We start from the raw sequence: 116,211 nt of genomic DNA, 5'->3' as shown, positions 1-116,211 counted from the left end.
AGGCAGAATTCCACCAACTAAGGAACTAGTTATTTCCTCTGCCCCCAGTTTTCTTCCCCCAGATAGTGACATGACTAAAACCCTCACCTTCTACAAGTCTCTTCTCAATTGCCATCTTTTCAAGGAGACCAACCGTGATGTCCCCTTTAAAAACTGCATTCCATATCTTCAGGACTCTCAGTTCCCACTACTCTATTTTGATTTTTATTCCCACAACATTTATCACTTCTAGTATACTATACAACTCACAGATTTATTAACCTTGTTATTTCTTGTCACCTCAGTAGCATGTAAGACGCATGCGAATAAAGATTATTCACTGAGATATCCAACATTTGCTGCCCACACTTACTATGTGCCAGACTCTGTGCTGGGGTTTGAGGATATAAAGAAAATAGGGCATGGTTCCTGCCCTGCAAAGGACTGAGAATAAACCAGTACATAAATCATGCAGAAATACATAGTTCTTTATCAAGAACAGAACCCATCACACACACATATTATCTCATTTGACGATCAAAGCAAGGATCGTGTTTAAGGTGAGAAGCTATTCTTAATTTAAAGGTTAGAAACTGGGATTGCTAAAGAGTAGGTGAATCTCCACGTGGCTCGGACACAATGGCATTAGGCCTCCAACCCTGGCCATGTGACTCCAGCTGCCTGTTCAGTATTCCTGGGGAAGACTACTGCCTGGCAGAGGCCATGCCTATCTAGGTTCTAGTCTCCACAGTACTAGAAGGCTCATTAAGTGTGTATTGAACAGATCAATATTTTAAAGCTATAGCATAAAGATTATAAAAAAGAGTTTCCTATAAGTAAGAGACAAAAGGAAGCACAAATGCCATCTACCAACATACGTTAAAATATATATGTAATGTGGTAACATGTAATACTTATATAATACAATAATATGTTCCATTTTATTTGATATTTAAATATAAATTAATTTGCAACAGTTTTCCCTGAAGAGACTATGATGAACTCAGCTCCTTCTCCAGTTGACTTGCGCTGGACCATAATATGCTTTGTGGTCTTTCCCTCACTACACTGTATTTGCCGCGAACAGCCCTGACCTTTCATCTCTAAAGATGGTTAGATACTATCTTCAACTACTACATTTGCATGTGGCCACACTGAACAGTAGCACTCTTTCCAAATGTCTGCTACCAGGACTTTTCAACCTCTGCCTAACTTTTCCATTTTCTTCTCTGAGTTTATAGACTGATTGCCCTGTCTTTACTTTCTCCAAACTATGCTACATCCGGCACTTTTCTCCAAAAACCTTTTTTAAAAAACCTTTTCATTGCTTGAAAATCAAAACAAAAATCCCTCTCCACTTACGACCTAGCTTTCTCGTAAGAAAAAATTTGCTTTTGCTCTCAGTCTTCTTTTGTTCATTATAAAATTCACCTAACTAATTTGGTTCGGCACATTGGAAGGCATTCATGGGATGATGAAGATGAGGGTAGTTCCGATTCAGCTCTCTCTTTCCCAATGAACTCTTCCTTACGCTCTCTCAAACCAGGGTGGACTTACAAAGGTACCATGACAAACCTTCGAGAAGCAGTCGGGATGAGTTTGCTATGAATCACAGCATCATATCATTTCTGTTAGCACATTGACAGTTCCAAGGTCACATTGCCTAATGGAATTCTTGTGCTCTGTGAGGGTTATGGGAATGATTAGGTGGACAGGAATGGCTGCAGGGTGCCAAGGTTAGAGATGAAATGAATAAGCATGAGATAGGGTTACTATGCTTTAGGTCATTTATGTTGACTTACTCCTAAGGTTATTACAAAACCGTAGCTTTTCAAAAGATTGCACTTTACTTTCCTACAGATTCAGATATTTGCTAATATTGAAGTGTCCATAAATAATATAACAAAAAGGAATAGTAACATCAAGTTTGCATTTGATATTAGTTTTCAATTACTCACTGCACCCTTTCCTAGCCTTAAAATGGTGGCATCCTAATGGTTCTTCGTCCATTGAAAGGGTGTTGTAAAATGTTCAGAAATCCTATCGAAGCAAAATGAACTTGGGTTTGCAATCATTCGTAAATCAATTTTGGAACTCTACTAATATCAGATGGAATCTAAAATTGTATTTGCCCACTCCTTTGCTCTGATTTTTAACAACTTTTTGAGATACTTACAGATCCACATGCAGTTGTAAGAATAACACAGAGAGATCCCCTGTACCCTCCCCAGTAGTAACATGTTGTATTTTTGTGTCAGAATTCATAAGGAATATTGGTCTGTAGTTTTCCTTCCTTCCTCCCTCCCTTCCTTCCTTCCATCTGTCTGTCTTAGGTTTTAGTATCAAGGCAGTACTAGCTTCATAAAATGAATTGGGAAGCATTGACTCCACTTCTATTTTCTGGAAGAGATTGTGGGTTACCTCAACATTTTTTAAACTCCCACTTTCTGTGGTTCTGAGTACTATACAGCACACATGTACAACTTACCACAGTCTACTGTTGCTGCATTTTACTTGCTCAAGTGAGATGTAAAAATGTCATCCCCATTACAGTCATTTACCCTCTCCTGTTTATTGTCTGATGGTCTTATATATTTCTTCTACTTATATTTAAAACCATACCAGGCTGTGTGGTTAATTTTTTAATACATTTTTTTGCTTCAACCATCAAAAACATTTAGAAAATACAACAGGAGATAGGTTATTGTATTAGCAATATTTTTGCTTATCACATTTTTTCTTCCCAATACTCTGAGTTTCCTTCTTTTATCATTTCTCTCCTGTTCAGAGAACTTCTTTCCGCCCTTCTTTTAGGGTAGGTGGGCTAGTGACAAATTTCCTCAAGTTTCCTTCAATTAAAATGTCTTCATTTTCCTTCATTCCTAAAGGATAATTTCACTGAATATGGGATTCTGGGTTGAGGGTGCTCTTCTTTCAGCATTTAAAAAAGTTTTGTCACTTCCTTCTGACCCTCATAATTTCTTATGAGAGATCCAGTATCATTCAAATTATTTTTCCCTAAAATGATGTGTCATTTTTCCCTTGCTGTTTTCAACATTTTTCTTTATACTTAGTTTTCTTTTTTTGTCTTTTTTTTTTTTTAAAGCAGCTTTAGGTTCACAACAAAGTTAAATAGAAGGTATAGAGATTTCCCATATTCACTTTGAGATCTTCCCAGTTCTCGGTCTGTTGAGTTTAACTCAGTTGAAACATGGACACTGGAGGCATGATGTTATGAGATTCTAGATCTTACTTAAGCCTTCTGTTTTCTTTGATTTTTAGACATTGCTTAGCAGAAAAGGGGGGTATCATTCCTGCCTCATTTTCTGTAAGTGGAGAGAGAAGTCCAGGTTCTCCACTTGGGCTCCATTCACAACTGAGGTGGGAGGGGGTCCTTGTGATGTCCTGGCACAGACGGGAGTCCTGGCTTCCTACTAGGCCTCCTCTGCTACCTTCCTGGCTGGGAGGAGTAGAAGAACATGGTTAGAGTCCTCCACATGGTCTCCACCGGCACCGTGGGGGGTGGGTAGGTGCGTAAGGATGAAGGTGGGAGGGAGGAGGAAGGCTAGGTGGCCCTGGGACCACTGTGTGGTGGTGAAAGTCCTAACCCTTCCTGGACCCCTTCTGACACTACCTGGGAGAGAGAGGGAAGAGAGTGCTTCACTTCCTTCAGTGGGGATGAAAAGTAAGCTTCCTATTTAGTCTTCCCTGACATGGCCAGGGCCAGACAGTGAGGTCAGGCTGCCTTCTTATAGCCTAGTAAGGGTGGAAGTTGAGGCTTGCCACTTAGTCTTTTCAGGTGTGGCTCTGAGTGATATCACAGTTTTTTCCTATGTTGTTTGGCTAGAGTAGAGTAGCTACCGTCTAAACATTTTCTGTCTTGTGAGCTGCCCCTTTCCTGGTCCTTTTGGCTGGAGAGAATAGGCTTTTGTTGAAGCTCCTTCTTGCCTGTGCACGCTGGCATTTCACATTCTTCTGCTCCAAGCCTGGGACATAAAGGGCAAGAATGAAGCAAAGCAAAACAAAATGGAAAATGGGAAATTCACCACCATGTCATTCTTTGGATTCAAATGTCCTTTGCTGGTTTGCCTTTTTCAAAGTCTTCTTATGTTTGTTTTACGTACGATGTTCAGTGTTTCTAGTTGGACTTAGGAGGAGGAATAGGAAAGAATACATCTACTCCATCTTCCTTGAATATGCTGCCTAATTTTCTAAATCTATTATCTCTAATAAAATGCAGAGGCAAAGGAAGAAGATTCTAAAATCAAATTAGCCAGTATTTGTATTTGTTCATCAACAGAAAAGGGATGTGAAGTATTCGCTAAAAAGATTTCTCGAACTTATCTGCTCATTTCTCCCCTCCACCCCCTTAGTAACATGCAGTCCACTATGTCTACTTTTAAAAATCTGCACATTTTTTTCTACATAAGACATGAGAGTAGGTGGACACTATCTCAGACTGGCCTCAAGCTTACACCACAATAAAGTAGGGAGTCAAATGCTAATAATTATGGGTGCCGACATAGCGAAATAATGAGGCAATGTTAAAGAAACCAGGGTGCAAGCTCTTCATTCATGCAGCCTTATGTTATGTTTTGCGTTATGTTATGTTAGACTGCATTCATTATACTTATTTTTACACCTTTTCCTTCCTGTGAGCTTCCTAGACTCTGAGCTTCTCCAGGAAAGGAGATAACCCCAATATAGTAGCTGGCACACTGCAAGTACCTGATAATCCTCCTTCTTGTCCATTCCTTTTCCCACCCCTCACTAGTTCAGGATCAAGGCAGAAAGCCCACAGGAGAAACTGTATCTGCAATTAATCTAGGCTTAAAGGCTTGAAGAAGACCTCTGAATCAATAGCCAGGTACCAGCAATCAGAACCACAAACTAGATCCTGCAGGAAGTGCTGGCCACATCCCAGCTCACACCATCTTAGAAGATCCTGACACAGCAGACACCACAGGACTAAAAGGAAGGGGCTGTCAGGGCACCTGGGTGGTTCAGTCGGTTAAGTGTCTGCCTTTGGCTCCAGTCATGATCCCAGGGTCCCAGGATCAAGTCCTGGGATCAAGTCTCGGGATAACAAACTCCCCCCCCCCCCCGCCCAACTCCTGCGTAGGGCTCCATGCTCAGTGGGGAGTCTGCTTCTCCCTCTACCCCTCCCCACACTTGTGCTCTCTCTTTGCCTCACTCTCTTTCTCAAATAAATAAATAAAATCTTAAAAAAAAAAAAGAAAGGGTTGTAGAACCCTGTCTTCCACTTCCTTTCTCTTAGAGCTTTGACCAATTTCATCAATATTTATTCATTTATTCAATACACACTTACGGAGGGAGAGAGGGATGGAGTTAGAAGTAATCCCCCTTGAGCCAAATTTTCCAAACTGTAAACTGAGGATTGCCAGCAAGCACTTAGTAGGTAACAAGGGCCTTAGATAATAAGTGTCCATTGGTCAAATGAGTTTAAGAAATGCTGCTTACCACGAGCTCTCTCAGAGGGTCACGATGCACATGGAAGATTGAGAAGTTCTGTAGTAAACAAATCATTTAGCTTTGTTTACCTGTATTTCCTCCCCCCACCTCCATCCCCCATCCCCCAATACCCACTGAAAACATAATATTCACACTCTCTTTAGCCGTAGATGTAAAGCTACTTCTAAGAAAGGTATTCTCAAAGTTCCAAGAGCAGGGAAGTCATGCAAGAACAGCTGGGGGTGAGGAGTGGAGCCCTGGAAGAAAGAAGGTGTGATCTTAATTTGACGGAGGTGAGAGGCAGATAAGGATGCGGTGAGGTACAGAAGAGGTTTTACACACTGAGAGACAAAAAGTGAAGGAGGAATTTAGACTTACAGAGGCTATTGAGAGGGTGTTTGGAAAGCAATCATTATACTGGTCAAGAATGGAAGATACTTTTTGCAATAATACAAACTGTCTTTTATCGGTCAAAGGCTCAGCAGCAGAGGAATGGTATGTTCAAATTAGGATATTGAAGGAGGATTTAATGAAGGAACCAGTAATAAAGATATGGGCAGAACATAAGGTATAGGGGATATATCATAATGGATAGGGGAGACAGTGGGGCCACAAAAATGGGGGGCTATTGCCTTCCCTAGGCCAGCATGGTAGGGGAGGTAGCAGTTGCCAGAACCCATATTAAGTGTCAAACAGGGAAAACTGCTTTGAGAAGGGCAGTGAGCCCCTCCAACCGCTCCCTGGCTCCCCTTCAGCTGAACCCACAGAAGTCAATCTCCTAGGGCAGAGAGCAGTGTGGAGAGAAAGGTGGAGAGTAAACAGGGGAGAGCAAAGGGAAGATATTTGGCACATGTCTCAAGGTGAAAGTCTCTGGAAAGTGGCTAAAGATATTTGAACTCTGCCATTTCCTGACTATGACTGTTCATGATTCATGCAACACTTTTGAAGTGGTCATTGACTGCGTCAAGACATGGCATTAAGCCCAGTGAAGACATAAAGATAAGAAGATAGATACCCAGCCCTCAGGTATGCAAAAATAACCAAAAACAGAATGAAAAATAAGCAAGTGATTAAAATACAGAGGGAAATATAAACATAAAGAGATGCACAAAGTATATGGGAGTTTTGGTGAAAGGCATTAGCATAGCTCACTTACGACTTTGGCCTTGATATGCAATACAAATAGATAAAATTGTTGGCTAAAGTAACCTTTCTGGTAGAAATGAAAATTTTGAGAACTTAAAAGGTATTTGAGATTTAATTTCATCTGTTAATAGCCAATAATAACCCATAATAGAAAATTTAGCTATTCAAAAAATTGCTTTCAGAATTAAAGTATATGCAAAAGACTTTCATGAATGCTAAGTGTTGTGAAACTCCACATCATCCAACGTTGGTAAAGATCCTTTTAAATATATGTTTTTGTAAAGGGAATCCTTAAGTAGTTTTTCACTTTAACGCAACAACTTCCATATTAGCGTATTTCTCTCCAGGTTTTGTCTGTATGTTCCAGACTTGGAATATATCTGACCCCAAAGAATTTTCTACCATTTTATAGTTTAGGGAGGTAGATTATTATAACCATGCAGTTTTTCAAATAATTCAGACAGTCTCAGCCCTAGCTTGGCTGGCACTTTCCCGAAGGAATTTAGAAAATCCATGGAAATCCAGGTGAGTCATCTATTTAAATTCTAAAGGGTGGGAGTCCTGGGGTCAATGCCCACACTGATAGACATGTTTTGCATAAGAGAATTGAGGAAGGATGATGAACTTTTTTGCAAATGAAAAAAACCGTCACACTCAAATTCTGATTGAATTTCAGCCTCAGCTGAAAACTGGTTTGATTATAGAAATAAAATATTAGAGTTATGACCTTGATAATACTCTTGCAGCTTTCTGTCTCTTTTGACTAGAAAGGGGGAAAAAGTCCTCTTGCCCTTTTCCCTCCTCCTCAAATAGAATAGTGTGATTTCCTGCCTAAGATGTTAGAGCTGCCTTCCTGCAGCTCTCTTGTGGGCTACCCATGGGCTCGGGAGATGCGTAGGTTTCTGAAGTGTGTTCTTTTCTTCCTTCATTTATGGAAGTTGTGAGGTATATATTTTCAACTTTATAATGGAAATCAAAAAGGTAAGATGTGGTTCATTTAATGAAATCACACTGCACATGTGCAGGAACGTGGACCCTCTAAAATAAGGCATATCTCAATACTTTATTTCAAATAGACCAGGGCAAGAATACAAATCAATTGATTCTGGCACAGCTGGCCTTTCAGGCCTGGTTCCTACCTTACTTCCCAGACTCATCCCTGTGGTGGCCTCCACTCACTCCTCCCAACACACAACGCAGGAAACTGACCACCCTGAGTCACTTCCCTTTCCAGGCTTCCAGACTGTTCTCCATTGCTCTCTGTATCCACACCCTTTCCCTACTGTCCATCTGACAGGTATCTACTCAGTTCTCCAGGAAGCTTTTGAACCCTCGAACCACTCCCAGGAGAAGTCATTGTTTTCTTCTTGATTCCCCAAGAAGTCTTGCCTCATGGCACCAATACATATCACTAACCTAATTTCCTGTCTCCTAAGCTGTGAGCTCCTTGTCTTCTTATTGTGCTCCCAGCATCTGGTCCAGAAGGCCCTTCAGATAACTGTCAAAGGAATAAATACAAAACACAACTTCCTTTTCACATGAGAGAACTGGTAGCCCTAAAGAGCAAGAAAAATATGAAGTGAAGGCAACCAACTTTATTTTTTTTGTTTATATTCTAGGTATTGAGTATTGTCCTAAATCCTTCATTATAATATTTTGTGCTCAAGTTATCCAATAAGGAGCTTGCGAAATCCCTTAATTGCCAATGAGGAAATAAAAGCTTAGAGAAAAATAAGTAACTTGCCTAAGAATCATACATGTTAACAAACTGGCAGCCGAAAGAGAAACCTAGGTTTTTCTGACTGGAGAGACTAGGTGCTTCTCCATACACTAAGCGATGATCAGTAAGAGGGAAAACATTTCCGTGGAGCTGCCCAGCGGAGAAAGCGAAAACGTCAGTTTCCAGTTCCAAGGTCACTTTTCCTTATGACCAAAACTGGCTCTTTTGAAAGAGTCCAGGTGAAAATATTTCATCATGTACCTTTGCCTTTTGCACATATCTGGAAGCGTGCCTGGTTTCTCTTTGCTATTCTGATTTCTCCAGACTCCAAGGGCAGAGGTCTTTCACCTTGGTGTTAGAAGTTCCAAGTGGAACAAAAGGACTACAGCTGCAGAAGGTGCTCCCTGAAAATCTTTTGTTTAATCTTTTTTAAAGAGAAACCATTTGTTTTTTCATTTAACATATACTTTTACTGAGGACTTTCAATGTGCCAGGTATTACTAGAGGTGTTGGAGTCCATGGGAGAACCAGGTGCCCACCAAGGCACCACAGCCTAGAGGGATACTTTTGAAGATCAAGAGAGTTATAGTAAGTGAAAATCCTTTATAGGCTCTGGAAGAGTAATTACTTGTTAGTTATCAATTGGCTTAAAAACAATGGTGTGGGTTTTTTTTGTTTTTTGGGTTTTTTTTTTTTTTATTAAGTAGGCTCCATACCCAGCATGGAGCCCAGTGTGGGGCTTGAGCTCACAGCCCTGAGATCAAGACCTGAGCTGAGATCAAGAGTCAGATGCTTAGGGGCGCCTGGGTGGCGCAGTCATTAAGCGTCTGCCTTTGGCTCAGGGTGTGATCCTGGCGTTCTGGGATTGAGCCCCACGTCAGGCTTCTCTGGTAGGAGCCTGCTTCTTCCTTTCCCACTCCCCCTGCTTGTGTTCCCTCTCTGGCTGGCTGTCTCTCTCTGTCAAATAAATAAATAAAATCTTTAAAAAAAAAAAAAAAGAGTCAGATGCTTAACCGACTGAGCCACCCAGGCAAAGCAAAACAATGGTTTTTATAATCCCTTACAGTTATCTGAATGGACTGGGCTCAGCTAGGTGGTTCTCATCTCACGACAACGGTACAGTCAGATGCTGGCTGGGTCTGCATCTGAAGACTTGACTGGGCTGGATGTCTGAGACACACACTCACATCTGGCACTTGATGCTGGCTGTGGGCTGGAGGCTCAGCTGAGTCAAGTCATTTGGCCTCCCCCTGTGTCTTAGCCCTCCCCTTACAGCATGGCGGCTGGGGTCTGAGGTAGGGGATGGTCATCATAGCTCAGGATCTGGTCCTCAGCTTCAAACACTCCCAAACTCCATTTTGTCAAGGAGGGCTCTGGGAGGAAAAGCAGGCAGCTGTGCTTACCCCCCACCCCAGGGTGCCTCATGCTTGCCTTGTTTAGCCAGCTCCAACAACGTCCTTCGTTCTGCACTTCGGACGCTCTTTGAACCGGCTATTTCCTCTACCTGAAATCTCTCCCTCCTTCCCTATGGCCTGTCTCCTCACTCCTACTACTTCCTGGGAAACTCCTCTTTTTTCAGATTTCAGCCCAAATTATTCTCATTTCGAGAGCAAACAAATCCTTACGTTGAACTGTCTGATTCTAATTATTTTTTCTTAACTTTATGTTGCGAAATAATTATAGACTCACAAGAAGTTGAAAACACTGTAGAGTGCTGTGGATTCTTCATCCAGCTTCCCCAAATGATGGCATGTCGTCACTGTAGGATAGAATCAAATCCAGGGCATTGACATTGGTACAATACTGTTATCAGACCACTCCAATTTCTTAAAAACAAATTTTTTTCTTTTACAAAATTATGGACATAATTCCCATAAGGCTTTATTTTTTTCTGTAGAGTATGAAAGGCTGGATTATAGATTTTATGGTAATGATGGTCCCTCCTTCCTATTTTTTATATAAAAGTATATGTCCTTAGATAAAAATTCTCTTAAAATATATTATGTTAACAAAAGACTTTCAGATGTTAATTTGTGATAAAACAAAACTGACCCAGAGGAAGAGACACTCTAAATCAAAAACCTGGCAAAAGAGAAGACACTCAATGAATCTCTACTAGATACCAAGGACTTTGCCAAACGCAAAAATCATGTGATGTAAAGACGCAGTCCTTTTCTCAAAGGGTTCGTAAACTGGGAACAGGCATCTGAGACAGAGATGTGAGTAAGAAAAAGGAATCAATCACAAAGACTTCTTATCACTGAGACCTGGGAACAAATAGCTACTTTGTGTGTCAAGGAACAGGCTGAAATACATTTTGGCCTAAATTCAGAACTTGATTCTGGTGAAGCAAACAGAGGGCTGTTGTTGTTTAGAGGTGGATATAGGTGGATAATTCTAGAATGGAACTAGGAAAATCAGAGTGCAACTCAAGCAAACAGTACACATTGGGGCCCATCTGTGTTTGGTTAGTACTCTGAGGGCCGCCCTTCCTTCTGCTCTGATGTCACCTCTAAGCCAAAAGAATAAATCGTCTTCCTTCTAAAAGAGTTCCTCATCTCCATCAACGTCACAGCGTTTTTCAAGCCAACTTTTTATCACCCTTCTACCTTTCTCGTATAGACTACGGATGTTTCTCAGAACCATCTGTTCTCTGTTCTCAGCAGCCCAACTCAGAGCCTCATTACCCTCGTTTTCTTTTTTAAATAAAAGTATCTTGTTTAGCTTCTCTGATTTGAGGTTTCTATCAGTTTCCTGAGGCTACTATAACAACCCACCACAAATATGGTGGTTTAACATTAGAGAACACACTATGGGGAGGTTCTTCAGAAAGTTAAAAATAGAACTACCGTATGATTCGGCAATCCCACTTCTGGGTATGTATCTGAAGAAAATGAAATCAGCACTCCTGTGTTGACTGGAGAATTAGTCACAATGGTCAAGATATAGAAACACACATGTCCATCGATGGATGAATGGATAAAGAAAATGTTGTGTATGTAAATATATACAATGGAATAGTATTTAACTATAAAACATAAGGCAATCTTGCCATTTGTGACAACATGGATGAACTGGAGGGCATTATGCAAAGTAGAATAAGCCAGACAGAGAAAGACAGTTTTTTTGATAGGGCTTTTAGTAATATATATGTATATTTATATAAAATCCCATTATTTACAAACCAAGACAATTTTACTTCTTCCTTTGCAATTTTATTTCTTTTTCTTGCCTGGTTACTCTGGCTAGGACTTCAGTAGTATATTGAATAGGAGTGGTAAGAGTTAACCCTTATGGTATTCCTGATCTTAGAGGAAAAACTTTCAATCTTTCACCATTGGGTATGATGTTAGCTGTGGGCTTATCATACATGGCTTTTATTATATTCCTCTATACACGATTTGTTGAGAATTTTATCATGAAAATATATTGTATTTTGTCAAATGTTTTTTCTTCATGTATGAAGAGGATCACATAAATTTTATCCCTCATTCTATTAATTTGGTGCACCACATTTATTCATTTGCATATGTTGAACCATTTTTGCATCCCAGGGACAAATCCCACTAGATCGTGGTGTGTGAGCCGTATGATGTGCTTTTGAATTCGGTTTGCTAGTATTTTATTGAGAAATTTTGCATCTGTATTCATTAGGGATATTGGTGTGTAGTTTTTTCTTGTAGTGTTTTTTTCATTCATTCACTCATTTATTCATTCAATTTTATTAATGAATTCCAGTATAATTAATGTACACTGTTGTATTAGTTTTGAATATCTTGTAGTATATGTTTTTAAGATTTTATTTATTTTTTTGTCAGAAAGAGAGCAGGGGAGCACAAGTAGGGGGAGAGGCAGGCAGAGGGAGATGCAGTCTCCCTGCTGAGCAAGGATCCCGATGCGGAACTCGATCTCAGGACTCTGGGACCATGACTTAAGCTGAAGGCAGACACTTAACTGACTGAGTCACCTAGTCGTCCCTGTCTTGCAGTATTCTTATCTGGCTTTGGTATCAGGGCAATGCTGGCCTGGTAAAATGAGTTTTGAAGTGTTTCCTCCTCTTAAATTTTTTGAAGAGTTTGAGAAGGAATAGTGCTAATTCTTCTTCTTTTTTTTTTTAAGCTTTTATTTATTTATTCGACAGAGATAGAGACAGCCAGCGAGAGAGGGAACACAAGCAGGGGGAGTGGGAGAGGAAGAAGCAGGCTCATAGCAGAGGAGCCTTATGTGGGGCTCGATCCCATAACGCCAGGATCACACCCTAAGCCGAAGGCAGACGCTTAACCGCTGTGCCACCCAGGCGCCCCCAGTGCTAATTCTTCTTTAACATAGAATTCACCAGTGAAACCATCTGGTCCTGGGCTTTTCTTAGCTGGTTTTCAATTAGTGATTCAATCTCCTTATATATTGGTCTATTCAGATTTTCTATTTCCACAATTCAGTCTTGGTAGGGTGTATGTTTCTAGGAATTTATCCATTTATTCTAGGTTATCCAATCTGTTGGCATGTAATCTCTTCCTAGTAATCTCTCATAAACCTTTGTATTTCTGTGGTATCAGTTGTAGTGTCTCCTCTTTCATTTCTGATTTTATTGGAATCTTCTGTTTTTCTTAATCTGACTAAAGTTTTGTCATTTTTTTTTTATCTTTTCAAAAAAACAACTCTTAGTTTCATTGATCTCTTCTATTGTTTTTCTGGTCTCTATTTCATTTATTTCTGCTCTGATCTTTGTTGTTTCCTTCCTGTTGCTAACTTTGGGCTTAGCTTCTTCTCCTTCTTCTAGTTCCTTCAGGTATAAAATTGTGTTATTCTAGATCTTCCTTAATATTAGTATTTATATCCATAAATTTCCCTCTTAGAACTACCTTGGCTGCATCTCAGAGGTTTTGGTTTGTAGTGTTTCCATTTTCGTTTATTTGAAGATTTTTTTTTTTTTGCTTCTTTCAAGATATTTTTGATTTCCACTTTGATTTCTTCTTTAACTCAATAGTTGTTGAGGAGCATGTTGTTTAATTTCCACATTATTGTGAATTTTCCAGCTTTGCTCCTGTTACTGATTTCAAGTTTCATATTATTGTAGTCAGAAAAGATACTTGGTGTGATTCCAATCTTCTTAAATTTGCAATGACCTGTGACCTATCACATGACCTAGCCTGGAGAATGTTCCATGTGTGCTTAAGAAGAATGTATATGTTATTGTTATTGGATGGAATGATTCTACATATCTGTCAACCCATTTGGTTTAAAGTATAGTCCAAGTCGAACATTTCTTCATTGATTTTCTGTCTGCTTGATCTATCCACTATTGAAAGTGGGGTCCTAATGTCCTCTAGTATGTCTGACATCTCCTCCTATTATTGTATTGTTGTCTATTTCTCCCTTCAGATCTCTTAGTATTTTGCTTAATAAATTAGATGCTCTGTTGTTGGATGCAAACATATTTATAATTATCATATCTTTTTAATGAACTGACCCCTTTATCATTATATAATGACCTTCTTTGCTTTTGTTACCATTTTTGTTTAGAGTCCATTTTGTCTGATATACGGACAAGGTACCCCTTCTTTCTACTTGCATGGAATATCTTTTTCTATCCCTTCACTTTTAGTCTATGTGTATCCTTAAAGCTGAAGTGAGTCTCTTATAGGCAGCATATAGTTTGGTCTTGATTTGTTATCCATCCAGCCACTCTATTCTTTTGGATTAAAGAATTAAATCAATTTACACTGAGTGATTATTCATAGAGAGGACCTACAATACTATCTTATTGTTTCTGGCTCTTTTGTCGTTTCCTTGGTTTTTTTCTTCCTTTCTTGCTGCCTTCCTGTGTGAATTGATGATTTTCCATAGTAGTAGGTTTTGAATCCCTTCTTTTTATCTTTTGTGAATTTACTGTAGGTTTTTGCCTTATGGTTACCATGAGGCTAACATAAAACATCTTACCGGTATAATAGTGTATTTTACAAAACATACAGAAACTAACATACAAAAACACTAACTTTTTACTCCCCTTTTTATGTTTTTGGTGTCACAAATTACCTCCTTTATATTCTGTACTCATTAACAAATTATTATAGCTATGTAGTTATTTTTAACACTATTATCCTTTAACCTTTATATTAGTGTTAAGCAGTTAACACACCACATTATAATAATATATTATGTGTTATGTATTTGACCACGTAGTTATCCCAGTATGTCGTTTATTTTTATATGTTCTCATGTTACTAATTAGTATCATTTTATTTCAGCTTGAAAAACTCCTTTCAGCACTTTTTATGAGGAATTCTAGTGGTGATGAATTCCCACAGCTTTTGTTTGGGAAAAATCTCTCTACTACTTTTCTGAAGAACTTTGCCAGACAGTGTATTCTTGGTTGGCAAGGATTTTTTTTTTCCCCGCACTTGGAACATATCAGCCTGCTCTCTCCTGGCCTACAAGGTTCCTGCTGAGAAACCCAATGATAGCATATAGGGGCCCCTTATAAGCTTTTATTTTTTCTCTTGCTATTTTTAAGAGTCTTTGTCTTTAATTTTTGATAGTTTTATTGTAATGTGTTTTGAAGGGGATCTAAATTGATTTAATGTGGTGACCCATGAGCTTTACGAACTTGAATACCCAATTTCTTCCCAGGCTTGGGATGTTCTCAGCCATTACTTCTTTAAATATGTTTTCTACCGCCTCTTCTTCTCTTCTCCTTCTGGAACTCCAATAATTCAGAAACTGGTTCTCTTGATGGTATTCCATGGATCACATAGGCTTTCCCCACTCTTTTCCATTCTTTTTTCACTGTTCTCCTCTGACTGGATTATCTCAAAGTTGTTGTCGTCTGTCTCACAGACTCTTTGTTCTGACTGATCTATTCTTCTGCTAATGATCTCTACTACATTTTTCATTTCATTCATTGTATTCTTCAGGTCCAGAATTTCTGTTCATTTCTTTTTTTCAATTTTCTCTTTGTTAAACTTCTCATTTTGCTCATGTATTTTTTTCCTGGTTTTGCTGAATTCTCTTTCCATGTTATCTTGAAGTTCATCTAGTTTCCTTAAAACAGCTATTTTGAATTCTTTTCCAGATAAATCACAAAGCTCCATGTTGTGGAGTCAGTTACTGGAAAATTACTGGGATCCATTGATGGTGTCATACTTCCTTGATTTTTTTCATGTTCTGTGAAGTTTTGCATTCCTGTCTGCCCCTGTGAAGTAGCAGTTACCTCCAGTTTTTATTCACTGGCTTCAGGAGAGAAATATCTTCCATCGGCTCTGCTGGTAACTTGAAGGTTTCATCAGACCCTCTGTGAATACAGCTGATCCCCACTTCTTGCTCCCTTTATTGACAGAGTTCTTAAGCTTATGTGCCTTCTCTTGACTCCACACCAGGCCATGTAGAGTGACTCCCTTCCTTTTGTTTTACCAAAGGTAGCAGTAAAATTCAAGTTTGTGGCCCTTCCTTGGCCCACAGAATCGGGCCTGCCTTCTGTGTGTGCTCACTAGCTGTCTGCCAAGTCTCATTCTTGCCACCACCTCTGGGAACTCGTACAAAGAACCAGCCACAGGACAGGCCAGGGGCTATGTGTGTGTGTGTGTGAAGAACACTGAGCACTGAGGTACTCCAAGGGCCAGTTGGCAGGATCTGCAGGCAAGGTGTTCCCTGTGGCTTGCAGCTCAGTTTCTTGATAGAGTTCATGACACAGTTGGTAGAATCCATATCTCTTCAATGCCCTCTGAGAGTCCTATCTGCTGCTGTCCCAGTTTCTCCCCCCCACCCTGAAGTCATGCAAGTTAAGATTCAGTACTCTGGATGAGGAAAATAAATCTCTTTGGCAGCATTCTGCACAGCCGGGGAAGTCAGGTACTCATTCATGCTTTCACCTCCCTCCACAAGAGAAGTTAGGGGATAAGATCGCTTTTGGGCCCTCAGCTGTGTTGAGGCCTCCACAAGAGAAGTTAGGGGCTAAGAGCTCTCTTGGCCCCCAAGCTATTTCCTTGGGAGAGGAGTTGTACACATCAAGTCAAGCTATTCCTCTTTCCCCCTCCAATGCATTCAAACTAGCATTTTTTGCTTTTATTTATTTATTTATTTATTTATTTATTTATTTATTTATTTATTTGCTGGAACTTCTCCTCTGGACTCCTGGACTTCTACAAAGGTTCTCTCATCCATGGATGATGGTCTAACACAGTGTTTTCTAGCACTATGGTTGAGAGGGCCTGGAGCCAGGTCACAGGCCACTGCAGGGTCCATAGCCAGGACCAAAGTCTGGATGCCTATTACCCAACACACAGGGTGTGACTTTTCTCAGGACCCTTGGCTTATGGTGCTGGATCCCACAGCTCCCACAGAGGCACTTCTGTCTGTTGATGGATGCGAAATTATTGTTGTTGAGGGGGGACGACAAAAACAAGGGACATCTTATTTCACCATGAGGCTGCTATTACTCTTCCAGGGTATTTTCTTTTAATTTACATTTCTTTCATTTCAGAGATTGTGCACTCCTTTTTTTTCCTCCAATGTATTTCTTCTCTGGGAATTATCTAATCATTCTTTTGCCCATTTTTCTTTGGAGGTGATAGCATTTTTTTCCTTTTAAAATTCTTTAGATAATAAGGATATCAATTGTTTACAATAAATATTGCAAATACTACTCCCAGCTTGTGTCTTTCAATCTTGTTCGTAGTTTTTTTTTTTTTTTCTTTTGTAGTCAGAGTATCATTCTTCAGGGTATTTTCTTTTTTCATTATGCTTGCATATGTCTCCACCACCAGAAGGATCAGCTTTGGAAGAGACCAATTACTGTGAAAAGTAATTCATTGTCAAAACAGAAAAAGAGTTTTATATTTTTTAAAGTGCAGGAATATTAAAATCCTGTAAGAGCCCTTTATAAGAGCAAGGCAAAATATTTGAATGTCAGATTATACACTTCACAACTGCACATCCTGTGCCCCACCCACCCCGGCCCCTAGAATTCTGTACTGATGTGTGTGGTTGGTGTGAGAGCTATCATAATGTAAAAACACAAGAACCAGCAGGATCACATCCACAAAGAATGAAGACTGGTGGTTCCAGAGGACCCACTGTGAAAAGACACGTACCATGGGAATTATTTATACTATTTAATGCTTCTCACAAAAATTAATGGAAGTTTTTAAAGAAGCCTTTCTTTTTTTCAAATGCAGAAATAATCTTTAATATTCCAAATGGGAGATGATGTGCGTACAAGCATTTTAGACAAGATGACTGTGGTCATATAAAAGTTTAGTTTTATTATAGCACTTTATGCAAACATTCAGTACTTTTTGCCTCTCCTATAATCTTTCAGCAAGGCAGTAAGTTACAAATAAGAAAATATAAACAAAAACTATACAATTTTATTAACAAAATCTACTTTGAATTATTCTGTAAGTTTTAGAATGCAGTTAACACCAGCATTTTATTCCATTTGATAGTGTTTCTTTTGGTTCCTTTAATTATAAAATCTGAAGACTCTGAACGTGGTGGAATAATCGTTGGTTGCGACAGGAAATGTTAAACAGGTAATTCTACAGGGTTTTTCCAGTAAGCACTCACTTTTAATTTTGATTAAATGCCATGTTTTAACACAAATATTAGAAAATATTTAACAGCTCCTATGGTCACAGTTCACTAGCGCTTTGCTCCAGCCTGGACACTGACCATGGAAAAATAGATGCCTTTCTGAGCCAGCAACTGTTGATGGGTGCCATGCTCCTTGACCTTGCCGTTCTGAAACACCACTATGAAGTCTGCGTTCTGGATGGTGGACAGGCGGTGAGCGATCACGATGCAGGTGCGGCCCTCTCTGGCTTTGTCCAGAGCTTCTTGGACAACCTGATCAATAACCACATAAGTTAATTCTGATAAAAACAGTCCTCTCCTTTCCTCCTCCATCATAAGGCTCACAAGCTTCCAACAATGGGTCCTTCTTTAATGACGGTATCAGTGAAATAGCACAGAATTGACCAAGCGAGGAATTTGTCGTATTGGAAGATAAGGGAATCCTAGTCTGGATTAGTTCTGAGGCAGGAGTTATTTTTTCTTGAAGTTACGGCAATAAATACAGTCTGTGCAATCGGGAAGGCATTTACTGGTGTGCTCACCCACACGACATCCTTCGGGGTTGCCCCCAGTCCAGCTCTGTAGCAAATCCAGGGAGACTGAGCACAGGCTGAACACAGCCGCCTTGAATTTTGGGATTTTAGTAAAGATAGGGGATATCTCAGAATTAATTTGTCTTTCAGGTACCTGAATAGTCAACTTTTTCTCAAACTGAGGATGATTACTAATATTTGTCTTAAGGTAGAGTCAGCTTTTATAGTGTATGAACCTCCCACTTCTTTATGTAGTTGCCGAGGACATGCCAATGGTAGAAATGGGGGAGTGGCCTCCTGAACACAGCGTCTTTGGTCCATACAGACTGATCCGGGGCTGTTTTTTGGAGCCTGAGTGCTCTAAGACTAATTTCCCCTATTTTGTCTTAGTTCTCTTGAATAACCGCTACAGAAAGTGACCACATTCTGTGGAAAGCTGATGTAAGTAACAATCAACAAATCTGGGCTGAATTTTGTTCTCTACCGTGGAAGACAGAAGCATTTAAGGACAACCAATTCAAGGGTGATGGATCCAATTTAAATTCTTACCTTTTCACTCTCTGTATCCAGAGCTGATGTAGCTTCATCCAAAAGCAAAATATGAGGCTGTCGAACAAGGGCGCGAGCTATGGCAATGCGCTGCTTCTGGCCCCCAGAGAGCTGGGTTCCTTTGTCTCCTACTCTGGTGTTATATTTCTGTGAATAGGGTTTTGTTATTATGAAACACAAAACTGATATTCCTAAAAAAGAGTTTGCTCACAGAAAATAGGATGACCACTTCCATAAACACACAAAAAAAGTCTTGGTTCAGAAGCTAAGAATGGTCTCATAGAGGATTAAATATCAAAAATGTAGCTCTAGATGGCAGGTTTGACATCTCTTCTTGAAAATAGACATGGTGGGGGGGGGCTCAGTCTGTTAAGCATCTGCCTTCAGCTTAGGTCACGATCCCAGGGTCCTGGGATAGAGCCCCATGTCGGGCTCCCTGCTCAGTGGGGAGTCTGCTTGTCCCTTTCCCTCTGCCTCTGCTCCTGCTTGTGCTCTCACATACACCCTCTCTCTCTCTCACTCTATCTTAAATCAATAAAAATCTTAAAAAATTTTTTTTTCGAAAAGATAATAGACATTTGGGTCTGAGAATATATGTTTTAGTGTAACAAGTCAATATCTTTATGAGGAAGAATACTGTTACAATGTTAGTCTCTTTCAGTCTTCTGGTTTCATTATATTTGGGACAAAGTTTGGTTTGAGGAAGGAAATGTGACTTATACGGTCTATGTAATAAATGAAGCTTAGTTTACTTATAACCAGCAGGTGGTGCTCTCTGCATTAAAGTCAGGAAGGGAGACTTTTTGCGGGGGGGGGGGGGATTCTAGGGAGCCTTCTGGTCTCTCTAACACTTCAAAAATTTTAATGGATGCCAAGGAATTCCATCTTGATATCTAACTTTAAAAGCTAAAACCTTCTTTTTAATTTTTTGATTTTAGAGTTCTTCCAAAGTTCCTCTCATACTGAATCCCACAGTAGGTAACTGTCATTAACTACTCAATAGGATGATAGAAACAAGAGTTAAAAGGCTATGTAGGGGAGAGCAGGAACAAGATGTGACAGCATGTGTAACCTAGAAAACAAGACTATCATAATTTTCAGCCCCTTGCCGGGCTGGAATTTTAGTCAAACCATGGGCTCTGATTCTGACAACCAGAGTTTCACTTAAAAATTCATGTTCTGATTCTGACAACCAGAGTTTCACTTAAAAATTCATGTTCTATATAGGACCGCCTATTTTTATTGGCTCTCTCTTGTCTCCCTAGTTCAATGGCACTCAGACTGAGATCTCCACTGAGGACCCCAGGGGAGGTCCACCCCAGGCTGCCGGTGCCTCAGGAGGCAGGAGCACTGTGTGTTCCATGGGAGGGCAGGGGTTCCCAGGCTGCACTGAGACCGTATGATCCTGCTGCAGCAGGTAAAGGCAGGGCTGTGACCCTGAAGGAGGTCAGTAACCAGACTAGCCTCCTGCAGGGTGAGCTAAATCCTAGTAGGAATTGCTCAGGTTAAGAAGTGGGTCCTTGGGCAGAAAACAGGGCTCAAGACCGGGAGCCCAGAAAGGCTGGGTCCCTGTGACAGACAAATGAATGCCAGAGGGGCAAGGTATGTTTAATAAGCTAGTAATATGTACTCTCTGTGTTTGTCTTTGTTAACCCCTAGCCCAGTGGTGCTCAAACTGTAGCCCGGTATCTGGGCTATTAAAACAGATTGCTAGACTCTACCTTCAACATTTTTCATCCAGCAGGTTCTAATGGTTCATGCCCATACTTTGAGATCATTAGTAAAGGGGATTGAAGCTGTATCTTTCAAGTTTTCTAGCCTTGGGAAAGACTGATTATCCACAGCTGGGCAAGAAAGTTAAATGGAGGGGAGAGGGACAATTCCTCCTCCTGGGGTCTATGATGTGGTGTCAGCAGTTATCGGAACAAGAGTCTCAAGGAAAGGAAGTTTGGGAAAGGGTTGGGGCCAGCTGGTATTGCCATCCTTCCACATAAGGAAACTGCCTTCCCTGCTGGTTAGAGGTTACTGAGCTTTATTTTTGAGGGGTGCTTCCTTATTATAAAAAAACTAACCAGTGATAATGGGAGGGGGTATAGACAAGCCAGGTCCAGGTGACTTCAAAATGCAGTATCTAAGGGGCTTAAGAGAGGGCAAGAGGTTCCTTTTATCTAAATTCCCAGGAAGAATTCAGAGGGCATCCATGGACAACAGCTCAGGGAGCCCCAAAGAAGCTTTCAAGAATCAGCCCTATAAGCAGAACTTGGGGGCCAGGAAATGTGCAATGATGAGAGATTACATAATACCACAGTCGCTCTAAGGGCTCCGTTCTATTCAAGGAGAGCCTTCTTTCGGACATGGGTTCAGTTCCCTGGCTGGGCCCAACTCCACAGAGGTAGGTTTGCAGCTTGGCGGAGAGCAGCAAGGAAGCAGAAGGAAGGTCAGAAGAGAAATGGGGGTGAAGAGGCTGTGCCTGCTTCTGTGGGCGCTGTACTTAGGCTCAGAGGGAAAGGCTTCCTCCAAATACACACTTTTCGGTCAGGCTTGCTCACAGAGAGAGCCAGTCCGGTGATCAGGCAAACACAGTATCAAATGGGGATAGGAAGTGTGGCAAGATGTTGTATACAGGTGTGTATTTTGGTTGTTCACTTCTCTTCACCTTTGGAAACCCAGCCCTTTAGAAATCAAAGTGCGGGCCAGGGAGGCTGCCACAGGCTCTTGGGCTCCTAATTTAGAGAAAGACTTACATCAGGGAGTGTCTCGATGAAGGGGTGTATGTTGGCCTCTTTGGCCGCCCGCACGATCTCTTCCTGGGACACGACCCGGCTGTTGTCTCCATAAGCAATGTTCTCAGCAATGCTGCAGTCGAACAGGATGGGCTCCTGGGACACAATGCCCAGGTGGGCTCGGAGCCATTGGACATTCAGGTGCTTTATCTCTACGCCATCAATTAGCTGCAAACGAGAGTTCATAGGTAAGTTCAAGGACCAGGTCATTTTTAATTTAGCAAAATCAGTATCGTTATTTCATACGCTAATATTGCCAAGTAACTATAGGGCAACATTTTTGTTGTTGTTCTGTTGAGTTTGGATTGTCAAAGTTAACTGAACAAGGTCATAGTTGTATGCTCTGACGAACTGTCACGCTCCTTCTGTTTAACCCTGGTTTCTGATACATGCATTGAGGAAAGGGCCAGGAGCTAGAAGAAGAAAATGGTCCCCTAGAGCCTGCAGAAGGAACACAGCACTAGTGACACTTTGATGTTAGCCTGGTGAAATCCATTCTAGCCATCTGACTTCCAGAATTTGTAAGATAATAAGTTTGTGCTGTTTTATACCACGAAATTTGCCGGCGTCCTTATTCTTACATATCAGTTTTTTGCAAGAAAAGTAGCTGAGATTAGGCTGGAAATCAGTAACTACTGCAAGCACATAATAGGTTTGCGGGTCAGGTTTCTAAGAATCAGGTTTTGGAAGAATGGGATGCAGCAGTTAAATGGAAAAGAAGTAAGTGTGGGAAGGTGGCTGCTGTATCTCTAAGTAGTTGCTGATCTTGGGAAAATGAATTAATTTCTCGACAGTTTCTTTGTGGGTAAAATGGGAATTACGATAATAATTCCTAAACTCATAGAACTGAGGACTGCATGAGGTCATGTCTAGACCGCACTCAGCACAGTGCTGGGCACTGGGTATGTGCTCCAAGACTATCAGAGATTGGTAACTGTATCACTGTAATGGAAACTACAGTGGATGGACGCAGGCTGGGTGGACAAAATGATGGACAGACATCTACAATGTTGGGCCAAAGGAGTAGGGGGAAGAAGCTGCCTCTTCTCTAGTGGCCTGGCTCCCTGGGTTACCCCGGAGGAGCCTGGGGAGTGTTCCTTCCAGCCTTGCTCTGATGCACACACGTCTGCCCAAAAGATCTACTTCACAAGAGAACTCTGGTATTCAAGTGAGAGAGCTACTCATCCCCTCTGAAGAAGCAAATGACTCAGCTTCAGGCTTTTCCCATAGTGCTGGTGAGTGTCTACTGTGCTGTATATACTCGCTGGATCCCATGTGCCTGGCTGGGTGCCCCTGGGAGACAGCTGGCTAGGGGTAAGGTACAATTTTTGCTGCAGGAACATGGCTTCTGTTTGTGAAGTTGGCAAGTACAGGGATAGGAAACACAGTCATGACCTTATTAGTACCAAGCCCAGTTGCCATGGAGACTATTTCAGCATCTATGTTCTAGGCTTCCCTACAGTGTTCAGTGAAGGTGGGAAGTAGAGGGTGGAGAGTGGCAGTAAAAACCATACAAGAATGTGGCAAAACAGCAGATCTTGTGAGATGGAACACTGTACTTGAGAAATGGAAATTTCAGGAAAGGAGTAGCTTAATTTTCTCCAAGCTTATACTCCTGGGAGGAAAACAGACACTGCCTAACTAATATAATTAGACATATTTGAATGATCCCATCAAGTTTTAATGAGTTTCTCCATCACGCTGAATACAGTAATACTCTTGGCTCTCCTCATCCCCACATGATACACCGGAATTGCAAATACTTTAAGCCTGGGTTAGCTGAAGCATCCTTTCTGTAGAGAAAACATGCTTAGAAACCCAAATGTAAAAGAGACCAGTGCAGAGGTTCTCTGGCTGAGGCATGGGTGATGGTCTGAGGGAAGACCAGGGAACTTTGGGAAATCAGCGAACACTGTTCAAAAGATACTGGCCTAAATACAGCTTAACCAAGAAAGTAAACACCTTGGTAATAATAAGGTAAAACCAGGTTAAGTGACTACTTATCTCTGTTCTAAATTGTTAAATACACTGCTGCCTTCCTTAGCACAATCAAATGTTAAATATGTATTATTCTCCTATATGTATTTACTCTGAAATCATGATTACAGATAAATCATTGAGCACTGACTATATTATAGGTCAGGTGATAAGCATGTCTCATGCATTCTCTTGTTTAATCTTCACAACAACCCTAGTGAGGTAGCTGGGTTTCGGTTGTTTTTTTTTTTTTTTTTTAGATTTATTTATTTATTTTAGAAAGAGAGTGTGTGCGGTGAGTGGGTGAAGGGGCAGAGGGAGAGAAACCCAAGCAGACTCTGTGCTGAGTGACCCTGGGGCTTAATCTCATGACCCATGAGATCCTGACCTGAGCCAAAACCAAGAGTCAGATGCTTAACTGACTGAATGACCCAGGAGGGCAGGTGTGGTTTTAATCTCCATTTTACAGATTAAAAAAAAATGAGCAAAGTTAAGTAATTTGCACAAGATCACACAGTAACTCGGGGAGGTAGGACTGAATTTATACACTATAGGTTGGGTTTTGGTAACACAAGTACCTTAGAATTAAAAGCTAATCTCTGTCCTCCCCTCATAGAGGAATGCCCCGTGTTAGCTCAGGTGCCCACTGGGTAATACCCGGACTATGACAACAGGCTTCTGACGATGGTGCGTGTGATAGACCGGAGAGGGGAGACAGGAAATGGGGAAGACTCAGACCAGAGGCGGTTTAACGGTGAAGGTAATGACGTTCGGCTTCCAGGGTCCTGAGCTGCAGGTCACTGCAGGCCGCTGAGCTGTGTTTTGCAGGGGAGGGAGGCCAGGCTGCAGCCAGGAAGCTCGTCCAGGTGAGTATTCATGTAGCAGCCTCAAGAGGAAAGGGAGCTGAGGAGCGCCTGGGTGGCTCAGTCAGTTAAGCGTCTGCCTTCAGCTCAGGTCATGATCCTGGGTCCTGGGATCGAGCCCCCAGTCGGGGGGTGGGGGCGTCCCTGCTCAGCAGGAGTCTCCTTCTCCCTCTCCCCCTGCTCGTGTTCTCTCTTGTGCACTATCTCTCTCTCTCACTCAAATAAATGAGAAAAGGGACCCCAATCTTTAAAGTTTCAATATTTTGTTATGATTTGTTTTACTAAAGGTAAATATTCACTTTTGTACCTAATTTTGCATTCATAATTTTGTATTTTTTTAAGTGGAGTCCCTAAAAATGTATAACCGGCAGGCCCCACAAAAGTTGGAATGCCCCCTCTGTATAACTCACTAGCTTCATTTTTCAAGACTCTGCACAATTTAACCTACACCTTTCAAATGTATCAGCTCAGGGGGTCTCAAACAATGGCTGGCATCAGAATCATCTGGGAAAATTGCAAAATTAATAGGCCAGACCCTGAGGGACTCGAGTGAGCCAGGGTGGCTGCTCTTCAGTCGTTCCGTAAGCCATTCTGATACACATCAGTGGGAGAACCACAGCACCGGTCACTATGTCTCGAAGCATCCTTCAAGGCCCACGGAGGGTCATGAGGACTTCCCGACCTCACGGTCTCACCTTTCTTCAGTTCTCATGAGTGATCATGCTCAGATCCACACTCATTCTTACACGGCGATGAGAACTCATTACTCATCACCTACTCACTGGGTTAAGGGTTACTAATTGATACTCATAAACAAAACTTGGCACATTTATTCATGCCTCTTGAAGACACTTCCGCTAAGAATTCTGGCTGCTGTGACCACTTGGCAGTACTTCAAAGCCCTAGCACAAATGTACGGGAGCAGATAACAGCGTGCCTACAATAGACAAGGACACGTTGTTTTCCTAGCGTTTTCAGTGTTGTCTCGAGATGGTTATTGCCTTGTGCATTCAGCATTCATTTCCATATTCTTCTTTGTCTACCCTTCCATATATGAAGGGAGTGGAAGGCTAAAGACTATTTCCCAGACTCCCTTCCAGTTCTGGAAGTAACTGTGGCTCTGCCAGTGAGAGGCACTGTGCAAAATCTGGAAGGCACAGGCTGATTCTCTTTAGTAGCAGTGCTAAACTAACACACGTGACTACGAGTGCAGTGAGGAGAACATGACTTCTTTTTTTTTCTCTTCCTAAAGGGTTGTAATTTAAAAGTTTAAGAATCACAGCTCTCATTAAATCTGCTATTTCAGCCAAAATAGGCTATATGGACATTGGGAGCAAATCAACTATCAACCACAGCTCACATTCACTCTTTTTTTTCCACTTCAAATTTATTTTCTTTTAGGTTTTTATTTCTTTTTATGTTTAAAAAATATTTATTTTTTTAAAATTTAAATTCAATTAACATATAATGTATTACTGGCTTCAGAGGTAGAGGTCAGTGATTTATCAGCTTCATTACATCACGTGCCCTCCTTAATGTCCACCACCCAGTTACCTCATTTTGTGTCTTGCAACAAATGACATCTTGACTGCTCACTCTGTCACCCTCAGGCAACCAGCTCTACTTATCCCTTAAGAGCCAGCTCTAGGCCTATCTTCCTTTACATAACTGATGTAAGTATATGCCCCATCTCTTCAAGTGAAGTCTTTGAGTGCAGACATCATAACCTATAACTCATTAGAGCTCAACATTTAATACACTGCTTACTCCACATCTGTTAAGGGCCGTAATCAGAGTCTGAGAGCTAACATTTCCTTCTGTATTTGCTTCCTTTGTCTCTTCCTTTAGAGTCCTCTGTTCAAACTTTAACAGTAAAATTGAAGCATAAAATCAGAATTCACAGAAAATATAAAACAAGAAAGTAAAAATAAGTGACACAGCTTATGTAGCTGTTAAGAAACAGACTGAGTAGAATACAATAAAAAAATATTTATGACTGTGACTGAATTTAAAAAGAGCCCTGGACTACAGGTTGAAAGCTCTATTTTCATTAATGCAAGTGGGGCCCATATGCAGCTGGGGCTTCAATATGACTATGGAACAGGTGTCCATTCTGTTTGGTCAGTGCCATAACATTCTAGTAGTTAATTTTTTTGTAGAAAAGGGGGTAGGGGAGGGGCAGAGGGAGAAAAAGAGAGAGAATCTTAAGCAGGCTCCACGCCCAGCATGGAGCCTGATGTAGGCCTCCATCTCATGACCCTGAGATTATGACCTGCACCGAAATCAAGAGTCAGGACATTTAACCGACTCAGCCATCCAGGCACCCTTGTCGTTAAATATTTTTAATAGCTCCTCTGAGTACAACCAATAACTAAATACCTATATAGTAAAAATTTCTTCTATTCCTTCCTAATTTGATTCTTTTCCTAGTCTCCCTTGTAGTCATTTAAAATTTCACTACTCCCTTCATGACTCCTATCTCATCCTCAGGACCTAAGAGAGTCCCTGACACGCACTCAGTAAATGTTTGCTGAACGTTGAACAAATAAATGTGACCCTCGTTTATTCTTTTAGTTCATGAAAGAAAAGGGAATCCCTCCATATTCTTCATCTGCTCCCCAAATTTGTTGATCTCACTTTTTCTTTCTTAGAAGGTGTTTCAATACGCTCTCTCAATGGTTTTACCTCGTCCTCAGCCATAAAAATGCTCCAGATTCCCCCTCCTGAACCTCTCTCCCCCGGACTCTGCCCCCTGCTCACACTGCTGTTCTTAATAGTCTTTCTTCCACCTTTGATCTTCTAGAGAGTCTGCACTCAGTCTCCGCTTCCCCTTCCGCCGTGCCTCAGCCATGCTAAACTCTTTCCCATCACCACCCCACTTCACTTAGAATACTTTCAAATGTCACAAGTAGCCCATTCATTGCCAAATCTTATCATGTCTTTTCAGCCTTCATCTTCTTAACTGTCCGCAGCATCTGTCATTGCTGACTACCTTCTCTTTCTTGAAACATTCCTCATCCTTGGCTCCCACCTTACTGTCTCTCTTAGCACCTCTTCCCTCCTCTATCTTTCTGTCTACTTAAATTTTTGCTAGATCTTCTCATGTTAAGTGGAAACCTAGCCAAGGGAAGGGAGATGGGAGATAAAAAGGCTGCTCGCCAAGGACGGTGGAGGGGCAGTTTGAGAGAAGGCTGAAGAAGTTGCCTGGGAAAGCAGACACAGCTTGGAGCCTGTTATGTAGGACGTCAGACTTTAAGTAAGACAGTTGTTTAAAGGTTAGAAAACCTGTGGCTTACACTCAAGAATTAAATACATCCAGGCATTTAGAATGATGAAAAAGTTAAAATGAGGAGGTAAGAAAGTGTGCTCACCACTGTTCCAGCCAAGGGGTCATAGAACCGCTCAAGGAGCTGGACCACCGTGCTCTTCCCACAGCCGCTGCTGCCCACCAGTGCCAGCGTCTGGCCCTTCTTCACCTCAAGGCTCAGCCCCTGAAGCACGGAGATGTCTGGTCGAGTGGGATAGTTGAACACGACTTCATTAAATGTCACATTTCCTTCCAGTGTATTCTAAGATCAGAACAGTAACAAAAAGATGATTATTGCAATCCTGAAAACTCACTGTACAGAGAACCCCTCTCTACCACTAGGCATCAGAAGACAGTGAACTTGTATTACAATTAGGCTGCATTTGTAACTGCCAGAACGCAATAAATAAGATCTGAAAGAGTCAGTGTTTTTTTCCATGTATTAATACAAATATATTAACTCAGATATGTTCTCCAAAAATACAGTGACTTACATATAATAAAACCTGATAAACAGGATTTGCTTATAAACGGGGCAGTATATCTATCTCCTTGTAGCCTTGTTATACAAAAATACTGGATGTTAACATACATGATTAGCATTTATTAAAATGACCTCATGATCTAGAAAGTTTCTTTTTATTACCAGAAAAATTTTTTAAAAACCCACAGATTTTAATAAATTTCCTCTTAGAATGCTTCCACTCATCAGTTAGGAATATATCTTATCATCAAAACATCAAACTCACCGGCTGGAGGCCTCCTGTGCTGTAGCTGTCAATCAGAGGGGTTTTTTCAATGATCATGATGATGTGGGCTGCTGATACTTTGGCTTTGGCATAGTCAGGAGCAAATGAACTGACCTGCCCCACCGCCATGGCACCAAAGACGATAGCTGAGAATACCCTGCAAAAACACAGACGAAGCATGTGCAGAGTTAGGATTATAATGCTACACAGCTGGCAGTTCTACAACCACAGAGCAGTGCCTCAAACAATGAGAAAGAGAAGTTAAAAGATAACAAAACAAACAAGTGTCTTCATACAGTTCACGTCAGTGTAATACATTGTAAAATGGCCCCATTTTTCATCTGTTTCTCTCTCCTCGCCTTCTAGCAATGTGACTTGGCAGCTCCTCCATTAAGAAGTGGAATTTGTTTTCCTCGCCTTTGAATCCGGTTGGCCTGTGACTTGCTTTGGCTAACAGGATATGGTGGAAGTGACTGTTGCCAGTTCTAAGCCTATGACTCAGGGGGCCTTGTGTGCCTTCGATCAATGCCACTAGCACAGCCCTGCTAGCTAGCTGGAGGACAAGGCACAGATGGAGACAAGCTGTGTGGGCTCCAGCCAACTAGCTTGCAGTCCACTGCACCCATGTGTGAGCCCAGCTGAGATCTGCTATGTCCAACCCAGCTCAGCAGAACTGCCTGGCTGACCCACAGATTTGTGGGCAAATATGAACGTTTATTATTGTATGTCACTGGGGCTTACTGGTTGGTTGTTATGCAGTGTGACTGTGGCAATCAATAACACATGTAGGCATTTGCGACAACATGGACAGACCTAGAGGATATTAAGCTAACTGGAATAAGTCAGACGGAAAAAGACAAATGCCATATGATTTCACTCACGTGGAACCTAAAAATATAAATGAATAAACAAAGAGCAGAATCAGACTTATAAACCAGAGAACAAACTGATGGTCGCCAGAGGGGGGTGAGCAAAAGGGGCGAAGGGGAGTGGGAGAGACAGGCTTCCAGTTAGGGAATGAATATGTCACGAGAAAAAAAGGTATAGCATAAGGAACCCAGTCAATGATATTATAATAGCCTTGTATGTTAAGGGATGGTAGTTGAATTTGTGGTGAGCATAGCATAACGTATAGAGAAGCTAAATCATTATATTGCACACCTGAAACTAATGTAACACTGTGTGTTAACTATTAAAAAAAAATAACAGATATGGGCAGTGGTGCTGAAATTACCTTGGGTTCATAGAAAATACGGGAGCTGTACAGAAAAGACTGAGCTCCTTACAGAGTCAGGTATCACGCTGCTCTCAAGATGCATCCACATGCTTAACCTATGACATGGGAATCAGCAGCTTAAAGCCGGGAAAGACTCTATAGGACGTCAAGTCCAGTTCCCAATGTTTGTTCCCTGGGCAACTTCCCCTAAGTTGGCTTCCATCCTTTGTTTTAGGAAGTAACAAGTTTGATTAAGTCTATTGTTAAAAAATTCTTTTTCAAATGGAAGAAAAATATACATCCTTTTGCATAATCCAGGCCTTAACTGGAATATTGTCAAAAAGGCCCTTTGCTTCTTTGGTAAATCCTTTCCCTCTCGACACTCCAGTTGCCCTCCTCTGGACACATTTCTCCATATGCCTTTTTATTATTTTATTTTTAATATTATTTTTTCCTTTCCAAGTTTTTATTTAAAATCCAGGTAGATGACATACAGTGTACTATGAGTTTCAAGTGAAGAATATGCTGATTCAACACTTCCAAACGACACCTGACGGTCATCAGGACAAGTGCCCTCCTTAATCCCCATCATCGATTTCACCCATCCCCCCACCCATCTCCCTTCAGGTAACCATCAGTTTGTTCTCTGTAGTTAAGAGTCTGTTTCTTGGTTTGCCTCTCTTCTTTTTCCCCTATGTTCATTTGTTCTGTTTCTTGAATTACACAGGTGAGTGAAATCATCTGTCTTTCTCTGACTTTTTTCTTCGCTTAGCGTTAAACTCTCTGGCTCCATCCATGGCATTGCAAGTGTCAAGATTTCATTTTTTTATAGTTGAGTAATATTCCGTTGAATATATATACCTCTTCTTCTTTATCCATGCACCAGCCAATGGACACTTGGGGTGTTTCCATAATTTGGCTATTTCAACATGCCTTTTTAAACAGTGGGCCTGGAACTAACATAGTACTTGGGAACCCTCCCAGAAGAATACTGTGAGCCCATCAACATCCTCTCCTCTGGACTCTAGAAAATTATACAAATGGTTAATCTCTGGCTTGTCACTATTTACTCTTGTGAGATCTTTTAAAAATGGACTACTCTTCAGACAGGTCTCTCCTTTCCTTAACTTGGAGGATTGATTTTCTCGATCTAAATCCTCATGTGTCGGGGCGCCTGGGTAGCACAGTCGTTAAGCGTCTGCCTTCAGCTCAGGGCGTGATCCCGGTGTTCCGGGATCGAGTCCCACATCAGGCTCCTCTGCTGGGAGCCTGCTTCTTCCTCTCCCACTCCCCCTGCTATGTTCCCTCTCTCACTGGCTGTCTCTCTGTCGCATAAATAAATAAAATCTTTAAAAAAAAAAAATAAAATAAATAAATAAATAAATCCTCATGTGTCAGCAACTTTCATCAATTCAATGCCTTACCTTGAAGTAAGCTATATATCAAACAATTATCTAATCGAAGCCCCAATGACAATGATGCCTGGTTTTGATCTTTTTGTCTAAGTTATAAATAGCTCCTGCATATCATTTGTTAGACAGAGATATTAGGTAGAAATTTTAAATGTTCTGTTGAGGTCGTCCTGAGCAAATTATAATGCATGCACAAGCAAATGTCTAAATAGAATGGAAATATTACACTAACACCTTAGATTGGCCAGGCTTAGATGATTCTGGTTTAAATGTGAAACTGTACTACCACTAATGATGGTATGCTATCAAAGGTCAGAGTCTCACCCATCACCAAATCTAGATGCTCTGAAAGATTATACATACTTTTCACTACCCAACTGCATATTTGAGTACTTTGGAAGTATAATTAAGTTCAGGTCTGTCTTCCCCTGACTGAGGTACAATTTTCTGCATTTATAGCAGTGGAGCAGAAATCCCCGTCTAGCTTTGTCCCTTCTGAATTTCTTCAGCTCTTACCTTCTAATTGCTCTTTTTGTATCAAGGAAAGCAAACTTATCCTAGAATCTCCCAGGGTTTGCAGAACTCAGTGTCCCACACCTTCTCTTTAGTTGCCCTGTTCAGAGACTTTTTTAAAAGGAGCCAGACCCTTGGCATTCTTCCCAAATGCCAAAACCTCCTGGAAACCCCTCATTGAATCACTACCCCCACTAAAACACATATTCAGAAAGGTCAAATGTATGAGTCAGCACTGGGGAAACGGGGCAGTCAATGATTCCCCAAAAGAAATGGGGTACTTCCATGATAATACACAGAGACTTGGGCAAAATTCCACCTTCTGAATCACCAAAATCTCTTCATGAAGCTTCACAGTAAGGTTTTTTATCCAGGCATGAAGCATGTTGACCTCAGTTTTATTTCTAGAGTTCAACTTTCAATATTAACCCAATACTTACAAAAGAACATCCTGAAAGTTCATGAACCTGTTTGCCACCAGGTAGGCACCAAATCGGAAACAGCCAGCATAGGAAAAATACATCATTGCCTGGGTGATGGAAAATGAGATCCCAAAGATGTGTGCTTTCCTCAAAGAGTTTCTGAAAAGAAGACGTTATGAAACTTACTAGACTTACTAGACTTTCATTGCTCAGTCCTTAAAACATAACCTTTGCTAGATCAGCAGTGGGGTGTGGCAGACAAAAATGGGTTCAGTTTCCAAAAAAGTTAAGTTTAGTCCTCAATTTCCTACTTGTGAAAATTTAGGAAACTGCCTAATAGAGGATTAACTATACCTTAAAATGTTGAGGCAAAGTTAAAATAAGCCAAGGAAAACATGAAGAAACTGTTAGGGATTCATAAATGGAAGTTCCTTCCCTTTCCCCCTACTTTTGGACATATAAAATACATGCACGCTAGAGTCAACATTAATTCAACACACATTTACCCAACACCTACAAGCTGCAGGGACCATGCTGGATGACACAGAACAATCAGTCACGTTCTTGCCCTTGGAGACCCACCACTCAAGTTGGCTGTAATTATGCAATGAAGGTACCCTATAAATAACATGTTAGGGAAAGAAAGGAGGAAGCACTGAACTGTCTGGGGGAGTGAGAGAAGGCATCACAAAGGCGTTAACGTTGGTGGATTCTCTGAGCCACATGACCCAAGTGACATGGAGGTAAGAGCAGGCTGATGAGTGGGCAGCCTGTGGGTCTCCTACCTCTGCCTCAACCAGGTCAACTCTATTTCCGTCTGTTTCATATATTGGTATATCAAATGAAAAGATCTTCAGAAAAAAAAGACTCTACTCTTATTAAAAAATAAAAAGTCTGAAAACCCATTAAGTCCAACTCTCTCCTTTTACCATATAAGAAACTGAGACTCAGAGAGGTTGGGCTTACTTTTCAGAACTGTCACTGGATACGTGCATTAAAGGAAATACGGAAGTTCTTCACTAGAGAAGCCTCAAGAGAGGAAGGAAAGGCATACTCAAAAAGCACCACCTACTCCACCCAGGTCCACAGACACATCAAATTTCATGTTCCATAGAGAAGTCATCCCCACTAAGAGCAAATAATAGGGTCATTACCAAAACCTGGCATCAGACAGCCATTCTCTATCTGTCCTCTCCCTCCTGCTTCCCATCAGTTCCCCGCTGTTATAGGAACTACCTCGGAGACGTCAGGGTCTTGTGATTTCTCTCCTGGATAATTACAAGTGCTTCCCAGTTGGTTCCTTTCTAGTAGTTTCTCCACTTGTTCCTTACCTTCTGACCAAAGCAATCTTTCTGAAAACAAAACCGATGACTGATAAACCTCCCCACACTCCCCTCCCACTCTTTGGTGATTATTACCTGTATGGTACTTGCAAACTCTGTGCATACATGTATTCAAACTTCTGCTCCCGGGTCAAAGAAACAACAGTTCGGAAGTTTTCGATCGCTTCAGTAGCAATCTGCAACAAAGAGCCCCCAGGCACAAAGGTGAATGAACAGTGGCAATTCGTGTGAATTCCATAGAAGAGGTTAATAAAATTAATTTTATTATGACATATTATTTGTTATGACCTATGAGCTTCTTCACTATGAGAAAGGAAACCCATTTATCAAATCAAATTTTAGATAGATCTGGAAGGAAGATTGGCTAATTCAATCTCCTCTTTATAGAGAGAGAAGCTAAGGCTTCAAGAGATGAGGACACTTAGCTGAAGCCACATAGCTTTCTTTACAGAGGAAAACTAACCTGAGAACTCAGTATTTTACATCTATCACAGTGCTCTTTCTTCTATGTTGGTCACATTTTACGTTTATGATTATTTCATATATTTTTTAAATGTGATGTTATATTTTTCTCTTTATAACTATCATTCATGACAACTGAGGACTATTTGGAAAATATTGAAAAGATAAAAAAGTGAATAAAAAGCTCCATATATGTATATTTTATATATTAGCTTATATATATCTTTTTCTAAGCATGTATGTACTTAACAAAATTGGGACCAAATTCTCTTTTTGGCCTTTATGTCATTATTTTTTACCTTAACAAATATCAGGAGCATTTTCCAAGGTCATTAAATATACGTTAATAATGTGATGTGTAATGGGCCACATAATATCCCAGCCAGTTAAGCCTTCTTTTATGGTTGAAAAAGGTTCTCCATTCTCTTCCTATTAAAAATAATGCTGTGACAAACATCCTTACACATAAACCTTTGTCCAAAGTAAATTATTTTCTTGAGAGAAGTTCTTAAAAGTAAAATTACAAGGTCAAAGGGAATAAATGAATTTTTAAGGAACATGGCATATATTATCCATTTGTTTTCCAGAAAGTTTCCCTCATATTTTTTTAATTAAATGCAACTTCCAACAAGTCTTTGTAATTAGGACAAATATATTCTTTTGGAGTCTGGGTAAAGCGCTGTAGAAAACATGAAAAATTCCAGTGCACAAAATGAGATTTCAGCCTGTATCAGCCATGGGACTTGGAAATCTCTGTGTCTCGGTCTCCTCATATGTAAAATGAGGGGGATGGACAAGAAGGTCCTGAAGTCCCCTTTACCTCTGTAATTCTAAGAGAAATAACTTTTAAAACTATAAGTCTAAATTATAAATCAGTGAGTAAGGAAAATCACTCTTCTATGAAGATGTCCTTCCTTTCTCTGGCCTGTACACTGGTCAGAATGGATTCTTTTTTTTTTTCTTTTTTAAGCAGGGAGAAGGACAGAGGGAGAGGGAGACAATCTTAAGCAGGCACCGCGCCCATCATGGAGGCTGACACGTGGTTCGATCTCACGACCCTGAGATCAAGACCTGAGCCAAAATCAAGAGTCGGATGCTTTAGCAGACTGAGCCATCCAGGTGCCCCATGGTCAGAAGTGATTCCAATAAAGACATTCATTTACAGTTGAATGATTTACAGCTTAAAAATCATAAACATGAATCCTCACTTATTTCTTACTAAATCCTTTATAGATTACCTAACTTCAAAGAGAAAAGCAAATATTTGACACATAAGTCAGTTTTAAAGAGTAATGCAAAGAGCTATTAGAAGAAAAACAATAATACCATATACTTAAAAACAAAAACTTATTTAAAAAATAAAGTTTAAAATATTATACTCTGACCGGATTAGGCCAAGAATATCGAACTATGTTTACCATAAGCTACTAACAAAGGTAGGAAAATGTCCAGATTCAATTTATGTTAAAATATTTTATAAAAATCTGTACACACTATGACAATAATATACATTTATTTTAGAAAATCCTAAAAGTACAGAAAACAAAAAGAGGAACAAATTCACCTCCAGTCAAATCCACACACAATCCTTGTTCAGACCCATGTTAGAAATATTTTCAATGATAACGCTCCCAACAAACGGAAAGATTCTTTGCATGAGTAAGGAAATTCAACAAATTATAACATCTGCTGAAAAACAGATTTTACTGTAAATTTCAATGTGGTTTCTTTCTTTTTTTTTTTTTTTTAAAGATTTTATTTATTTGACAGAGAGAGAGAGACAGCCAGCGAGAGAGGGAACACAAGCAGGGGGAGTGGGAGAGGAAGAAGCAGGCTCGTAGCGGAGGAGCCTGATGTGGGACTCGATCCCGGAACGCCGGGATCACGCCCTGAGCCGAAGGCAGGCGCTTAACCGCTGTGCCACCCAGGCGCCCCTTCAATGTGGTTTCTAAGACATATTTTCTGTGCACCATGTTCTAAGGCAGGTGTGTTTTGTTTGTGATTTGGTCTGTAAATGTGGTCACTCGTAGAGGGTGTAAACAGCCCAATACAAGTGAGTTTATGAGTCACAGACCTCGCGTAGTGAGTAAAACAATATAGTAATCACTTCACCATCATCTTTATCTTGCCTCATGGTGAAGCAATTAGGAAAAGGTTTAATTAGTACTCTGCATCCTCACAGCTTCATTTTTCCAAGAGTTTTAAATAGAAACTCAGTAACCACTATGAGGAGAGAGAACTTTTTTTTAAAAGATTTATTTATTTGTTTGTTTATTTGTTTATTTAGAGAAGACAGAGAGCCGGGGGAGGGGCAAAGGGAGAAGGAGAATCTCAAGCAGACTCCCCACCCAGCACAGAGCCGGACTTGGGTTCCATCTTCACGACCGACAAGATCACGACCTATGAAATCACCACCTGAGCCAAAACCAAGACTCAGATGCTTAACAGACTGAGCCATCCAGACCCTCCAAGGAAAGAGAACTTCTGTGAGAAGAGTAAATAGCATTGAGTTTCCTTCAGTAGCCATCATGAACTAAATAATTTTGAAGAAAACAATATATTTTTTTTTTCTAGAAAGAAAAAAAACCCTCCTCGCACTTCTCTTCCTAGCTTCAAATAAACTGAGGTTTGATTATGGCTTTTATTTCTGAAAAGGAAAAAGCATCTATTTTATTAAGATGTTCACGAGTCAATAATAATGTAACAGAAGTCGACGGAGCACAGGCAGGGTAGAGGTTATGAGCAGGCTGACACCACAAGATCTTGCTCTGGAATCTTGGGGCTGCTCTGTCCCTGTAAGGGCAAACCAACAGACATAGTCCTGGTCCCCATGGAGCTTATGTCTTCATAAGGAAGACAGTGCATTAATCAATAAACAAAGAAATAGCAGAGAAACATCAAGTGCTGAGAAGTGTCATGAATTAATTCAAGTGTCAGGAAAGGCCTCTCCGAAGAGGTAATAATGCTGAGATCTAAATAATATAAAGGAACCAGCCATGGGAAGATCAGAGGGAGCCAACTTGGAATGTTCCAGGAACTGAAAGGGAGCCCCTGAGGCCAGAGCAGGGTGGACGCAGGAGAGAGTCAGGAAAGATGTGTTCATAGAAGTTGTCAGGGGGCTAAGTCATGCAAAGTCTTATAAACCAAAAAGTTGATTTTCTTCCAAGTGTGATTAGAAGCCACTGGAGGGTTTTAAGTTGGTAACCGGTTAGCGTGATCTTATTTGTGTTTGTAAAGAGACCAGTGTGGCTTCTGTGAGAAGACTGTAGAAAGTGGGTGGACAAGAAAGGAAGGAGTGGAAGCAGGAGATCAGTTAGAACTATTGCTATGTGATTTGGGCAAGTTACTCAACTTCTCTGAACCTTGGGTTTTATCATCTAATAGGAAGAATTCAAAAGTGTGATTAAGATTATCAAATGAGAAAATACACGCAGAGCTGCTCGCATGATGCCTCATGTAATAAATAGTAAATGGTAATCTGGGAATGAGGAGCTTTGGGAGTTGATTTTCAAAATTACGTAGACCGGATGGTCCTGCAACAGCACTTTCCCTACTTGCTCTTACCAGTCTCATGAAACACCAGTGAGTCAGAGCACTTATCTCACCTCTGACCTTTGCTCAGTGAACCTGCCACATTCACACATAACCACGTCCATCTGCACCCCTTCCTTGCCCCCTGGGACAGAACTCCAAGAGTCTTAAATCTGATGGGCCGCTTCAGAAGTGCTAACCCGTGATGTCGAATGAATTACCTGATAACTGAGCGCCTTGATCACCTTCTTCCTCTAAATGACCTAAGGCTCCTCTCTGGGACATTTTGAACACCTCAGGAAATGACGATACTACTAAACACTAATACATTTTCTTTGTATACATTTTGTCCTAGATTTTTCCGTCTTCTCCTCACATGAAAAGTCAATGCCACAGGTAGAAAAAGCAAGACCGTAGGATATTAAATGAAGTGATTGGTCACAGAACATGTTCCCTGACAGGGGCCGATGTGACAGGGGCCAGCCCACGACCAGAGGCTGGTGGGTTAGCACGGCCCTGCTACAGCTCGGGACTGGGTCTCTGATGGCCTGAAGGGGAGCCTCACATGAGGCCTTTCTCCGAAAGACACTAGTTAGGAAGCACTAAAACTGGTCCAAAGGAATTTCCTGCAGGAATCCTAAGGATCAGGATAAAAGTCTGAGGAGATGGCTGGGAAGCAGAGGGTAAAGTGTCGGTGGTGATGATTAACTTCCATAAAGTTCCCTCTTTATCACTCTTCATTCTCTGGTGAGGTGCCTGGCCCGGAAACAAAGTACCCCAGACACACGGCCTAGATGGCCAGAGCCACTGGATCTTTCTGGGTCCCTGCCCAACTCTTAGGAACCTTGGAGGGTCCATTAAATAGAAGTATCCCTACCCAGTTCTGGGGGTCAGTCATGAACTGACAACTTATATTTCTGCAATGATACAAACCATGGGCTATCAGATTTGTTTGGCCATCAGCAGACCTCCCTGTTTCTTCTCAGAGGCACAATTTTGGATCCTGGCTCTGAGGCTTATCAACTCTAAGGCACTGTGGCCATTACCCACTGTGCCTCAGCTTCCCCTGAAAAAGGAGCTAATAATAGAGCCTACTTCCTAGGGTCACAACAAAAGGTGAAAATTGCCAAGGAAACACAGTAAATGCCATACAAGCATTTGTTTAAAAACAACAACTTGGGGTGCCTGGGTGGCTCAGTCGTTAAGCGGCTGCCTTCGGCTCAGGGAGTGGTCCTGGGGTTCTGGGACCGAGCCCCATGTCGGGCTCTTCCGCTATGAGCCTGCTTCTTCCTCTCCCACTCCCCCTGCTTGTGTTTCCTCTCTCTCTCTCAAATAACTAAATAAAATCTTAAAAAAAAAAAAACAAAACAACGACAACAACAACAAATAAATAAATATGTAGGAAGAGAATGAGAAGAAAGAGGAGAAGGAGGAAGAGAAGAAGAAGAAAAAGTAGCAGCAGCAGTAGGGTAAAGATAAACAGAAACAACAGGTCAGCAGGAGGCCTGATAAAAAGGAAAGAATGCTAGTAATTTAAGCCTGATAGAATAAATACCTTTAGGACTTTTCCATATTTGAATCCTCTCCCTATCATATGTAATTAAATGGGGCCGCTCTCCTCAATAAAGGAATGGATTTCAGCTTGCTTGAGGGAAAGAAGTGGGGGGCGGAGAGGGTGTAGAGGAAGAGGGTGAAGACAATGGTTCCAAAGGAGAAAAGCCTAATAAAATAAGGGATCAGCTTGTGAGCCTCAAAATTTGTGTTTCCTTTTCTTCAGTTTCCAGTCTTCTTCCAGTCAAGTGACACTGCTTTAAGGAATGGTTATAAAAACATTCTCCAAGCATAGGAAGTAGCAGTGAGTAACAGAACAACACTGATTAGAATATTTTACTCTATTAGATCAGCAGTTATATTTAGGTTGACTCACCTTCCCAGCACCTTCCAGTTCTTTCTTATCTTTCAGTGCTTGTCCAGACAACATTTTCATTTCAACAACTCCCGCTATTGCAATGATGGGTACAATTGCTAAGAGTAAAAGTGTTAATTGCCAGCCATAGATTAAGGATATAATAATGCCTGTCCCAAGATTTGCTATATTCTGGGTAATTACAGCAAGCCTGGAACCAATAGCCTACAAAACAAAGACACAAAACAAATTAGAGAAGCGCTTTCATATTCTCTTTAAGACCCATGCCTATATTTTCTTTAGGATTATGACATTTCAGCTTCATGAAAGTCTATTAATTATCTTCTCAGTTATAAAATAAAAATGACAAGTCTATTTCGTTTCTAAAATGAAGATTTCCATGACTTCAGAGTAAATACGGAAAGTAGAAGATCAATAATTCAGAGTTAAATTACATATTTCTATCTCTTCTAACTTTTTTTTAAGTAGGCTCTACGTCAACATGGGGCTTGAACTCATGACCCTGAGATCAAGACCTGAGCTGAGATCAAGAGTTGGACGTTTAACCAAATGAGCCACCCGAGGCACCTCTCTCTTCTAATTTTTAATACCAAGAAAATTTTCACTGATCAATGAAACCATGATCACTAAAGCAAGCTCTTCAAATTAACAAGATAAAATAGACAGTTAAGACTGGAAATGTTGGAAATTTCCAACGTTAGATACAAAGCAACACATAAGTTAAGTCTAATATTTGTCATTAAGGATATCCAATTATATCTGGGCCTCTTTGAGATGCTTATTGTGTTTAATTTAACCTGCATTTGATTTGGAAAAACTACACAGAGCTGAAGGGTATGGAATTTAATTTAGGCTATTAAGTGGGCATCAGAGCCTTTAGTTTGAGTGCCAGAGGGGAGTGTGAAGCATGACTTTTGGTAGCATGCAGTGACTTCCAGTTCTAAAGCCAGAAGTCAAACTATAAAGTGAAATCAGTCTACTACTCCAAACCGTACTTTTCTACCTTACAAACACCCGGAGCCCTCAATCCATTCCAAAGTCCGGCTCTGGTGCCCAGATCTGGAAATGGCCCATGTTTCTTCATCTCCTGAACTTCCCTCTGCCTGAGTGGGGCAGTCTCAGGTATAGATTACGATGCAGTAGAGTCCAGACTGGTCACTACCTCCTCTGTGACTTTGGACAAATTTCTTCCAACCCTCAAAATGAACAAATACGTTGATTAATAACCAAAACTCTCAGCCCTAAATGTTAGGACAGAATCCTTTATAACTCACTTCTCTATCACTCCACTGTCAATCCTCTGAAATCATTCAACACTTGTGTGATATAAACACTAGACCAGTCAATAGGGGCCAAGTGTATTACAACTACCTGGAGCCTCTGCACATTCAATTCTATGCCAGGAATTGCACCAGACAGCATGAATAATGGAGCATTTCTTTTTCTTCGATGCAGCCACTGAGTTTATATCAAAGGGATGCTTAACCAATCGGCTTAAGTCAAAGAATGAAGTGGATTTCAGAGCCAGCTCTCTGCATTTGCACATTTTCAATCTAAAAGTCAAAGGTTACAACCCAGACACAGTCTGTGGCACAAGGACAATGTAGACTGCTCCTGTTCTCAGAATCTACAAGTCCTAGCCAGAACTCATTTCCCACAGCAACTGAGAGAAGCGCTCAGAACACACCCCAGGTTCACGGCAGGTGAACGATTCTAGCACATTAATTCAGACATATGAATGTTCAGGTTTGCCTGGCAGTCAAGGCCATGAAAATAGAATGGATCAGAGATGACAAATTCTTCTCTAATGTACATGCAAGGTGAACGAAAAGATCGAGAACCTTAAGCTGGTGGGGTGTGGGAAGATTAAGCTCCTTGGCTTAACTTGATTTAGCACTTAGAGCCATGGTGCTGGTTACCATTCCTTATTCTAGAGACTAACTCGGTTCCACATCTATTCCTCACGTAGAGTAGGAGTCTAGAATTGGGCAGATCACAATGAATGGGACAGCATAGATTAGTAGTAGCCTGGTAGTTTTCATTTCAAAAAAGTAGAGCTGAGAGAAGATAACACTCCCAAAAACTACAGCCCAAGTGTGAAACAGGGTCAGACAAAAATAGACTAACACTTGAAACCCACTAAGACCCCTCGTTACCTCTCCACCTCACTGTACATTCAAGTAATTCTATCTCACTTCCTCTTCTACTCATTTTTCTGCCCATTCTTCCTTGTTACTCCCTGCCCTGCTATTTATTTCCTCCTCCAAACATGACCATATTGCTAGAAATCTAATTTAAAACATTTGTGCTTACTGGAAAAAAAAAAAAGCCTATTTCCTGAGCCTCTTTCTGAAATTAGAAACATTTATAACTTCATCTTCCCTTCAACCACCTTCTCCTGGGGGAAAAAAAAAAATCTTAAATACATAGTGGCTTTTGATCTCTACATGGCTCTCATTTGCTTTTTTCTCCTGCAGAATCCTACTCCTATTACCAAAATAAAACTTAACAGCTCACCATTTCATAAGCAAATATTGAGATATATTTTCTCCTGATTTCTTTCTAGTAGAATTATGCTACTGACTCAAAAATACATCCGAGAACATGTTTCACTGACAGCGAAGTTAAATATGAAGAAAATTTAACCTAGATAAACATTATCACTAACTATATACACACAAATGAGTTAGCCCTGCCTTCGGTGGAATGATTTTTGACAATACTGCTTACCTTGGGTATTTTTAGATATAAAAAAATAATTTCACCACTTCCCACAGTGGAATACACACACACAAAGAGAATATATACACGTAAGTGTATATATGTATATGCATGTATATAGGTGTGTGTATGTATACATATTTACACACCTACACACATCTGCCCCATTATAAGCAGGTTAGCTGGTAGCATTAAGTGGATAGGACTGTCTTGTCTTGGCCAATTTGTGCTAGCAGCTACATTGGAATTTTCTGCTTCTGATGGCGCTCACAGACCTACTTGCTATCTCTTCCCTGGTTCTTCTTGATTAGCTGCTGTTTGAAGCTCTGGAGAGCAGTTCTAACCCGGTGGCTCACACAGGGGTGTGCAGGCTAGAAGGGCCGTGAGAGCATGAGTTTGAAGAAGCAAATGAAAAGCAGCCGGTCCACACCAGCAGGCAATCAGGGGCCACCGGAGCCCCTGTGAGTGGCTGAGGAGTTCACAAACAACAGTAGAGGGACGGGGCTGGCCACCAATCTTACAGATACAGGAAAGGATCGTGGCTTAGGACAGGCCATAACCCCGGAGGAATTTCAGAGAAGGACCGCCAGCACACAATGCCCACATTGCCCCTGCTCAGGGTTCTGCCACCCGGGGCTAAGTCAGCATTTCCTCTAGGTTGTGTCCTCCACACCAAATGGGATATGGGACATGTGTGTCCACATGAGCACATGCAGCCAGGTCTCATACTAAAGCGATGGCAGCAGAGGTTAACTAGGGAAAACTGGATTTCAGATATTACACACAATTTGTCCACACTGATCATGATCTCCGAGAACGGCTCTTGAAGGGAGGGAGCAAAATGGATTGATCCCAAGCTCACTGACTGATTCTCCTGCCAATTTAAATAAAAAAATAGAGACTGATGCTTTATGTCTTCTATCTACCGCCCACTTCTCTCCTCCATTTCCCAAAAAGTCCTTTCACGATGTATCTAATTGTGTTCGTCCTCTTTTCTCCTGTCTCTTGATCCCACTCCCAACAGGCTTGGCTCCCACCACACCCTTGAAATAGTTCCTGTCAGAACCATCAGCACCTGTAGCATAGTAAGATGTTCGGTTACTTTGCAAGCTCATCAGCAGTATCTGATATCCTAGATTGCTCCTCCTGAAAATGCTCTGTGTTGTTTCTAGGACACTGCTCTCCTCCCTCTCTGGTTGCTCTTTCCCAGTCCTCTTTGTGGGTCCATCCTCATAGCTTTGACCTCAGGGCCTAGGACTTGCCATGCTCTCTATCTGCATATGCTTCCTTGGCTATCTTAGTCTCCTGGTTTACAAGCTACCAATGCACTGAAAAAAATCTCCAAATGTTTATTTCTAGACCAGACTTCCGTGCTCAGCTCTAGACTTGCACATCTAATCTGTCTTCTTGGTATCTCCACTTGGACATCTCATTGGACATCTCAAATGTACCATGTTCCAGAGAGAACTCTCAACTCTCCCTCAAATCTTTTCTTTCAACAGGCTCCCAGTTCATTAAGAAGCAACCTAATTTTTTAAGTGATGCAGGTCAAAAATTGTGGAGACAGTCTACATCCCCATTCTCTTATACCCCACATATAACCAACAAATTCTGTTCGCTGTACCTTCAGACTGTGTCTAGAATCTGATTACTTTTTGTCACCTTCACGATGACCCCTCCCCCCAGTCTAAAACATTATCATCCCTCCCCTGATTTATGGCAATAGAGTCCCTGACTCCATCCTTGCTCCCTTCAGCCTAGTCATATGGCAGCCTTTAAAACTTTCAGATCCCATCACACCTGTGTTCAAAACCTTACAATCGTTTCCCATCTGTTTCCAGATATAATGCTGCTCACAATTCTTATGACTCTTCCTTTCAGTCACTTGACTCCAGCCACACTATCCTCTTTACTGTTTTGGAACAGTTACGGAAATGCTCCAGCCTCAGGGCCTTGGCACTTGCTGATCCTTCTGTTTAGAACACTCCTCTCTATGCATTTACAGGGCTAGTACCTTTCCCTCATTCAGGCCTCTTGCATAAACCACCGTATCTCTGAGGCCTTCCTCACCTGACAACCAGAAAGGCCCTCCCTATACATGTTGCTGTTATTTTTTTCCCGTAGCACTTAGTGACGATCTGACCTATGGTGTAGACACCATAAGGCCAGGGTTGTTGTCTGCTTTAGGAAGTTCAAAGTTATTTCAAGCAGTGCATATTTGGCCCTGTTAGGTTTTATAAACTTGATCTAAACCTCAATGTTTGTTGATCTGTTTGCTTTTAAGCAAAGAAATCTGTATTAAAACAATTCTCAAGATTTATATTGTAATTTAAAACTCTGTGTGCTTCCACATTCATAACCTAATTTATTCTTAAGCCCCATGTATTCAACAGAAGAAACTTTAATATAGAGCTACCTTATAGAAAGACTAGAAGATAAAGATTAATAAGGTTCAACAGAGGGAAAGACATGGCAGAGATCACATGCTTTATTTTCAAATCCTACATTATCTTATGGATTTTTGCTATCAACAGTTGTAGTTGTAGAGGTAATGGTCACTCTCTCTGCAAATCAAAACCTCCCGGTTCAACAGTTTGTAGTTAGAGAAATTAAAGAGAGTCATGCAGTAGTAAAATTTGGACTTTATAATCTGATCAAGTTGTTCCTTCTACCACTGCTTTAATTTTTTAATGAGCTTCTCATTTTTTTCAACCTGTTTTTATTTTTAGTTTTAGTTTTATTATTGTTATTTTTTTTTTTGAGAGAGAGAGCACATACATGCAAGCAGGGTGGGCAGGGAAGGACCGAGGGAGAGGGAGAGAGAATCTTAAGCAGGTTCCACGTCTGCCCAGTGAGGAGCCTGATGTGGGGCTTGATCTCATGACTCTGAGATCATGACCTGAGCCGAAATCAAGAGTCTGATACTTAACCGACTGAGTCACCCAAGTGCCCCTCAACCTGTTTTTAGAGTTTTCTTCCCTCTCTTCTAAACTGCAGTGCTCCTAAATGTTCATACAGAAACTACACACATTCTTTTTTTCAGTAGCAATGACAGTTTTGTGTTGATTAGCTGAACCCAAAACAGACTGATCCTGCGTGATATGCTAACAAATACTTCCTTTTCTAAATAATTATCCTTCCATGTTAGTAGCATCCTGTTAGTAGCATGACTAACTAGTAAATAACAAAAGAATGCTTGTAAATTATATATACACTATACAGTATACAATGTTTAAATAGTTAACATTTTTGCTCTGAGGCACATGATTTATTGTGCTAAATATATATCCAATATTTTGATGATAATGAGAACACCTATAATGGGAAAATTAATTTCATGCTGAGATCCAAAATGGCCAATTAAGACCAAAATGAGCAGAAAGGAGGCACATACCCCTTTAACTTGAGCAGCATCATTGGCAAGCCTGGTTGTCAATGCTCCGGTGGTATTTTTAGGGTCATCAAACCAGCTCACATCCTGTGGCACAGAAAATGATTTTATTATCTTAAAGCTCTATTTAGGAGATCCTTGGCTCCGAAGGCAAGGACAGGGTCAGGCTGGTTATCACTTACATCCCTTGCAGTTAGCACTCAGAATTTGACATTCAATAGACAAGAAAGGGACTTAATAGACAAACACATAAATAATTTCATTTGTCAAAATAATTTTTTGAGTGCCTACTACTTAGACATCCATTTTATTTATTTTTTAAAGATTTCATTTATTTATTTGACAGAGAGACAGTGAGAGAGGGAACACAAGCAGGGGGAGTGAGAGAGGGAGAAGGAGGCCTCCCGCCCAGCAGGGAGCCTGAAGCGGAGCTTGATCTCAGGACCCTGGGATCAGGGCCTGAGCCAAAGGCAGGTGCCCCTACTTAGACATCCAAATAGAGAGGCTGAATAGGCAGTTTAGATAATGTAGTTCAGGGCAGAAAAAATGAATTGGGTTTAAAAAAAATCAACAAAAGAAATCTAGATTAAAATTTAAGATTAACATAAAATAGGATTTTTTGGTAAAGCCATTTACCTTTTATTTTTCATTTTTTAAATTTAATTTTATTTAAAATCAATTAATTAACATATCGTGTATTAGTTTCAGAAGTAGAGTTCAGTGATTCATCAGTCATATGTAATACCCAGTGCTCATTACATCACGTTTTCTCCTTAATGTCAATCACCCAGTTACCTCTCTCCTCCAACAAACCCTCAGTTTGTTTCTTATAGTTAAGAGTCTCTCATGGTTTGCCTCCCTCTCTGATTTCCTCTTATTTTCCCTCTCCTTCCCCATGATCTGGTCTTATGTCTTAAATTCCACATATAAGTGAATGATATGATAATTGGGTTTCTCCGATTGACTTATTTCACTTAGCATTATACCCTCTGTTCCATCCATGTCTTTGCAAATGGCAAGATTTCATTTTTTTGATGGTTGAGTAATATTCCATATATATATAAATACGCACACCACATCTTCTTTATCCGGATAATTCATCTGTTGATGGACATCTGGGCTCTTTCCATAGTTTGGTTATTGTGAACATTAACTGCTATGAACATTGGGGTGCAGGTGCCCCTTCAGATCACTATGTTAGTATCTTTTGGGTAAATACCCAGTAGTGCAATTGCTGGGTCATAGAGTAGCTCTATTTTTTTTTTTAAGATGACTTTTTTTTTAAGATGTTATTTATTTATTTGACAGAGAGAGAGACAGCGAGAGAGGGAACACAAGCAGGGGGAGTGGGAGAGGGAGAAGCAGGCTTCCCGCTGAGCAGGGAGCCTGATGCGGGGCTCGATCCCAGGACCCTGGGATCATGACCTGAGCCAAAGGCAGATGCTTAATGACTGAGCCACGCAGGTGCCTGGTAGCTCTATTTTTAACTTTCTGAGGAACCTCCACACTGTTTTCCAGAGTGGCTGCACCAGCTTGCATTCCCACCAACAATGTAAGAGGGTTCCCCTTTCTCCACATCCTCACCAACATTTGTTGTTTCCTGACTTAATTTTAGCCATTCTAACTGGTGTGAGGTGGTATCTCATTGTGGTTTTGATTTGTATTTCCTTGATGCCGAGTGATGTGGAGCATTTTTTCATGTGTCTGTTGGCCATTTGTCCATTTAACTTTTTAAATATGTAAGTACTGAAAATATTGTGAGTTTGAAGTACGAATTTATATCCACAATAAGAATAACTATGGTCCTGTTACCTGTACTGGTGATTTGCACTTAAAGCAATATGTATCATTTTTTCCCCCAAATATTTAAGAAAATAGTGTTACAAGTTATGGCATGTATCACTTTGCTTTTTAAAATTGCTTTGTTTAAGTGCCTCTACCACTGGCACATAACTCCCTTGAAGACAGGGACTGTTGAGGTTTGAATGCCTGACAATACTGCATATTATGGCTCTGAAGCAGAAGGTCCTTAATATGTATTTGCCAGACTTAGTAATTTATGGAAAGGGCATTACACAAACCATCAGCTCTGCTTCCAAAGTATAATGGACCCAGGAGTCGGCCTGGGGGCTGGGAGGGTAATGGGGCATTTGGCTCTGGACCAAGATCAGCCTCGATCCTAAATGGAATCTCAGTTATAAATACGGTTTCACTCAGAGTCCTAGGACAGGGTCCCCATCAAATAGTGCTCTGTTACTCATTCAAGTCAGTCCTGGCTCTGTGAGTTACTGGCTAGCAATTCCCACAAATATGCTTTTTTTTTTAAAGTCATGGTGGCACAGGTGGGAAAGGCTGGAGGAACCGAAGACAGCCAAGAAAATGTGAATGTCATCTAGAAACCCTAACACGGCAAACCGATGCTTCTCAGCTAGGCTTCCAGCACTCCTGGCGCGTCCCAGGCGTCCCTCTGGAGCCTCATTTTATTCACTGGCGAGTGACCAGTGATTTTACAAGGAAGAATTATAAAATCACATACAAAATGTTAGGGGCTGTAAAAGAAACTTTCTCTTTGAACTGGGCTGCTTTGGGTGACATTCCCAGAAGCTCCCTCCCCCTTCCCCTAAGAAAACATTCACATCTGCCTGTTAGGGTTTTGAAGGTTTGAAATGGAAGAGGCATTCCAGCCGCTTGTTACACTACTGGCATCAGTTACTGTATCGATCTAACTGCAGCAAAGAACCTGGGCAGTGCGGATACATTCTGATTTGTGGAAACACAGGTTTCAGGTGGCATCTCTTAGTGGGAAGAAACATAAATGTCTTGGGTGTCCCAGGGGAAAGAAGGAAAGAAAGAGAGAAAAGGGATGAGGGGTGCTGCCTCCTCCACCTCCAGCTGCCACGACAAAGGCTGGGGCTGAACCTGCTCTGGGGACTGTCAGGGGCGATCCTATCCCTCGTCCTGCCCACAGTGGACAGACAGCAGGGCTCTGAGCCAGAGCTGGGGGGTCCAATCACATCTGTGAGGGGAGACGGAGGGAAGAGCACCACAGAGGCTGAGTAACCTGACCACACTGGCACTGCACGGGCGCGAGGAGGGAGCTCCGCACAGCCCAGGTGCAGTCCTCAACACACATACCTGTCTCAGCATCGACCTGAAAACCATGTATCGGAGGCGCTTGGTGAGGATCTCCCCGGCTTTGCCAAACGTGAAGCCCTGTGAATGTGAACACGCCACAAGGAAGGAGACTTGTCAGAGCCCCAGCCACTGATTATACAGAAGAGGGAGGCCGGATTGGTCACTGCTGAGAGGACACGAGGTCAGAAAGCCCAACGTCAGGCTGGGCTGTGTTTCGGTCACTGGGTACCATGGTGCATAGCCACACTGGCAGCGCGGCCAGGATAGCCCCGTTTTGAAATCATCATTGCCATTCCCCCGTTCCTGGCAGGTTGATCAGGATTTATTAGTAAATGTGTTTCTTTGTCTCTACTCCTATGCCTGCTTATTTCTCTCAGTGAGCCAGGGTCTGTCACCCAGGAAGTTCAAGTTGTTTCCAAGGCAGGGGCACTGGAAGCAGGGCGGGTCTGTTACATATCATCCAAACCACTTTGGATGGGACACTTTGAGAATGCCAAAGGGATACTGCTAAGATATATATCAGGACCTGAAGTGTCATCTGGGGAAACAGAAATATCCAGCCACCCCAGCAATAAAGGATGCAGAGAACAAAGACACCAAATTCCTAGTTTCCAAGTTAAAAAAAGCCAAAGTCTAGGAGCAAAATAGGCCAGGGAAGAAGGCTGACCAAGACAGAATTTTCTGCTCTGCCCCTTCCCTTCCCCCAAGGATCTAACTTTTTGTTTCTGGGAGGAGAGAGGAGTTACTCCAGGAAATAAAGAGTCCGAAGTGAGTGTGCTATCATGGGGGGTCACATATGCGGAAGAAGGGTAACAGAAACCTCATCCCAATGGGTTTGGGGATACAGGACTAGGGAGAAGCAGTGCTCCTCATCTTTCTGGAGCTCCAGGAAGTGGCAGCCTACGGATAAGGCCCACCACACAATGGCGTGGGGAAAGCAGAGAGGAAATGGCCCATGGTGCATCAGAAGAGGAGAGGCCCTAATAACAGCCCAATTCCCTGCAGAATCAAAGATATGGAAAGGGCAGTTATATCTCTTTTGTGCCCCCAACTAGTGTGTGGACATTACTGAGAGAGAGAAGAAACACAGGCAAAGAGCACAAGTGAAGAAAGAGCCAATTCTTCTGAATGGGTCTGATAAAGGGGGACAGCCAGGTGGGACCATGTAACTGAAGGCCGCAGGCCCTACCAGGTGCCAGCATGAAGCCGGCAGGTACATTATGTCCACAGACCATCCCCCTGCACCCCTCTGCCAACAGACACTGATCCAGGAGAAGGAGGAAAGGGAGAAATCCTAGATTCCCTGAATTAAAGCCTGAAATTACTAAAGCAATTTAATTTACTTAGAAATGGCCAGATTAAGGTTTCTGTTACCAGACTGAATGAAATGGGAAATATCTTGCTCACTAGAGGAATTGCTGTTATTTTTGTTGAGACCTAGCTGTTGTTGAGTGCTTATTCTGACACCATACTTTATATAAAGTACATCAATACATATACATATAGGTATATATGTACACAGAGGACAACCTTTTTAGTGATGGAAGAATGTCATTCTTACGACAACTGTATAATCACCACTTTACAAAAGAACTGAGGTTTAGTTGCCAGAGGACCCAATTATAAGGTGGCAGAGGTGAACCTGAATCTGGGTCTATGAGAATCCTGACAAGAATGGGAACCCAGAGCCTGAGATTTTATTACCCACGGAGCTCCCTCCTTTTGTTTCTAAATGAGGGGTCGGCCATTCTAACGTTGTTGGCCACTCTGCCATCTCTACAGTTTTGAGATCCTGTAATTTAGAGCCTTTGTTTCCACTCGGTTTTACCAGGCAAGTCAGGCTCCTATCTCCCCGAGCATCACCATGTTACAAAGGTACTGCTTTCGCTGCCTTTGCCAAACCAATTCAAATCTCCCTCGCCTGTGGGGACATGACCGCCCAGGGCAGCAGAGGGCTCCGGGCATGCGCAGTCACACGGTGCTGCTCCGCAGCCTGGCTCCGAGGTTCCGCCGGGCTCCGCCAGACAGCTGCCCGGCCGCGTGCTCCAATGCTCCTCTCCAGTGATGGAGAGGGCCCGTGACACAGGTCACATTATTTATTTTATTCATCAAGAGGAAGGTACTAATGTCCCTATTTCACAGATGAGGAATTTGAGGCTTAAATTATTTATTTGCCCAAAACCGCAAAATTAGGAACTGATGCAAATCACACTCAAACCAAAGTCTAACACCAAAACCAACGCTGCCTGACCTTACTAAACTTTTATAGCGCTTAACTTCTTTGCAGTTCTGTTCCAGCCAAACGGTGTGCAGCTGTAAAATATGACTCTTCACAAAAGGGTCTACAGTTTAAGGCTGTGAGACTGACATTCTTCCATTATTGAGAAAGGTTCTTTCTCCTTTAGCAAAAGGTGAATGATAAACTCTTCAAACATTTTTTAAATCAGTGTGATGTGCTTATCGGGTTTTCAGGACATACTAAGACATTTTGAGTATTTAAACTCACTGACAGTACTTATATCCAAACTTAAGCCCAGGGTTCCCCTGAATTCCATTTTTGAGTCCCCAGCTTTCATTTCTCGTCATCATATTAGATCAAACACCCACTTCCCTCTGATTTCATTAATATTTCATTTGGGGGAGATGACGGAGAGAAGGTAAGCAAGTGCTCCAGTGGAAGCAAAACATCTTTGTTTTAAAATATTTTTACTTTTAAAATTTTATGTAAGTATGTATGTATTTTTGAGAGAGAGAGAGAAAGAGAGACAAAGAGAGTGTGTGTGTGAGTGGGGTGAAGGGGCAGAGGCAAAGGGAGAGAGGGAGAATCAAGCAGGTTCCATGCCCAGCACAGAACCAGACTTGGGGCTTGATCCCATAACCCTGAGCTAAAATCAAGAGTCAGATGCTTCACTGACTGAGCCACTCAAGTGCCCCAAAATATTTTTGTTTTAAATATGTCAAAGACAGTTGGTTGCTAATAGTCCAGCTAATAGAGCAAATTACATAAATGTCTAGAAATTTCCCCAGCTGAATAACAATGCATTCCCCAAAATGAATAAAGTGAAAATGCAGACACTTACCTGGAGGAAAAATGTAATAAAAGAAATAATTCCAAGGACTAGAAACAATAAAGAAAACATATTACTATTCTGTCGTTTTGTTTCAGGATCCCCATCTCTGGTAAAAATCTGTTGAGAAAATATTGAAAGGTTTTCAGTTTAAAGACTAAGGACGTCATTCTGGGTCTGACCCATTTTCCATCAAGCACAATATTTGGGGGTCAAGATAGGCATAGTATGACGGAAGTCAGGGCTGGTTTCCCTAAAGCCAAACCTAAAGGTGTGCGAACTTTACCTTCCTTAAGGGCCAAGAATGGGTCTATTGTTCCTAAAGGGACCCAATACTTTTTCTGCGTACACTCCTTCTTGGAGTAATGAGTGCCACGAGGCCACACCAGCTATGTAAAATAGAAATGAGAATGAATACGGTTCCCCTTTGGTGGGAAACTACATTGTATGGCAATTTGTTATTTTACAATTTGGACACATCAAGCTGGAGACAAATCTGCCGATGCTGCTTTGGTAAACCAGAGAGAGGTAGTCATTCACTCAGCCCAGGCCCTCTGTAAGAAGGGAGCCTCCTTGAGCCATCTCCTTTTGTAGGACGGCCTGTTAGAAAGCCAGCTGACCTGGCACCACACGTGGAGACCTTTCCAGAGATGGTAAAAAGGCTAACAGGATGTCTTGGGCTTAGAGAACACAGAAAATAACTACTTCACAGGGAGAGAAAACAACTCCCTTCACAGCGGGCCAAATTTGTCTTATAACAGAACTACATTCCTAACCCAACCCAGTAAACTTTATCCTCTATACAGGGGGGGAAAAAAGCCCTTTGGAGGAGATAAAATTCATTTTTCTTGGTTATTCCACCCAAAAATAGCTAACAATCAGTGAGCTCTTATTCTGTGATAGATACTATTCTATACAAATTCATGTATACCATTCCTTTTATCCTCACAATCACCTCCTAACATTCATTATCATCACCAGTTTACACAGAGGCACAGAGAGGTTAATTAACTCGTTCAAAGTAACACAGCCTGCAAGTGATGACCCCAAGATTTAAACCCAGGCAATCTAACTCAGAGCCCAAAACCTTAAACCCTGTGTTACAAACCTTCAATGAGGCAGAAGACTGGTTGCCTAACCAATATCTAGGAGTCAGTGTGCTAACCCTGAGTCACTTGCTTCCAGACTTACTGTTCCATGAGGAACGAAGAAAATATAAAATCCTTAGGTTGAGTTTTTGCAACACACAGCCAAACCCATTCCTGACTAGTCCACTCCCAATTTTTTTTTTCTGATGATGCCACTGTCCACTTCACTGCCTGTACAACAAATGCTAGACCAGTAATCAGTTCCCTGTGGACCACCAGCCAAATGTTTATACGAAGCTTTAATGGAATAGTGCCATGTTCATTTGTTTCTGCACTATGGGCACTTCAACACTACAGCAGTAGAGCTAAGTACTTGCAACAGAGACCAGATGGCGCTCAAAATCTAAACTGTTTACTCTCTTACCCTTCATAGAAAAAGTCTGCTAACCCCTGTCCTAGAACATATGCTCCATGCTATCAGACACTTTATCTCCTTCTTGGCATTTTCTTTTCTTTTCTTTTTTTTTTAACCACCTGAAACAGTATGTGGCACACAGCAGTCACTGCAAACATAGTTCTTGAATGAATACACTGAACATACGAATACCAAAGAGAAATCAGTTAGCCAGGCATGGGGAGACCTGCCTATTAATGTATTTTTTGGTACATCAAAAGTTAACGTTTGGCCTCTTCCATGGAGCAAGCAACTTTTTTCTCCATAATGTTTTCAGCTGTTATGGCAAGGGTACCCTCAACGTGATATTCAAACATCTACCGCGAAACAGAGAGCATTCCTGCCTTGGTGGTAGCTTTACTGATAAAAATGCCATCATTGAAAGCAGGTACGATCAACACATGTCAACCTTTCAGAATCTGTTCCTTTTTGTTTCCATCTTAAAAAGTGGGATGGGCGTCCCCCAGAGGCAGCATGCCAGACCTGCTCACATCCCAACAAGTGTGTATGTCACACAACAGCTCTGGCTCAAGCCAGTCTGGCAAACACACCATGAACCCTCTCTGAACGCCAGTGATAGGACTTCTCATACGTTTACTCAGAGCCCAGTGACGGCAGAGACTCTCATCAGGTCAGGTTCATGGACTATTTCAGGAACCTGGGCCCTAAGAGAACAACTAACTGCAAGGACAAAGGAAGATTGAAAAATTAGCTTTCCTATCCCAAACCAGACTTACACCTTCAAGTTGCTGAGTTTCATACGAAGGTACAATATTTTTTGTGGCTTATGTATACAGCTACAAATAGAAACAGCTCAGTCTTTACTCAGGACTCACAGGTAAATCCAAAAAATGGACATAAACACTTACCCCTATAATCCTTGAAAATATGACTGAAAATGCTGGTTGCAGGCCTCCATTTATAATAGCACAAAATATACCAACCACGAAATAAGGCCATTCAGTTATATTCAGCTTCAGAATCCTCCAGAAGGAAACTGGAGGTACATTTTCATCCTGGAAAGCAAAATATTACAACAGGCTAGTTAGAAAAAGAACTGATACTTTTTATCAATTTAATGATGCACAGTCCTTCAATATGTACCAAAATTTTTAAAAAATATTTCATTTATATATTTATTTGAGAGAGAGAGAACACAAGCAGGAGCAGAGGGAGAGGGAGAAGCAGACTCCCTTGCTGAGCAGAAAGCCCAGTGTGGGGCTCGATCCCAGGACCCTGGGATCATGACCTGAGCTGAAGGCAGAAGCCTAACTGACTGAGCCACCCAGGCACCCCTGTACCAAAATTTCTAAATGAAGATATCTTATTCCTGTTTTCTTATGAACTGATGGCTATTTAATTTTTTAAAAAGTGCTGACAGATTCTATTATATTGCTCCTATATATTTTAAGAAATAAATGATGTTTTCACAAACATTTAACACTTACCAGACATTTAGAAAATTTACAAGTAGGGATAAAAGAACAGAAATGTCCCCATTAGAATCTCTTTATAATATAGAGGTGCCTGGGTGGCTCAGTCAGTTAAGCATCCAACTCTTGATTTCAGCTCAGGTCATGATCTCAGGGTCTTGAGATCAAGCCCTGTGTCAGGCTCTGTGCTCAGCAGGGAGTCTCTTCTCCCTCTCCCTCTGTCTTCCCCCTTCCCCCACCCCTACCTTTCATGCACTCACTCTCAAAGGAATAAATAAGTCTCTTAAAAAAAGAATATCTTTACATTATAAATTCTAATTCTAAAATTGTCTTATAAATTCTCATTCATAAATTTCTGAGCCTAAAATGTTGAGATTTTGGTTTGTGGAACGTTTTGGGAATAGGACAGGAGAATTCTGGATAACTTTTGCTCCTACTCCTGCCACCCCAATGCTAGCCCAGAGGGAGGGCTGAAGGCATAACTCTACATCCTCTCCGTACCAAGTCCTCTTTTGTACCAAGCTTTCTGTCCTGGCCTTGTGGGGCATGTATACTCTTGCGGGTTGATCTTCTTCTTATTAAACTGGATCCTGAATCCTTTGGAGACATTTCCAAGGCATCAATTTCACTTTTGGATTCACCAGTTCCATTTTCTAATTCAATTTCATTTCCACTTGTCTAAAATAAACAAGAAATAAGCATAAGCAGGTTAGGCTCAGAAAACAAGTGAAAATTAATTGCCAAACATCAGCTATCAAGGAAAGTGGTAATTTACATCATTGTAGGAAAGGATAAAGTTAAACTGCTACTGGGGGAGTAGTGTGTAAATGTGTGATCTATTTGAAAATTAAAATCACTGAAGGGGGACTGCCGCTGAATATACTGAAATAACATGACATCTTTTCCTTGTATCTTACCTTGTCATCTCCTTTTTGTGGGTGTTTGGGGCTCAATAATATTTGCTTTGGGCTAGTGCTATCGATGGAAATATGGTACACACCATTCTGTGACCCACGTCTGTCATTTAAAATTTTCTCAGTAGCCATGTTAAAAAATGCGAGAGATAAATCCATTTTTACTCTGCATTTTATTTAACCTAATGTATCCAAGATATTAGCATTTCAACATGTAATCATTGTCAAAACTTAGTGAGATAGTTTGCATTCTTCTTTTGTACCACGTCTTTGGAATCTGGAATACATTTTCAATTCAGAGTAATTGCCACTGAAGTGTTCAAGAGCCACATGAGACTAGTGGCTATTACAGTGGATAGATTACCTTTAAACCTTTTTAAAGTTTTAATTTTCTCTAATTACCCTTCTTTATTTTCCCTTTTTTAAATGGGAAGAAAAACCTGGTCTGAATTCCCCAAGTATTTTTCTTGCCTATCAAGATTATCAAGTCAAGTAATGTTTATTTGTAGTTCTAAATACACAAAATCAGTTTGTCCCTAAGTTACTGCATGAAAACTCTAGAGCTGGACTATACCTGCATTGTGACAAGCTTGAAGTAAATGCCTTTCTCTCTCATGAGTTCATCATGACTTCCTTTCTCCACAATGACTCCATCATCAAAGCCAGCAATGACATCAGCATTACGAACTGTAGACAAACGATGAGCTATCACAATGGTGGTCCGGCCTTTCCTGGCCTAAAGAGAGAAAAATGAGGTTTTTGAATACATGAACGATTACAGGCAAAAATTCATTCAATTTATATTTATTGAATGCCAATGCCTTGGATATTATAAAAACCATCTAAGCTATATCGGCTTTAATAAATATATAGTCAATTGATAACAGTTTAAAATAATGTTTTATTATAATAAATATTAACACAAATATGATAGTCACATATCAATATTAGGTAAGCTTCTGAGAATTTTACTTAACCTCTATCAGCCCAAGTTTACAATAATAATCAGGGGCTTATACGAAGTAAAAAATGCTGCAGTCCAAGCCCTGGCCAATCAGAGCAGACCCAGGCCAGTGTGTGGTATTAGTACAGACTAGACAGCACTGGTCTGGGGACGCCTAGCGTCCCATCTCACAGAACTTCTGGATGATTAAGATGGGCAATCAGTGTGAGGCAGCAAAGTCCAGTCTTCAGTGCCACATTGATCTGAACTCAAATCGTAGCTCTGACATTTACGAATTCCACAATTTTATCCAAATCTTTTACCCTGTGTGAGGCTCAGTTTATTCACATATAAAATGGAGATAATATTAGTACTCTATTCTTCAAGTAGTTGTGATGACCAAATAATATAATGTACACAAAGCATTGTGATATATATACAGTAAGTATCTAATAAATGTTACTTATTCCTAGGTAGAAGCATTACAGAAAAACTGAAGAGCTATGCAAATGTTTTTAAATGCCCAGTGTCATTTTTGTTTAATATGAAACAGAAGTTAACAGAGTTAATATGGAACCAGAACTTGTCTAAGATTTCTTTCACCTCTGTAACTTTCCCCAAGGCTTATGACTTTTGTGACTTTGTATCTCTCTCCAGGAACTAGCAATAAAATCCTCAAACTAACAACAAGAGGTATTAGGATCAATATAAAAAAGACAAGTGGAAAACTCTGACGGGAAAAAGCAATACATGTAGAAAAATTAGGTGGTAGCAACTAGAAGGTAGAGAAGATAATGGATCAATTCTTCAGGTGTTTTTAAGAAAAGGGGGCATGTGGAATTCTCCCTCCAAAATTTACATTCTAAAGGAAAAGTACTTTTTTAATAGTTAATGTATTTTTGGGGGGTGGAGAAGAGGGGAAGGGCAGAGGGAGAGGGAGAGAGAATCTTAAGTATACTCCATGCCCAGTGCAGAGCCCTACACGGGGCTCAATCTCACGATTCCGAGATTGTGACCAGAGCTGAAATCAAGAGTCAGACGCTCAACCAACTGAGCCACCCAGGTGTTCCTCAAGGAAAAGTATTTTTAATGCAAAAGTATTTTTTAAATCATTTTAATTTATAATTTAATACATACTTTCATTATAGAATAATAAGAAAACACAGACGTAAAATTACAGATAACCAAAGTGAAAGGGGAAATAGCAGCCACTATCCCACCTACCTCTATTTTGGTTCACTCAATTTTTAGTAACTTGCTTTTCCCTCCTATTGAACACATTGACAGGATGTTTAAAGGAACATCCAGTAGTGTTGTTTTGTTATTAGAGAAGGGGAGAGCTGGAACAAATATGAGTTCATCTTTGAATTCTACTGTGAGAATTCAACTTTGAATTCTACTTTGAATTCTACTCCTAGGAGAGGAAGATGGTGGTGGAGTAGGAAGACCCTAGGTTCACCTTTTCCCACAAACACAGCTAGATAACTGTCATATCATCCTAGATATCCCAGAAATCAACCTAAAGACTGACAGAACAAACTCCACAACTAAGGAGAGAGAAGAGGCCCCATTAAGAAGGTCGGAAGTGAGGAGATGTGACTTAGGGGGAAACAGATCACAAGTGCTGCAGTGAAGAGGGAGTCATGGTTGCAGAAAAAGGCATGTGCGCATGTGAGAGAGATGGTGGGGGGCGGAGAGGAGCACACAGGGATTGCACAAGGAGAATGTTTCCCGAAAGCCATTGGCTTGGAAAACAAGATGGACTGAATTTTGTGAGTTCTTGCAACCACCGGGGCTTAAAGCCTGGAGTTTTAAAGGTCAGTGGAGTTGGCTATGATAAAGCTTGGAGGGCACTGCACTGGTCCTGGAAAGAAGACAGACAAACAACCTTGGAGGAGATAGTGTGGAAGTAGTGATCTGAAAAATGCTTGGGGTACACTGGGGGGATATTATTCACTCTTCACAAAGTGCATCCCCAAGAGGCAGTGTTCACAGAGACTCCATTCGGGGAACAGGAGATGGCTGGTGCCATTTCCCTCCCCTGATCTTGGCATAAACACAGAGCCACCTGCAAGAAGCAGTGCACTGCTAACACAGGCTGCCTAACTTACATCAAGCTCCTGTGCTCTGGCGGGGATGCCCTTTTCAGTCAAGCTTCTCTCAGTCCCAGTGTGGTGAACCCCTTCCCCCAGAAGACCAGCACAAGCCCCTGCCTGCACCACATCTCTAAAGCCTGAAGTTTTAAAGTTCAGCAGGCTTAGATGGGATAAAGCCAGGAGGGCACTTCACTGCTACCGGAGAGAAGGCAGGCAAAGAAGTCTAAGACAGTGTGGAAACAGCAATCTGAAAAATGTCTGGGGCACACAGTAGGGAGATTACTCTGTATTCTAGAAGTGCTTTCCTGAGAGGCAGTCTTTGAGGAGATACCTCGTTGGGAACAAAGGAGCTGGCTGGCACCACTTCCCTTCCCTACCTCTCAGCATAAACACAAAGCCAGCCACCTGAGGAAAGCAGCTCAGCTCAGACAATGGCTGCCTAACTTGCTTAAACCAAGCCCCACCCTCCTGTGCTCTGGCAGGACTGCCCTTCTAAGTCAGGCTTGCCTCAGTCTGAGCATGGTGAACTCCTCCTCCAGAAAACCAGCACAAACCCCTGCCTACTCCACCTCTCCCAACCAGAGAGTGCTACAGGGTCTCAGTTCTGATGGAGTTGGTGTGAGGTCTCGTTTTGCAAGCAGACCAGAGCACACCTAGTTAAAACATGCCACATTCAGGCCAGGGACCAAACAATGCCTACAGCAGGCAAGAAGAGCCTCTGCAAAGGACTGGCCCGAAGGATAGAGCGGCCAAAATGCAACAGCAGAGTACATGCAGCACACATCAGAGACACTCCCTGAAGGACCAGGTCCTGGGTAGTGTATGACCTCTTCTTCATAAAGCCATTATTTTCCAGAAGCAGGAGACATAAATGGTTTTTGTAGCAAGAAGGCAGAGACTTAGACAAAATGCCAAGATGGAGGAATTTATCTGAAATGAAAGAACAAATCAAGGCCACAGCCAGAGAAATAAGCAAAACAGATATAAGTAACATGCCTGATGGGGAATTTAAAGCAACAATCATAAGGATACTCACTGAGCTTTTTAAAGTTTTAAAAAAAGAATAGAAGACATCAGGGAGACCCTTACCACAGAGATAAAGAAGTTAAAAAAGAATTAGAGATGAAGAATGCAATAAACGAGTTTGGAAACAGGTTTGATGCAATGAACAGCATACTGGGAGAAGCAGAGGAATGAATTAGTGACCTTGAAGACAAAATAATGGAAAATAATGAAGCTGAACAAAAGAGAAAAAGAAAAATTATGGAACATGAGAATAGACTGAGGGAACTCAGTGATTTCATCAAACATAATAACATTCATTTTATAGGAGTCCTAGAAGGAGAGAGAGAAAAGGGGGCAGAAAATTTATTTCAAGAAACAATAGCAGAGAACTTCCCTAATCTGGGGAAGGAAACAGATGTCCAGATCCAGAAGGAACAGAGAACTCCCATCAAAATCAACAAAAGCAGGCCCACACAAAAACATATTGTAATTAAATTTGCAAAATACAGTGATTTTTAAAAATCTTAAAAGCAACAAGACAAAAGAAGTCCTTAACTTACAAGTGAAAACCCATAAGGCTAGCTGTAGATCTCTCAACAAAAACTTGGCAAGCCAGAAGGGAGCAGCATTATATATTCAAGGTGCTGAATGGGAAAAATGTGCAACCAAAAATACTCTATCCACCAAGGCTACCATTCAGAATAGAAGGAGTGATTAAAAATATCCTAGACAAACAAAACTAAAGGAATTTGTGACCACTAAACCAGCCCTGCAAGAAATATTAAGGGGGACTCTTTGAGTGCAAAGGAGAGACCAAAAGTGACAAAGACAAGAAAGGATTAGAGAAAATCTCTGCAAACAATGACAAAGCAAGTAATAAAATGAAAATAAATACATACCTATCAATAATTCTTTTAATGTAAATGGACTAAACACTCAATCAAAAGACAAAGGGTATGAGAATGGATAAATATACAAAACCCATCTTTATGCTGCCTACAAGAGACTCATTTTAGACCTAAAGACACCTACAGATTGAAAGTGAGGGGATGGAAAAACATTTATCATGCAAATGGATGTCAAAAGAAAGCTAGAGTAGCAATCCTTATATCGGATAAACCAGACTTTAAAACAAAGACTGTGAAAAGAGACAAAGAAGGGCATTATACAACCATAAAGAAGACATTCCAACAAAAAGATATAACAGCTATAAATATCTATGTACCCAACAAGTGAGCACCCAAATATATATAAAAAATTAATAACATAAAGATACTAATTGATAGTACAATAGTAATAGGGGAACTTTAACACCCCACTTACATCAATGAACAGATCATGCATGCAGAAGACAACAAGGAAACAATGGCTTTGAATGACATACTGGACCAGATGGACTTAACATATGTATTCAGAACATCCCATCCTAAAACAGCAGAATACATATTTTTCAAGGGCACATGGGATATTCTCTAGAACAGATCACATATTGGGCAACAAAAGAGGCCTCAACAAATACAAAAAGACTGAAATCATACCATACACCTTTTCTAACAGTGCACAATGAAACTAGTAATCAACCACAAGAAAAAATTTGGAAAGACCACAAATACATTAAGGGTTAAAGAACATGCTACTGAAGAACAAATCAAAGAGGAAATTAAAAAATTCATGGAAACAAATGAAAATGAAAACAAAACAGTCCAAAACCTTTGGGATACAGCAAAAGCAGTTTTAGAGGGAAGTATATAGCAATACAGGCTTACCTCAACAACCTAACCTTACACCTAAAGAAGCTAGAAAAACAACAACAAATGAATCCTAGAACCAGCAGAAGGAAGGAAATAACAAAGACTAGAGCAGAAATAAATGATATAGAAACTAAAAAAACCCAACAGAATAGGTCAATGAAACCAGGAACTGGTTCTCTGAAAAAAAATCAACGAAATTGATAAACCTCTAGCAAGACTTATCAAAAAGAAAAGAGAAAGGACCCAAGCAAAATTGCAAACAAAAGAGGAGAGATCACAACCAACACCGCAGAAATACAAACAATTATAAGAGAATATTATGAGCATCTATATGCCAACAAATTGGGCAATCTGGAAGAAATGGAAAAATTCCTAGAAACACATCAACTACCAAAACTGAAACAGGAAGAAATAGAAAACTTGAACAGACCCATAACCAGCAAAGAAATTGAAGCAGTCATCAAAAATCTCCCAACAAACAAGAGTCCAGGGCCTGATGGCTTCCCAAGGGAATGCTACCAAACATTTAAAGAAGAGTTAATACCCATCCTTCTGAAACTGTTTCAAAATAACAGAAACAGAAGGAAAACTTCCAAACTCATTCTATGAGGCCAGCATTACCCTGATACTAAAACCAGATACAGACTCCACTAAAAAGGAGAATTATAGACCAATATCCCTGATGAACATGAATGCAAAACTTTTCAATAGAATACTAGCAAACCAAATCCAGCAATATATTTAAAAAATCATTCACCATGATTAATCGAGATTTATTCCTGGGTTGCAAGGGTTGTTCAATATTCTCAAATCAATCAACACAACACATTAACAAAAGAAAGGATAAGAACCATTTCATTTCATTTCAGTAGACATAGAAAAAGCATGTGACAAAGGAAAACATCCATTTGTGATAAAAACCCTGAACAAAGTAGGTTTAGAGGGAACACACTTCAACATCATAAAAGCCATATATGAAAGACCCACAGCTCATACCATCCTCAATGGGGAAAAACTGAGAGCTTTTCCCCTAAGGTCAGGAACATGACATGGATATCCACTCTCACCGCTATTGTTCAACATAGTACTGGAAGTCCTAGCCTCAGCAATCAGACAACAAAAGGAAATTAAAAGCATCCAAGTCAGAAATGAACCCACAACTATATGGTCAATTAACCTTTGACAAAGCAGGAAAGAATATCCCATGGGAAAAAGTCTCCAACAAATAGTGTTGGGAAAACTGGATAGCAACATACAAAAGAATCAAGCTGGACCACTTTCTTATACCAGACGCAAAAATAAATTCAAAATGGATTAAATACCTAAATTTGAGACTTGAAATCATAAAAATCCTAGAGGAAAACAAAGGTAGTAAACCTCTTTAACATCAGCTATAGAAATTTTTTCCTAGATATGTCTCCTCAGGCAAGGGAAACAAAAGCAAAAATAAACTACTAAGACTTGATCAAAATAAAAACTTCTGCACAGTGAGGGAAATAATCAACTAAAACTAAAAGGCAACCTACTGAATGGTAGAAGGTATTTGCAAATCACATATCTGATAAAGGGTTAGTATCCAAAATATATAAAGAATTATAAAACTCAATACTCAGAAAATGAATAATCCAATAAAAAATGGGCAGAAGATACGAATAGACATTTTTCCAAAGAAGACATACAGATGACCAGTAGACACATGAAAAGCTGCTCAACATCACTCATCATCAGGGAATTACAAAACTACAGTGTGATATCACCTCACACCTGTCAGAATGGCTAAAATCAACAACACAAGAAAGGACAGGTGTTGGTGAGGATGTGGAGAAAAAGGAACACTTGTGCACTGCTGGTGGGAATGCAAACTGGTGCAGTCACTGTGGAAGACAGTATGGAACTTCCTCAAAAAGTTAAAAATGGAACTACACTATGACCCAGCCACTGCACTACTAGGTATTGACCCAAAGGATACAAAAATATTAATTCAAAGGGATACATGCCCCCCAGTGTTTATAGCAGCATTATCAACGATAGCCAAACTATGGAAACAGCCCAAGTGTCCATCAACTGATGAATGGATAGAGAAGAGGTGGTACAGGTATACAAAAGAATATTACTCAGCCATAAAAAGAATGAAATCTTGCCATTTGCAATGACGTGGATGGAGCTAGAGTGTATTATGCTAAGTGAAATAAGTCAGTCAGAGAAAGACAAATACTGTATTTCACTCATATGTGGAATTTAAGAAACAAAACAAATAAGCAGAGGGAAAACAAAGAGGGAAGCAAACCAAGAAACAGATTGTTAACTAGAGAACTAACTGATGGTTACCGGAGGGGAGGTGGGTGGGAGGATGGGTGAAACAGGTGATGTGGATTAAGGAGCACACTTGTTGTGATGAACACCAGGTGATGTATGAAAGTGTTGAATCACTATATTGTACACCTGAAACTAATATTATACTGTTTGTTAATGAACTGGAATTTAAATAAAAACTAAAAAAGAGGTCTTCATATTCCCTGTCCTCACAGAGCTAGGCTGGTTACCAATACATACCAGAGACCAAGCAAACAGCGCCTAGCTCAGTGTAAGTACTCAAATCTGATTTGGTGAATGAGTCATGTGAACTCAAGGATTGCAGGAAGGTCAAACTCTGTTGACTTCAAGGACATTTCACAGCCCAGGTAAGTTTCCAAGATCATCAGTTCTCTGCCCCTTTCCTGAGGACAAGAGGTTTCCCATTTCTCATAGGTATTTAATGTTTTGGAAATTAAATGTGAACCTTCATTATATTTTCCTCTTGTTGACAATAGCAAAAACAGAAACCTAAACAGGGTTATCTCTACAGCCAAGTTTTCAAGATCACAACAAAGACCAATTTTCATTTGTATCTCTCTTTCTCATTTAATTTTAAAGTTTTGCAAGTATCTTTCAGTGAAAGTTTATTCATTTCTACTTAAAAAGAACAGAAATAAATAGAAATTAAATGAACACATCCAAAGAGGACTGGAGATGTGATTTTGATACTTGACAGGGTCACTTTAGGAATCATCAGAAATGTCCTTTTTAAAAAATAATTTTTGAGAAGAATTAACAGTGGGATATCCTTATGCTTACAAATTAGGTTGGTGTAAATTGAGGTTCACAGACCTTATCCAGGGCCACCTGAACTACTGCTTCACTTTCAGTGTCCAGGGCTGACGTGGCCTCGTCCAGCAGGAGGATCTTGGGGTTGCGAACCAGGGCCCGAGCAATGGCGATTCTTTGCTTCTGTCCGCCGCTCAGCTGGGCGCCCCTCTCTCCAACCAGGGTGTCAAATTTCTGCAACATAGAAAATAAAGGGGGAGGGGCGGTTAGCAAAAGAACAAACTATGTCACCTACATTTTAAGATGGGAAGTAATCCCATAAACAACCCACAAAGGATCCAGTTCCTTAAAACTCAGCAATAACCAACCCCAATTTTTACAAATATGCCTAGTACGAGCTGATGGTGCTAGAGCTTTAAAATCTGAAGTCATCTTGATTTCTCTTCTTAGGAATTTCCTCTTGTGTACAGTAGATTCCTAACTTCTCCTGCATTAGGCCAGCATTCTGGTCTTTGAACCTCTAGCACGGCAAAGATGGAGAGGGACTTACGTTAGGGAGTTTCATGATAAAGTCATAGGCGTTGGCTTCCTTGACGGCTTTCTCGATCTCTTCCATGGTGACATTTTCGCGGCCATAGCGAATGTTTTCAGCTATGGTGGTGGCAAACAACACAGGTTCCTGACTCACCACGCCAGTAATTTCCCGAAGGTGCCTGACGTTTATGGTCCTAATGTCCTGTCCATCAATACAGACCTGAAATAAAAAGGAAGCGTGATTTCCGTGCATTGCAGATTTGGAATGTGAGACGGGCCAGGGTAACTGCTGATCGCTGCAGCATCGCATTCAGCAAGAACCACCTCACCATGCCGTCCGTGGGGTCATAGAGCCTCTGCAACAGCTGCACCGTCGTGCTCTTCCCGCAGCCGCTATTCCCGACCAGCGCCACCGTCTGCCCGCTCTCAACCTTCAGGCTGAGGCCCTTCAAGATCTAACAGAACAAATGAGAAATAAATGTAAGGGCGATACACAGACCCTGGGACTACAAACTGACAGTTCCAGTCAAAACTAGGTTTAAATATACATTTATAAATATACAAATATAAATATACATAAATATAAATTGCCCTTCAGGCAATTTTTAAATCACTAAAGTATCAGAAACTTCATCCAATACATGGTTGAATCACTGATTAATCATGTATCATTGTACCTTAACTTCTTTTCGCGATGGGTAACTGAAGTGAACATTTTTGAATTCCAAATTTCCCTTAATATTATCTGGTTTATGTCCGTTCTTCGAATAGCTGTCAATGCTTGGTTTCTAAACAGAATAAAATTTTCAGAAGATGACTAGGTTACAATAGCTATTTTTAGTAACACTTGTGGTGAGTTGGATAAAGCGATAAAGAAAGTAACTTTTAATTAGAAAAACTTGTAGACGGATAAATGGCTAGCCCAGACTTACGTTATCAATTATCTTGAAGATTTCATAAGCTGCTCCTCTTGCGTTTGCAAATGCTTCAATGCTTGGAGATGCCTGTCCGATACTAAAAGCCCCAATTAATACAGAAAAGAAGACCTGACGGATGTGAAGGAAAATCATCAAGTTACTTAGTGTTTATTACAATTTTTTCATACATCTTTCTTCTAACATAGCTAATTAAATTTTATTATTATTATTAGCTTTGCTAATTAACTTTTAAACTGGCAAGCCAGCTTATGAGTCCTGCGTGTCAAAAACATTTTAAAAGTTTAAATCCTTTTTGATTTACAATACAGAATTAGTCTACTTGCTCAGTGAAACAATGGTACAAGTTCCACCGGACCAGAATATAATAGAATATATATTTATTTAATGGCTAATTACTTTGGTTTAGATTGTCAGCAGGGCATAGGGGAAACAAACATCAAAAGGAGTGTCAGGAGACCAAGGTCCAAATTGTGGATAAGCCCTAACTGGCTATATGTCTTCAGCCAATTCTCCTAGACTCTCCAGGCTTCGATTTCTTCATTTGCCAAACTAGGCAGGAGTCTGTTTTCCTGACCTGGCAACCTTAGAGTGTATCAAGTGAAACAGTGCATACAAAAATATTTTGTAAATGATAAAGCGCACATCTAGGGCATTATTCTTGATCCGGTTGTCTTCTTTTCTTCTACCAGACTGTGTTCTCTTTGAGGTCTGATAAACAGGTTTTTTGGGTTTTGGTGTATTTTTGGTTTTTTTTTTTTTCATTTTGCCCAAATGAAGTTGTTTTTCTTCAGGGTTACAGAGAACTAATATTATTATTCATTTCTTTCTAAATCACACAGGAATTACCCAGTAATTTACACAGAAGAAATTTTGCTAAGTGATTCTGTATTCATTTTCTCAGTTAGAACTTAGAACTACACTATAAGTTATGGCAAAGTATTCCTGCCATTTCCGTTTGGTAAAAGAGGTAGCAGAAACTTGAAAAGTCTACGTGGCCACCCCAAATCATGCAGTAAATAAGTAGCTGGAATTGGAGCCAAGTCATCCTGATTTCAAACCCCACGCTCTTACTCAGATTCTGCATGCTTATTACAGTTTGTGAGGCAGTTCTGGGATCAGTGAATACAAGATTTTAAACTGCATATCTACATCACAATTAAGTAGAACACATGTCTTATTACAACCTAGGTTCACCAATAGCATTACTATCCTAATAAAAGCTTTTGGGTAAAAGCCATTCTTAACTAAATAGCCTTGCACATTTTGGATGACACAATTATTATATCCACATTACAAATCTGGTTCTTGAGAAAGGAAACTGTTTTAAGGGACTCAAGAAATACAGTGTGTTACCGACAATACACTTGTGCTTAGCCTATGAAAAAGGAACTCAGTGACTCTTCTAATAGTATGTACTTTATTAGATCACGATACAGATTGGGTTTGGTTTATGAACGATTTCACCATTTTTAAATAAAAGAGGATAGCATCAAATGGCAAGCTTTCTGTGCTTGTACAAAGTTCTATAAGGCAGAGAACCTCCAAACAGAATATTCTTTAAGGAAGAGTAACAATTAATACTTCCGTAACTTTGCATTGAATGACTGTCATTCAAAAGAATTTGAAAAACAGTTAAACAGTGTATTTTGCCATTTATCAATAGTTGTGAATAGTCAATCAGAAAATAAAAAATGCTTAGCATTGAGACTGCCACAAAGAAATAACCTCAAGAAATGAGATTTCACGCTATAGAGATTAGTGATGTTAATATTATTTAGCCTATAAGACAAACTGTGCAAGAGGTCTGCAAAAAAGACACTCAACATATCTAATTTTCTTTCCACTTTTTAATCTAGTAGCACATGGCTCTTGGTATTATTCAACAGTTCTTCAATACCTATTCTCCAACATCACTCAAGCCAACATCACTCAACTTCATTGGAATTTTTACGAGACTCATTTCTTAAAATAACATCACTTACAGTGAGTACTTGTCCAATAGAATATTCATTGGAGAGGACCAAGGAGGTCCCATACCAGAATGCCAGAGCATATGATGCATAGATCAACAGGAAAGCAGCACCAATAGAAATGTTGGCCGTGATAGCTTTCTTTATCCCAATTCTTTTAGCTTCTTCTAAATTTTTGTTATACCTGGGAGAAGTAACAAAAACTATCACATATACTCATAAATCATATGAAAAAAGCTGAGATAGCATGATGGTTGTTAAGTACTTAGAATGTGCCCAAACCTGTGGTAGGTGCTTAATGTCTATTTTCTCCATTTGTTCATACATTGACCCTATGGTGTTAGCACTATTTTAATCCCTTCTTGTAGAAGAGTAAACTGAGGCTTACTTCCACAGAGATTAAATTATCTGGGGGAAAGTATTCTAAAGCTTCTTCTCTGGCCTTAGTAATAGTGAAACACATGAAATAGTGTTTAGTAAACTTCTAGAACTTGCACTGTTTCATAGGCAAGACAAAAGAGAAGCTATGGAAACATTTATGTTTTCCCTTCAAAATCTGCATGCCTTTTAAGTTTAATAATAAAAAGCAAATATAAGGCTAGAAAGTGCTCAACACAAGTAAAGACTTCAAATAGCTGAAATGTTTAAGGAAACATTAAGGAAGATCCTTTTTCTTTTTCTTTTTTCTTAACGCAGGCCCCATTAGCTTAGTTCCATGTCTCTTAAGAAGAATCTTTGTAAATATAGAATTAAGGTAAAATTATTAGAGAAATAGGACAGATTATAATTGAGTCTTAAACCTGTCTTTATCCTCTTAATCACGTCTCCCTGGGAACTTAGAACATTGTCTTGCAGAAAGAAAAAGTTCATAAGCATAGAAAGAACTTACTTCCACATAAAATTAATACTTTGAGGTCCTTGATCCATAAAAGCATGACTATACAAATATATAGTATTATATTAATTTTCTCTGGAGGATTCACTCCCTTAGTTGGAATGTACAGCAGAGTTCAAGTTCTGCTCAGTTAAAAGCATGGGGATTGCTTGCCTTCATGACTTTTTTTAACTAGCTACTTTACCAGTTGAAAGCCTGCCAAATAAAACTCGCATGACTACTATACCCACCAAAGACCAAATTTAAACAGAACTTTAGAGTGATACAATAGTAACACACTATTAGAGTTTCTCTCTGCAAAAATGTGTATCCCTAACTTGTCAGTTACAATACTAGAGCAAAAAAATTATTTTTGAGTAATGTGTTTCAATGGTTGATCTATTTCTCACTTTTTGAGTTGACCTGAGACAAAAGGTATTACTAGGCATCAACAATACATAATTACAAATAAGGAACTTTAATGCATATGACTCACACCTTTACTGTTACTTTCTTTACGTCAGTTCTTGCTTACCGAGATTAATGCAGAACTCACTTCACTGATATGTTGTTGTACCATGCTGCCAGAGGAAACATTTTCAGAGCAAGAAGCAACAAGGAAGAAAATCATTTAGATACAAGAAAAGATAAATGAAAAAAGGAAAAGCATAAGGAGGAAGGAGACATCAACAATACTACTTTTACAAAGGCTTTTTGATTTATGTTTTGATAAAAATACCACACTACAAAACCACATATTAAAATCACCTACTCATTAAAAGCATTAGTATAAGATTGGTAATTAAAGTCACAGTTCCTAAAATGGATTAAAGATACATAACAAAAACACTGATGTTTAAAAAAATTCTTTTTAAATATTATGAAAATATTTATCAGTGACACAACCAACCACTTACAAGAGCAAGAAACAATTTTAGTTAAGCAGAGAAATCAATACTAAGCAGTAAGACATACACAAGAGAGAAAAATATCATTTTAAAACTAAGGAGAATAAAACTATTCTTATACTACGGAACTGAATTCATTCTAAATTCTGGTTAAATTTCCATTCTAAGAGAGCCAGCTTCCTCCTGCATCTGTTAATTGGAAGAGAAAGTCCGACTAAGATCTTAATTACTTGTCCAAGCAAAAGCAGAGAAAGGAAGGGAAAGAACTAAAAAGGAAACTGAAGGATTATATTTGGCCTAAGAATAGTTTTAGCAACCCTACTTCCAAATTACATTTGAAATCTAGGTACTGTCTCCCCTCTCCTGCCTGCAGTCCACATCAGGGCACCATAAACCTTTCACCCGGGACTTACAACAACAGCCTTTCTACCAGTCTCCCTGCCTCCAATCTTTAACTGCTCTCCTCCATGTATCAAACCCATTATAGACAGAGAAATCATCTTAAAACATAATGTGGGTACTCATTCCTTTGTTTAAGACCCTCAACTGCTTTTCTGTGCCCTTGGAGTCAAATCCTAACTCCTCCATAGCTCCACCATCTTCAACACCCTTTCGTCTCCATCTCCCCTCACTCAACAGAGCTCCAGGCATACAAGCCTTACAGTAATTTCTAGAACATACCAAAGTTTGCCACCTCAGGAAATCTGGAAGACTCTTCTATCCCTCCCCCCACCAGTGTAGGCTTTTCATCATCCTTCAAGTCTCAGCCTAGACGAAACTTTCTCAAAGAGGGCTCCCCTGACTGCCATGGTTAAAGTAAAACTTCCCTCCTCACCTTCATCAGCACACTACTTGTTTCTTTCATAGCACGTTTTAAAAGCTGAAATTTCATTAATTTCTTCAGTAATTTCTTTCTTATCTTCCTTTCTACTTTGCTCCCTTCCCTTTATCTCCACTTTATTCTTTGGACTAAGGATCCTAAAAGGGAAAAGTTCTTCTATTTCCAATTAACTATTGAAAACCCAGAGTGTAGCACAGCACGTGTGGAAAGAAAACAAGACCAGCATGTTGTAGTCCTGAGTCTACTCTTGATTTAAAGGCAAAACTAATTTTCAGTTCGCTAGGAGAGAATATCTTTTCAAAGACACATCCCAATAACAAATATCTTTTGAAGAAATGATGTCACACATAAAATGAACCTCTGAATATAGTTGTGTGTGCCCATTTGCTTATTCTCATAATAAAAATTTGATCCCCATCTTTTTTTAAGATTTTATTTATTCATTTGACAGAGAGACAGCCAGCGAGAGAGGGAACACAAGCAGGGGGAGTGGGAGAGGAAGAAGCAGGCTCCCAGCCGAGCAGGGAGCCCGATGTGGGGCTCGATCCCAGAACCCTGGGATCACGCCCTGAGCCGAAGGCAGACGCTTAAGGACTGAGCCACCCGGGCGCCCCTGATCCCCATCTTCTTTAGGAAAAAAATATAAAACTCAATTCCTTTAAACTTTTACTGAACTAAAATGATCGATTTATCTAAGTTCTGAAGACTGGCCTTAACTCCCACAATGTCTTTTCCCTCCTTACTAATGTTATATCCCATACAGAATTATAATTTGTATTGCTAATAATAATCCCTTTTTAAAAAATTATCAGTCATCAAATTTAGGATGTTATTAATTGGGAGAAGTTAGTGTTTTTCTGTTATTTTATGTAGCATTAAGGAGTTTGGTAGGACACTCCATATACAGCTGGGACCCAAAGGACTACAGCCTCAGGATAATAAGCACACACCCCAGGGAGAGTGACAGCAGGGGAACTCGTGCGTCTCAACCCTGGCATCAAGTAAAGGGACGAAAAAACAACTCCCTGAGAATCTGAACCACAGACAATACTCATGCAGATCTGAAATATAAATTCACACCACTGTGTGGTTCAAAAACTCCTACACAAAGAATTTCATGTAAGGTGGTCTCAGGTTAATATCATCCCCAGTGAATGGTAGAAGCAAACACAAATCCTGCCTGTAAGAATCGACTTAAGTCCAGATCCACAATAATACTAAGATGGCACCGATTATAGGATTTATCTTAATTTCAGAACTGTGAGAGAAAAATGTACATCTTAGAATTAATGAAATTTTATTTATTTTCTAATCATTCATTGCTGGTTTCACGGGATTCTTCTCTGAATTGTGATCAGATGCCCAGAGATCTCACTGAGCATTGTTAGTCTTCAGTCTACTGGAACTTCCGTGCATATGATCATATCATCTGTGAATAATGACAATTTTGCTTCTTGTTTTCCAACTCTTCTAGCTTTTCTTTTTCATTTTATTTTTATTTTTCTTACTCTTATTTATTTCATTGGTGTTATTATCCAGTACCAGTTCAACACTAAATAGAAATAATGCTAGCAGATACACCTGTTTCATTCATTATTTTAAGGAATGCTTTGCACATTGCACCATTAAGTATTATGTTTCCTTATGTATCTCTATATACTCTATATTAAGAAAACTAATTCTTACTCTTAGTTTTGAATTTTTGTCATAAATCATATGTAATTAATGCTTTTCCCCCATCCATCAATACAAAACATTTCTTCCTTTCAATCTGTTAATATGCTTAATTATATTAATAGATTTCCTAATGTTAAACCATCTTTGCACTGATGGGATAAAACTAATAAGTTCAAGATTTTTTTTTAATCTGATGGTATTCTTCACATGAATTTGTTTAGCTGATAATTTATGTAGACCCTCTGCATCTATGTTTTAGGTGAAACTGCTTTATAATTTTCCTTTCTCACATATCTGCCTGATTGTGGCTTCAAAGTTACACTGTCCTTATAAGGTGAATTCACAACTTTCTATGCATTTTTTTCTCATTCTCTGAAACAATTTCTATAAGATAGGGTTATCTCTTTCTTGAAGTTTTGGGAGAACTTGTCTGTAAAATTATCTGGACTCTGTGGGTTTTGCTGTGTATATAAGGGCAGAAGGAGATTTTTTAACTTTGGATTCAATTCCTTTGATGATTGGAGGTCTACTCAAGTTTTCTTCCTCCTAAGTGAAAGTTTTAGCCTATATTTTTCTAGAATATTGTCTATTTCATTTGAGTTTTAAATTCTGTTATAAAGCTGTACTTTTAAAAAATAAAGGGGTTTTTTTTGTCTGTAGCAATTCTTCCTTATTTATTCTTTGTTTAATTCCTGATTAAATTTGTAAAATACTTGGTTATTTGTCTTTTTGAAGAATGAGTTTATGGATTTGTCAAGCCTCCGCTTTCTTACACTGATTTTCTATTCAGTTAATTTTTGCTGTTTATTATTCCCTCCTTATACTTTTTGTACTCTGTGGCTCTTTTTCTAAGTTCTTAATTTGGATGCTTAGTTAATTAATTTTCAGCAATTTTTCATTTCTTCTACTGGGCACCCTAACGGTTGCACTGAACGAGGATTCACTTTTAATCTGAAATCCTCAGTTTGGGGGAGAGAGCACTCCCTCACTCACAGAGTTTTATAAATTCAGGCCCTAAGTGCACCAGAGGGTGAGGCCTGAGATTTTGGTTTCTTTAAGGAGATGCTTTCCCCCAGCTCAGAAACTAGGCAGAAGCAGAAGAGTTTGTCTCCCTGTGTTGGTGGACGTATTCTTTCTCTGGTCCACCTTTCCACTGAGAAAAACCAGAAAAGAATCTGAGTTCAAAACTTCATTCTCTGTTTGCTTAAACATTAACAATTCAGAGAAGACTTTTCTGAATCATCTCTCTAAATAGTACCCCCCTATGACTCTAAAAGAATATTTTATATCCCCAAATAATATTTACCCAACTGGTATATCAGATAGCTTGTTATTTGTGGTTGTCTTTACCTTTCTCCTCCCCTTGAAAGAATTTAACTTCCAAAAAGGAAGGGCTGTATTTGATTGGATGTTTGCCTGTTCATTAAGCAAGACTTCCCATTTCATTAGACATATTTTAAGGCAAAAGCAAAAAAATTGAGAGAGAACATAGTTATTACTCTCCTTTGAACTATGGTGCTCAGCCATCACAAATTTTCTCAGAGGACATCTTTGTGGGTATGAAATATATCAGATGAACAAAAGTATACTAAAAACGCACAGGTACAGTATAAAAAATAATTATGCAGCGAACACCCATGTCAGCACAACTGAGGTCAAGAAACAGAATACTGCCACAACCACAGAAGCCCCCCGCTATGTGTCTCACTCTTATTACCCACGTCTCATCTCCCCTGTAACTATCATTCTGACTCATCCAAATTTCCTTGTTTTCCTTATGGCTCTACCAACAACGTATAATGTTCCAAACAATATAGTTTAGTATTTCCTAAAATCCAAATACACATATATTCCTAACATTAAAAACTATAATATCAGATTATAACACATATTCAATAAAGTCTGTCACTGCTTAGAAATCTATGGATCTGATGAATATTATACATTGCAATAAATTTACCATCTATGCTCTCAGAAATCTACTAAAAGGGGACAGTTGTAAAAAATACTAAACGACACATAATAAAGATTTTGAAATTCTGTACAAATGTGCTTTTTAGTTATATTTTTATCTTCCAAATCATGGAGCATAACCCAACTGATGACGAACCTGGACAAGAGGGGAAACAAACCACAGATTAAAACGTATCCCTAGATCTTATCCAAAATACTCATTTAGTCTTAGAGAACAAAGAATTAACTTAATGGGGAAAAATTATCATCAGATATAAAAAATGTTTCAGCCTTAAGAAACTTTTTTATTGTCACTTCCCACCTAGGAGATTCTAGAAAATGTTTTGAATTAGCAGATGTAAGAAGAGTACAACTAAAACACAACTTTTCGAGAAAATTAGCTATGCTGTAGTATATCCAGGAAGCTATTTAAAAAAATACACACGCGCGCGCACACACACACACACACACACACACACACCCTTATATTCAACACTGTCAATTTGAAGGCCATATAAGATGAAACAGAATTTAAAATTACTAGCAACATAAAATAAAAAACTCAAACCTTTCAAGTTCTTTCTTTTGTCCTCCAAAGGCAATCACAGTTCTGATTGCTGCTAAGACCTCTTCAGCTACTGCTCCAGCTTTTGCATATGCCAAGAGTTCTTTATCAGTAAATGAAGATAGTATCTGTTTAAAAATGCAATTTCAGATCATTTAAAATTTTTTAAAAAGTTAGTTTTATCTTTTGAAAAATAAAAATATATACACCAATGATCCATGTATGCTAACGTACATATAGAATGAAGTCTGCCTTTCATTCGTCTTTGGTCGTGATGTTCTGTTTTTAAGTACATATATTCACGCTGTTAACGTGCTTCTTTGTTGGACTGAGATGGTATACAATAAGTTAAAATTTTTATTTTCTCACCAACTACCTCATGGATCCTCATCTAAATAAATAAAACTAGGACTTTGGGGAGATCTTAAATTTCAGAAAAGGCGGTATATACTATAATCATAAACAAAATAAGAAAAAAAGGCATTAATCACATCACGGAAATACGGTGATGAGCTGAATAGAGCAATTGCTAATTGTGCTCTGGATCAGAAGTGTCAAGGTGGGAGACCAGAAAAATGCAGAGGACCAAGCACCATGTGGTGCATGGATTTCAAGAAGGTTTCCCCGGGGCCAGGGGAAGGAGAGTGCTCCCCTTTGCTGGTGCTCATGAGCAAAACTGTATACTCAGCCACCAGGGAGGTCTTTATTTTATGCATGCTCTTTGATCCTTCTGATTGGTTCCTGGGCATTTATTCTGTGGAACAGTACTGGGTGGATTATATACACAGGATCTCATTTACTCTTCTCAATTGCACAGTGAGGTAGGTATTATTTTCCCCACTTTACATATGAGGAAATGAAGGGGTGAAAAAGTTAAAGTAATTTGCTAATAAGTGAAACATCTAAGATTCAAGGCTAAGTCCATATGGCTGAAAAGCCTGAATTAACAAACAGGAAGGAGAGTGAACTTCTCTCTATCTGCAACCAGGCACTGACACATGACCTGGGCTCCTGGAGGGCCCTATTGTGAAAATGGGATCAACTAGCACAGGCAAAGGACTATGTTACTATTTGTACCTGGAATGGGGTATGTAGTCAGCCACTGAAGGGTACATGCAAGTGATTAATAATAAAGTTCTAATTAAACAGTATTACACTCTTTCAATAAGTAATTTAGAAGCATTTGCGGACTCATTTCTACAAGTAGTATCAGTAAAAAGCTCAAAGTTGTTTTGATTTTAACAGTGCACTTCTTCTTTTGCTGCGTGTGAATGTAAAAGGAGCTGTGAGAGATTTAATAATGAAACTGATGCTGTTAACAAATGCGAGACTGCTCTAGTGTGAGGAAACTGTGGTTACCCTGATTGACTTAGGAGCCCGTTTTGCAGAAGTTGACAGACCACTGGTAAGACTAGCTGAGATAAGAGCAAATCGGGGGCGCAAAAGGGATCAAGAGGGGAAAAAAAAGGAACCTCTTTGATGACGCACCCCACACTCCTCCCACCTCCACCCCCGTCCTTCTTATGCTGACATTTAATGAACATGTGTCCCATGAGAAGGCATGATTTCTGAACGCACAAGCTTGGAAAGGAGGACACTTGCCTTTTCCCCTAGATCCAATCAGCTCATTCCATTCAACCTACATACCCTGAGACATCTTAACCCCTTGTCCTTAAATATACCCCATGGCAACTCTTCAGGGAGGCAGATTTGAGAAATTTTCTCGCACCTCCTTGTTTGGCGTTCTGTAATAAAACCCTTTCTCTCTGCCACAAAAGCGTTGTCAGCGTTTGGCGTGCAGCACAGCAGGCAACAGACCCTTGTCCAGTAACAAGAATGGGTGGGTGAAGGCAAGTGAACATCTATTAACCATGTTCTGTGTGCAGACATGGTGCTGCACGTACCTGTCTTCTTTGCTACCCAAGCAATAACCCATTTATGCACTAGACCTTCCTGACACCTCAAAGCAACTAAAAGGAAGCAGAATTTGTCACCCCAAATGTGCCCCTTTGGCATATTATCTTCTTGGACTGAAGGTTTAGATCTGTTTTAATTTAGGGTTTGTTCCAATATGCCTTCCACCCTCCTCTCTTTCTCCTCTTCCTTTGAGACTCCAGTGGTGACGAATGTTGGCATTTCTGTTATTGCTCCACCGCTCCCTGAAGCTCTTTCCATTTTCTCTCCATTTCAGAGTTAAGTGAATTCCCCTTGTTCTCTCCCTGGGTGCAGATTCTCTTCTGTCACCTCCACTCAGGGAGGCTGAGCCCAGCCACCATGACCCCGAGTTTCGCTGTTGTATCCTTCCGTTTTCTCCTTTCATTTCATCCTGTTTTTAGACCTTTGACTTCATTGCTGAGATTACCTATTTTTTCCTTTTATTTCGAGAGAATTTGTAATTGATTAATGAAGCATTTTTATGGTGGCTGTTTCAAAATCCATGTTCAATAATTCTAACATTTGATTTATCTCAGTGTTAGTGTCACAGTTCATTGTTTTTTTGTTTTGTTTTGTTTTGTTTCTCATTCAGGGTGTGATTTTCTTGGTTCTTGGTATGGCAAGTGACTTTTTATTGTACCTTGGACATTTTGTCTGGTATGCTAGGAGAATGGGTCCTATTTAATTTTAGCAAGTCGTTACTTTGTGTGGGCTCAGCCTGAAATCCCTGGCCTACTTTTGTGAGCTGTGGTTCCAGTGGCAGTTTCCTATTCATTTTCTATTCCCTGTGCATTATTTTGGCTAGAATGGTTTATCTAGAGCTGCCAGTACTCCTGATGGCCTCTCTTTCTGCCACGCGAGGGAGTGAAAGTGGATTCTACAAGGTCAGACTACCAGCTGTCTCTCAGGGGAGGCAGCATGTGGTGGTTTTCCCTGCCTGTGCCCTCTAGCTGCCCCAGTGCCTCTAGGTGCAAGATGACAGTCACCAGCATACTGGTCTAAAGCTGCTTACTGGACAAGGACGCTTGCTGTGACAGGGTCGCTTCCTGTTCTTTCTTCTTGCCCCTGTTACAGAGAAGAGCCTTGGGCTCACAGGGACAAAGAAGCTTCGCAGGCTGGACCCCACTTCCTTTTTTAACAAGGCTGCTAACCAGAGAACTTATGAAATTAGTTTGAAATCATACCAAAACTTTAAGGCAGACTGAGGATTAAAACTTGGGTCTCCAGCAATAAGCCTGCAGCTTCATTTATTAAATAAATAGTATTTGAAGCAATGCATAGTTATTAAAAGATTAACTTTCGGTCTGTTTTCCTAACTTAACTAGAACAGACATCAATACATATTAAACAGTTCTTCAATAAATACTGACATGAAGAGTTTGCCACCTGACTTGCCTGACATTCTCGTAAACAGAAAAATCAATTAACACACACGATTTTTGCCAAGTATTTCAGCTGACTAATAGAGAAATGCATTTTAACCACCAAGAATATCATTTACACACTCTTTCTCTCAGCAACAAATTAACAGACTCCTCAGAACCTCAATTTCTTCCTGTGCTAAATAAGGTAATACCTACACTTCAGAAGGATAATATGTACTTTCCTGATATAGTAGATGCTCAGTAAACGGTAGTTATTGTTTGTAATATCAAAATAATATCCATCTTACAGGGTAATATTTTAAAACTTCTTAATATTCACCATCTGATTTATTTTGTGTTAGGCTTGACTTTGGTTGGCCCCCCAGTACCTTTTATGCTTTTGCCAAATGAATTTGTAGTGCTTTCTCTAAGTTGTGGTGAACCCAAGAGAAATTACAAACTGACCCAATCTCTACCACCACGCATTCTTACATCGAATCAGTTTAAAATGAACACCACACCCAACCTTGAAAGGGAAAATAAGTTTTACAAGATCATCAGAGGCCTGTGTGCAGAGGCAGGAAGGGCCATTAATACTGTTTTGCCTTCATGATTGGGAGAAAAAACTGCAGGCTTGGATTTACATGCATCGGGGCTAGACAGTGTCTATTTTCTGAAAACTATTTTCATACCAATGGATTTAAATATATAAAACATTAGAGCACCATTTATAACACTGGCACAACTGCTAAATCAATATACAAATTAAACAAAACCTAAAAAACATTAAAATCAATAATGTTAGCTGAATGGGACATATGTGTTATTCAGTGAACTTGAATCTCTGTGAATATAGAATTGTCTACAAAGTACACAGCTCTTGAAGAGCTGAGCATGCCTTGGGGCCCCTGAGTGGCTCAGTCAGTTAAACGTCTGCCTTTGGCTCAGGTCATGATCCCAGCGTCCTGGAATTAAGCCCTGTGTGGGACTCCCTGCTCAGTGGGGAACCTGCTTCTCCCTCTCCTTCTGCCCCCTCCCCCTGCTTGTTCTCTCTCTTTCCCTGCTCAGTGAGGAACCTGCTTCTCCCTCTCCTTCTGCCCCCCTCCCCTGCTTGTTCTCTCTCTCACTTGGGCTCTCTCTCTCAAGTAAATAAATAAAATCTTTTTTTAAACAAAGAGTTGAGTATACCCTTAAATGAAGTCAGTGGATGAGATGTGAGAGCTACTTCTTTCTAGCTCATCCCTTTCTCAAATAACCACATGGCCCAGGAGAGCATGGAGTCCTGGCAGAGGTAGGACTTAGTAAGGTTACAGCCATTTATTCCCACTGATTTTGAACCAATGATTTAAAACCAAGTATTGAGGTGCTCCTACAGCTTCAGGACAATTTGGACCACATCCTCAGGGAGGACCTCACAGACCTGACCAGCTGAGGATGGGGCTTTGCTGCAGTTTTCCTGGACATTTACCTGAGTAGCTTATTTTAACAAATAAACCAAAACCTAGCTAAAGGTCCAAACAGCCCCCACTGTGAGCAAGGAGGAACTCTGCAGAGGACTGACCTATGGGAAAGTGCAGCCAAAACACACGAGCAGAGCATACACAGCATATACCACAAACACCTCCTGAAGCACCAGGATCTGGACAGCGTGCGACCCTTTCTTAATATAGCATTACTCTCAGGAACAGGAAATCTACAAAATGACAAGATGGAAAAATTCTCCCCAAAAGAAAGATCAAGAAGAAATCAGAGTCAGAGATTTTTCTCAAAACAGATATAAGCAATATATCTGAACAAGAATTTAGAACAACAGTTGTAAGAATACTAGCCGGACTTGAAAGAAGCAAAGAAGACACCAGAGAAACCCTGACTGCAGATATAAAAGACCTAAAAACTAGTCAGGCCAAAATTTAAAAATGCTATAACAAAGATTAGAGCAGAAACAAATGATACAGAAATTTAAAAAAAAAAAAAAAAGATCAATGAAATGAGGAGTTGGTTCTTTGAAAGAATTAACAAAATTGATAAACCCCTAGTTAGACTATAAAAAAGAAAAGAGAAAGGACAAGCAAATAAAATCACAAATGAAAGAGGAGAGATCACAACCAACACTGCAGAAATACAAACAATCATAACAGAACATTACAAGCATCTATATGCCAACAAATTGGGCAATCTGGAAGAAATGGAAAAATTCCTAGAAACACATCAACTACCAAAACTGAAACAGGAAGAAACAGAAAACCTGAACAGACCCATAACCAGCAAAGAAACTGAAGCAGTCATCAAAAGTCTCCCAACGAACAAGAGGCCAGGGCCTGAGGGCTTCCCAGGGGAATTCCACCAAACATTTAAAGAAGAGTTAATACCCATCCTTCTGAAACTGTTCCAAAATAATAGAAATGGAAGGAAAACTTCCAAACTCATTCTATGAGGCCAGCATTACCTTGATTCCAAATCAAAGATCCCACTAAAAAGAATTACAGACCAATATCCCTGATGAACATGGATACGAGGATTCTCAACAAGATATTAGCAAATCGAATTCAACAGTACACTGAAAGAATTATTCACCACAATCAAGTGGGATTTATTCCTGGGCTTTCGGGATGGTTCATTATCCACAAATCAATCAATATGACACACCACATTAATGAAAGTAAGGATCCTTTCAATAGATGTAGAAAACACATTTAACAAAATACAGCATCCTTTCTTGATAAAAACCCTCTTGATAAAAAGTAGGGATAGAAGAACATACCTTGACATCATAAAGGCTGAGTATGACAGACCCACAGGTAATATCATCCTCAATGGGGAAAAACTGAGAGTTTTCCCCTAAGGTTAGGAACATGACAGGGATATCCACTCTCTCCACTGTTGTTCAACACAGTACTGGAAGTCCTAGTCTTAGCAATCAGACAGCAAAAAGAAATAAAAGGCATCCAAATTGGCAAGGAAGAAGTCAAACTTTCACTATTTGCAGATGACATGACACTCTATGTAGAAAACCCAAAAGACTCCACCAAAAAATTACTAGAATTGATACACAAATTCAGCAAAGTTGCAGGATATAAAATCACCATACAGAAATCTGTTGCATGTCTATACACAAATAGTGAAATAGTAGAAAGAGAAATCAAGGAATTAATCCCATTTACAATTGCACAAAAAAACCATAAGATACCTAGGAATAAACCTAACCAAAGAGGTAAAACATCTGTATGCTGAAAACTACAGAACACTTATGAAAGAAATTGAAGAAGACACAAAGAAATGGAAAAACATTCCATGCTCATGGATTGGAAAAACAAATATTGTTATAATGTCTATACTACCCAAAGCAATCTATACACTGAATACAATCCTGATTAAAATACCAAAATACCACCAGCATTTTTCACAGAACTAGAACAAACAATCCTAAAATTGTATGGAACCAGAAAAGACCCTGAGTAGCCAAAGGAATGTTGAAAAAGAAAAGCAAAGCAGGAGGCATTGTAATCCCAGACTTCAAGCTGTATTACAAAGCTGTAATCATCAAGACAGTATGGTACTGGCACAAAAAACTGACACATGAATCAATGGAACAGAACAGAGAACCCAGAAAGGACCCTCATCTCAATGGTCAAGTAATCCTCAACAAAGCAAGAAAGAATATCCAAAGGAAAAAAGACAGTCTCTTCAACAAATAATGTTGGGAAAATTGGACAGCCACATGCAGAAGAATGAAACTGGACCATTTTCTTACACCATTCACAAAAATAGACTCAAAATGGATGAAAGACCTAAATGTGAGACAGGAATCCATCAAAATCCTTGAGGAGAACACAGGCAGCAACCTCTTTGACCTCTGCCGCAGCACTTATTAGACATGTCTCCGGAGGCAGGGGAAACAAAAGCAAAAATGAAGTACTGGGATTTCATCAAGATAAAAAGCTTCTGTGCAGTGAAGGAAACAATCAACAGAACTAAAAGGCAACCAACAGAATGGGAGAAGACATGTACAAATGACATACTAGATAAAGGGCTAGTATCCAGAATCTAAAAGAACTCATGAAAATCAACAACCAAAAAATAAAAAATCCAGTTAAGAGATGGGCAGAAGACATGAACAGGCATCCTTCCAAAGAACACACACAAATGGCTAAAAGACACATGAAAAAACACTCAGCATCACTCATCATCAGGGAAATACAAATCAAAACCATGAGATACCACTAGTCAGAATGGCTAAAATTAACAACTGAGGGAACAACAGACGTTGGCGAGGATGAGGAAAAAGGGGAACCCTTTTGCACTGTTGGTGGGAATGCAAACTGGTGTGGTGATTCTGGAAAGCAGTATGGAGGTCCCTCAAAAAGTTAAAAATAGAAATACCCTACAACCCAGCAACTGCACTACTAGGTATATATCCAAAGGGTACAAAAATACTGATTTGAAGGGGCATATGCACCCCAATGTTTATAGCAGCACTATCAACAATAGTCTTAATTATAAAGAACCCAAATGTCCATCTACTGATGAATATATAAAGAACTGGTGCGTTTGTGTGTATTTTATATATATATATATATATATATATCATCAAGACAGTATGGTACTGGCACAATATATATATATATATATATATATATATATATATATATATATATATATATATATATATATATATATATATAAAATACATGCATACACATAATACATACTGGAATATTACTTGACCATCAAAAAGAATGAAATCTTACCATTTGTAAAGACATGGATCGAGCTACAGTGTATTATGCTAAGTGAAATAAGTCAGTCAGAGAAAAACAAATATATGATTTCACTCATATATGGAATTTAAGAAACAAAATAAATGAACATAGAGGAAGGGAAGGAAAAAGAAAAACAGTGAGGGAGACAAATCATAAGAGACTTAACTATAGAGAACAAACTGAGGGTTGTTGGAGGGGAGGTAGGTGGGAGATGGGCTAAATGGGTGATGGGCATTAAGGAGGGCACTTGTGATGAGTACTGGGTGTTATGTGTAAGAGATGAGTCACTATATTCTACTCCTGAAGCCAATACTACACTACATGTTAACTAACTTGAATTTAAATAAAAACATAAATAATAAAATAAAATAAAATAAAACCAAGTATTAGTATAGAATCTGGGCCATCGTGTGATATAAAAACAGTCTTCCACCGTTGGGGGCGGCAGTAAGGTGGAGACAGTATAAAGTCTGGATTTACAACATGCTTTACCCACCTTTGCCCAGATAGCAGCTGACAGTCCAAGAACAGGACTGATGGCCAAAATCACAAGGGTTAGCTTCCAACCACGTGTAAATCCCACTATAAAACCGATGAAAAATGTTGCTATTGACTGAAAGAACATTCCAATTTTGTCACCAATTCCTTCATTGATTTTGGAGACATCACTAAAAGAATAGACAGTGTTAAAAATAAACATGAGAATTGTGAATATAGAACTGAATCCATTTAGCTGTTGTGTTCTGAGTATGGGGCAATTAGTTTACATCTAGGATTTTGCTCAGAAACTTCCTCAGAAAATATCACATTGTTGCTCTCCCGCGCCTCTCTCAGGGGACTTGCTGAGTCTGGCAGTTCTCCCTCATTCATTGCTGGTCATGCAAGTCCCCTCATGCCCCAGCAGGGTAACAGGAACCAAATGATCTATAAGACATGGTTGCTGCTCAGAAGAAATTCAGTCTCATAATTACTTCTGAGGTATGCACTAAATATCTCTGAAGAGATCTGATGACATCTCTTTTCATTTAAATAAGAATAAGAACCGTGTCTGTTTAAACGTAAAACCAGGTACTTACTCCGTGAGCCGGGTGTTAAGCTCTCCCACATCATGCACGTCAAACCAGCCGATCTCCTGTCTCATAATAGCGTGAAAAAACTGTTTCCTAATTTTGAGTATCTGTCTTCCAGCTGCCAGGCACCAGAAGGAAACCTGGATGTAAGCGGCAACTAGCACTCCAGCCCCAATCCCACTGTAATAATAGGCATACCTGCAAAGCAACGAGAACACTCCACAGACGCAGTTTTCCGATTCCCCGCAGCTTTCCCCGACAGACCACTCATACTTATGTCTTCAGTCATGTGGCTACCTTGCCACCCTTAACAAATTAGAAGAGGCGGTGGCAAGCAGAATTGGTGGTTGGCACCCAACTACGTTTACACCAATAGAGTGGGATGATTAGCAGTATGGCTTCTGCTTTGGCTCAAATCCCAGCTCTTCAATTAACTGCTGTATAATCCTGGGCAAGCTGCTTAACCTTTCTAAAGCTCAGTTTTCTAACTTCTTATCTGCAGTGAGATGCAGATAAGACTAGCAAGGCAGCGTGCATAACATGCACTTAGGCCAGTGCCGGGCACCGAGCAAGCTTCAGAGCATATGCCAGTTACTGTGAAAGACTCGTGTGTGCCTTGAGGCATCACAGCACCAAATGAGACCTACTGCTGTATTCCTGTCTACTTATATTGCCTCGGGATCAGTGATGAGCACTTTGAGGTGTTTCTGCACATTGGAGAATAGAAAGAAGTGACAGAACTTGTCAGAAAGTGGAACCAAGAGCTGGAAATGGTCGCTTGGCCTTTGAGGCTATGAATCTGGCAGAACACAGATGCCAAATAAAAAGTATTTTTACATCATCTGCCCGACTAGCCTTCGTGAGTTACCCTAACATGCCTAATGAATCAAATAGCATGCCTTCCAGTTTAAACTTGAACAACAGAAAACTTGACCATCTTCTAAAACCTGAGTCTTGATCATCTAGAAATAGTGAATTTATGTTTCTTTGCTCTGAGTCTTTATATTAAAAAAAAAAAAAAGCAAACAAGTCTTGTGCCTTACTAAGTGAATTCATTCTTAGGTTAGAGACAAACATGCTAAAATGAAATATGGGATTCCAATATTCCCATTTTTACAAGTTCTCTACTTGCTACCTTCCAATAAAAAGGCTGGTATGAGCCATGCAGAAGCTATAAAAATGATTATGTAATAACCAGAGAGTCATGGGTATTACTGTTCACAACATGGTGTTCAACCCAGCAGGCATCTTGGTAAACACACCTTCCCCAAGCTATTCCTTGTGATTACAATGAATTTATCTGGGATGATGTAATGAGAATACTAAACTTTAGTTAATAGATAACTCAGTAATTAATTATTATACAAGTGTTAATGATACAACAAGAAATAGCTCTAAATAAACCCTACTTAACAAGTAGAATGAGGAGTTAATGTATTCTAAACCATCAGTCCACATTAATTCAAACAAAATATATTTATATTTAAACATTTGTAAGATGATTACAAGATACTGTTTCATTTTCCTCAATATAAAAAAAATGCCTCTCCATAAGAATATTTGCTTCTCATCTTTCAAAATATGATCAAGCATCTCTATTTTCTTCAAACCTAACAGATCATATACAGGATAACGTGGAACTATTACCTTCTGATTAACCAACTTGTACCTTTGGACATCTCTTTTAAGCTGTCCTGGGGAGCAAACTTCAAGATATATAAATCATTAACAAAAACTTCCCAGGGTGAGTAAAGGTCAGAGGGACTATATTTATTCTGGGATGTTTTGTTTCATTGTTTAGAATTTGATGCTGTGTTAAAGAAAAAAAATGTGTTGACTGGTCTCATCATATCATGACTAAAAAAATCCAGAAGGAAGCTAATAATTGCAAAGCTATTGTAAATATGTGATTCTTAATTTAACTACATTTTAAAAAGCCACTTTGAATTCTTCTAACTTCCTGTTATGATATTCTATATTTACAATGCATATATAAATCTAATCTAGGCTTAATTTTAATTTGAGTACAGCTCAGGCAGCAAATTCTTTACTTAAAAAATAAAAAAATTTACATTGTATCCTAGAAAACTAACAATGGCATTGTTCTTTAAAGCCTGATTCTTTATTATGCTAATGCAAAATTTTAAACAATGCTACAACTGGATACAGAAAATCTTAACAATAGTAAGGAAAACGTCTAATTACGTGGTCATTTCCTCCTCCAGAAGGTGGATGAAAGTTGCATTGTTCGTAATACCTAGATCGCCACAAAACAAACATATACCATTATGTCTCTTTGTTCTCCATTAAAAATAAGCATATAAAAATGAATCAAACTTGTGTCACTTTACAATTTATGCAAAAATAGGTCAAACTGATGTTTTAACTATGTGTAAGAATTATGGCATCCATTCAAATTCGTAACTGTTGGCCACGTGCAACCACACACACACTTAATTCAGTGAAGCTTATTTGCAAGAAGAAACCCACATTTATTAAGAAGCAGTGTGTCAGCTGGAATATTGGTGTCCATGAATTAAAATATTTTATGAAATATCACTCTAAGATGACATAGAGAAAACTCTTTTCTAGGGCCTCAATCCTGCTGATTAAATGTCAGTGCATGCTCGACACTAAAGCACTTAGCATTTAAAATCTAACACTGCATTTTTCCAGTTTTCATTTTCATTTAAAAAATATAAAACACAAAAGTTTACGTAACAAGCACTACTGAGCTCATCATGCAGTATTAGCAAATGTTGACATTTTTAGACAAGGTGCATGAAAACTTCAACACTGCCCACCCAACACACACACACACATACATACATACATACACACACACAATATTTTGGTGTGTATTTTTTCAGTTTCTTTCTGTATGTATGTCTATTCACACGTAAATACACATACATGTTGGTTTTTTTAAAAAAATCACAGCCCACAATCAGCAGCCAATTTTCTGTCAATGTGTGTATAAATGTGTATCTTCCTTTTTTCAAAGTTACATCTATTTCAGTTGTTTCCAATGTTTTACTGTTACAGGCAATGCTGCATTTAAAAACATACCCACACACGTATACCATATAGGAATGTATGGCATATATTTTTATAGGATAAACTATCATAATCAAGATTGCTGGCTCAGGGGGGAAGCACACTTTAAATCCTACTGTCATTTCAAAAGTTAGGTCATAATATGAGAGGGCTTCATTCAGCTGAGTCTCATTTTGACAGGCATGGGAAAGGGGAGGAAAAGTTTTTCTGGCAAAGGGAGCAATGTGGACAAAAGTCCATGGCATGTTTGGAAAGGGAATAAGCCACTTTGGCTGGGGTGTGGGTGTGTTGTGTGAATGGGAGAATGTGGGTATGTGACCGGAAAGATCATCCGGGCCCCATAGGTAAAGCATATAAAACTAGTAGTCACTCAGCGGTTTGAGAAGAGGACGTGATTAGAGGTAGGGTTTAGGATGACACAGCACACCTGCTAGCAACGCATCAGATTAACCGGACTAGAGAGACCGAGCGATGTGAGCTACCGCGATGCGGTAAGCACAGAGGGTCTAAATGAGAACAGAAAAGAAGGAAAGGACCCATAAGATTCAGAGAAGGAGAAGTTACAGGTTCTAGCAACTGCTGAAACAATCAAGACTTCAAGTCTAAGCATCTGGAGCGTGGTGGTGTCACGGTGGGAAATAAATTAGAAAAAAAAAAAGAGCAGGTCTGGTTAGATGTAAGAGGATTACTGGTTCAGTTTTGAAGATTTCTATTCTGTGGTATTTGGAACATTCAACTGAAGGTGTCCAATAACTATTTAGACCATAGCACTCCAGTTCTGGAGAGAGTTCCGATCTGAATGATTTAGGAGTCACGTGCTGGAGGCCATAGCTAAATTCAGGAAAGAAAAAAGCCATCTCTCCTTACCTGTGTGGACAGGGTGGTGGGTAAGAAGAAGAGCGTGAGCAAGCACAGAACCCTGGGGGAATTTACATTTAGGGGTAATACAGAATGAATGTAAGGAAGTAACAAAAAGATGCAGAGACGGCGGCGTAAAGCACGTAGCAGAGAACTTGATTGCTCCGTATCACTTTTGGCAAGGCAATAATACGTGTGTCCAGACTGATTTTTTAAATCAGTTAGGAGATTGCTTCTGCTCTGTATTTTCAAGGATAAAATAATAAACAGCTAGCTGGGTGAGGATTTTTCTCCACATGAGTCTTAGAAGATCCCTCATTAGGGATTTTCAATGTCATCTATCTAGCCAGGAAAGGTTCTAATTGGTATTAATTGTTGCTAGTGTGTATTACTACCAAAGCAAGACAAATTTTCAAAGCTAACTTAACATCTGTTTTCTATTCATCATTGCTACTACCAGTTTTCTCAATTCTAGAGGTAAGGAACCAAGAGAATTTAAATAAATGTTCTTAGGTAATGGTGGCTTCTAGGTCTATAGTCACTTTAGACTGTTTGAAAAGTAAGAAATGATGTTAAAGGTCAAAATTGACTCCTTTATGTTCTCGTACAATACACATATATAAATGCACACACATGTGTGTACAATACCGTACAATAAATTCATGTGTGTATATATATTTCTCTACATGTGTGTGTATATACACACAGATTCAGTCATCAGACTCTAACTTTAGTACAAAGTGCATTTTACTTATGATTCAGTAATGTCAAACTGTACCAGTGAGAATAACAACAGAGCATGCAAATCATCTGACAGAGATAATCTCTACTGACCAATGAAATAAAAATATTACATTCTTTGGACTCCCTCCAACCAATTTTTCTTTTCCTCCAATCAATTCTTATGAATTAAAAGCTCTCTGGCCCAGAGATTTTTTTCCTGCTTCTATGAGCTTCTCACAAAATGCTCATCCTTAGGTATGCCTTCACAAGATCAAAACTTTTTTTTAAAAGATTTATTTTGGAGAGAGCGAGTGAGCATGAGCGTGAGTGGAGGGACAGGCAGAGGGAGAGAATCTTCAAGCAGACTCCCCACTCCGCACAGAGCCTGACATGGGGCTGGATCCCATGATCCCAAGATCATAACCCAAGCCGAAACCAAGAGTTGGATGCTCAATTGACTGAGCCACCTAGGTGCCCCCACAAAATCAAAACTTTTCAAGCTGAAATGACCTGACAAATCATACAGTACAGTGACTTTTTACTTGTATGGATCTCAAGGGTTACTGCCCAAAGCAATATTTATAAAGTAGAAAGTTTAAATAGTATCTAAAAGTTAATACTGTTTTTCAGTGGGAAACGTCAGAAACTCTCTATATAACAAATGTGTGCGTGTGTGTCTGTGCGTGGGTGTACACACACCTAACAATATCAACCAAATAACGAGTACAGAAAAACATTTAAGTGCACCTTTTGTTTTAATAAAATACTTGCTTAGACTCTTGACCACTTTCTCCTCCTCTGGCTTCCAGAACCTCCTCCTGGTTCCTCCACTACTGTGATCCTTTTTAGTGTCATTCACTGGCTCCTCATGTTCTCCCTCTCCCTACAAGCTGGGGTTTCCCAGAACTCCATGCGCACTCCCAGGGTGACCTCAACCACTTCCACAGCATTAGGGATTCCCATATCTGGGCTGGAGCTATTCAAATCCTCTCCTTCCTCAGGGTCAATGCTCTGGTTCAGGGCCCCATCATCCCTTACCTCTACACTACTAAGAGCTCCTAACTGGTTTTTCTACTCAGTCAGGTCTTCACTCTGTCATCTGATTTTATGTTTGCAAACAAAAATGTAATCATACTGGGGCACCTGGGTGGCTCAGTCGGTTAAGTGTCTGACTCTTGGTTTGAGCTCAGATCATGATCTCAGGGTTGTGAGACTGAGCCCCGCATTAGGCTCCACATTAGGCATGGAGTCTGCTTAAGATGCTCTCCCTCCCTCTCCATCTGTTGCTACCCCCTCATGCGCTCTCTCTCTCTCGGATATATATATACATATATATATTCCATTAATAGCCTTCAATGACAGTCGCTGCATCACAGATGAAGTCCAAGGTCCATAACATGTCATATTAGCACTTTTTCAATCTTGAAAATATATTCCTGACAGGATAACATTTTTGAAAGGTCAATGAATGATTGTTATAAACATTTTCTTTACCCCCACAGCTTTCTTATTTCAGTACTAGGGCATTATGCAGTCACTGTCTGGAGGGAGGTCTGCTGTACCATAAAAAAAAAAAAAATAGTGCCCAAATTTTTTCTTGGTTTCTGTGCTCCTGAAGCCTTTGCCCTTGGGGACTGGAGAGTATACAGAGCATGACAACATATGTTGATTAAATGTCATGAGGTTGAGCTCCACCCTTTTAGATTAAAGATTATCTTCCACATACTGAGAAGAGATTCAGTAGAGAAGTGATGACAGCTTTCTTCCTCCAAGCTTTTATTCATTTTCCTCTCTCTACCTGGAATGCCTTTTACCACATTTTTTTCTTCTGATAACGATCCCTCCTCCATGAATAAGTTCAAATATGACCTCTTCTCAAATGGCCTACCTTTAGTAGAGTGCCTCATCTTGTCACAGAACTCCAGAGTAACTGACACAGGATTCAATTTACTAAGTCAATGCTCGAAGTATGGTGAAGTACCGATAGAAGGATCGATATCTATCTCCTCCTCCCACTCCCACTGGCGTGAGCCCCTGCAGAACTGGACTTAGTTATCTTTGTCTCCTCCGTACACAGCCTGCTCTAACTGCTGTAACCTAGCCCGTCCCAAAGGTTTACAAGTGGTTTCACAGGGCCACCACACATGTAGACCATGGCTCAAAATATTCCATCCAATCATTCTATTTTGTATATAAGTGTCTCATATAAAATTAATAAGAGATACACTGAACCAGTACCTTACTACCCAAGCAAGACTTCAAAGAAACCTCAGCTGAACAGCGCCCACCACCATGACTAAAGACTCCATACCATTCAGGGATCACATTACATTGCATTTTTATCTGATCTGAATATCTCAATATGTTTAATAATTTTACCTACTGAACACTTACGAACAGTATGAATAAAAAGTATGAGACATAAATACATCTGTGATTTCCTAAGTGGTAAAAGGAGATTGTATTATAAGGGTGATTTTCAGACCATCGTCCACAGAGCCTTCACGTTAGACACTATTTCAGACACCGGGGACACAACCTAGCACAAGAAAGCCATTTTGTTCTAATCTTGTTGGATTTCTGTGCAAGCAGGAAATGCTTTTACTTTCAGGCCCAAACCTCATGTGACAGGGCACCACTGCTGAAATTTCTAAGATAGCTTTTCCCAGGAACTTCCTCTTTTCCCCCCTAGGCCTTTCTTCCCATTTGACAAGCTGTAATAAACAAGTAATCCAATAAATCAACAAGATAATTTCTCAGTAATAAATCTTGAGGCAAGTGGCAACACTTTAGTGACTTTCAAGTGGGTTGGGGACAAAAGGTCTTTCTGAGGGAGAAGTGAATGGTAAGAAGCCCTTACAGAGAGATGGGCAGTTTCTGCAACACTCCAAGCCAGGAAGGAGATGGGAGTGCTCAGAGAATGGAGCTTTTATTAGGTTCATCCCATTTCTTAAGTATCTAAAATAGGTCAATTATTATCTGTGTATCATTTTTTATGCTGTCTTTATTATATGTTGTAGAGATGACATCTTAGCTAATCTACTTTTTGGCTTGAAAAAGCATTCTCCTAATAATCGCCAAAAAAAAAAAAAATCTGGCTACATTATACTACTATTCTAGAAAAAGTAGCCATATCTTAACTGTTAATACAAACTTTAAAAACTGCCACATCAAACAGTGTACTTCCAAATATGTTGTCAATATTGGATACTCAATTTTCCAGAAATTTACCTCTAAGAATTTTTCTAGTGAAATAGTTAGGGGCAGAGGAAAGCCATGAGCAAATGCAAGAAAACAGATCCATTATGGAAATTTTTATGAAATAACTTAGAATTCAAATATTATCTATCATTCTATTTTGGAGCATACCCAACACCGGCCTTGAGGGCACACATGGCAATGTCTTCGTTGCGTACATCAAAGTCTTGAAACACACATTCGAGATCTGTCCATGATTTACACACTCACAGTTTAAGCAGCAAAATACAGATATTATTTTGAGAATAATTTTACAGATAGTCTTCCTGTTCCTCATGAGTTTTAGAGCAGGGGGATGGAAATGATAAATATAATGATAAACATGAAAATAAGCTCTTTCCACTCTTCCCCTTTTTGTCTGCATTATGAAATTGTACTAGATTTTGAGTGACTCACATTTTCTCCACTCCTCAGCCCACGATGTGGTAGGAGACTAAACAGAACCAACCATAATACAGTTATAGAGAAAGAGAAAAAGTCATCAGTGTGGATGTACCATAAATGGAAACATTAGAGACAATAAATAATCAAGTGCTTATTGAAAGAATATCTCTGGCTGATAACCACCACAAGACATGGAAAATATCCTCTGTATCCCTTAATTTCTGAATCAGCTTGTCATCTTCAGTGTCTTCCTTTCTGGGTGTCCTTCTGTTTCCTTCAGTGTGTGGGCTTGGGACCAGTCTGCCTGGGCTTGAATCCTCATTACCAACTCTATGACCAGAGGCAATTTAAATCTACTCAACTCTCTGGACCCCTTTCCTAATCTGTCAAGAATAAGGAGTCAATACATGTAATGTACTCAGAACAGCACCCAGCACATCTTAAATGCTCAACAAACATTAGCTTTTGTTATTGCAAACGACTGAGTCTTTTCTCAAGGCTTAAGGCTCCCACTCTCTATTTTTCTCTACCTCTTATCCCAGGAGGCTTAACATCCCTTCCACTCAAATATTGCCAACTCCTAGTCCTTTTCTGTAGGCCAAGATTCAGTCTTATTTCTTCAACTGCCTGGCTGTCATTTACACTTGTACCCAACCTGTCACCTTCAACATATGTCTAAAATCACAATCGTCTTTATCTGGGCTCATTTCCAGAGAGCTGTCAGTCTTAAGAGGAGGATGAGAACTCACAGAATACCAACAGAAAATCAGCAGTCATTAAGTTTTGTTCACCAAAGTTGTACAACAGGACCAGAGAGTTCTCTAGGCCTGAGGCATCAGAGATTTTCGGGAAAAGGCAAATTCTGAAAACAAGGTAAAGATAGATGGGAGTAGGGTATCAAGAAATCAGGTCCACAACAAAAAGAGCAGGACAAAGGCCAGTGTCTGATAATCAGGACAAGACATCAGGAGAAAAGAAAAACCCCTCGTAGGGGTTTATTGTAGCAGCAGAGAAGGATCTGCTCACTCCAAGTATTTAGAGCTGTCTAGTTAAATCCAACATTTAGTGTTAAACTCTCAGGTTTTGAAGAGCCTTAGGAAATCCAAGTCTCCTCTACACAAGGAATACTTCTTGTCCAACAAGGAGGCTCTGGTCCTTAGTCTACCCCCATGGAAAGGTAATGAGGTTTTCCAGGGGGAGGACAAAAGAAGGTCAGAGTGTCAGGGGTCCTGGGAGTCCAGCAGACTGGCTCTCCTTCCAGAAACACCAGAGAGCTCGTTTGCTCTTATCTCTAGGGCCAGCATCAAAACCTTTGAAGCTGTCCCCACAAATGATCTGATATCTGGGAATCTGAATCTGCAGAGAAGCAGGTTAGTGACAGGCAACTGAGTGTCCCAGACTAAAAATTACAGTAGAGATTGCACGTTGCTTTTGAAAAGACATGGAAGGATATACAGCAGGGTAGTGGCAGTAAGGGGTGGTGTTGAGAGAAGGATATTAATTTATTTTTTACGTAATATTTATTTGAAAAGAATTTCTCTTGTTACATAGAACATGTTTATTTTGTGCAGGAGAGAGGTACAATGCTGACCAAACCTGGTTATCACCTCTTCTTGAATGCCTCCCATGATTCCTATATATGGAGTCAGGTGCCCTTCATGTCCTTTCCCAGGTATTTTGTATATATCTCTGTATCACAGCACTAATATCTGACTGCATTTTTTGCTTCATGTGTTCATTTCTTCCACTCTACTAAGTTTCTTGGGGGTTGGGAATGAATACTTAGGACATGTACTGTGCCTGGCACATGGAAAAGTTTAACACAAGTTTACTGACTTAACAATTGAAGATAATAACCCCCTACTCAATGCCCCACCTCAGAGACTGGTGATCTTTTACTGGCAAGAGTCAGAAAGTAAATATTTTTGGCTTTGGGGACCATAAGGTCTCTGTCATAACTATTCTACTGTACCACTGGCGTGTGAAAGTAGCTACAGAAAATATGCAAGTGAACGGGCATGGCTGTATTCTACTAAAACTTTATTTACAGATACTGTAATTTCAGTATCATATAATTACCCTGTGTCACAAAATATTCTTCTTCTTTTGACTTTTTTCCCCAATGATTTAAGAATAGAAAAACCATCCCTTTAGCTCACAAGCAGTACAAAATGAGGCAACAGCCCAGATTTGGCCCCTGGGCCATCGTTTGAGGACCCTTACCTTCCCAGAAAGGCATGGCTAGTGGTCCACAGTGACTAAGGAAATGCTGCTGCAAGGGACAATTATCCACATCTATAACAGGGACTGAGTAACTCTAGGTATGTCCCAAGATTAAAACAATAATAAAGATTGAGTATCACAGAGTTCTGTAAAGATGAAATGATATAAAGAACCACATCACCACTGCAAGTTATGTAGGTTCATTTGTGAAGAACATGAAAGCATGAGTTTACTGACGATATGACCACTTGTTGAGTGCTTTTTTATAAGGAGGCCCCGTTCTGTGAGCCTTAAGTGATAAATCCATTTAATTTTCACAACCACTCCATGAAGTAGGTTGGTCAACATTTTTATAGACAAGGAAATTAGAGTATGAAGAGATCCCCTAAAGCTTAAAACTAAAAAATGGTAAAGGTGAGGGGTTTTACAGCCAGGCAGTCCAATTCCAGACCCTGCTTCCTAACAGTTAAATATGGTACCTCCTAAGAGCTTGACAGGAGCACAGTTTTCCCAAGATCAGAAGAGTGAGCTGAATGGGGAGGATGGGCAAGGAATGCAGAGTGAACTACAAACCCAGCTGGAAACCATATGACGCAGGCATGTATGAAGAAGCCTGCTGTGACCAGCCCATGCAGCCATCATCCAGCCCGGGGAACTGCTGGTCTCCGCAGCAGGACCAGCGCCTGGGAACTCATGCACGCTTATTAGATAACTAAGTCTGACTACTGTCCATCCCAACATGTCTACAGGAGGTAGACATAGGAATGATTAGTTCTCCTACTTAAAGAAATCAATTGTGTTTTCATAAAGTAAGGGACAATTAATATCTGGGTGATAAGGATATAGTGTATAAAAAATGTTAATGCAGGGTTTTTGTTTTTTGTTTTTTTTTTTAAAAAGACCACTGGACATTACAGTAGTTGAGTAGCTGAGGATCAGAATGGGCACAGATGGGGGCGCCTGGGTGGCTCAGTCGGTTAAGCATCTGCCTTCGGCTCAGGTTATGGTCTCAGGGTCCTGGGATCAAGACTCACGTCAGGCTCCCTGCTCAGCGAGGAGTCTGCTTCTCCCTCTGCCCCCCTCTTGTGTGCTCTGCCTCTCTCTCTCAAAAAATAAGTAAATAAATAAAATCTTAAACAAAAAAGGATGGGCACAGATGTACACATAAGGTCTGCTGGGCTACCAGAGAGTACTGTAAGATTTGATTCTTCCACTGTAACGTAGTAGGAGAACTCACTCCAAGGAATATTGCCAAATACAGCATGCACAGGAACCAATAAATTTAGAGAGCATCAAGAACTTCCTTTGGGTGAATGGTACAAAAGGAAGGTGCCATTCCAAGGTGGTACACCTTCTGGCAGCTCCTTCTGAATGCCATAAAGGGACATAATAAATACATAGGAATTTTACATAGCTCAGACATACTATAAAATTTTCTGGCCCAACTCGTACCTGCATTCACAGAATTGAAGTAAGCCTGCCTCAAGGTAAACAATGTGTTCTTCAGAATTACAAAGAAGGGGTTCCTAGGACCCACTGACAGGTATCAAAGGATCCATAAATACCCCAAATTTGTATGAATATTTATGTGCACATTTTTGGGGAAGGATTTATAACATTCATCCGAGACTTAAACTTGAAAAAGCTATGTGAGTATCAATGTATTCTCAAACAGGCATTTTCAAAAGTCCTACCACTTTAGCACCCACCAGGTTGTAAGTCTTCGGTAAGTTTAGTTTAAATCAATCTAAGCTTGACCAAAGGTGACTTGAGAGCTCAGAGCTTTCAACCAGTCCCTCCTCAATCAACTGTGAATGTGAGAGTGTGTGTGACACCCAAATCATTTCAATAGTCCATTCACTTTCCCACTCTACTGGAGGACTGTTTTAGATCTCCTTTATCAGCCAAATGTCTTACTTCCTACTTCACTGAGAAAACTGAAGTAATCCCAAGGAAACCTCCACAAATTCTCACCTCCTCATCAACGCAGCTTTGGGCACTAGCACGCACATGCTCCCTATTTCCACCCTTTACTGTGGATAAGTTTATCTGTGCTTCTACCGAAAGCAAGTATTTCCTTTCAGGTATTCTATTCCATCCTCGGTCAGGGACATCACGCAAACAAATCTCTTCCCTCTCTCTCGAAACATCATTTTCTTCTCTCTTTTGGATCATTTCCATTAGCATGCAAACAAGCTATTATTTCTTCCATCCTAAAACACACACACATGCACAAATACACATACACAACTTCTCTTAGCCATATTTCTCCAAAGAGCCCAACCTGTGACAATACCCAAAATTAAGTTTCTGGTATTCACTGCCCAAACCTACTCTCTCTCCACCCTCCTTATCTCAGTTGATGATAACTGCTTCCAGTTTATCCTGTTTCTCAGGCTACAAATTTTAGAATCATCCTGGACTCTTGTCTCTGACACCCATTTCTATTATGTCAGAGAATCTCATAACTGATTCCTACTTATCATTCAACGTCTAGATTAGGTGGTTCTTTTATCTCTTCCTGAAACTTCCTGGGATCTTTCTGACTTAACAGAGCTGTCTTTTTCTACGTATATCTGCCAGCACTTCCAATGGGGATTCTAACGCTTGTGAATATTATCTTCTCAAACTCATTATGAATATGAACTGTAGCTCAGATCTCTCCATCTCCCACACAAGTAAAACCACTAGCCTATTTAATAAGAGCTAAACATCACTTCTTTTTTTTTTTTTTTTTAAATGATTTTTTATTATATTATGTTAGTCACCATACAGTACATCCCCGGTTTCCGATGTAAGGCTCGATGATTCATTAGTTGTGTATAACACCCAGTGCACCATGCAATACGTGCCCTCCTTACTACCCATCACCGGTCTATCCCATTCCCCCACCCCCCTCCCCTCTGAAGTCCTCAGTTTGTTTCTCATAGTCCATAGTCTCTCATTAAACATCACTTCTAAGTAACAGATTTTTCTTTAAGTTTCCAATAAAATCAGTGCCGCAAATAATACTTACTTCCATTAGTTATGTTTATAAAAGATGTGTTTCTTGCAATTCCTGCATTTGCAAAGCTATCTGTCATGTCTCCAAAAACCAGCATCATGAGGGGGAGTGCAGCTCCATGGATGATGGCAGCCATTGTCCCCACCAACATATAGAACCTATCAAGCCAATTTGAGTAGCGAAACTAAAAAAAAAAAAAGAAAAGAAAAGAAAATGTAAAGAACAGAGACAATTAGCAGACTTTCATGGATAGTTTGCTCTACTTTCCAAATATATCCAAAATCCTAACATTTCTCAGACTACTACTACTACTACCATCCTGGTCCAACCTAAACAATTATAACAGCCTAATTAGAAATGGGCATTTGATTATTCTATTGAGTTCTGACCTACTTTTTCATATTGGACTCGGTTTGTCTTCTTTTCTTATGTATGAGGCTTGATGAGAGGGATGGGACATTCTGGGAAATTGTAAGTCTTTAATGGTACAACTATAGAAATATGTATTTGTTCTGATTTCCAAGAATAGAAACCACTTTTCATCACAAGATTTTTTTTAACCAAGAAAAATCTTGATTGCCAAAGGCCCCTCTAAGGACACCACTGAGGAAATATTTTGCTGCCTTATAAAAGTGGCTTGAGTAAAAGATCTGCCGCATAATGAAATTAGCATGAATGTAAAGTGATTTGAATGCAATTAGGCCTCAATAGTAAGAAGGAAGAAGGAAGAATTAGTTATATGCATGCTTCCCAAAAAGAGATTTCCTGAAAAGATAGAATAGGGCCATAATGACTGATAGTGTAGATGTGCCTATCTATTTAATCATAGGCAAGTCAAAAGTGAAGACAGACCTCTGGATCCAGAAAGTGATGAGAAGACAAGAGTAAGGGGAATGGGCTCAGGGCTCTGTGACAGTCCACTTGAGAAGCAATCAATACTTCTGTATAATTCAAGGAACTAGTTAAGGACTGAAAGAAAACCAAATCAAAGAAAACAGAAACAAAAACAGAGACAGATGAAGCCTTCCATGGGGGTTTGAGGATAAACCCCAATGCAGGTAATTGTCCTGTGGATGCATGAGGTAGAGTCAGCAGGTTTGTAATCTAGGGAGGAAAGTGGATTAAAAAAAGAAAAATCACAGGTGTAGGCAGGGAACATAAACCAAAACAAAGATCAAGATCAGGCAACATGAAAGACACATCAGCAGAAAGATTTTAGAGACAAAGAGACAGAAGCCGATCTTGAAGTTAGCTAAAAAGGGACTTACAGGAGTAATAAGTAGGAGTAAGTATTACATTGACAAGTGGAGAAATAAAGAGCAGAATAGTTCTAGTCCACGAAGTAGGAAAGAATTAGTAAATCTGAGTTGTAAAATTAACAAAAATTCAGGGTGCCTAGGTGGTTCAATTGGTTAAGCATCCAGCTCTTGGTTTCAGTTCAGGTCATGATCTCAGGGTCATGAGACTGAGCGCCACATCAGGCTCTGTGCTCAACAAGGAGTCTGCTTGAAAATTCTCTCCCTCTGCCTCTCCCTCCACATATGCTCTTTCCCTTTCTTTCTCTCCCTCAAATAAATAAATAAATAAATATTTTTTTAATTAGCAAAAATTCAAGTTTGGTGTAAGAACAACATCTAACATATACTTAGGTGTTTGCATTTAAATTTTTTCTAGGGGCTCCTGGGTGGTTCAGTCGGTTAAGCATCTGACTCTTGGTTTTGGATCAGGTCGTGATCTCATGGGTTGTGAGCTTGAGCCCCGCACTGGGCCCCACACTCAGTGTGGAGTCTTGGTGAAGATTCTCTCCCACTGTCCCAACAAGGAACAGAGCACAAAGGCCAGCCCCCTCCCTCCCTCTCTCTCTCTCTCTCAAATAAATATTTTCATTTTATTTTTTCTAAAGATTTTATTTCTTTATTTGACAGAGAGAGAGAGAGCACAAGCAGGGGGAGCAGCAGAGGGAGAGGGAGAAGCAGGCTTCCCGCCAAGCAGGGAACCCAACATGGGGCTCGATCCCAGGATCCTGGGATCATGACTGGAGCCAAAGGCAGACACTTAACCAACTGAGCCACCCAGGTGCCCCTAAATAAATATTTTTTAAATAAATAAAATAAAATATTTCTAGCTCATAAAAATGCAATCAAGTAAGCTTAAGTTAATGACATATCCATAATTGATAACATCTTCTTTACAAATTAAAACAGGGAAAATATGTTTTTTGGCATTTTTTTTCATATTTCACTGAAACACTTGCTAAATTTTGCCATTATTTACTTTGTCTTAACTAAGGATTCATCCACCTCCTTAAAAAAAACATCAATAAGGAGGAAGAGATGGGCAGAAACCATTTACCTTCTCTTAGAGACTCCTTTAAAGTAGATAAAATATAAAATTCCTCGGTAGAGGAAGAGAAAATAGTTGATATACAAGGATTTCTCTTATCACCACTCCCACGGGATATTTTACCTCCAAAAGTAATCACTGGCCATAATTAAAACAAGCAGGCCATGAATATAAATATTTACTCAATGCCTACCCAATGACGAATCAAAGCCTAAATACTAAAGGTTTAAGTCCTGCCTTCAAACGGCTTAAAGAAAAGGAGGAAGGCAAAGCAAAAAAGTGTATGCAATCTATATTGTGCATGCTAAAGACAGCATAGTGTATGCAGTAAAGCAGACATAAAACAGAGCAAATGGTCATTTCCTCCTTTGTGGAAAAGCTTTATAAAGGAGGTTTTGCATCCTCCCAGCTTTGAAAGGTTGGCATGTATTCAGAAGAAAGAAGGAAGACATTCTAACCAGAAAGAACAGCAGGCAGAGCAGTATGCTCAGAGAAGACTGGGGTCTGAGGTGGAAAAGAAGTAATAAAAAGCTGATTGACAAAGAAGCACCCTTCAGAGAGCTAGGGCAAACCAGAGGAGGCAAGAGTTTGGAGGGAAGGGACGCAGGGAAATCTCATTTTGTGCTATTTGATGGCTCATCCTGGAAATGCTATCCGAGAAGCACATGGAGAGAATTCAGAGTTTGGAACGCAGTTTCATGATACTAGCGTATATAGCAGAAGTCATGGGAGTTGGAGGAGATCATCCAGGAAGAGAAAAAGAGTGACTGCGGTTAAGAATAATTGAAAATGAAGTAAAAGAGACAGCACGTTGACCGTCCTTTTGATGATCTTGGGGCAAAAGGAAAAGCAAGAGGACGGGAACCGGACAGGGAGGAAACATCAAGGACAGACTATTTAATGAAGTCTCACACATGTTTATGGGTACATGGGTCACAGAGGTGATTGGTGAAAACACAGGAAGGAAACTGAAATGGGCAACATCCTATAGAATAAAGGAAACAAATCTTTCAAGAACCTGAGGAGAGGGAACATTGGTGGATGTTACACCTAACGGGTGAAACAAGATATCCCACGATGCCCCAAGATCACTCATAGCTTCGAGAGGGTAGAGATCCTTTTACAATGGAGGGGTCCAATCTGTCATCACCTTAACCAAGTGATCAAACTTAGTATTGTAAATACTCTGACATTTGATATTTCCAGATGTGATGAGACATGAAGTACACAGCATCCCCTACACAATCTTCTTACCACAAAATATTTAACATGAATGTATTCATAACTTTCAGCATATTAAAAATGTAAGCCACAGAAGAACAAGTGAAATGATGCCATAAGGAAGAAATAAAAAAGAGTCTAGAAGGTGAGACATTCTACAGGACAAATAGTACTGTCTTTTCAGCATGTCAATGTCATTTTGAGAGGGGAGAAACTTCTAGACTCAGAAGACACAATATCTAAATGTTGTCACTGACTAGATCCTGTTTGGAACGAATCCACTGTAAAAGACATTTCTTTTGGGGGACAACTGAAAATATTTGAATACAAACTGGACATTACATAGTATCAAGGAATGAGTACTCATTTTGTTAAATATGATCATTATATTATGTTTTATTAAAAAATGTTGTGTAGGAAAATTTTTGAGGTATGTCAACAGGCAGTTACGTATGGAACATCACAAAATCTGTAACTTCAGGTGAAATGGGAGGCAAACTGTTAACAATTGTTAGATATAGGCAATGGGTATATGAGCATGAATTTTATTGTTCTACTTTTCCATATGTTTGAAAGTCTTCAAATAAAACTTGGTAAAGGGAGAATGGTTCCCAAACAGGCAAAGATACATTGCTTCACCTCAAGAGAAGGAATGAGTTAGGAGAAGTCACAGATACAAACAAGTTCACAAGAACAAGGACAAAGCTGACAGAGTTCAGAACCTCATGTTTATTTGTGACATGAGGCAAGATTGATCTCTGAAGATAAAGTGGTAAGATTTGAGGAAAGTAGTAACATGAGGCTGAGTAGCACAAAGGACTCAGTGAAATGTCCTAGCTCTATCACTCACTAGGAAGGGGAATTGGGGAAAATAATCTCTTAATAATGTCTCAGTATCTACATTTATAAAATGGGGAAAATAGTCATACATGCAGCAAGCCTCGCATACTGGTTGTGAGGATGAAAATGAGAATTAAATAAACCTTAATTAGGTATACAATATAATAATATTTTATATAAGCAAGTAATGTTACAGGTGTAGAAAATGTAAAAATTAACAAGACTTCAGTAGTTTATAATGAAGGAGACAAAAAAAATATTGTAACACATCAGGTGAAGTGTAAGACAGAGGCCTAAACTAATTATAATCAGAGCCCTTTAAATACAAGAAAATAGAAAATGTTTGGCTAGATACTGATAAGGAAGAGAGTAGAGGTGAGCCAGAACCACAGAGAAGGAAGGCTGATACACAAAGGAGAGTGGTTTAGGTGATATTCAGCAGGCTTGATGGTTAACATGCCCGTTCCCTGGTGCCTGGGTTGGAGAAGGAAGTCAATGAATCCATTAATTTATTCATTCATTCAACATTCAAAAGATATTTGTTAAGAAACTAATAAGGGTCAGGTTTGGTTCTAGATATCAGCAACAACAGTGAAAAAGATAAGCTACCTGTCCTCATATAGTATACACTCTAATGCAAATAGTAAAAGGGGGAATTGATGTATTCAACATTCACTCAGTATCTAAGTTCCTACACTAGGCACTAGGAGTACCTAGTGAAACAAACATACAAAAACTCCTTCTCTTGTGGAGCTTAGATCACAATGACAGGCAGGGTCAGCTGGCTTAGACTGGCTGGTCTGAGAAGACAACATCTGAGCTGAGATCTCAATAACAGGAAGGATACAGTTAGTCACTGGATGATTTGGAGACAGAGCATCCCAGGCAGGAAGAGCAAATGCAAAGGTCCTGTGGTGAACAGAAGCTTTGTGTACCTCAAGGACCAAACTGAATTATCACCGCGGCAAGAGCAGAGTGTAGGAGATTTGTCTGCAGCGAGGTCAGAGATTTGCCAGAGGATAGATTACATAAAGCCTTTATAGCCAGAGGAGGGAGTCTGGGTTTTACTCTAAACTTCCCAACTAAATGCAAAGGAAAAGCAGGAACTGAGGAGATTTGATGTGGTTAATATGGACAGAATGGCTTTTAGAAGAGCAGACATGGAGTAAGGGGACCAGCAATAGAGAGTGGTTGAGAGAGCAAAGCCTTGACCAGGTGTGATAGGCAGAATAATGCACCTGCCCCATAAACATGTCATATGCTAATCCCAGGAACCTGTGAATGTTTCCTTACATGGTAAAAAGGACTTTACAGATGTTAAGGGTCTTGAGATAGGGTGATTATCCTGTATTATCTAAGTGGACCAAATGTAATGACAAGGATCCTTACAAAAGGGAGCCAGGGGGTTCAGACTCAGTGGCAGGAAAAATGATGACTGAAGAGGTTAGAGGGATACAGGAAGAGGCCATAAGTCTAGGAGGGCAGACAGCCTCTCTAAAAGCTGAGGGGGGGGGGGTGGGACATTCTATCTTAGAGCCTCCAAAAGGGATTCTGCTCTTCTGACACCTTGATTTTAGCCCAGTGAGACTTCTGGCCCCAGAACTATAAGGTAATGAATTTGTATTGTTTTAAGACACTGAATTAGTGGTACTTTATTACAATAGCAATAGGAAATGAATACACAAAGTCCGAAAAAGAATAATAAAGATAAAAGGCTAAGCTAGAAGGAATCAAAAATTGAGGTTGAAAAGTTGAAGACTGACACCTCTGAGTTTACAGCTTCTTAGATGGGAGTCCACCCAGGTGATAAACCCAAGGACCTTGTTCACAAGTGTAATTTACTTAAGTAGAGTAGGAGTGAAGGTTGTTGGAATTGAAAAGGTCAAAGAACATCAGGCCTAGGAGTCATTATTAAGGTTACCCAAACAGAAGAATAATGAGAGCATAGTTGAGAGAAGTAGAAGTAATTAAATGCCAACATCCTCAATGGAGGAACAAAAGTAACTATAAATTGGTAAAGGAAACCATTGCAAATGGATAGAAGATACTAAAACTGTGTGGAATGGAACTCAAATGAGAAAGAAGTTCTACATGAAAACAATTTGGAAATGCCTGTGTGAAAGTACAAAAATGTACTGAGTTCTGGGATAAGGGGTTAAGGAACTCTAACTTCACAGACTAAGATGACAAAAGAACAAAAGAGATAAGAGAGGGGCACCCAGGTGGCTCAGTTGGTTAAGCATCTGCCTTTGGCTCAGGTCATGGAGCCCCATATCAGGCTCCCTGCTCAGTGGGGAACCTATGTCTCCCTCTCCCTCTGCTTGTGCTCTCTTTCTGTCAAATAAAGAAATAAAATCTTTTAAAAATATATTAAAAAGAGAGATAAGACAAAATCAGCAGACTGTAGCATCATGGAAACAAAGACAAGAAAGAATATGGTGGACAGTGTCAAGCACTACTTGAAAGTCAAGATGGAATCAAGACATGTCTACTGAATTTGATGAGTGGTGGAAACTGAAGCCAAGTTATAATATGTTAAGAAATGAATGCACAGTGAAACTGACACAAGTAAAGGCAGCTCCTGTGTGTCAAGCAAGCAAGAGAGGGGTGGCTTGAAGGATGGTGTTAGCGAAAGTGAGGACACCGCCCATGTAAATGCCAATGGGAAAGACCCAGTAGAGAGGGAGAGACTGTAGATACAGAAGAGAAAGGATAATGATAATAGTAATGTAAGGTCCTTGAGAAGGCAGAGGATGTGGGAGTCAAAGTACAAATGAGTGAGTTACATTTTTTCTCAAGAGACAGAGTGTGAGAGTGCATGTGGGGGCAGGGAGGGGCAGAGGGAGAGGGAGAGAGAGAATCTCAAACAGGCTCTACGCTCAGTGCAGAGCCTGACATGGGACTCGATCTCATGACCCTGAGATCATGACCTGAGCTGAAATCAAGAGTCGGATGCTTAACTGACTGAGCCACCCAGGTGCTCCAAATGAGTGATTAGTTTTAAGAACCAGATTCTTCCTCTGTTACATTAGGAGGGAAAGAGGAGGGATCTGATCCGGGGAGAGAGAGATTCTTGTAGATTGGGAGGGATGAACTTTTGTCAGATGGCTTCCATTCTGTTTGTGAAATAAAAGGAGAGCTCATCCACCAAAGGGGTAAGAAGAAAAGTGGGAAATCTTAAAAGTGTAGAGGTTTGACACAGTCGGTGAGAAGAGGAGGAGTAGGATTTCGGCTGGGAATACACCCTGTTGTGAGGTGTGCTACAAGAATCAGGTGAAGGAAAGCAAGAAAGCAGACGGTGATTTTGCTTGGCCTTTGTGTATCAGATGACAAGTGAAAGGATGCTTATAGTTTGGGCAGGAGAAGGGGCTGATGGAAAAGTGATGGGTCAATGGGCCACATATTCAGAGAGAATAATGAGCAGATTGAAAAGAAAGGAGACGGCTGACTGATTTAAGCTGCTGCTACAATTGGTCACATTGGAGGCACAATAGTTTCAAATCACAATAAAATTCAGGATGTAAGTATACAAGCAGACAGCTGGGGTGAAGGGAAGAAACAGACGACCGCACTTGTGAAGGTTAAGGAGCTGTTATCCAGAACACCATAAAAGTTACCCAAGGTGGTAGGAGCTCTGGGAGTGGAAAGGGAGACACTGATCCTGGTGGTGAAATCTCCAATGACTGAGAAATGACCAGGTGGCCAGAAGATAATAGCATCAAAAAAGAACTCTTTGAATCCAGTCAGATAAAAGCTTAGCCGATCATAAACTATCATAAATGATTAAAGTTGTTAAAAGCTCTAACTCTGGAGGCACGCCTGGGTGGCTCAGTGGGTTAAGCCACCCAGGCGTGCCCCAGATAGATAATAGCTATATTCTCTATTTTGAAAAAAAATAATTTTTCTATAAGATACACGAAGTAGAATGCTCAGAGTTGAATCTGCAACACCTTCCTGTCAAGAGTGTGTGGTCTTTCAGGAGGGCTTTGCGTAGAAACTGTAGCCCCACTTGTATTTTTCCTGTCCTGATTTCCATTTGTCCCATTTCCTTACTTCCTCTGGATTTTATCCTCCTTTTATGTTTCTTGTTCTGTTGAAAGTAGGCCCAATATTTTTTAAAAATGCTTGTAGAAAAACTTGAATATTACTTAGCTTTTTTCATCACTTTCTCAAGACTGCCAAAAAGTCTCATAGTAGAAATAAGTCAATGCTGGAAGCCTGAGATTTGCTGTTTCGAAAGACCTGTGTTCAAGACTAGCCCTTAGTGGGCATCTAGAGCTTGGATTTGGGGTGGGTTAACATCACCTAACTGATAAAAGTGGCCAAATTATTTGTACAAAGTGCTTTATGCTGAATACCTGCCCTCCTTCTATGAGTCTGGAATTCTGGTGTACGCCATGCCTATGTGATCAGCCGCTAGTATAAACTTTGAGTGCTGAGTTTCTGATGAGCTTGTCTGATAGCATTTCACAGTTGTCACAATTTATTGCTGGGAGAATTAAGTGTGACTCCACTGGGCGAAGGCTCTGGGAGCTTATGCCTGGTTTCTCCTGGACCTCTGCCTCCCTCTTTCCTTTTCCAATCAAAATCCCTTGTTGATTTTGCTTTGTATCCTTTTGCTGTAATATCTTAGCCATGAGTATCACAAGTATGACAACATGCTGAGTCATGAGAGTCAGTCTTCCTAGTCAATCATCAAACCCAGGGTTCTTAAGGAGTCCTGACACATGAGTTTTTGTCTCAGCTGATAACATCAGCACTATACCATTCTGAATGTGTCCTCCTGTCTATAGGTTTTACATACGAGTTCAGTTCAGTTTTCTGTGTCAACTCCTTGGGAAAAAGACATGAGGAAAAATAAATACATAAATAGTGCAGCTCTTCATCAAAAGGCTTACAATATATTCCTCCTATGCCATCCTGAGCAATGTGATTGAGAACATGAACTTTACAGGTTTGAATCCTGGCCCTGTTGTATATTGAGTGGGCAAGCTAATATGTCTGGTCTCAGTCTCAAAGGAAGTTGTAACAGTTAAATGAGTTCTATAAACTTAGAACAACACATAGCATATAGTACTGTATGTGTTGTTATTCCCTCACATTTAAACTCCAGATTTTTATTCTTTGGTGGCTTAAATTGTATTGATATTATTACCTCTCTATATTAGATCTGTTAGATTTTCTAAAATAAGACTTTTTTTAAAAAAAAATTAAGCTACAAATAATAAAAAACTAAACTACAAAAGACAAACGTTTTGGTCTCAAAATGACAAAACTGAAATTAAATCTTGGGAATAAACCCTACGTGAACATAAAAGTTTCTTTTAACAGATAAGAATATAAAACAAAAGCTGTCCCTTGATCACCTGAGTAGTCTTTTTTTTTTTTTTTAAGATTTATTTATTTTAGAGAGAGAGCAAGCGAGCGAGCATGCATAAGCAGGGAGAAGGGCAGAGGGAGAGAGAGAATCCCAAGCCGACTCTGTGCTGAGCATGGAGCCCGACATGGGGCTCAATCCCACGGCCCTGAGATCATGAACCTGAGCTGAAATCAAGAGTCAGAGACTTAACCTACTGAACTACTCAGGCACTCCCACCTGAGTAGTCTTTTTGAGAATGACCCAAACATATAGTTTCATTCCCAAAATATTCCAGAGAGGACAGATAGGACAAAAGTTTGAAACCATAGCCAGAGCAACTTTAGGGCAAGAAGATGTTCATGTAAGATAACCACAGAGTCCCCAGTGTCAAAGTCAGGCAACTGTTTTTCTCCTGCCTACACTTATTTTTATATTCAATTTGCTAATATCCATTTTACAAGATAGCCTATCCCTCCCCCACCATGGACATTCAAAAAACATCTGGTGTATTATGACTGGATTATAAAGCATGCACTCACTGCCAGACTTAATTGGTTCAGTAGTGTTCCAGGTTCTTGGGAAAGAAAAAAGAAGGATCCAGGTAGAGAGAGACCATCATCCAGCCACATCTATAAAATCCCTGTCTTACTGCAAGTCTGCTTAAAGAGAAGCTTCTAAGCAACCACCATGCAACCAGAAAATGAGATAAAGAATCATATAAAGGTTTTCAAATTCGAGATTATCAGTTATTCAGCACAGAGGAATAATGACATATACTAAGTTCATAGTAATAAGTAATGCATTGATAACTTCTATTTTTTGGGGTGCCTGAGACTTTGACCTCAAACCTGCCAGAATTTGAGAGCCACTGATGACAAGGAGCCTTGTATCTTGTTAGCACCACACTCCATGGGGCTGGTTTCCTCTATCTAGATGGCTGAGACCATCCCTAGGGGAAGGGCTTGCATAGGTAACAGACCACTGGACACATAAAAAATTAACAGAATACTGAAATGTAGGCCAAGAAGAGTGGCTGTTGAGGCTCAATTTACATAGCACATTATAATCGGCAATCTGCTGAAAACAAGCTAAATTAAACCTATTAATTTTACCTCTCCATTAACATATGCTCCAAGAAAATATTATACCAGATGAAATATCTCTTTTCTAGGGAAGAAGTCAAATTTCCAAAGCATTTTGAACACTGAATAAATTCAGACTCACCATTGCAAATGTGCTGACAGTTGGTTTCTTTTCTTTCTTCTCATCTTTTTTACTGAAAAACAGCAACAGGATTACACAAAATTATGTAAATTTTTAAAGGACCAAATTAATGTAGGTCCTATATTAAATAACAAATAGGATAAAGAAACATGTCTACATTATTCCATAAAAATATACTAATAGGATGATTCCATTTATGAAGTTTGAAAATATTTACATCTATCTTGGAAATCCGTATATGTGGTTATCACTGGGTATTGAGATTTCTATCAAAGTATTTTCTTCTTTGTACCTTTGGTATTCCCTAATTTTCTACGATGAATATACAGACATACAATTTTTGCAATTATTAGAAATTATACTGGGGTGCCTGGGTGGCTCAGATGGTTAAGCATTTGCCTTTGGCTCAGGTCATAATCCCAGAGTCCTGGGATCAAGCCCTGTGTTAGGCTGCCTGCTCAGTGGGGAGTCTGCTTCTCCTTCTCCCTCTGCCCCACCCCCCTGCTTGTGCTCTTTCTCTCAAATGAATAAAATCTTTAAAAATAATAATTAAAAAAAGAGAGCTTCCTGTTTTTATTCTACAGACAGTCCCAGACTTACAATGGTTTGACTTCAGAATGGTAAGAAAGTGTTATGCATTCAATAGAAACTATACTTCCAGTCTGGAAGTTGCATGTTTTCCCTGCCGAGCAGTGTGCAGTACAGTAGTCTCTGGGGATGCTTGGCAGCAGCAGTGACCTACAGCTCCCAGTCAGCTGTGAGAGCATAAGGGTAAATAACCCATACACTTAAAACTATTCTGTACCTATACAACCATGGTGTTTTTCAGCACAGTATTCAATAGATCACATGAGCTATTCAACACTTTATTATAAAACAGGGTTTGCATTAGATGATTCTGCCCAACTCTAGCCTAATGTAAGTGTTCTGAGCATGTTCAGGGTAGGTTAGGGTAGGTTAGGCTAAACTGTGGTGTTTGGTAGGTTAGGTGTATTCAAGGCATTTTCAACTTATGACATTTTTAACTCACAATGGGGTTATGGGGAAATACCCCATGGTAAGTTAAGGAAAACCTGTAATTAGAAAATCATTCATGTTTTCCAGAGTTAATTCTCTTAATTATCATCTAAGCAATTCTAGCAGTAGATAGTCTATCTCCGTACTACCTACATATTATCCTTAATCATTCTCTCTACGAATAGAGAGTAGTGGCAATCAGATGCTGGGCATAAACTAACCTAAGAAGAAAGGTAATTAAATCATTCTCTATGAGCCAATCTAATTCTGAAAGGATGTCTGGAGCCATAAATGTACCATTACGGCAATAAATTCAATCTAGAAAAGCTATGAACAAAAAAGATGGTCTGTAAACTGTCAGAAAGCTGTCCTCAGGAATAAGAAGGCTAATTATTATTTTGAGCACAGATTCAAACAACTCTAGCTATAAGCTGTTTTCCACTCTGTGTGATGGCCACCTATGAAAGCAAACTGACCAAAAGCGGCCTCTGCATCTTTATTTTCATGTGTACAAACAAAACGCTATTCCAGAGACGAATCACATTATTTTTATACAGATTTTCAAGTTCAAAAGTAAATTCATCTTTGTCTTTGTTCTTTATGCTAAATGAGGTCAAAGAATTGAAGAGACTTCTAAAGGAAAAAAAAATCCACAGCTTACCCCATATTTGGCTTTAAAGTGATGTTAGACGGACATGAAAACACACAAAACACACAAACATAACTCTTCAAATTGGTCCCACCCTATTCCCAGTAAAGCATGGTTTCAGTATCTCTGGAACCAGGATGAGAGGAAAAAAGCAGTCACACATAATTGAATTTTAGCTCCAAGCCTTTTATTTATTTTTCATTCTCTAAAACTGCTCCTACTCTGGAAATTTTATAATATTTCAAATACTGGCTAAGTAAACACTTCCCATACACAATCTCATTTAATCTTATCTCAATCTCTGTGAGGCAGGCACATTTTTGTCCTTCTGTCAGAGCTGAGAAAACTGCAGGTGAAGAGAGTTCATGAACTTGTCCGAGGTCACACAGCTGGAATAGAGCCAAGTTTAAACGGAAAAGCCTATCCCCTAAACACTAAGTTATTATTCAGTGCAACCTCAGACTTCTAAGATACTGCATTCTATAGAAATGCTTTTCCACATTGATCTCTCATCCCTACTAGATCATTAATTTATCCTCATCAGCTTGAAACACAGGACTTAGAAAAGGCAAGTCACTTATCAGACCTTTAGAAATACATATATTCCAAATGATACTATCATCCGAACATTATATATATTAGCAAAGCCACATGCTTCTTTATAATTTTAGTTTAGAACATACAGTTTTAAAAAAGAACCTCATAGAACAAGAGATCAGATTCACAGTTATCAGAGGCTGAAAGGGGTGGAGACTAGAGGAATTTGATACAAAGGTACAAAGATAAGGCAGTCCCACGGGTGCAATGTACGACATGATGAGTACAGTGAACAGTGCTGTATGACACATATGAAAGCTGTTAGGAGTAGATCCTAAGAGTTCTCATCACAAGCAGAAAACAATTTTCTTTTTGCTTTTTCTTTTTAATCAGTGATGATGACCACAGCTCAATAAGAATTACTTACCTAAAAAACAATTTTTTGTTTAAAAGAAGTCCGTAGGCATGGGAAGAACCAATAATAAAATGAAGGTATGTGCAGGCTCCAACAAATTTCTTTACCATTTCCTTCCACATACCCTCAGCACTTCTGACTCCAATATCCTTAAGTGTTTGTGTATTAAGGACAGAGTTCTTTAAGGTATCAAACAAAACAAACAAACAACCTAAAAACAAAAAGGGCAATATCTTCCTTCCACTATACAGAGTCTTTTTATTTTTGTGTATATAAAACTTTCAAAGAGAAAAATTGAAAGAACACTAATAATGACTACGCACACAAAATTCACCTAGATTCAACAACTGTTAACATTTTGACCATATGTTCTTTATGAAAGTAAGTAAGTATACATTATCATTGTTAATATTTTGCTGAGCCATTTGAAAGTAAGTTGCAAACATCATGGAACTTCACATTTTCCTACCATTTTCACATTTCAGAAAACTAATAGCAATTTTTATATCAACTAATATCCAATCTACTTTCAAATTTCCCAAGAATGTTTTCTATAGCTTTCTCCTGTTTTGATTTTGAACTTAGATGTAATCAAGTTTCACACATTGTATTGGATGGTTTTGTCTCTTTAGTCTCTTTTTTATTCCTTTTTTTTTTTTAAGATTTTATTTATTTATTTGACAGAGAGAGAGCCAGCGAAAGAGGGAACAGAGGCAGGGGGAGTGGGAGAGGAAGAAGCAGGCTCCCAGCGGAAGAGCCTGATGTGGGGCTCGATCCCAGAACACCAGGACCATGCCCTGAGCCGAAGGCAGACGCTTACTGACTGAGCCATCCAGGAGCCCCTCTTTAGTCTCTTTTATTTATAATTATATATATATATATTTAAGATTTTATTTATTTGACAGAGAGATAGCCAGCGAGAGAGGGAACACAGCAGGGGAGTGGGAGAGGAGGAAGCAGGCTCCCAGCAGAGGAGCCCGATGTGGGACTCGATCCCAGAACGCCGGGATCACGCCCTGAGCCGAAGGCAGACGCTTAACGACTGTGCTACCCAGGCACCCCTAGTCTCTTTTTTAAATCAAAAAGTCCTTCTGCCCCCTCCACCCACATTGACTTTCTGTAGTAACAAGATCTCTTGCAGACTGTCCCGCATCTTAGATATGTCAGTGTCAAACTGAGTCCAAATTGAGATGTGCAGTAAGTATAAAATGCACAGCTGATTTGAGGACTTGGTGTGAAAAAGAGAATGCAAACTGTATCAATAATTCTGATTACGTGTAGAAATAATTTAGATATTCTGGCTTCTTTAGAATATACTTTCAAAATTAATTTCACTTGTTTCTTTTATACTTTTTAAATGTTGCTACTGGAAATTTAACAATTACAAATGGGGCTCACATTATATTTCTATTGGACAACATCAGTCTAGAAGCTTGATAGATTCAGACTCAATGTTTTTGCAAACGTACTTCCTAGGTGGTGTCCTGTCACTAACACGGGACTCCACCAGGAGTGATGCCAGGTCTGATCACTTGGTTAAGATTGCTAACTGCAAAAATCTCTCCACTCAAAAATCTCCATTTTCTTTCTTCCTAGCAAAAATTTGGGATAATTCTTAGATACAACTTTTTTCTGACTGGCTTAAGACGTATAACAATCCTTGCCTGGATCAATGATAACAATGAAGATTCCAATACGATAGCTGGCATTTTTCTGTAAAAAGTAGTCCTTTATTCTCACTACCTCTTCCCACCTTTTTTGTTTCCCTCTTCGTTTCAGAATTTTATTAAAGATTCATGGACTATACTGTATACAGTATTTCACAATCAAGTACAGTGAAGCCAGCTCTTGTGTTCTTTTCGACAATTCTTTTTGAACAAGATAGTCCAGGCTCATTTTGTATCTGCCCCCCACCCAACCCCAACATCCATGGTTGTAATTAGCCATTTCTCCATAGAATACAGACTCCATTTAGCAAGGAATGATATTCAGAAACCGAGATCTAGCAATAAGTGTGCTCACTGCTACTGTCCCCTTCAGTGGGTAGAAAGTGAACTATTTTAAAAATCTTGAGTTCATAACGAAGTCCGTTTCAAATTTAACATTATTTTTTAAAACTTATTTGATGTCCCTATTTATATTTTTCTTTTACACTGAAAAGCTTTGTTTCAAATAATATTAATATACTTCTTTTATTTTTAAATTTTTATTACAATTTACAACTAAGAACGAACCTATTGAGCAAAGTTTAAAATTTCCTGTATGGACATTGCACTGTGATAAAAATTTACTTAAAATTTCCCTATGTGGGGGCGCCTGGGTGGCACAGCGGTTGAGCGTCAGCCTTCGGCTCAGGGCGTGATCCCGGCGTTATGGGATCGAGCCCCACATCAGGCTCCTCCGCTATGAGCCTGCTTCTTCCTCTCCCACTCCCCCTGCTTGTGTTCCCTCTCTCGCTGGCTGTCTCTATCTCTGTCGAATAAATAAATAAAATCTTTAAAAAAAAAAATTTCCCTATGTGGTTCCATTACCAATAATTTCACACAATGCTAGTAGCTTCCTTGGTACTGCAGTTTTCTCTTTTCAGAACTTCTTTTATAAAGGTCAGATAGTCATTGCCTTTTTTTAAAAAAACAAAAAACAAAAAACATTACCACCTACATGTAGTTGTGGCCTTCTGTCCCATCTGCCAGGCCACAAACATGCAATGTTTCTGTGACCAGAATGTTCATGTTTTACCAGAAGCAAGAGACTGGACCACGGAGCACAGCGCAAGCAGCACATGTTCGGGGACGTGGGCGATCAGCAGCTCTCGTAAAGCAGAAAGTTCATAAACCACAGAAAAGGATGTAAGAGCACTGCCGTGTGGGCGGCAGGGAGGCCGAGGAAGAAGCTCACCAAGGCCGTGGGAATGTGTAAACGTGTCCTCCACTCAACCAGTGAACTTCGGCAGAAAACCCACTTGCGTTTAAGGTTAAAAAAATCATCTCCATTTACTTCAGAGCTGTAGACTAGAAATATATTTACCAAATTTCTCAAGCCACGTTAAGGATGAAAGTGAAACAAACTGGCTACCTTTTTTTGCCCATTTTCAAGAAGTTCTTCTCTGCTCTTCCATTATGGCCTCCTTCAAGATCCATCGTGACCTGAGGAGAAACCACAGGCCATGGGTCAGATGGGGAACCCGTAGGAGACGGAGGTGACACTCCAGGCGGGCAGCTGGAGGGCGGCGGCGCATCCCGGATTTTGGCCGCCGCCTCTGCGGCTCCGGCCCTGCTCCTCTCGGGGCGGTGATGCTTGCCCCGGGCACCTGCCGCCGGCTCAGACACCCGCTCTCCGCTCGGCGCCGGCTCTGCGCGCTCCGGGCAGCATTACCCGGTGCGCGCGGCGAGCGCCGAAGACTGTGGGCTGGGGTGCCTCAGGGGCTCCCCAGGGGACTTGCCAAGAGGACTCTCCCCCACCCTCCCCTCCGAAGCCCTTCTCCCACAGGGACCAAGCTCAGGAAATTGGGGGGCCCGACCCTTCCGCGAACTTGTCCCCATCTAGCCCTCAGCTTCGCGCGCCCCTACCTCGGGCTTTCCTTCGGAACCTCCACCAAGATGTGACTTTTGGAAGAAGAGAGTCAGATTTTAAAGGAAAGACCCGGCGGACACGAACAACGGCCTCGGCTCCTTAGAGCCAGGAGGAGCCGCTGCTCGAAAGCGCCCGGGTTTCCTGCGTCCCTGGGAGTGAGGCGAGAGCGCACAGCCCACGCCCCGGCGCTCCTGTGCCCAGCCAATCAGCCTCACCACTCCGGCGAGGTCCCGGCCCTGCTCGCCTGCACGCTGTTTGCAAGACGAGTTACGAAACAGATTGGATTTGCAGGAGGAATGTACTCTCCTTTCTGTTGCTCCTCAGTAGAAGAGCCAAGAGAGAAATGGTTACCAGCTGAATCATGGGGGACACTTGATAGTTATAGTCATGTCTCTACATGTCTACATAACGCTCCATACCCATGGAAATATTTATATTCATTAATTTCCAGTGAAACCCAATCGTTTCCATGGGTCTCAAGTAGATAAGAGAAATTTTCTTTGTCATTGCGTCTGAGAAGTTGATAAAACAATCTCCGACCTCGTCCGTTCTGCAGTTAACGCAAGTTAAACTTTCCTTGCTAGCAGCAGCTGTAAAAAAAGCCAGGTGAAATTTTTCTGCAAGCCTTTCTTTAGTATGTTTGGCAGTTTCTGAGGTGTAGCTGTTCACCTTTTGTTTGAAGATAAATGAAAGGAAATAGGAAAATTTTTAAGTATGTAAATGGAAACGGATATTTCAGCGTAAAAATATTTAAAAGTATATGACCTTAACAGATTTTAGCCATCAGATCAATGCCCACGTTTTCTCCAAGGCGTTTCTAAACTCATATTTTAATTCGGATTATTTTTTAAAAAGTATCGTGTACTTTAGCATATTACTTTAGTTGTAATTTAATCCGATGTTTACTGCTACCATTTGCTATTTTTGGTCTACTGTTTTTTCACGTTGATGAAAAGTAAGTGCAATCTTCACGATAACAATTCATAAAACAGTATTAACTCACATCAGAGCTTTTCTTCTTATAAACCTAGGAGAAATAGATGTTTTTGTCACCTTTAGTCTTCATTCTCTGACCTACACCTGTGCCTCTCAGCTACCTGCAAAAGTTTAAAAGAAGAAAAACCTTGTATTTATTTTATTTATTTATGGGTTTGTTTATTTATTTCTGCATAGTGTACTTTCCCTGCTTTCTTTAAGAAAATCATACTGCAAAGCAAAACTTTCACCTTTTACCAAACATCCTCTGCCTTGATTTTTTTTTCTTAGCCGTATAGTCAAGCTTCTTTACAAGCCGTAAATTAGAGTTTCTAACAGGCCACTGATTTTCTCTATGTTGTAATTGGATATGCATGGAACAGCGTTGGTTCACTGGTTAAAGGCCTATCACCAACCCTGTGGTCCACCTGGGGCAAATGCATAACGCTTCCATCTTTGTCACATCCATTTTTAATCTGATTCATTCATGACTCTGCAGTCTGTATCCACTGTTGTTTTACTTTGTCCTGCTTTTAGTTTATGCGGTCTTGTTATGTTTTATGTATCCGTGTAAACGACCTTAAATCCTCCCTTAAACAATCTAG

The 116,211-nt window shown here is 40.0% G+C and overlaps 1 protein-coding gene across 1 annotated transcript; it reads right to left on the bottom strand.

Moving 5' to 3' along the window:
* Positions 1-17,548: 17,548 nt before the first annotated feature.
* On the bottom strand, positions 17,549-114,803 carry ABCB1 (ATP binding cassette subfamily B member 1). Its single transcript, XM_045793339.2, has 28 exons — positions 114,628-114,803; positions 114,134-114,204; positions 108,441-108,492; positions 97,466-97,637; positions 86,152-86,203; positions 83,953-84,144; positions 83,373-83,544; positions 74,821-74,945; positions 68,012-68,183; positions 66,024-66,137; positions 65,769-65,879; positions 65,421-65,546; positions 65,108-65,311; positions 64,621-64,791; positions 56,253-56,414; positions 55,266-55,442; positions 54,201-54,347; positions 51,802-51,909; positions 48,722-48,799; positions 45,590-45,673; positions 39,475-39,678; positions 33,630-33,730; positions 32,230-32,370; positions 28,649-28,805; positions 27,964-28,161; positions 21,714-21,920; positions 18,970-19,116; positions 17,549-18,160 (listed from the first exon to the last, which is right to left on the bottom strand). The coding sequence occupies exons 2-28, from the start codon at positions 114,196-114,198 to the stop codon at positions 17,957-17,959; spliced, it is 3,843 nt and encodes a 1,280-aa protein (XP_045649295.2). The 5' UTR covers positions 114,199-114,204; positions 114,628-114,803; the 3' UTR covers positions 17,549-17,956.
* Between the last annotated feature and the right edge of the window lie 1,408 nt (positions 114,804-116,211).

The sequence above is a fragment of the Ursus americanus genome, chromosome 3 (genome assembly GCF_024610735.1).
Source record: "Ursus americanus isolate L20-20 chromosome 3, mUrsAme1.1.p, whole genome shotgun sequence".
NCBI lineage: Eukaryota > Metazoa > Chordata > Mammalia > Carnivora > Ursidae > Ursus > Ursus americanus.
This window is presented reverse-complemented; position numbering and strand designations above follow the sequence as displayed.

What these genes read in the sequence shown, in the direction of transcription:
- ABCB1 (XM_045793339.2), bottom strand. Translation starts at nt 114,198, where the DNA reads ATGGATCTTGAAGGAGGCCATAATGGAAGAGCAGAGAAGAACTTCTTG. An exon ending in GCACAGGAGGCCTCCAGCCG is followed by an intron (nt 28,162 to 28,648) that starts GTGAGTTTGATG and finishes TTCTGATCTTAG; the next exon opens with AATACACTGGAAGGAAATGT. An exon ending in ACCCCTTGGCTGGAACAGTG is followed by an intron (nt 21,921 to 27,963) that starts GTGAGCACACTT and finishes TCTCGTTTGCAG; the next exon opens with CTAATTGATGGCGTAGAGAT.